The 144,179-nt window shown below is 38.9% G+C and overlaps 1 protein-coding gene and 1 pseudogene across 2 annotated transcripts; one reads left to right on the plus strand and one right to left on the minus strand.

Moving 5' to 3' along the window:
- Positions 1-6,149: 6,149 nt before the first annotated feature.
- On the minus strand, positions 6,150-119,293 carry LOC149250395 (CASP-like protein 5A1). Of its 2 annotated transcripts, XM_089459062.1 has the most exons (4): positions 118,849-119,291; positions 118,483-118,759; positions 6,695-6,827; positions 6,150-6,542 (listed from the first exon to the last, which is right to left on the minus strand). In XM_089459062.1, exons 2-4 carry the CDS (start codon positions 118,713-118,715, stop codon positions 6,351-6,353), a joined length of 558 nt encoding a protein of 185 aa, XP_089315188.1. In that variant the 5' UTR covers positions 118,716-118,759; positions 118,849-119,291; the 3' UTR covers positions 6,150-6,350. The 2 variants fall into 2 exon arrangements, with proteins under 2 accessions (XP_089315188.1, XP_089315189.1); XM_089459063.1 differs by having other exon boundaries at positions 118,483-119,293.
- LOC149250396 (uncharacterized) lies at positions 89,794-111,116 on the plus strand (annotated as a pseudogene).
- Positions 119,294-144,179: the final 24,886 nt, after the last annotated feature.

Below are 144,179 nucleotides of genomic sequence, written 5' to 3' on the forward strand. Positions count from 1 at the left end.
GGCTATATCCCAACAAAAGATATTCTCAAACCTATTGTTAATCTCTAATGAGACAGTGAATATATATAGTCAAGACAATGAAGCTCATTAAAATATCATGAGAAAATTCAGGAAAGGTGAACCCTAACAAGGCTAGAACCTCCTCATATATCCATATGCTTAAGACAATAGCAATAATATAACAAAAGTACATTACATCATTTTTCATTGATGTTTTTTAACATCAATGAAGACTTCTAATATGTAATGTAATGAACATTTTCATCAAAACATATAATGAAAAATGAGCATTCACATTGGATTAGAATCAAAATTGGTTGGAAGGGAATTAAGATTTCTTTACAGTTGGACGATGTGATGGAATTTGGCTCAACCCAGTTACATCTATCTCTCTCTATCTAGCTTCTCACTCACCCTCATCAAAATAATAACTCATACCAAGCATTTCCATACCCTCTCTCCAATTCATCACTACTTACATCTCTATTCCCACTACTACATGTCAAAATTTGGCAAGTCCATCCTTTTGTTCTAGGTTTCATGTTAGTATTGGTTTTGGGTTGGACTCATCAGTTTGAAGGTTAATGATTAATAAGTGTATGTGAGGTCTTAATGGTTGAGAGTCCATGTTTCCTCCTATGAGGTCATAGGTTCAAATCCAGAGGGGTTTAGAGTATATGCACCTCAATAGACTTTAGCAATCAAATTGTTGGGCTAAGCCATGCCACTTGTCCCACAAACAAAGAAGTCTCATTCAACGATATGGTGTCTAGCTTGGTCATATTATTATTATTATTATTATTATTATTATTATTATTATTATTATTAGTTTGGATCAATAATGAAATTAAAATGAGTTGTTGGAAATTTGGAAATTATGTTTTTCTTCCTACTCTCTCCTCCCTAAAGAGGATTTATCCTCCATATGTATGTTAGATTAAATATTTTTATCTATGATATTGTTATTGGTTCTTAGAATGAGCTTCATCTTTCCTAAAATAACTACTATGATAGAAAAAAAAAAATATTAGGAAATTTTAAAAAAGGTTGTCCTTGTGGTTCTATAAAATGGGATATGTTTGTAGATTCCCCTACTATGTTTGGTCAACTAACCATATTATGAGAAACAACGCCCTCTTAGATATACCTAAGTCAACTTTCTTTCAATTTACTAAATAAAGTTTCAAAAAGAAAAGAAAGACAATTTCTAATGTGATCATTTAGTGCCATGCTTTGTGGGACTTCTCATTTGTAACCTCAACACCACTTTCTTGAGGAGTGTAGGGATACAATGAGAGGAGGGTGGGGATGAATTAGATAAAAACCCTACATATAAATTCTAATTTTGAATTTGTTGTACATTTATGTATACTTCAAATATTATAGTGCAAAAAATATCTACAATTTTAGTTTTTCACACATTAGAATAAATTTCAGGTCTAAAATGGGGCTCTTAAAAAATAGTAAAATAGTAAAAACATATGTCATATCACAGTTTGAGTTAAAGGTGTTATCTAATGAAAGTTAATCTATGTTATCTAGTTGCTAAATAAAATAGTAAAAGCAAACGTCATGTCACACTAAGTTAAAGGTGTTATATAATGAAATTTAATCTACATTGTCTAGTTGCGAAATTGAGTTAATAATACAAAATTAAAAGTAAGAACCAAAAATAATAATGAAAGGATTATATTTTTACATACACATTAATAATAATAATTATGAAATAAATAATTATTATTATTATATGAAACAAATTAATATGTTATTATATATTGTATATAATTTCTTTGTATATAAAAATTAATTAATTTACAATATTAATATATGATTTTTGGTACACACCTTAATAATTATTATTATTATTATGAAATAAATAATAATTATTATTATTATTATTATAACATGAAATGTTTTTATTTGGCTAAGAGCTCTTCTTTCTTGAACGTAGAAAAATATGTTAACAACCCAAGAACTAGAGGCATTTGGCAGGAGTGAAAGCTTACCCCCTTAAGGTCCGCTAGCCTGAAATTCCATGTGGCATGGTTTTCCTTAAATAACCTTGATGAATCAATATACATTTGTGAATAACAGGTCACTAATGGTTGTCCCCACTGCTAGTTTGACAATAGAGTTATGATAGGTTTTCCTACTCTTTGTGTGTGTGTGTGTATGTGTTAGATTTGTTAATTATATTTATTGTTATGTAATGATGATGATTAACATTCACTAAGACCTATATGGTCTACTGGACCTTAAGAAGGTAAACAATTAATCGAAATTCTTTGTTACTTTATTTTGTATGCTCAAAAAGTAGTGAGAAGCATTCCGAGATCTCCATAGTTTTAAGGTTCGTATTGTGACAAACATTTTGAAAATTAGATCGAATTTGAATATAAGATGGACAATCTAAGACAAAATCATTTTCATCTTCCGCCCTCTTAGTATCGCTAAGGTGACAGAATCTTTCATCCCGTGTGTTTTGGGAATTGACCAATGCTCAATTTCACCATGAAACTCATGACATTTAGTGTTTATTTTAGAAACGTTTATTTTCTTCTTAACACTAGTCAAGGCCAATAGATTTTTTCTATTTTCAAAATTTGAGATATCACTTCTTTATAATATCTTGGTTTCCTTTTTCCGTCTAACTCTTTATCAACCCACAATTTTTCCTTAAATTTTGAACCTATAATACTTTTAATATATCCTTATTTTAAAAAAAATATATAATATAATCTTTGGTTATATAATATATTCATATTCTTCATTTATATAACATATATTAGATATTATATAAGCTAGTTATATTGTTGTTGTATAGTATAATATATAATACATTTTTTTGGTATTATTATACATTAGTTAGTTATTCTGGTTATATATAATATATTTTATAATGGTTAAGGTTACGATTTTAATTGTTGTGAGACTTTTTTTTATACACTCATAGTGATAATATAAAATATTATGTTTTTAGCATTTTAAGAATAGCTATCATATCTCTTAATAATATTTCTGAGATTTGAACCACGTCTATATTTCTGAGATTTGAACCACGGCTAGGTTTAACCATAGTGGTGTTGGTATTACATTGATCTCAATGGCTATTAGAGTCTTCACATCGTGTCCTCTTTGGAGTGTTGCAATTCTAGTTTCTTTTAAATTTTTCTCTTCTTGAATTTTCCTTCAGCTCTCAACTCCAGCAAGGGTCAAGTATTTCAGGTGTCTTCAAGTATTTCATGTGTCTTGTGATTCCTCATAAAACCACCAATGGCCCTGGGGACTATTAGAACTCCAAACCTTGCCCCAAGTCTTGACTAAAAAAACACAAAGGTAGTAATGTCTCTTGCTGAAAACCCTAGCTAAACAACAAGAGTTTCCAACATGAGTGTGTTCCAATGACTCTCACTACTCAATTGTAGGACCCTCCCACATATGCTACAACATTGATCATAGCATCAACACAATATTTGCACAAGTATCCTGATTTCCCAACAACTTTTCACAATGGCGACATGAATTTTTGTCCCTAAATTTGATAAAGCCCTAAATGGAGATAGCGTTGACTCTTAGATTTAATCTAGAAGCCTATTTCAAAATCCAACCTACTTTGATTAGCACTCAAAGGAACATTGTAGTTGAAATCCATATAGCAGAATAAGCCTCAACATCATGGAAAACACACCAAACACCTCGGACCTCCTACCATCCACTCTTTGAATCCTTTCAAAGACAACATCTAATTGGTTCTACATGTTAGGGCACAAGGAAGTAATTCTAGCGCAAAGGCTACAACTCTTGTAGAGTCCTTGGTAGTGATTCTAATAGTTCATTGAGGAATTTATTGGTGTCTATCAAACTTAAGGCAAGGAATTCTATAGATACTCTCGACATCAAGATCAATTCCAGTTTGCTTCCTTACATCAAAAGCAAACTAGAACTCTTCCTCATGTCTTCATTGAATCATGCTTTCAACCAACTTCCATAATCGAAACTAAGGATATTCAACCCTTCTAGCAACTACCACAACACTTGAACCCAAAGGGCTTTGCTTCTCTGCTCCTTTAAATCACCATTGTTTTTTCTCTTAACACTTTCAATGTTGCCTAGGGTTGAGGATGTAGGCCACATTAAGGGATTAAAACTATCCCAAGGGGTGTCCAAGCTCAAACAAGCCTGACATAATCCTTGTGATAAGCATCCTTTGTGGGTTTAGTGTTCTTCCTTCCAATAAGCAAGTTGGCCACGACCTAGGCTCAGCATAATCACAAATAAGAAAAAAATATGTTGTCTGCCAAGGAAAGTGCTAACATCACTCTTATCATCAATGGTATGGGCATTGATGATGAATGTCACATGTTGCAAGGCCAAAGAGCAAAATATCTCCTTGATAAACCACAAACTCATCAAATAACATACCCCTACTACAATGTTCACACAAAGGGTTTTGCTTCTACTTCTTAAACTACCAATGGTTTTGCTCCCGATACTATCAATGTCGTTGGCTAAGGGTAGTGCAAACATTTATCTTGCTATCGATGGAACGGGCATTATGGTGATGAATGTCACATCTTGCATGGAAAAATGTAGGCACGCTCCTTGTTAAACTACAATATGTAATCAAGGAACCTACCCCCAAGGAATAGCGAAAGGAACTTGAGTTCCATGATCCCAGTTCCTCCAACACTTCGTTGGGCTTCCTGGCTCAGCGTTAAACTAATCTCAAGCAATAAGCTCTCTTCACTCACATTTTCCAAATGAAGGGGAAGCACAAACAACTCATCATGGACATTGGTAGCAGAAAGGACCTTAACTCTTGATGGTTAATCAACTCACCCTAATACACTACCTCACCACATCCATAGCAATGTCATCTTGGATGGGTAAAGGAAGCATATTTTTCCGCACCTCACACATAAGTGCTATCACACCTTATCTCATTTTTTCTATTGTACCTTTCATTGATGCAGTTGATTTTTTATTATGCACTATTGAATTCTTGCGACATCCATCTTAACAAGTGCTACCAAATTTGACAGGGGTCACAATGTGATGGATTTTTTAACACCTACAAAGTTTGCAATGACCATAAAAGCTACCAAATTACATCTTCTCTCCTTTAACCAAGGTGGCTCATTGTTAACCAAGACAACATCCACAAATTAAAAGCTCCATGTTTTATCTCAGTGCCCATTCCTACAACAATATCATACTGTTTATTGCAGTGTCCAAACTTCCAACATAGAGGTGCCGATCCACGCAGAAAGACTGCATCCCGCTCTTGCATACACTTTAGAGATGAGCAAGATGTCATTGCATCTTTTTCAAGAACACCCTATCCATGGTTCCCCTTCCCAAACGAACATACGGGGTATAACTTTTGTCTACCATTCAACAACACATGGTAATCATGAATCCCTAGTAACGAAGGCATTTCTTTTTCTTGCCAGAGACCAATGATTGCACTACGTCGCCTTTGAGCAAAGTTTCATCACCTAGTATTTGACGACAAACACATTCACCCTACAGCCTATGCTATCCTTGTTGGACTGTGAACACCATCAGCAGAAAACGTGAATGATTTCTTCTCAGCAAGGAGAGATTGATGAGGATTAGTAACAACGCCAAATAGCAATGACCATATTTCTAGTGGTAACTCGTAATCACTTTTAGCTCTCTTTCTTTGAATGAATTTGTAAAAAACTAAGAGATAAAATGTTTGCAATCACTTGTGCATGTAGATTCTAATTTTGGACTCTACGTACGATAAATATATTTAATGGATTATAGTTTACAGCATATGTATGGTATGGGAAACATTCTCTCATACTTGCATACATTCTCTCATGTTTCTTGTGTATATATTTCTTTTATTGTTGGTATTGTGCTCATATCACATATCCTTCTCTTACTATAGTGAAATCCCAGGATTTCATTCCCCATCAATATCCTCCTAATCTTGATAGTAATAAACAATGTCTTGCTATAGTGAACTATAAAACAGATGCCCAATAGCACTATCAAAGGTTTTCAAACAGCAATACAGAGAATAACTGGCTTCAAAATTTAGAAAACCACCACTTATAGCATTCCCATCCTAATCTTTAATCAAGGAAAATTGTACTTTTTACATTTTTGCTACATGATTAAAAACAATGCTTCCAGACTGTAAGATGCAAAGTCTTTGATGAAACAAGAGTTTTCATATATTCTCTTATAAACCTGTACAATAATGAAATAAAATACAAACCCTTCTATTATACAAATTCCATCGTCAAACTTCGAATTTCTATCAAATATTAAGAATGTCTTGCTCCTCGCTGGCACTCTAAGATACCATAAGAATCCTAAAGTGTTGCCAGCATCCAGAAAGTCAAAACAAATGATATTGAAATCATAAACCAGCTCAAAAATGCCATAATTATAGCAGCTTCATAACTGGCACAAGGATTACTTTTACACATTGACATATCATTTCCAATGAGGACAACAACACCCGCTGAGGCACAAGCAGCCGCAAACGTTAATGTTGCAGTAACCTGAAATAGTAATTTCTTAGAAGGCTAACCAAAAACAAAAGCCAACAATATTTTACAAAATGAACAATTGCTCAAAACATCAGAGAAGTAATTTAACAGAAACCCACGAGTCTTATTATAACATGTAGAAAATGCTTGAAAAATATCCTTACCCCATCACCAACAACAAATATGCTAACAAGAAGGGGATTTCGTAGACTCCGTTTCACGAGCAGTGCATACACATCAATGACAGCCAGCGCTAGACTCCACAAGCACTGCAACACTGTTGCTGCAAGAAGATAACTGTGCCAAAGAGATACAAGAAGCAATATCATGTGTTAATGCAAATGTACATATACATGTTTATAAAATAAAGAACATTCCTGACTGAAATCCTTCAAAATGTATCATTTTCAAACTTTTTATTACTTCCATGTTTGCCATTTTTTTGCACTACCTCTATATTCCATTAAAGTGCATTGACATAAAGAGTTCTGGTTCCAAGTCCGAAGTGGCCAAATCCTTGTATCCCTCCACAATTGACAATTTAAGTTATTTATCAACTTGACCTCTGGGGAAGCACTGTTACAGGTCATTTTGTCACATCTGATCAAATGGCCTGGAAACCGGATCAATCAACATCCTTCACAAAAAGTCCAAGTTTCTGGGTTAATCAGCGCAAAAACCTAGTTTTTGGACACATCGTACTCTCTTCTAGCAACCTGCACTGTTGCATGTTGCATAACTGAGCACCTGCACTGACCAGCGCATGTTGCCTTTGCTGAAAAGTGTGATGGTTCTAGAATTTTGGGAAAAATAAAAAATAATTTCGAATCTTCTCTTTCCAGAAGCTTCTAAAGTGGTTTTAACCATTTACTATTGATTGAGATCTCGAACTCCTATCTTAGAGGTCTTATCTCTTATCCCTAGAGCTTATCCTCCTTCATATGTGGATCTAAGTCCTAGATTGGTAAAACCCAAACTACCCTATTTACCCTATAAATTCACTGCCTCCCATAGAGTTGGGTTGGCTTTTGGAGACTCTTAGCTATGCCCTGATGCTGTTGCTTTTTACCTAAGGATCCATTACCATCCTTGAGTTGTGATTGAAGGCTTGCTTTGTGGCTAAGGAAGGACAAGTTTGGTGGGAGACATCTACATGGTCAAGATCTGTAAAAGGGTTGTAATCTTCTCCTACATTTCATTAATACAAAATGCTTTGTTTTCCTATACTTATGTCTATTTGATGCATATGTATTTCAATGCCTTCTTGACTCATTGATTAGAGATATTAGTCTATGCTATTTGTATCTTGTAGTTCTCGTGCTTGTTATAGTTGTTTTGCAGGTTCCATTTATAGCAATTGGAGCTGGAGCTAAAGTTCACAAGCAGGGAGAAGAGGAGAACTTATGTTGGACTCCAGGTAGGTCTTTCCTCCATGTTCTAATTTCTCTAAGGAAAACACAAGTCTTTTGTTTCTATTGTTTCTAGATCAAAGTTTCAAACCACTACATCTAGGGAGTTCACTTCTGTCCGCAGGAGAGAATTTTCCGTCAAACAAGGACAAATCACAAGATTGTATTTGTAATCTTCACTGATGCCATTAGTCACAAGCAGTAACAGCTGGACACAACCAGCCAGAAAGTAGAGGGGATGGTGACAGCAGTAACAGTAAGGTGTGTTTAGCGCTCTGTTAGAGGGGAATCCTGACACATGGATTGGATATATACTTTTGTGCAGAAGCAGAAAAACCTTCAGGATACAGGATTTTAACAACAGCTTTAATGAAAGGCTAACAAGCACAACTAGGATTATTGTAGCATAAAAACAGAGAAGAACAAAAATCATGGTTTATCTCCACAAATCAATGAATCATGCTTTGTGAATGCTATTTTTAATAGAAAGGATTTTGAAAGTGACAACAAATAATGTTGGCAATTCATTAGAATAGAAATCTTGGTAGTTATGCATCAATGCTCTCAAAGGGGCCATATTATCACATAAAGAATGATGTTTCAGACTTTATTTAGTGCTATATTTTGGGCCCTGCATTGTCAGTCAAGCTTATGCTTTTCACTAAAATTCTGGTGTGTTATGTTTTCTATCTGAGGAAAAATTCATAACAACCAAGAATAATGCTGTGTCAACTCACAAGCAGGGAATTTCTAATTGTTACGGATTAATGTTGTAAGAAAGGTGAATGTTGTATCAAAATAAGTTCACGTACAATATGATTTCTCAAGGAGAAGATAAACAACCATCAAATTACCTTGATTAATTTAAGACATCATTGATGTACTCATTAAAATCATTTACTGACATTTACTACTTACCTGCGTTACTATCACTTAATGCTAGTACTAGTTATAATATTAAAAGCTACAAGTACAATAAAGTAAGAATGCAATATGTCAATTATGTCTAATTCTACATGTTGCCAGTGGCCACTCAAAATGCAAGCCCATTTAGGCACTTTATAAGTTCCTCTTAAGAGTATTATGATGCATCTTAGGACCAGGGATATGCTTCCAGGCTCCAGCTACTTGGCTTATCTTCAGTAGAAAAGGTTTTTTCTTGGCTGTTCGGTACCTTTAAAATTTCAGAGTCCAGACCCCCAAGTGATTGTGAACGGAAGTAAGGTTTATCAGGTGTAACCCACAAATTAGTGTTTGAACTTTGAAGTGTCGTCCTGCAAGGAGATTGGACACCTTTATTGACATTAGGGACAAGAATCCACAGAAGAATCTTTGTATTGAATCACAAAGTAAGAATGTTTCGAGCTTAAAACTTAAAAGAAAAAAAGCTTGCAGGTGTACTGATTATAGGCACCGTAGTGGAAACTGTGCTCCAGTCCTCATTGCTGCCATTTCAAATCAAGTTTTACTGCTGAATTTACTTTGATATGTGTCCCTAAGATTGGTGATAAAACACTCTTTACCCTGCATTATTGGCTATGTAATATTCAAGGGGATTGGTGCTTGTGGATCCTTGGGAACATTATCATTGATGGCAGCTTTAAACTTCTGTTTGTAGATCAGATTCTGTGCATGTACATGACTAACATTCACATGAAAGGGGCTGCCAGCAGTATGATCCAGCAATGTGATTAAGATGGAACCTTCAGATTATAATGATAAGAAACAAGTGTCTTAGTCTAAGTCACATGGCACGGACATGGAGCACAAACGGCATGTTGATACGAGTATTCAACACAAGACACACTGACTCTGGAAAGAAGGCATGGGGAACAGGTACAACATCAATAATGATGAAACACAAAGAATTAGAACATTCAATATACATGTCATAAAATAGAAGTTTAGATGTTAGAACCATAAACTGCAGTTTTTGCATTATGACATTTGATGCCATCAAAATAAAAATGTATTACATAATACTGAAACCATAGATGGAAGACTCTCATAGCTCGTCATTGTTGAAGTCAAAATCTTCAAAATCACCACCACCACCACTGCCCTCTCCTCCACCCCCCTCTATATCAAATCCAAGATCTGCATTTGCTGGTGTGGAGGACAAAACCCTTCAGAAGAGCACCATCATCAGAAGCCACCAACTCTAGCATTAGTTCATTAAGATCCAAGTTGTCTAATGCCAACTCAACACTGTTGTCCAAATCCATATCATCAAGAAACATCTTTCACGCCTTGGTATTTGACATGTGTTTGGCATGTGTCATATTTTAGAAGTTAGAACACATCAAACATGTGTTCAGAGTGTGCACTTGAGAGATGTGTCTTATTACTCAGGTCCTAACTTTGTTGTAATGGACAAACATTAATAACAATAGTTGTGTTAAGAAGGTGAAGTTTGGGTTTTGGGTTCTAGCTCCAGTGGTTGGGAACACGGTTTGTTCTCCCCTCCACTCAGGTTCAATTCTTGCAAAGGGACATGTTGGCCTGCTGTGATAAGGCTAGAAAGGTAGACAACCCCTAGATAGAGGTTCACGCCCTGTTGAATTTTGTAGCTATGGTCAGTCTTCATAATTAATATTTTTAGCCTTTGATTTATTTTATAATGATAAATATAGGACATGTTCTTCATGCCCTTGTCAAAAGAGAAAGTTTAAGGCATGTTCTTCGTGTCCTTTTCAAAAGAGAAAATTTGAATTTTTGGCTCCAAACAAGCCAAGTCGGCCCCAGTCAAAGAGGCACCCATTCGGCCAGCTAAAAATGTATATATAAGGCAATCGACATCCTCTCCCTAACACAATTCGGATCACACATATAACAAAGTATCTTTTGCGATGAAGACAAGGAATAGAAGGCTGAATTTGTCTAGAAGAAGAAGACTGAACTCTCTCTCTCTCCATCAGACCTTGCACATGTGGCATTCCTCACTACAGCTGACTTCACACGTAAACAGAAAGGACGAATTTTCTAAGGCATTCCAGGGCAGCAAGACCGAGGTTCTTGGGTGCAGAAGCAGGCAGAATTTCTGCCCTAGCAGACCAGATCAGGAGGAAGTTCTTGGGCAGTTGTTTGACTTGACTAGGAGGCAGTTGGACCAGGTTTGACCAAGACTACTTTGTTGCTCAGTTTGACCTTGTGATTGACTAGAAGATCTAGGTGTGTCTCTTGTTGAACTGAAGAGTCTCTAAGTAAAAGGTTGTTGGGTTTTCCCAGGGTTAATGCTTGTGTTCTTGTTTGGATGTCTCTTTATGATCTATTGTTGAGATCTTTTGTGTAAGTGCTTTATGACAAATATGAATGCAAGAAAAAGAATAACTAGAGTGTTCCCTCTGAATTTAGCCACAATCTTTTATGCCTGCAATACTCATAGACAAGTACAACCAAGTAAAATATGCGATACCAAAAGTGTGATATCAATTTGTCAATCTAGGGTTTCTAAGCAACAATGGAGGATAGAATCTTAAGGTTTCCAAGTACAAACTCTAGATCTAGTAAAATCAAATTTTCTTCTACTTCAATCATCACTAGGATTTACTATGCACCCCAAATTACCTACAAACCTTAGAAGTGCAGATCAGGGTAAGGGTTTCTATATGACAAGGGTTATCATGTGCCATTTAGGGTTTATAATTATAGATATCAATACCAACATTAATGACTAATAACAAATCTTAGAAATTAGAGACCTTCAAACAATGAAGTCTACACACCCTAGAATTAGATTTCAAAACCTTAGTAAAGTTAAATCAAATTTTATAATAAAAGTGATTATACATACCTTACAAGTTACTTACCTTGATCCTTTAAGCGGAATCTCCAAGATGTCATGACAAGATGCCAAGGTAAGAAGACTGCCTTCAGAAATATTGCAATTTGTAGCTTATTTTGCTTCAATTTCATATAAGATTCTCCACCGATCTTCTAATTCTTGAATTATGGTTGCCTTTTGAAGATTTTTATGGCCCTTTAGTTAGATCCTCACAATAGAGATTGACTGTCATTTCACCACAGACTTTTCAAGGAAGAATTGCTATAGGCTATTCTTCAATATAACATATCTTATAGTCATTCTTTTAGGTCAATGTTTCTTTCAATTTATAGACTTGGTCCTTTGTATATATATGTGTTACAAGACTACCAATTTTGTCTCAGATGTCTCGACCTTTATTTCATTGTATATGATGAATACATGATTGCAAATTAATCTTATACATGGTGACTGTTCTATGCATAGAATCTTGGTTCTCTTGTAGATACTTCTTCTCCAAACACTTATGCACAAAATCTATATTTTGATTGTACATTCGATCATCCACAAATATGACTGTAGTTTGGAGGATTTGGATTACATAGTTCAGACTTTTGATTCACACTTATAGGCCTTGTAAATCAGTTCTAGTACCTCGCTCTTTACATCAGGATTCTCAGCCTTGTGTAGGATACTAAATTAGTTTCCCGATCCTTCAGAACAGGGTTTATATGCCCTTCAACAAACTTTGTTTTTCTTGTCCTAACCATTGTAACTAGGGCTTGAGATTATGCCCAGAAATCAGAACATTTTCTTTCCTTAAGGAGCTCGGTCCTGGATGATTGTTTTCCTTGCTAATTTTGAAGCCCAAGTGACCTTCTTTCTTCCCTTAAGTGAACCTCGCTCTAATACCATGTTGAGAAATCTAGGGCTTCTTATTAAGATGATTTCTCTTTCACTTGACAATTTCTTGTGATTAATTCTTACTTTTTCCTCTTTGTTATTATATGTTTATCATCAAGACAATTGCCAGAACTTCAAAGACAATAAGAGAACATAAGGTATAGGCACTCAGCTAGGGCAAAACCCCTAAGGAGGGGAAAACCCAATCAAACTCTTCTAGTGTAGATTCAAATCAAGATGAGATAACCAAGACCTCTTGACTAAAACAAGAACTCTTCTCCATCCACCAAGTCGACCTCCTTATGACAACATAAATCTGCTTCAGTTAGAATCTTCGACCTTTACTACAACACTGTTTCCCTTGTTCCTGCAATTCACATAGGTGGCAAACTCGGAAATTTTAGCCAGGAATATTCTTTCTATTCAGATTTCATCCTTCATTACTTCTCTTCAAAACCGCCTTTTCACACTTCAAACTGCAGCCCTCTTCGAACTTCAATTGCAAATCAACCTCATGAATCAAATACCTCTAAAACAGGGCGAGTATGGTTGTTATATATAGAGGTTGGAGTCTATACTCTTGAGGCTGACATGATGAAATTGAGGCCAACTTGCGAGGAAGCCAACTTGGTGGAGGACACACACAAAAAATAAATTTTCTTTCTTGACCTTAAGGAGCCCAAGAAGGGTCTCTTACAAAAATGACTTTGACTTTGACTCAACAAAAATCCTAGCACACTCAATGGGTGCTTTGATCTATTGACCATTGACCCAAGCATGAAACCCATGCTTTAATAAGTCAATAAAAAATTACTTTATAAATAATTTTTCTTTTCTTTCTTTTGACAAATACAAAACACAATTATGAAGGTCGACACTAGTTACATTCTTCAACAAGTTGAGCACGAGGAGCACCCAAATGAATTGGCACTTGCGAATAGGTATGTCCCAGAGGTTTCTTATTATGCTCCCATGGGATTTGGAGACAGGTATATTTCAGATGAGGATACATCCATCTGGGATCTAGGTTTAGTTGACACGAGTGGAGTGGATACAAGAATCCCAGGTTGGCATTGGGATCCAGGGGGGCTTTCCATCATATACCAAAGGTGCAGGATGACTATGGTGTTGGTGGGATGGTTGACCCAATAACCGAGCGCACACATTCTTTAGGGGAGTTTAAGTCAACACTAGTAGCCAGTCGGTTATGAACAGACTGTTGAGAAACCTAAGGGGCAACAAGTGTAGGTGATTTCTCTTACTTTGATAACTGCTTGTGATGTATTTTTACTTTGCTTGATTAACTTCTTCTTTCCTTTATTATTATTAGTGTTGTCTATCATCAAACAGCTACCAAATCATAAAGAACAATGAGACACTAGGACACAAGATATAGGCGATCAGCTAGGGCCAAAACCTCTCCAACTGAGAGGAAAACCCACCAGGATTCTTCTCTTCTTATAGAACTTCAATCGACGAATTATAAGACCTATGACCCTTGACCAAGACCCTCCAAGACCAAGTCATCCTTTCTTCTTGATGAGCTTTCCTTCCACAGCTTCCAGCAACAACCTTCGAACTTCTAGCAACTTCGACCCCAACAACAATTTCTGCAACTTTGACCTAGCAGCTTCAGCAACTTCGACCTAGCAGCTTCACAGCTTCGACCTTAATGCAGCTTCAACAGCTTTGACCTAACAACTTCACAGCTTCGATCTAGAGGCAGCTTCAAAATTTCGTCTAGCCCAAAAACTGTAGAAACCCCAACGAAAGAGAGAGAGAGGGGCGCCCAAATGGCAAAAACTTCAATCTTGATCTTGTTCTTCTTCTTCATCCTTTTCCAGCTTCTATCTTGAGGAGATCGAACTTTCTTGAGTGAGTATGCAAATGAGGTCAAATTCCTTCTTATTTATAAGCTTGTGAGGGGTACAAATTGCTATCTTGAAGTTGACTTGTCCTTTCATGGCCGACTTGATCTGTGTGCCATGACAAGGTCTTGGAGGGTCTTTTGACTCAATAAACTTTTCTTTACAATATGTAACATGCCCAAATAAGTCTTCAATACATGACAATGACTCAATTGACTTTATGACAAACCTAGAAGCACTCAATGGGTGCTTGACCTAAAAATAATTTTCCCTTGAGCATGAAACCCATGCCTCAAGAATACAAATAATAAAATTATTTTCCTCTTTTCATTAAATACATAAAATCACAATTACATATGCCATTATGAAAACCGAACCTAGTTACATATTTCAACACTCCCTCTTAACTAGGGAGGTATTCATAATCCATACAAGGTACTTGGACATTCTCACATAAGAACAATCAGATTGGTATCCCATTAGTATAGCATCATATCATCCAACATTGTTATATAGCAAGGCCTTGACTAACAGCTCTATCTCTATACAATATCAGAGCACAATGTTGGCAAGACCAATGATTTATAGACACCCTCATCATTGTCTCTCTCGGAACATACCCCACCCGAGTTCTCTCAGAGTATGTTCCACCAGGACTATTCTTATCTTGGATTCCCAATCCTCAAAGAATATCAGTCCTCTACGACTACTCTTATCTTGGATGCCCTACCACATCCTTAAAGAGTATCGGATGTCAGATGCTTACCCAATCCTCCATTCTATCTTCCCAGATGAAGACAAGAATGATGTGTCTATCTCTCCCTCTCAATTAGGGAGGATATGCCCATTCCAGTGAAGGAAGTACCCATCCTATAAAAGGAATGTACCAAGCCCCCTCTTAATCAGGGACTTGACCAAGCTCCCTCTTGACCAAGGACTTGCTTCCAGCAGCTCTTTAGGTGGAGTTCATGGGACAACCAGTGATTTGAAGAGCTCCTCCTTTCGATGTCATGAACTTCTTTTTCTTTATTTAGGAGTCTTCGTCTTTTTGGGACTTCTTCGTAGGGCATCAACCATCCATCACTTTCCTTCATGAATCATGTCAGTCATGTCATCCTTTCATTCATTGGAAAGTGATCCATTAGTCCATATCTGGCCTTTCTTTCATACCTTGCTACCTTCTTCGCATCATGTTTCCTCAGGATCTTTCATCCTACCACATGAGTGTTAGTTGTAGATGACATCTCCAACTCTTCCTTTGGTAGCCCTGAATTAGCCTATCCAGATATTGTTCAAAAATAGAAAATGAACATTAAATCAAAAATACCTTTGTGATGGTCCTTCATCATGACATCTCCTTGCTTGCATCAGCATCCTACATATATATTGACACATCTCTGAAAGATATACAACGTCAAGGGTCTCTTTCTTTTCAGACTTTATCAGGATCTTCATATCTTTCCCATGGAGATATCATAATCCAAACTTCTAGTCCTTGGATGTTGATTGCCTTCTCCATAGTTGCATTTTTCATGATCTCTTCCTTTCTTTATTCACACATTTCCTCCCAGGAACTTCTAATCATAGTTCCTTCGACTTTGTCAACAACCTCATATTTCATATGAGGACATATTATGTTAATTTCATATCCTTTCTTTTGATCATGCTCTTGAGGTAAAGCACTCATTCATGATATCTGCAACCATATGGCATGACTCTATTTTATCAAGTACAAGCATAAATACCTCATCTCTTTCTTTTGGTCCGGCAGCTTCCTTGATTGAAAGAACTTCAATCCCGCTTCTTCCAAAAGGTGAACCTTCCAATGAAGATTCCAACGAAGGATCTTGATCATCCTCATCCTGCAAATGCTCCTTTTGAATGATGTATAATGAGCTCTATACTAGATGACTTTCTTTTTCCCATAAGTACTACTTATGCTTCTAATGAGGTTACCAAGAGCTACATCCTTCTATAGGTGATAACCATAGACTTCTATTTCAGCTATCTTTCATGCTTCTTTATGATGATGTCACAAGCTCTTGCTTTCAATCGTATGCTTCTATGATGCCATCTCCTAACATGATGCATCCTATCATGCTTCTAATGATTCCTACCATGATAGTTATACTTTACAATAGAAAACTTGAAACAAAAACTTGAAAAGAACTAGGTGAGGAAGACTATCTCAATCATAGTAGAGATCTTTTACTTCCTCCTTGAATTTCTTCTTTTCAGCTTCTTCCACTTCTTCAGTGATATGGGCTTCTTCCCTTCCTCTTTTGTTGTTGTCCTTCTTGAGCTTTGGACAATCTCTCTTGTAGTGCCCATATTCATGACAGCCATAGCATTGAACCTTCGACATGTTCTTCTTTTTTTTCTGAGGACCAAGCTTCCCAAACTTCCCTTTTCTTCTAGCCATGGCAACAAATGCTTGAGCTTGCTTGCTTGATCCTACATCGATTTTTGCCTTCAACCTTGTTTCTTTGATTTTGCACAATGACCATAGTTCATTGAATGGAGTAGCTTCCTTCTTCCCATAGATGCTTGATGTGAAGTTGCCCCATTCCTCTGGTAGTGCATTGAGCACTATGGTAGTCATTTCCTTGTCAGACATTATTTCTCCCAACTCTTGGAGTTGGTCTCTTATTTCTAACACCCTCATAAAGTATGAGGCTATTCCTTCTTTTTTTTGATATCTTCATCTTGTAGAGCTTGAGCTTCTTCTTTCGGAAGCTTGACAATTATGACCAATGACTTCATTTTCTATGAGGATCAAATCTATCCTCTTCTTCCATGCAAAAAATTTTGACGACCCAACCAATTTGTTGCTCTCATCGCAATATGAAGTCATTTTGACATATATAGATATAAAAATACTTGTCAAGTGAAGATACTCCTAGATGATAAAATCTTCAACTTGATGCCTTCTTGATTTTGTTGATGATGTAGATAATAGAAGATGTCTTTCCTCAAAATTGATCCTTGGCTCAAAGGGAGATCACAGTGATTCCTTGATGATGATTAAAACGCTTCTTTTCCTATTTTTCTTCCTTCATGACAACGCTAGTTAAACTTGTTTCACAACCTCAAATTTCAGCCTTTCTTCAGAATTTTTGTAATAACCCTAGTTCACACGTGTGGCTAGAAGATGGACAAATTTGCCTCCTTTCTACTTCGCTTGAATTGACTTCTTTTTCTTGTTATTTCAGCTTGCAAAGGAGACCTTTCTTGGCAAAGAAATTGATCCTTGATGGTGGTTGCAATTCGATACTTGTTGCTGCAGAAGAATGTCCTAATACTTCGTACGTGTGGGGAATATAGCCCAGCAAAACAGACCAAAAAGAGCTTCGCTCATCCTTCCAAGAACGCTTCAAGTGTGGAACCCTTCTTTGGATGAGCTAGGGATTTTTCTTTGATGCTCTTAATTATTCCCGTCGAATATGATGAGAGGGTTAGTCCTTCTTGATGATTGATGCTCCTAATGTTTCCACAATGATCTCTTTATACTTCGGCCCTTTTTGTTCATGTTGCCCTTCCTTGATGTAGTTACCTTAGCTCTAATACCATGTTGAGAAATCTAGGGGGCAACAAGTGCAGGTGATTTCTCTTACTTTGATAATTGCTTGTGATGTAATTTTACTTTGCTTAATTAACTTCTTCTTTCCTTTATTATTATTAGTGTTCTCTATTGACAAACAACTACCAAATCATAAAGAACAATGAGGCAATAGGACACAAGATATAGGCGATCAACCAAAGCAAAAACCTCTCCAACTGAGAGGAAAACCCACCAGAATTCTTCTCTTCTTATAAAACTTCAATTGACGAATTCCAAGATCTATGACCCTTGACTAAGGCCCTCCAAGACCAAGTCATCCTTGCTTCTTGATGAGCTTTCCTTCCACAACTTCTAGCAACAAACTTCGACCTTCTAGCAACTTCTCTAACAACTTCGACCCTAGCAACAAGTTCTGCAACTTCAACTTAGCAGCTTTAGAAACTTCGACCTAGCAGCTTCACAGCTTCGACCTAACAACTTCACAGCGTCAATCTAGAGGCAGCTTCAAAATTTTGTCTAGCCCAGAAACTGTAGAAACCCTAACAAAAGAGAGAGAGAGAGAGATCCAAAAGCTTCAATCTTAATCTTCTTCTTCTTCTTCGTCCTTTTCCAACTTCTATCTTGAGGAAATCGAACTTGCTTGAGTGAGTGTGCAAATGAGGTTGAATTCCTTCTTATTTATAGGCTTGTGAGGGGTACGAATTGCTATCTTAAAGCCGACTTGTCCCTTCATGTAGGCCAACTTGATCTTTGTGCCATGACGAGGTCTTGGAGGGTCTTTTGACTCTATTTTGACTCAATAAAATTTTCTTTACAATATGTAACATGCCCAAATGGGTCTTCAATACATGACAATGACTCAATTGACTTTATGACAAACCTAGAAGCACTCAATGGGTGCTTGACCTAAAAATAAATTTCCCTTGGACATGAAACCCATGCCTCAAGAATACAAATAATAAATTTATTTTTCTCTTTTCATTAAATTCATAAAATCACGATTACATATGCCATTATGAAGACCAAACCTAGTTACATATTTCAACACAAACTGCGGGACACATCCTGGCACATCGTTTGTGTGCCAAGTTGCAGGCAAGAATTATTCGGATGAGAGGGTATTGGTATACCACCAGACAGGGCATTGTATGGAGAGGATGCTCTTCCATTGATGTATTAGGCATAGGAGCCACCGAGGATCAACACAGCAATGGCATCCCCTTTAGCATGTGAGGAGTTATGTCACTCAAGTCTACCACGACAGATGAGGAGATATGACTCGGATCATAGTGATTTCACAAGCAAAGTGGCAAATACATTAGCACAAGCGGGATACGAGACGTTACAGGGTGGTACCGCAGTAGGCAATGGTATCAAGTGGTGCACAAAGATATGGCGCAAAGTACAGTGCTATGCAGAGTGCGGGGATACGTGGTTGCATGTAGTAGTATATGATGTTGCACAACAGGATTTTGGAGTGTTGCCTCCAAAGGGATCTCCTTGTTAGTGTCAGTCTTTGCAGCCTTCCTCAGTGATCAAACATGCTCTTACAAAGTGATTTTAAGGTGTCAAGGTCAAATTTTGTCATTTCTGTGAGTCTCCAAGCAAAATTTGGTCACTAGGCATTAGGTCTAGGGTTTGACTTTACCCTTGTCAAAGTTGTCCAAATGTCGGTCCACGTCATTGTTCAGCTAAGTGTACCATCATTCAGAGAGTGGTCATTATCATGTCAAGTCCCACTGGGTCATTTTACACCTTGTTCATGCTTCAGTTGCGCCTAGGCAAGGTTCATTTCCCTCTCCTAGGGTTTTGAAAGCAATTTCTCTTGGATGGTCAAATCATCGACAAAACTTGTATCCTGATGTTCATACACCTTCCCCTATCCTTAAAGTACCTTATCAAACACTTCCCATCACTGAGATCCCCCAAATTCCTCATTTTCACACAAACCCTAGTTTCTTGCTACAACCTGGCAATTTTCTAGGTTGGACCTGTGTTTTGCCTTTTTGGACCCCTTCCCCTCACTCAATCTCTAAGATTACACTTTCCCCTACTTCCTAACATCCCTCCCTACTTCCCAAAATTTCCTCAATAATTTAGAAACTCCCTATCCCCTTCATTTCGCTTCATTTCGACAAATCCCTTGTTCCACACATCAGGATAGGTTTCACTCAAATGAGATTTATGAGCAATAAAGGATGAATTTGGGAAAACTAAGAGACGTTTTTGTCCACAACATGCCAAGGAAGAAAAACCTCCTTCACTTTTTACACAGGTGTCATGGTTTTGGAGAAATCTCAAAAATATAGTTGCCTCAGGAGAATTGATGCACCTCTGAAGTGACCTTGGGAAAATCAAATTTTCTCCTAGCTCAATTGGCCAAATGACTTGCTTGATGAGTCAAATGATAACTAGACACAAAGATCTTTCCAATGAACTATCATGAGCTCAATTTGGAGTTGAGGAAGACATTCAAAAGCTGATTGTAACAGCACTCTGCCTTTAGGCAGCCTCATTTGGCACATTTTGACCAGTCATGGGAGATTTGATTTTTGACAGGGCAAATGAACTCCAAATTGAAAACTTCCAATTGGGTTGGAAAGTAGACTCAAAGACCTTTCCAACGAGCTATCCTGCACCCAATTTGGACACCGGGAAGGCCTCCAAAAGTCACCTGCAAAAAGGTGCGGCACACAGAGGGAGCACGGCGCACAGAGGGAGATTTTCCAGTGTAAATTTACACTGGCGCGACGCACATAGAGAGCGCGGTGCACAGGGCTAAAAGGCCTGAAGTTGACTGAAATCTTCCTCCAGAACTGCAAATTCTTCATTCCACAAGGTTTCCACAAGCAAACAAGGTCATAAAGAAACGTTGCAAAGTGATTAGGAGAGCAAAGGGTGCATCGTGTGTGTTTGAGTGAGTTGGAGGCAGTTCCAAGGAGCGCGGCGCATATACTCAGGGGTGCGGCGCACACAGAGGGCGCGGGGCGCACAAAGGGAGATTTTCCAGTGTAAATTTACACTGGCGCGACGCACATAGAGAGCGCGGCGCACAGGGCTAAAAGGCCTGAAGTTGACTGAAATCTTCCTCCAGAACTGCAAATTCTTCATTCCACAAGGTTTCCACAAGCAAACAAGGTCATAAAGAAACGTTGCAAAGTGATTAGGAGAGCAAAGGGTGCATCGTGTGTGTTTGAGTGAGTTGGAGGCAGTTCCAAGGAGCGTGGCGCATATACTCAGGGGTGCGGCGCACACAGAGGGCGCGGCGCACACAGAGCATGCCCACAGTTCAAACTTTCCACAAGCGCGGCGCACTGGGCTTTGCGTGCGGCGCACACAGACCAAGGGCCGAAACAAGTGCCAAATCACTCCAAATTTTGGTGAATGCTATCAAATTGAAAGGTAGGCTTTATAACATCACTTGTTCATCAAACTTTATCAATGATATGATGGTTTATACCGATGTTTGAAATGCAACCAAATGCATAAAATCAACCATAAGAAATCACAAAAAACATGAATGGCTAGGGTTGCTAAAGTGAGTTGTTAGTGCCAAGGTTCCATTCCACCCATCATTTTCCCCTCACCTACCATTTTTCCCATCCTCCCTTTATCATTTTTCCTAAAATCCCTGCCCTAAACTACTACCTAACCCTCTCCCCTATCCCTCCACTATTAGGTCAACATGACACCCCAAACCCTACCCTAGCAAAATACCCAAACTCCTGCCATATCCCTAAAAAAAATTCTCCCTATAACCCCTATTCCCATTACATTACTCCCTTCCTAATACTCCCTATTTCATTGTTCCCCTTGGTGACAGACATCACAAAGGCACCCAACCTCACACCATCATCAAAGGGCAGCCTAGGTACAGTATACACAACAGTCATGGCTTCACAACATTCATCGGAGTATGAGATGGAGACACTCAGTGATTGGCGAAAGCAAACAAGGACCGGGACATGCTCAGGAACATGAAAAACCACTGTTGGGCACGGAACAAGGTTTGCAAGGCACGAATAAGGAATTTGAAGGCAAACCTAAAGAAGGCATCAAAAAGGCAAAAAGAGCATGATCGACTTCGGATATTGGCCAAGGATTGCCTTGGCCCACCATAACACTTAATGAAGAAGCTCCAGACCAAATTTCAAGAAATTTGGAGCACATTTTTGAAATTTTGAATCCTTGGCCCACCATAACACTTAATGAAGAAGCTCCAGACCAAATTTCAAGAAATTTGGAGCACATTTTTGAAATTTTGAAATTTTTGTGCAAACAACAGGGATTTTCTCCCTGTGCGCCGCGCCACTGGCGTGCAAACAACAGGGATTTTCTCCCTGTGCGCCGCGCCACTGGCGCGACGCTAAAATTCTAGAGCTCCAAATGAGGAATGGCTTGAATTTTTGGATTCAGCATGGAAAATCATGACTACTGGTGTCCAGGCAAGAAATTTTGACAAAATCTGAGTCTCCTAAAAGTCAAAAAACACCCAAAAATGGCCTCTCTGCCACTTTTTTGACACACAGGAAGCAGTCTTGGGAGAATGAAGATTTGGAGGGGCAAATGAGCACCAAATTCAAAAATTCCAGTGGGGTTAGAAAGTAGACAGGACAGGCTTTCCAACAAGCCCACTTGGGCACATTTTGGACACCTGCAAGTGCCCCAAAACAGGCCCCAAAGTAGCGCGACGCACAGAGAAAATGGCACAGCGCACAGAGGAAAAATTGCCAATTTGCTTCCGTTTCGCGAAATTTCGGTTCGCGACTTCTCCAAGTGGGCCCGTTCATCTACACTTCGGTTTTTTAGCACCAAAGGCGGCATTTAAAGTGTTTTTTCTCCAGATTGGCTTCTATCCAAGTGGCGAAGGAAGGCAAACGGTCACCCCAAGCCAAATGTCATGTTTGTAGCGCTGCACCTGTAGCTGATGGTTGGCTCTCCATCTCCATTTTGCAATGATTCGAGTAACTCCCCAACCCTTGGGCATTCTATCTCTTCCTCACATATTCTATATATTGTATGCAAGTTATTTGCAAAGGGTTGGTTGGCTTGTAACTTCTGGGAGATTGTGGGAAAGAAACTTTGTTTCTTCACTGTGTATTTTTGACAGAGAATTAATGAAAGGCAGCGGCTCTGTTTCATGAGATTCTTGTGGTTGTGAGTGTAGCAAATGTGTCTCTTATGTTTCCATATGTATTTCGTTATGTTTCATAATTCAATTCATGTCCATTTCCAGTGAAATTTTCTGAGTGAGATTAGGTAGAATTCAATTTTATTGCTCCGCCTATGGGAAAATTTCATGTTCAGTTTTTTTCTTCTGTTGAAAAGGATTCATGTAACTATGCCCTTTTCACTTTCTTCAGCAATCTATTCATGCCGCGGTACCTCAACTAAATAGTTACATTTTCCGCCTACCTTGCCTCACGGAATAATCTGTGCCTTCGTATTAAATTCTCTGTTCTTTGCTGACCGTTGGTCCCATACCATCCCAGAAGCTCGGTCATTCATAAAAATTATTTCCCGAATCCCTATTCACTTACTAGCCTAAGGTAAATATTTCATTGTAAGTCATCTCAGACTTTTTTCGATTATCTATTCCCTGAGCGTGACTCGAAGAGAGCCCTCTCCTGTTCTGGTAGGGCTAGCTACCAGACTGAGCGTGGTTTGTGGTTACCCTAATTTTTGCCTTCCTTCAGCCTAAGGCAGATTTAGGTGCTAACACTCCTGACAAGGACTTCAAGCATACCATTGAATTTAGCTTACCTAGGATCAATGAGGGCATGGAAAAGCATCTCTTGATCATACCCCTAGGGACTCAAATGCCTATCTCTCCTCTGTGTTTCTTACAGTCAAAGAGGATTCGGTTGTTTTCCCTTATGCTCTCATCACGAGCAGTAGGATGCAGGAGGCTCACCTGAGACAATTGAATGGGACACAATGCATCAAGAGAGAGACTTCCCAACTGTGCCATATAGTCAAGGCGCGAGTTGGCAGATGCAGGCTTGAGGATGGCCCGATGTATTGCAAAGATAGCAGACGTTCCACACCTGAGCTCACACTTAAGGAGATGCATGATAGACTTTTGGTTGGACATTCTGAGGTATTACATGAGCATGTACAGTGAGTGGTACACCTCTCTTACAAGAGGGTGTTTAGACTCCAAACAGTACTAGTGTGCATCATCAAAAGACGGGATAGCAAATTTATCTGCGTGATTTGGGAAGAGCGGGGAGGTTTAGCATGCACCTGGTTGATTATCGATACATGGCATTCATCTATTGGTTGCATACAGGGATCAGAGATGAGGCACGGATGGGTTCCAATAGCTCTCTGTACTACACAACAGCAGCTAATAGGGGTTGGGAGTTGTGAACTTTCATTTGGCTAGGGGATCTAGAGATTCAGTTGGTTGCTAGATCACTCCACTTCTCAATGAGCATGGATAAGACAACAAGTGACCTAGTTGATTTTGGGGATGACATGTGGAGGATTGTTGAGGCCTTCACCATGTGGCGATACAAGTTTTCCCTATTATTGCTCAGGATCAAGTCTAGTTGTAGACCGGCAGACTATGACCTCGTTGGGATGCATTGGCAGGATGTGCTACATGGTTGTGGGTTTGAACCTTACCGATATTTCGGCATGTGGTTCCAAGCGACGAGGATTCAGTATGAGAGCAATGGGGATTTATTTGTGACCATAGGGGACCCTAGCATTACAAGGTTGGGCCGTTCAACCACCATTATGGGTGAGGTGGTTTTTATAGGGGGAGACCACTCAGATGGCATATTTGGGGCTGAGATTTGAGGATCGCCTTGATGGAACCTCGAATTTTTGCTCTTGGAAGGAGAGGATTGGTATGAGGCGCAAGGAGTTTGGGATTCTATCCACCAGCTGCACCAGCAGATCCTCAGCAACTAGCCCAGCGTAACAAGAAGGACGCAAATTCCAAAAGAATAATCCATGAAGGAATCAAAATCAAATAATACCTCACCTTTCAGAAAAGAAGACAGTTCAAGCCATTTGGACAACTACCTTAGGGTTGTACCAAGGTACGAGTGAGGCCAAGAAGCCATTACTCAAAGATAAACTCAGAAATATCAAGATGACTAAGTCTAAGTCCGTTATTTCTTTCCCGATCAAATTCACCCAGATGAAGGACGATTTAGTCGAGGTTAGGGAGAGAGTCCCAAACAGAGACCTTGTCAGTTTTGCACTATTGGGCTTTCCCAAGTCATGGGAAAACATCATTGATGCAGTGAGTGGAAGAGAAAAGCTTCCAAATTGGGAGTGGCTATGGAGTGATTGCGTGCAAGGGGAGATCCGGAAGCAAGTTAAATTTAGGTCTCATGCGAAGACAAAGGAAGAGGAAAACTTTGCCCTAGCTGGGAAAGGGGGCAAGGCCAAGAGCTGTTGAAAATGTAACTAGTTTTGGTCTTCATAATTGTTGTTGTATTCGTTTTAGTATGTATCTTATGTAATAAACAAAAGAAGAAAAGAAAAAAGTTATTATTTTAAAGCATGGGTTTCATGCTCTTTAATGATGGTCTTCTAGGTAAAAGCATGTTCTTCATGCTTCTAAGGTTTGTTAGGTCATAGGATTTATTGTCATGAGTCAAGAAAGTCAACATCGTTTTTATAAGACCTTTTCCGGGCAAAATATATCTCGTAAAAGAATTTATCTTGAGTTTAGAAAGTCCTGGAAACCTCCAAAGTACAAGTCGGCCCTGGAAGCTTCAAGTTGGCCTAAAGGAGGGAATTCGACCCCTTGGAAAGGTTATATAAAGGAGCAGATTCGACCTCATTTGGCACACACTCACACACAAGTTCAATCTCTCTTGAAAAGGTTCGATCTAAGGCTAGAGAGACAAAGGAGGAGGACCGAAGATCAAGAAGGCAAAAGAATTCCAAGAAGTTAAGGAAAAACTTGTTTTTGAGCTATATCTCTCTCACATGTGTGAAAATCTAGGGTTTCTGCAGCTACAAAGAAGGTCGAAACTACAGGTCTGAATTGCAGGAAAGCAAGTTGCAGTATCAAGTTGTCAGAGGAGAGAATACTTTGACTTGACCTCGTTGACCTTGGGAGGGTCTGTTTTACTCAAATGAGGGTCTCTTAAAGACGTTAGATTAGGGTTTTTGCAGTAGCTACAGGGCCGAAGGTACAGGACGAAATTGCAAGGCAGAAGTTGTGGTCGAAGTTGCAGCTAGAAGTTAGTCCTATTGGAAGTGTTGACTTGATAGTTGATACTTGGAGGAATTGGTCTAGGGTTTGGGTCTTTGTTGTCTCATTTGAAGCAGATTCTATAAGAGAATAGTTTTTGGGTTTTCCCCTTGGAGGGATTTTTCCTTGGCTTAGAACCTAACTTTTGTGTCCATTGTCTTTAATATTTTGCTCTTAATATTTGTTTGATGAAGAAAATCTAATAAAGAAACACAAGAAGAATAATAACGTTCATAAGCAAGTATTAAGGTTAAGGAAAATTGGAGTTAATAGTTGCCACATTACATTTTCCAAAAAGGGCAAGAAAAATCTAGGAGGGGTCGAGTCCAGTCCAAGAGGCAAGAAAAAGAAAGATCTCAGCAAAGTGAAGTGCTACTCTTGTCATCAGTTTGGACACTACTCCACCAACTGTCCAAACAGGAAGAAGGGACACAAGAAGGATCATGTGGCAACATCAACAGAAGTGGAGGAGTTCACTTCTAAGTTTGAGGAGTTTTCACTCATAGCTTGCATGGCAAGATCAGTGGCTAGCACTGTGTGGTATATTGACAGTGGATCGTCCTATCATATGACCAAGAACAAGGGATATTTCAGCCAGCTGACAGAGAAGGATCTGCAGTTTCATATAGAGATGGGAAATGATGGCAGGTACCTAGCACAAGGCATGGGTATTGTCAAGCTTGAGATGGAGTCTGGGAATCCTCACTACTTAGAGATGTCATTTATGTTCCAAGGTTGAAGAAAAACCTTGTTTCAATTTGAACCTTGGAAAACAAAGGTTATGAGGTTATCTTAACCATAGGAAGGCTTTCCTCAAGCCATTAAATTTTGGAGCCATGAAGCATATTGGAGTTAGGGTGAAGAATCTCTACAAGTTACCATTTGAGACAGAAGTGGCCTTGAGCAACAGAGAAATCAATGCACATAGAGGTGAACTTGGGGAGCTTTGGCATAAATGTATGGGTCACTTCATGGTAGTGTTGAAGATTTTGAGGGAGATTACTACAGGGTTACCACAGTACAGTCTAGATTAGCAAGACGTGTGCAAGGGTTGCACACTCGGCAAGTATGCCAAGACATCTTTCTCCAACATAGACAGCAGGGCCAAGAGCATCTTGGAGCTGGTACATTTGGATGTATGCAGACCATTTTCCTCTCCATCCTTGATAGGATACAAATATTATGTTACCTTCATTGATGACCACTCGAGAAAGACTTAGATCTTCTTCATGAAGAAGAAAAATCAGGTCTTCTCAAAGTTCATGGAGTTCAAAGTCTTGTTGGAGAACTAGAATGGTAGGAGGATCAAGGCGTTGAGTTAAGACAATGGTGGGGAGCACATCTCCAACACCTTCAAATATTTGTGTGCCAAGGAGGGAATCAAGAGAGATCTCACCACACATCATAACTCTCAGGAGAATGGGGTGGTTGAGCACAAGAACATGAGCATTGTTGAAGCGGCCAGGGCTATGTTGCATGACCAGGGGCTACCTATGTTTCTTTGGGTGAAGGCATGCAACACTACAGTGGTTTTGCGGAACAGGAGTCCACACAGGGTGCTAGGCAAAGTCACACCAGAGGAAGCTTTCACAGGCAAGAAGCATGACATGTCTCACTTATGGATTTCCAACAGTCTTGTTTACTGCCATGTGTCTTTAGATAGCCAGAAGACACTGGAGCCCACGGCAGAGAAGGGCATTTTCGTGGGCCACAGCGAAACATCTAAGGCATACAGCGTGTATATTCCAACACTCAGGAAGACAATGATCAAATGTGATGTGAAGTTCGAGGAGGAAAGAGCTCTCAAGAAGTCCTTGCAGCGTGAGCAAGGTGCAACAATAGAGGAGCAGCAAGCTCCCAAGCAGGAGGCTCAGCCAATCTCTCATGCTTCATCACAACTAGTTGTTCTGCAGGTCGACCAACACGCAGTTGAGGAGAAAGCGTAGGAATAGGAGGAGAAAGTAGAGCTAGAGGGACCCACTCAACCAATGAGTCCCATTGCAGGGAGGAAGAGCCAAGTGGGCAGACCAGTTGATTAGGGAGGTTCAGGGGAGAATTGGAGCTCCCAGAACCACATTCAGACAAAGTAAACAGCCATAGAGATATACCAGGTACATGGCACTTATGACTAAGGTGATAGACTCAGAGCCTTCCTGTTATAAGGAGGCAGCTTCTTAGCAAGTATGGCAAGATGCCATGGTCGAGTATTTCTCTATCATGTAGGATGACATCTAGGAGATTGTGCCAAAACCAGTTGGCAAGTCAGTGATTAGTTCACGTTGGGTGTACAAGATTAAGCATGCAATTGATGGGAGTATGGAGAAGTGTATTAGCACCAAATTTGTACCTTTTCCTAAAGGTCCAAAGGTTATGATTATCAATTCATTGTGCAAGGGGTTATGTAATGGCCAATGAAAAATTTTTGTGGAAATGTAACATAAGCTTAGGAATATTTCTAAACAGTTATTTCACCTAATCCTAAGCGTTCCCTAAGTTTTTGCAGCAAAATCAACCTATCGGAAATCTACAGGTGGCGTTATGAAAATATTTCGCAGCACCCATAGAAAGTTTAAAAATGAGTTTCCAAATTGCTTTTCAAGTGTCCAAACCATTTTTCAAAAAGCTTTACCCTTATTAAACCTTGATATGACATTTGGCAAAGTTTTCAAGCCTAAGAGAGGGATTTTAAATTAAACCCTAAAACGACAGTTTGCCCTAAATGGTAGTTTCCAGCATTTTCCTTATTTTAGTCACTATGTTCAAACACAGATTTCAAACAGGTGGTGATGAATTTCAAAAAACCAAAAGAGGTTTTTGTTGGTAATAGGTTGATTTCAAAAAACCTCTTTCAAATTTTACCCAGACATCATGGTTTGGAAATTACAGAGGAATCTTTGAGGCTTATTTTTCCAGATTTTGTAATTCTGTTATTTTCCTGTTTTAGTCACTATTTTCAAATGCAGTTTCCGAACATATGGAGATGAATTTGTAAAAACAAAAAAAGGTTTTTGTTGGTAACATACCAATTTAAAAAAAACTCTCAGTTTTTACCCAGCTAGCATGGTTTGAAGGATATGAAGGAATATTTGCAGCCTATTTTTCAGGATTTAAATATTTAATTATTTCATGTTTTAGTCATCCACTTTGGGCACAGTTTTCAAGAAGATGATGAATTTTCCAAATCTGAAAGAGGTTTTTGTGGGGAATGAGCTGATTTAAAAAAACCTCTTTTAGTTTTTACACAGCTATCACGATTTGGGAGATCCGAATGTCTCTTTGAAGCCTATTTTTCAGAAATTTGCCAGATTTTTTGAAATTATGTTTCCTATAAAAATGCCAAGTCAACAGTTGAAGGCCACCTCATCAAATTCGACTTGGGGATCAGACTAAAGATGGGTGAAGAGGTTTTTCAGATCCATTTCTTTTGGATCTTGATGGTTATTGTAATTAATACTTTCCCAAACATTGTGGATCTCAGATTTATGTATTTTTCCTATATAATGAATGAAAAAGAAGGAAGAAGGGTTGGACTTTGAAACAAAGTATTCTTTTGTTGTGTGTGTGATCAAATTATTCATTTTTTCAAGTGCTAAGAGGACTAGGATATTATGTTCATGATACAAAGATTCCTATGATGGTATGCTCAGTCAGTTTCCTTCTGTGATAGTTTCCTTTCTATGTGATATCATTTATCTATTATCTTTTGGTGTTTAAATGAGATACGGAATTCATTAGTTTAATGTTCTGATTCATATGGTTTAGACATCTGCACTATTTCTCCTAAAGCTTGCAGGATTCATGTTTCATGCCCTGCTATAGTGGATTGTTTTCTCCTTCTACTACCATTCAGATGATGTTTGATATGTCTACAGTTTGCCATCTATCTTGCCTCTGTCCATCTTGATTCATACAGTTAAGATCTTGGTAATTGCATCTAAAAACTTGATTTGTTGACTCCATTGCCCAATAGATTACTTGCTTCATCCCAACCACCACACTCAAAATCCAAAAACCCTACTGAAGATCTAGCCATTGTTTGAAGACACAACCAGTTGCTAAGCTTAGTGATTAGGTTGTCAGAGAGAGCCCTCTCTAGATTGAAGGGGCTAGCCTTCAATCTGCAAGATTGGTTTGAAAAGGTTACCTTAGGGATTTCTCTGTTACATTCAAGGAAACTTTCTAAGTGATAACAAATTGTAAGGCTAGATTCATGGCCAAAGGATTCTCTTAGGTCAAGGGGATAGACTATTATGAGATGTTCGCACCAGTGGCCCAATATTCATCCATTAGGACTATTCTGGCGATTACAGCACAGATGGGGTGGAAGATCCACCAAATGGACATGAAGACTACCTTCCTTAACGGAGTTGTTGAGGAAAAGATTTATGTTGAGCAGCTTGAGGGATTTGAGATTTTCAGAAGAGAAATGCATGTTTGCAAGTTGAAGAGACCTCTTTATGGGTTCAAGCATGCATGAAGGGCATGGTATGCCCAAATAGATAGCTACACTCTCAGATTGGGCTTGACCAAGAGTGAAGCTAACGTTGACCTGTACTATATTGTGGTTGAGGGCCAGCCTCTCATTCTTGCGTTATATGTTAATGATTTGATATTGACAAGGGATGAGGAGCTCGTCTGATACTGCAAGAGAGATCTTGCAGAAGAGTTTGAGATGAAGTATATATGTTTTATGCACTATTTCCTTGGATTGGAGGCTTGGAAGGCTCATGGGGAGATATTCTTGGGATAGGGAAAGTATGCAAAGGATATTCTCAAGAGATTCCACATGCATGATTGTAGGCCCATGACCATGCCTCTAGTCACAAATTGGAGGAAGATGGACACTACCAGAGGTGAGCAAGTGGATCCCACTCTCTATAGGCAGCTCATAGGGTCGTTGATGTATCTAGTGAACACAAGACCAAACGTTTGATTCGTAGTCGACCAATTCAGCCAGTTTGTGGTTAAGCAGACTAGAGTGCATTGGGTTGCTGCCAAGCACATGTTGACGTATCTCAAGGGCACAACAAATTATGGTTTGTTGTATAGATGGGTTGATGGAGTGAGTCTTCAGGGATTCACAAATGCAAATTGGGCAGGGGTTTTAGCAAACAAGATGAGCACTTCAGGTTGTGCTTTTAGTATTGGATCAACACTGAGCAATTGTTTCATAGTTTAGCAGGAAGCATAGATCAGTGACACTAAACTCATATGAGTCCGAGTATATGGCTACCATCTTGGCATCTTGCAAGGCTATTTGGTTGACGAAGCTACTTGTTGGGTTTTCCATCCAAGGTTGGAGCCCACAGTCATAAATTATGATAATCATAGTTGCATCAAGCTCTTTGAAAATACAGTGCTACATGACTACTCCAAGCACATCAAGACCATGTACCACCATATCAAAGATTGTGTTCAGAGGGGCAAAGTCAAATTTTAGTACGTATCTACCGAGGAGAAAACAACAGATATCTTGACCAAAGCGTTGGCAAGAGGCAGATTCGTCTACTTCAGAGATAAACTGGATGTAGTACATAACACCTTCCTCTCTAAGAGGAAGTGTTAATTGAAGTTAGAGATGGAAGGGTTCTGCTAAATTTAGAAGTGCGCTAAATTTGACAGAGGGACCTACAAGTGAAACTAAGGTGCAATTATACTCTCTTAATTTTGACTTAGGAAAATTCTAATTTTCCTATAGTCAAAAAGTAAATCAATCTCATCTATTCGTGGAGTTTGATGGGCCAATTCGACTTGAGTTAATGGGTCAGCTCGATTTTATAAAAAGGGAAGGGTGCAAACTTGGCTAATCAAATTACACACTAGAGATTTGTGTGTTCATCTCAACAAAGGAGATTTTCCAGATCAGCACATTAGGGAAGAGAATAGACGTCAAATTGCCTCAAATTTTCTATAGCTAGTGTGTTTTTCTTTCAGGATCGAGTTAGGTTGCGCAAAGGGACCGATTTAGCCTATAATAGCTATGCACCAGCCTGCAACAATTGTGCATGCAAGGAGGCTGAGTTGGTTAGAGAAGCACAAATCATTATGTTGTGGGTTAGCGAATTGAAGGGGAATTTTTCCCAATATATGTAATCAATTTCTGAGACTTTTGCCGAGAATAATAATAGAACACACAATTTGACAGATTTCCCCTGTTAAAATTGGCAACTAGAGCCAAAATCCATGTGGGTCATCTTATTTATAGCAGTTGATATTTTTCTTGGATTCCTCTCTCCAAGAGGTGTAGGATTGATCTAAAGATCATCCGATTCCGACAAGTATTTATGCAGATGTGAATTTATTTATATTATTTGACAATTTGTCAAGGTCAGCCAGCAACCAAATAACCCCCAACTCAACCTCAACGTTGCATTTAAATAGTGGAGGCCTCAAGTCATTTGTTACACACATCTCTCATGATCTCTCTCCACTCATTTGGGTTTGGTGGAAAGAGAGATCAAGTGGGAGACCTTGGATCTAGTCGCTGTCACAAGAAGCCTAGTTGCAGTTTATAAAGCCCTAGCCACAGCAAGACGAGGGGAGATCTAGCCGCAGCAATGGAGGCCTAATACGCAGCTCAAAGAGAGACTAAGCCACAATCATCTAGCCACAATTAAAGATGCCCTAGCCGCAAGAGGGAGCCCTAATCCGTTGTTAAAGAGGGCTCCCTCTTGACACTCTTTCCTTCAAACTTGGGTAAACCTGTGATTAAAACCATTAAGACCTCCTCCCAACGCTGACTTGGAATGGATAATGGTTGTAAAAGACTCGAGGTCATAATTTCTCAACTTTATTTTGTTGGCAAACCAAAATTCTGCCACAAACTTTTGGATATTAGATTTAAGGCCATCCCAAAAAAAATTCCTTATTGACCCTGTGGTAAGTTTTTAAAAATCCTGAATGCCCACCTATACGAGAGTTGTCCAACTCCAAAAGAACCTTTTGTTTGAGTTGGGAGTTCTTACATAGATATGAGCAATCTTTGTACCATAATGAATCATTTTTCCAAATAAATGTATTAGATGCATTGGGATCTTGCTACAACGTTTGAATGAGCCTCCACACCTCTTCGTTATTCGTCCATTCATCCCTTGCTTAAGATATCCAATCAAGTTGGATAAGCGAAATGGCACAGAGAAATGCTTCCACATCCTCATCCCTTGTTGCGAGTGCATCTACAACAACATTTTGCTTCTCTATTTTATAGATGATTTCAAAGTCATAACCCAACATCTTTGTTACCCAATTTTGTTGCTCTTCTGAAGATAATGTTTGTTCCAAGAAGTATTTAAGACTATCATGATCTATTTTTACCTTGAAGTGTCTTCCCATTAGGTAAGGGAGCCATTTCTTCAGAGCATGTAGTATTGCCAACATTTCCTTCTCATAAATAGGTTTGTGTAAATACTTTCTCTTGATTGGACGACTTTCAAAAGCAATGGATCTTCCTTTTTGCATTAAAACAGCATCAATTCCATTTCCTTAGGCATCACATTCCACAATAAATGTTTTTGTGAAGTCTGATGTAGCTAACACTGGAGGATGGCACATTACCTCTTTAAGATGTTCAAAGGATTTAGTTGCTTCTCGAGTCCAAATAAATGCATCTTTCTTCAGTAATGTTGTTAGTAGTGTTGTTATTTCCCATAATTCTTAACAAACTTGCTATAATATCCTTTCAACCCAAGAAATCCTCAAGAACGCTTTAAAGTTGTGGGGATTTTCCATTCCTTTATGGCTTTAATTTTGTTAGAATCTACCTTAACACCCTTATGAGATAGAATATGACCCAGATATTCCACTTCCAGTACCCCAAAGAAACATTTGGAGGGTTTTGCATACAATTGTTTTTCCTCCAATAGTTTGAGCACAATGTCAACATGTTCAACGTGATCTTTCCAAGACTTGTTGTAGATTTGTATATCATCAAAAATTACTAACACAAAATTTCTAAGGAAGAGTTTGAAAATGGAATTCATCAAACCTTGAAATGTGGAAAGTGCATTAGTAAGGCCAAAAGGCATGACATTAAATTTATAATGACCTTCATGAGCTCTGAATGTTGTTTCTGAAATGTCTTCAATCTCCATTGCTCCATGTAGTTCATCCAACAATTCATCAATGATAGGAATGGGAAATTTATCTTTAATAGTGAGCTTATTGAGCTCTCTAAAATCCAAACACATACGCCATGATCCATCCTTCTTTTGCACCAATACCACTGGAGAAGAGAAAGAACTTTGGCTAGGCTGAATTATACCTACCTCTAGCATTTTTGCCACCATAAGTTCAATTTCACTCTTCTGGGCATAGGGATATTTGTAAGTTCTAATGTTTGGTGGAACACTTCCTAGAATCAATTGAATAGAATGATCATGATCGCGAATAGATGGGAGACCTTTGGGAGCCTCAAATACCTTGGAATGATTGTCAAGGACTCTTTGGGGATCTGGAGAATTGGATGATATAGATGTTTGAACTTCTAGTGAGCATAATTGTGCAATTATGCCCCTCGTTGTTCCTTCCTCAAAAGCTTTGTCATGTCATTAGAGCTTATTATCTTCCCAGGATTCCCTACGATATCCCTTAATTCAATTTTCTTTCCTTCCCAAAAAAATTTCAAGAAAAATTCTTGAAAATTAATAGATATCGTCCCCAAAGATTGTAACCATTAGACTCCTAATAAAACATCAGCGCCACCCATTGGAATGGAAAGAATTAGACTATTCAATACATATTCCCCCATGGTTAGATTGATATTATGGCACTTCCCTGAGCAATTTATTATTCCTCTTTTTGCAACCATCACTTGACACTCTGGTGTTAGATATAGAAAGCAATTCAAATATTTGGCTATCTTACAATGAATAAAGTTATGGGTACTGTTAGCGCTTGAAATTTCACCTAGGCTGAGATAGACAAATCTCAAGGCTACATCAAACCATTACACCTCGTAGCTAGCCCTACGAGGAAGGAGAAGGCTCTCTCCGGTCAAACTCAAGGTATTTTCTCAATGAGGTGAGCAGACCAATTAGGATCAAAGATATTAGGCTAGTAAACTGATGAGGAGGGTTGATTTAAAGTTTTTGGGGTTTTTGGTGGCAATTGGAGGGAGTGCAATTCAGGGTGTGGGGATTGAGCTCAGTTTTTGCAGGTGGGTCTTTGGGGCAAGGAAGGAGTTTGTGCTGATGCCTTAAAGCTGAGATGGATGATCAAGGAAGAAAGAGAGGGAGCTAAAGAGGGCAAACAATGACTTTGAATCCTCTTTAGACAGTGGAAAACATAAATATTAAACAAAATTGAAAGCTGAGCATGGCATGCATGAATTCAAACTTTATCACTTCTTTTGTTTAATTAGCAGCGATAGAATAAGAGATGGAACACATAAACACACTTACAATGACAAGTAGGAAACACACCATCAACACAATAATCCACAAGAATCCACAATGATGTCTGCAAAACCCTGGCCTTCCTTTTCCTCAAATTGCAGAGATACAAGTAAAATATACAATAGAGCTTCTCCCTCAAGAGTCCAACCATGAAAATGAGCAAGAGAAGGCATAATATAGATCATCTAACTCCTTTCCCCACCTCTAGGGGTCGAGCTCAGCTTCCTAGGAGCAGTTTGAACTAATTCTAAACTGAGCACTAGATAATAGGCAGTCAAAACAACTTGCCTCTAAAACTTAGGTAATCTATCCATGCATTAAATATTCACTATTTACATCAAGGAAACTTCTAGAAGTGTTAAAGGAGAGTAAATGTATCCATGTGCCATGAAAATTACCCAACAATCCATCATTCACATACATCAAAAGTCAACCAAAGTAAAAACAGTGTTTTGCAGGCCGAAATAGTCAAAATGGTGAAATTTCCCTGAGTGGTCGCGCCCCTCCCTTGGAGTGGTCGCGCACATTGGCAGCTGTGTTTGAAGGCCTTCCTGGTGTCCAAATCAGGTGCAAGATAGCTTGTTGGAAAGGTCTATGAGTCTACTTTCCAACCCCACTGGAATTTCTGAATTTGGAGTTGATTTGACCCCTCAAAAGTCGTTTCTCCCAAGGCATCTTTCTGCAACTCAAAAAAGGGGCAGAAAGTCAAAATTTGCATGTATTTTGAGCTTTTGGAAGTCCAAATCTCCATAAAATTTTAAGTCCATCCATAGGCAAGTGTATTTTTGCATGACAATTCCAAAAATGTAGAGTTTTCCCCGTTCTGAGCTGTCCCCACGAGTGGTCGCGCGCGGGGTGAGACCACTCCAATGGCCAAAACTTGTAAAATTCTCAAAAATGCCAAAAATGCCTCAAAACTCTCAAAATTTCTTGGGTTTGCTGCTAGGAGGAGGCTAATGAGTATCATGGTGAGTGAGAGAAGCCTCGGCCAAGATACGGAGTGGGTTGGTCTTCTTCTTCCGTTTTTGTGCCTTGGTCAAACTCCTTGGATCCGGCGATTGTAATTTTGGCATTTCTCTAAAACCATGACACCTGTGCAAAAAATGAAGGAGGTTTTTCTTCTTTGGCATGTTATGGACAAAAACTTCTCTCAGATTTCCAAAATTCATCTTTGATTGCTCTGAAACATCATTTGAGTGCAACTTGTCCCGATGTGTGAAACAAGGGATTTTGTCGAAATGGAGCGAAATGAAGGGGATAGGGGGCTTCTAAATTCTTGGGGAAATTTTTGGGAGTAGGGAGGGATGTTAGGAAGCAGAGGAAAGTGGAATCTCAGAGATTGAGTGAGGGGAAGGGGTCGAAAAGGGAAAAACACAGGCCAAACCTAGAAAATTGCCAGGCTGTAGCTAGAAACTAGGGTTTGTGCAAAAATGAGGAATTTGGCGGATCTAAGGGATGGGAAGTGTTTGATAAGGTACTTTAGGGATAGGGAAAGGTGTATGAACATCAGAAAACAAGTTTTGCCGGTGATTTGACCATCCAAGAGAAATTTCCTTCAAAACCCTAGGAGAGGGAAATGAGCTTGCCTAGGCACAACTAAAGCATGAATAAGGTGTAAAATGACTCATTTGACACTGACATGACGATGAAAACCCTCTGAATGATGATACACTCAGCTGAATGATGACATAGACTGACATTTGGGCAAACCCTAGGCCTAATGCCTAGTGACCAAATTTTGCTTGAAGACTCACTGAAATGACAAAATTTGACCTTGACACTCTGAGACCACTTTGTAAGAGCATATTTGATCACTGATGGAGGGCATCATGACCGACACTAACATTGGCTCCAATGGGGATGGTAGCTCCTTGGAGGTGCCAAGAACCTTAGACCTCTGGGAGAGCAGACCAGTGCTTTATTCATTGGGCAAATGGAGTCATTATTTACACATTTGACACGAAACTTTGACACATTTATTGAATGAAAACTTGACTGAAAACTAACTGAAACTTAACTGAAGCTTGACTCAAACCGACTCGATGGCAAACTGAAATAACTTGAAAAACTCACTCAACAGACCAAACACAAATGACTCATGACTGACTTAACTAAAACAAGAACTTACAAAGCTTTTTGAAGGGCAGCAGTCCATCAAGATGTGAAATCATGATGACAACCACCTGCATACTAATGAAATATGTACAATCATGTATAATGAGCTTTCCAATGTAACCAATCCAGCAGATGGCTACATACCAAATTTCTGCTCTCGCTTATCTCGAGCAGGCGAAATGATGAACCTGTAGGCAACTCAAAATAACCACTGAAACCAAAGCTTATGATAATGAACCAGGCAACATTTATCTTTTCTAATGCTTGCAGAAGAATACCAAAGGGATCTTGATAATCCTGAAGCACTACCTTGTTTGGAGATCCAGCTGCAAAATTATAAGTACTCGCTTCATTCTGATCTGAAAGAACAGTGGGTTGCTGATTGATAGGAAGGCACAGAGAAGTATAAGCTTCTGCCATATGAGTGTTAGCTGTAAATTCCTTGACCGTGAGAAATTTTGACATATTGTCTCTCTCAAGCTTATTTTCCTCAATTTCATGGTCTAGGTCATTCTTAAACAGAAAACAATCCTCAAGATCATCAAGCATGACAGCCTCATTATCTTCATGAAAGAAAATATTATCTGTTTGCTGATCTATAAAACTAATTACAAGACTGTCATCATTTTCAAAAGAGGAAGAAGTTTCACCAACACTTTCGTGACCATGTGCACACTGCCAATTTGCTTTAGCTTGGGTTGTAGCATGACCTTTCAAAAGCTGATCTATCTCCTCTTCAGACAAAGGAGATAAGACTTTCTGTTTCCCTTTGCTCAAACAAGTCTTGTCTTCTTGAAATAACATTTCAAAACATGAAAAATCTGAATGACAGTCCTGATCTTCTGAAACTTGGAAACATTGTTGATCATCTTCATATGACATGGCACTCAAACTATCCAAATTATGATTGAAAGAAGAGTTTTCACTTACTTGAACAAAGATCTCACCTTGCTGTTCATGAGCTGACTGAATGACCTCCTCGTGAAGATCTAGTTCCGGTGAGGTGGGAGCACTTAGATTTGTAACTTCGTTTTCTTCATGCCAACTGATCTCAACAGTCGAGTTCTTCTTTATAGGATTCAACACAAGGTATTCTTGGTCACCATGATCTGAATTTTGATCTGAAATAGCTGAGTTGACTGCATTACATTCTAAAATTGAATCTTGGCTACCCTGCACGCTGTCTTCTTCTGTGGGCAGATCTGAAACAAGCTCTTCTCTTTCATCATTTTCAGCCATGTGACCATCTTCAGCCTGTTGATCTTGATTCTGCTGCAAAATTTCCTGATCATCTTGAAAAGTATGCTGAAATGGATTTTCATACAGGGCTTCCATGATCTCTTCATCCATGAAATTATCATCTTCATAAAACTTCTCAAGGCTTTCAATAAAACTATAGGCATGCTTGCAACAGTCTTGAACTAAATTCAATGATGAATAAGAGTCCTTATATCGTTCAATGAACAAAGCATGAAAATCCTTTAAACAGTAAATACAAGCAGGTGGCAAACTTTCATACCATGATTGAGTTGTACCTTCCAGAGTGGCCAAGAATATCTTCATCAAGCAATCTTCAGGAAAATCCACCTTCAACTTACGAATATGCATATGAAATCTAACTAGATGTAGAGCAGCATCCTTCTTACCATCATCATTAAATATAGGCAGATTCCTTGACCAATCTACCTTTGGAATTTTATTTGGAAAACCGGGGATGTGATCTCGGCTCAAGGGAGCATATCTTCTTGCAATCCGATCCATCTTGAAAAGCTCAAAGCTACTGATCTCTCTGCAGTGAAGTCACCATGAAGCATAGGTTGCTGGATTCTTCAGTGAAAGGAGTCGCCAGTGAATGATTTCAGCCTTTCAAGTGTCTGATTCGTTGTCCACCATCAACAATCAGATCTGAACTTGATACATGTACTGGGGTAAAGAGTCAATGAAGCGCTACGTTCACAAGCTCATGGATATTGACTGAAGCAGCGTTTATCTACTAACACTGATGTAAAACAAGAGCGTTTTCGAAGGCTACCTGGCGTAACTTCAGGCTCCGTCTAAGACTTATGAAATAACACGTCAATGAACAAACGATTAATTTGTTCTCCCCAGTATGGTCACCACTATGTTAGCGCTTGAAATTTCACCTAGGCTGAGATAGACAAATCTCAAGGCTACATCAAACCATTACACCTCGTAGCTAGCCCTACGAGGAAGGAGAAGGCTCTCTCCGGTTAGACTCAAGGTATTTTCTCAATGAGGTGAGCAGACCAATTAGGATCAAAGATATTAGGCTAGTAAACTGATGAGGAGGGTTGATTTAAAGTTTTTGGGGTTTTTGGTGGCAATTGGAGGGAGTGCAATTCAGGGTGTGGGGATTGAGCTCAGTTTTTGCAGGTGGGTCTTTGGGGCAAGGAAGGAGTTTGTGCTGATGCCTTAAAGCTGAGATGGATGATCAAGGAAGAAAGAGAGGGAGCTAAAGATGGCAAACAATGACTTTGAATCCTCTTTAGACAGTGGAAAACATAAATATTAAACAAAATTGAAAGCTGAGCATGGCATGCATGAATTCATATCACTTCTTTTGTTTAATTAGCAGTGATAGAATAAGAGATGGAACACATAAACACACTTACAATGACAAGTAGGAAACACACCATCAACACAATAATCCACAAGAATCCACAATGATGTCTGCAAAACCCTGGCCTTCCTTTTCCTCAAATTGCAGAGATACAAGTAAAATATACAATAGAGCTTCTCCCTCAAGAGTCCAACCATGAAAATGAGCAAGAGAAAGCATAATATAGATCATCTAACTCCTTTCCCCACCTCTAGGGGTCGAGCTCAGCTTCCTAGGAGCAGTTTGAACTAATTCTAAACTGAGCACTAGATAATAGGCAGTCAAAACAACTTGCCTCTAAAACTTAGGTAATCTATCCATGCATTAAATATTCACTATTTACATCAAGGAAACTTCTAGAAGTGTTAAAGGAGAGTAAATGTATCCATGTGCCATGAAAATTACCCAACAATCCATCATTCACATACATCAAAAGTCAACCAAAGTAAAAACAGTGTTTTGCAGGCCGAAATAGTCAAAATGGTGAAATTTCCCTGAGTGGTCGCGCCCCTCCCTTGGAGTGGTCGCGCACATTGGCAGTTGTGTTTGAAGGCCTTCCTGGTGTCCAAATCAGGTGCAAGATAGCTTGTTGGAAAGGTCTATGAGTCTACTTTCCAACCCCACTGGAATTTCTGAATTTGGAGTTGATTTGACCCCTCAAAAGTCGTTTCTCCCAAGGCAGCTTTCTGCAACTCAAAAAAGGGGCAGAAAGTCAAAATTTGCATGTATTTTGAGCTTTTGGAAGTCCAAATCTCCATAAAATTTTAAGTTCATCCATAGGCAAGTGTATTTTTGCATGACAATTCCAAAAATGTAGAGTTTTCCCCGTTCTGAGCTGTCCCCACGAGTGGTCGCGCGCGGGGTGAGACCACTCCAATGGCCAAAACCTGTAAAATTCTCAAAAATGCCAAAAATGCCTCAAAACTCTCAAAATTTCTTGGGTTTGCTGCTAGGAGGAGGCTAATGAGTATCATGGAGAGTGAGAGAAGCCTCGGCCAAGATACGGAGTGGGTTGGTCTTCTTCTTCCGTTTTTGTGCCTTGGTCAAACTCCTTGGATCCGGCGATTGTAATTTTGGCATTTCTCTAAAACCATGACACCTGTGCAAAAAGTGAAGGAGGTTTTTCTTCTTTGGCATGTTATGGACAAAAACCTCTCTCAGATTTCCAAAATTCATCTTTGATTGCTCTGAAACATCATTTGAGTGCAACTTGTCCCGATGTGTGAAACAAGGGATTTTGTCGAAATGGAGCGAAATGAAGGGGATAGGGGGCTTCTAAATTCTTGGGGAAATTTTTGGGAGTAGGGAGGGATGTTAGGAAGCAGAGGAAAGTGGAATCTCAGAGATTGAGTGAGGGGAAGGGGTCGAAAAGGGAAAAACACAGGCCAAACCTAGAAAATTGCCAGGCTGTAGCTAGAAACTAGGGTTTGTGCAAAAATGAGGAATTTGGCGGATCTAAGGGATGGGAAGTGTTTGATAAGGTACTTTAGGGATAGGGAAAGGTGTATGAACATCAGGAAACAAGTTTTGCCGGTGATTTGACCATCCAAGAGAAATTGCCTTCAAAACCCTAGGGGAGGGAAATGAGCTTGCCTAGGCACAACTGAAGCATGAATAAGGTGTAAAATGACTCATTCGACACTGACATGACGATGAAAACCCTCTGAATGATGATACACTCAGCTGAATGATGACATAGACTGACATTTGGGCAAACCCTAGGCCTAATGCCTAGTGACCAAATTTTGCTTGAAGACTCACTGAAATGACAAAATTTGACCTTGACACTCTGAGACCACTTTGTAAGAGCATATTTGATCACTGATGGAGGGCATCATGACCGACACTAACAGGTACTACCTAAATCAATCAGCACTATTATATTTTCCATCTTGATATATCCTTCTATCTTGAGAGTTTGAGTGGTAAATCCCGCCAATGCATTACAAGATATGGTCAGATTCATTTCTTCTTTTTCAATCCTTAGGGTTGGTTCCTGGTGTATATTTTTTTTTTTTCTTTCGATGTTTCTTGTTCCTTTTCTTCCTCCTCTTCACAATCTATGTAAAATAATTTATTCTCAGCACACTTATGACCTATCGCGTATTTGCTATCACAACTATAACAAAGCCCTTTTGCTCCTTTTTCCTCCGATTGTTGTGGTGTCAACCTTGTAGGTTGTGGAAGGATGGGAGCAATAACACTTCCCTCTTTATAGTTGTGAGTGGTAGACCTCCTTGTTGCCATAATTTTGCTTTCAACTTTTCTTACCACCCTGAATGCATTCTCCAATGATGTCGGTTCCCAAAAGCGAACCTCATGTTGGATGTTATCCTTTAAAGTCCCTAGGAAGACATCAATTAGATGATCCTCTAGAATATCAGTTACCTTCATATTTACTCTTTGGAAATCCTCAATTTGCTCCGCAACTGAATCCTTTTATTTGTGATTTATCAATTGGCCAAAGAAAGTATTGCTCTTTGTATCCTCATAGTGTGTTATCAATTCCTCCGTAAAAATTGTCCAAGTGACAAGTGATTTACGAGAACAAACCATCGATACCACAAATTAATTGGGTTGTAAATATAAAAATGCAATGCATACCTGTTGTGTGTGTTGCACATCGTGAAGATCAAAGCACTGCTCCATCTGTAGTATCCATGTTATCGAATCCTTGCCATCAAACTTCCTTATCTCGATCTTTGGAATATGGTTGGTCTTCAACCCAAAGTTAGTCTCTAAAATCATGATTCACATTCCTTTTGTTCTCATCATGAGTTTCATGGACTACCTTGTAGCAACTTTGTCAAAACTTCCTTTAAACCTTCCATGTCTGCTGTTAAACCTTCCATGTCCCCTTTAAAACCTTTTATTTTTGCTTCTAAACAATCCATCTTAGCTTCCAATTCATTTTTGGTTGTTATTTGTGATAGCGAAAATTGTTGCACCTATTCCTGTAATTTTGATATATCAAGTTGCACCTATTCCCGTAATTTTGATATATCGTGTTGCATTTCTTCCTCTTCTTCATGCATCTTAGTAAAGTTTTTCGAGGGCTTAATGGGTGTAGCATTTTTTGGTTTGGGAGGCATCTTGGAACCAATTAATGATATCTAGGCTTCACTATGCCCTTTGAATCACTTCAAATTGATTTTTCAAACAAAATTTATGCAAATTTAAATATACACGCCTTTTAAAAGCTTGATTTTGAGCTTGTTGATAACGCTGAAATTGAAATTGTTGTATCTCTGTGATTTCGGCCTCCCACGGTCCGAAATTGCATGCTGAAGTTGATCCAGGTGGATATTGGTGGCCACCCACCTATTCCACTTGTACCCTCACCATTGTTCTTTCAATGTTTTTCCAGTTTCCTTAATTGTAGCACAGTTTACTATTTTTGGCATTTTTTCAGGTCCTAAACTTCCGGGGTCGTTTTGAGGCGATTTCATAGAATTCACGTTTTCAATTGTAGTCCTCGGAGAGATCTTTCCAACGAGGTATCATGCGCATCAAATGGAGATAATATAACCAAGTTACAACCCCGGGAAGTTGGCTACCCAACGAGGCCCATAAACTCTTGGTGTTACATCTCCTCGGGTTAGGGTTGGTTGTTTAGGGTTTTCTCTTATTGTTCAATAATAAAAAGCCCCTTGAGCCTCATTGTAACTCAGTCTAGAGGCATGTAGCCGACACATCTCTTCTCAGAGATAAGCTATCATCGCCCGAGCTAGTCTCATTTCCATTCTGTTTGTAAGCATATTTCGTTATTTGATATTAATGAAAGGAAGTTTTATTTCTGTTGCATCTCTGTATTTATAGTTATATCTGTAATTTGTTGCGTTCCTTTTTAAATTCGGATCAGAAGTAACCCTATGTGCCTTCTTTCCAACCCCCCGCTAGTTAGACCAAGATTGGATTCTTCAAGATGAAGTTATGTCAAATCTCACATAATGACCTAATTATGGATTGGTTCAGTAGAGCAAACTTGTACAGTATGTCATGTGTCATATTTTTAACCTTCGACACTAAAAATGATACACAAAAAAGTCAAAACTACACTCTATGCACTTTTTGTCACTTTTTACGAAATTCAAATCTGATGCTTGAAGAGAGTTATGACGATTTTCCCCCGTACACATGTTTAAGATTGAATTATGGAGCATGCAAAAACCCTAACTTCCTTAGACCATATCTTCGAAAACATAGTGAATCAAGGTCTAAACTTTTTACACGGTATTCATCAAGATTTCGACTCCTCATGGTTGGAATATCAGGTTCTGAAACCTCGCAAGAAATAAAAACAAAAATAAAAAAATTATGGCGAAAATGCCAAGATGACATGTTTGAAGCATCAAAACCCTGGGATCCAGAGCTCTAATACCAAATGTTATGTAGCCAGATCACAAAACAAAAGAAAATAATAATATAGAGCAACGACTCAAAAATAAGCCTCTTTAAAGGAGAAACCTCCTTTTACATCACATAAATGAACAATTATTGGATGATTCAAATGACAAGACCTCCTTGGTGTTGAAAAAAGTGTAACTAGGTTCGCTCTTCATAAGTTTGAAATGTATTCTTGTAAATTATAAAATGAAAAGAAATTATTATTATTGGAGCATGGGTTTCATGCTCAATTTCTTTTATTTTATAGGTCAAGCACCCATTGAATGCTTCTAGGGTTGTCCTAGGTCTAAGAGTCATTGTCATATATTGAAGACCCTAATGGGCACATTGTATCTTGTAACGAAAAATTATTTTTTGTCTTTAAAGTGTCAAAATTCCTTCCATGATCAAGTCAACCTAGAAGCTGTCAAGTTGTCCTAAGTGAAAGCCATGTCTAACCTTGAAGAGCCCTATATAGAGAGAGGAACTCATCCTCCAAACGATCACTCACTCATCTCTCATTCCATGCGAAGAAGAGGACAAGAAGAGGTCGAAGGAAGTCAAAGTGCTTGGGCTAGTTCTCTGTCACATGCAAGTCGAAGCTAGGTTTTTGTGCAAGGGTTGTCTTTGGTTCGATCTTGGAAGGAAGGGAGAAAAGAAGTCAAGCGAAGGTCACTTAGGGTGTCTCTCTAGCCTTAAGTCTCAAGGAAAGACAAGCGAAGGGAAAAAGAGGTCCTACGAAGAAGATCGAAGTCTTCAAGAGGGGCAGCAACAGTTGCAGTAGTTGTCGGGCAGATAGAATTTCGGATCTGCAGTAGGAGGTCGAATTTCTTGCAGCAGGAGGCTAAGTTGATCTTAATCTTGGAGGGTATTTGTCTGAGTCACAAGGTATTGGTACTCATCAATTGAAAGATCTATAAGAAGAGAAGAGATTTAAGGGTTTTCCCCTCAAGAGGAGGAGTTTTGGTCCTAGCTTGCAGCCTATATACTGTGTCATTGTTCTTATTGTTTTAATAGTTGTTTTATGTATCTCACATTATAATAATAAGAATCAAAGCTAATTAGGTAAAAGGTAACACAAACAGTTATCAAGTTAAAGAGAATTAACACATTTATTGCCCTATTGAATTCTCGACATGGTATTGGAGCAAAGGTTGGCAAAGGGCATCATGAAGATCTATACAATGAAGAAGTTCATCAAGTGTTCCAACATAGCAAGCCATCTCAAGGAAGGTATCAAGAAAGCATGGAGTCTCTTATTTTCTTCAAAGAAGGTATCAATCAAGGAAAAGGATGAAGGTCTCTTCTCGGCTCTCTCTGGCACATTCCAAGATGAAGACATTTGCGTAATTGATAGTGGTGCATCAAGACACATGACTGGCCATTCCAAACAATTGAAGACCTTATCAAAAGCAAAATCCACCTATTCAGTGGAACTCGGAGATAAAAAGAGTTATCCCGTAAAGTGTTTTGGATCAACATCCATAAAGCTGGAGAATGGAAGCAAAATCCACCTCAACAACATTCTATTTGTTCCAGGTTTGCATAAGAACTTGTTTTCCATTTCAAGCTTTAGAAGATAAGGGTGATAGAGTAGCTTTCATTGATGGAAGGGTTGTTGTATGGAGTAAAGAATCAAATATAAAACAAAGCTAAAGTCATTGGCATTCAAGAAGGAAGACTCTACAAACTAATATCTCATGTAGCCCAAGCCCTAGTTCACATTGAAATTAGCCTGTGTGAACTCTGGCATAGAAGATTTGGTCGTCTACATTTCAAGATCCTTCCAACTCTAAGCTCCATAGTAGATGGAATGCTTGAGTTGAAGGAAGATCGTGAAGGATTATGTAAGGGATGTGCATTGGGTGAGAACACCAAGAGACCATCTGGACGCAATGCTTCACGGTCAAAAGAAATCTTGGATCTCATTCACTTCGATGTATGTGGCCCTATGACTCCTGAATCTCTTGGAGGTCATCTTTATTATGTCACTTTTATAGATGATCATTCAAGAAAGACCTGGGTTTACTTAATGAAAACCAAGGACAAAGTATTCACAAAATTTCAAGAATTCAAAGTTGAAGTGGAGAACCTTACAGAAAGAAGAATTAAGATACTAAGATCTAATAATGGATGAGAATATACATCCAAAGAGATTATAGAATTATGTAAGGAGTCTGGGATTAAGAGGGAGTTGATAGTCCCATATAGTCCCGAGAAAAATGGTGTTGCAGAACGAAAGAATAGATCTATTGAAGAAAGTGTAAAAGCAATGTTACACGATCAAGATCTACCTAAGTTTCTGTGGGGAGAAGCCACGAAGACAATTGTTTATATTCAAAATCGAAGTCCCCACAGGTCCCTAGACAACAAAACTCCAAAGGAAGTGTTCACTAGAAAGAAGCCATATGTAGATCATCTTCGAATCTTTGGGTGTCCTATATATATCCATATACCAAAGGGCAAAAGAAAGAAGTTGGGTCCATTAAGCATGAAGGGAACATTTGTTGGGTATAGCAACTCATTGAAAGCCTATTGGATCTATATAACAGAAGGACATCACATAGAAGTCAATCGTGATGTCATATTTGATGAAAGCATAGCATTCAAGAAATCAAAGGAACTTTCCATAGACTCTGATGGTGAAGAACTTTCAGTATTTGAGGAAGAAGTTGACAAGGGAGAAGATGAGTCACACCATGAAGAAGAAGGTCCTAGTGAACTTGTTCAACCTGTGGCCATCCCTAAAACAAGGAAAAGATCTAATTGGTTGAAATCTACACTACTTGATGTAGAAGGTCATGGGCCTGTGGCCATCCCTAAAACAAGGAAAAGATCTAATTGGTTGAAATCTACACTACTTGATGCAGAAGGTCATGGGGCAGCGAAAGGATCCTTTAGAGAAAGCAAGAAATCCAAGAGATATTTTGGGTATGCTGCATACATGACAAAACTAATAGAAGCAAAACCATCCACTTTTGACGACGCTGTAAATAATCAAGAATGGAAAGATGCCATAAATGAAGAGTATCAATCTATAATGAAGAATGGAGTCTGGGAGATTGTACCTAGGCCTGAAGACAAAGTTGTGGTTACTTCCAAGTGGATCTACAAGATCAAACATGCGGTAGATGGAAGTATAGATAAATATAAAGCGAGATTTGTCGCTAGGGGCTTCTCTCAACTAGAAGGCATCGACTATGAAGAGACATTTGCTCCAACAGCAAGATATACAACGATTCGATCATTAGTCTCTATACAGCATCGATGGGATGGAACATCCACCAAATGGATGTCAAAACTATTTTTCTGAATGGCAGAATATATGAAGAAGTCTAATATAGAGCATCCCTTGGGATTCGAAGTTAAAAATAGGAAGGCATATGTTTGCAGATTGAAGAAAGCATTATATGGCCTCAAGCAAGCACCAAGGGCATGGTATGCTAGAATGGATGCATACCTGCAAAGAATAGGCTTCACAAAAAGTTTTGTTGATCTAAACCTTTATATTAAGGTTGTAGATGGAGAACTTGTAATCATTCTTCTGTATGTAGATGATCTTCTCTTGACAGGTGTAGAAGGTCGAATTGAAGAATGTAAGAAGCAACTAGCAGCAAAATTTGACATGAAGGATCTTGGGTTGATGCATTATTATTTGGGATTAGAAGTCTGGCAAGGACCTGATGAAGTCTATTTGGGTCAAGGAAAGTATGTGATCAAGATGCTGAAGAGGTTTGACATGATGGATTACAAACCTATGACCACTCCGATGATCACAAACTTGAAGAGACTAAGGAGTTTTGAATCAAGCCCTGTGGATCCTTCCAAGTATAGGCAACTTATTGGCTCATTGATGTACTTGGTGAATACTCGACCAAACATATGCTTTGTAGTAAATGTTCTCAGTCAATTCCAAGTGGAATTGAAGCATGATCATTGGGTAGCAACAAAACATATTCTGAGATATCTACGAGGAACCATCCACTATTGTCTGAAGTATGTTAGAAGGAATGATGTCCAACTAATTAGATAGACAGATTCTGAATGGGGATGCAATGAGCAAGATGGAAGGAGGACTACAGGAGGATGTTTCAGTTTGGGATCCTCCATGGTCTCATGGATGAGCAGAAAGCAAGACACAGTTGCTTTGTGTAGTGTTGAGGCTGAATATGTTGCAGCATGGTTGAGGAAACCGTTATCCGACCTGTTTGAAGGATCGATGAACCCTACAGTGATACTTTGTGATAACACCAGTTGTATACGTTTGTATGAAGATCCAATGTTTCATGGAAAGACAAAGCATATAAACAACAAGTATCACTATATTTGAGAGATAGTGCAAAATGGTGTGTTGCAGTTACAGTATATCTCCACTGATGAGCAGGTAGTGCAAAATGGTGTGTTGCAGTTACAGTATATCTCCACTGATGAGCAGGTAGCTAACATATTGAACAAGTCACTTTCAAACAAGAAGCTTGTGTACTTGAGAAACAAGCTTGGTTTGGTTGATGTATCCTCCCTAATTGAGAGGGGGAGAAAGACACTACATTCTTGTCTTCACTTGGGAAGAAAGAATGAAGGATTGCCATCTGGCATTCGATACTCCTTGAGAATGTGGTAGGGCATTCAAGACAAGAGTAGTCGTGGACTGATATTCTTTGAGAACTAGCTATCCAAAATAAGAATATTCCAAAGGAAGGTCATACTCGATGAACACCCGGGTGGAGTATGTACCTTAAGAGACAATGATGATAGTGTCTATAAATCACTGGTATTACCAACATTGTGCTCTGATCTTGTGGAGAGATAGAGTGGTTAGTCAAGGCCTTGCTATGTGACAATGTTGGTTAAATATGATGCTAGACAGATGGATTACCAATCTGACTCTTTTTATGAGATATCTTCAGATTGAGAATGACCATGTACCTCTTATGAATACCTCCCTAGTTAAGAGGAAGTGTTGAAAAATGTGTAACTAGATTTGGTCTTCATAAGTATGAAATGTATTCTTGTAAATTATAAAATGAAAAGAAATAATTATTACTGGAGCATGGGTTTCATGCTCAATTTATTTTATTTTATTTGATAGGTCAAGCACCCATTGAGTGCTTCTTGGGATTGTCCTAGGTCTGAGATTCATTGTCATATATTGAAGACCCCAATGGGCACATTGTATCTTGTAAAGAAAATTTATTTTGTCTTTAAAGTGTCGAAATGCCCTCCAAGATCAAGTCGGCCTAAGTGGAGCCACGTCTACCCTTAAAGAGGCCTATATAAAGAGAGGAACTCGTCCTCCAAAGGATCACTCACTCATCTCTCATTCTATGCGAAGAAGAGGACAATAAGAGGTCGAAGAAGAAGCGGGAGGAAGAGATCGAAGGAAGTCGAAGTGCTTGGGCTAGTTCTCCCTCTCACGTGCAAGTCGAAGCTAGGGTTTCTATGCAAGGGTTGTCTTTGGTTCGATCTTGGAAGGAAGGGAGAAAAGAAGTAAAGCGAAGGTCACTTAGGGTGTCTCTTTAGCCCTAAGTCTCAAGGAAAGGCAAGCGAAGGGAAGAAGAGGCTCTATGAGGAAGATCGAAGTCTTCAAGAGAGGCAACAACAGTTGCAGCAGTTGTTGGGCAGACAAAATTTCGAATCTGCAGTAGGAGGTCGAAGTTCTTGCAACAAGAGGCTAAGTTGATCTTGATATTGGAGGGTATTTGTCTGAGTCAGAAAGTCTTGGTACTCGTCAATTAAAGGATCTATAAGAGAAGAGATTTAAGGGATTTTCCCTCAAGAGGAGGGGTTTTGGCCCTGGCTTGCAGGCTATATACTATGTCACTGTTCTTATTGTTTTGATAGTTGTTTGATGTATCTCACATTATAATAATAAGAATCAAAGTTAATAAGGTAAAAGGTAACACAAACAATTATCAAGTTAAAGAGAATTAACACATTCATTGCCCTATTGAATTCTCAACACTTGGTACATATAGGAGTCTAAAGGGTCAAAATATAATTACGGTCTACATAACAATAATAATGTAAGGGCTCAACAATAACAATAGTGGATTTCTATGGGGAAAACAATAACAATATGGGGCTATGTTGTCGCCTCGTTTACACACCTAAGTTAATGTGAGAAAAATCCTCAACCCTACTAGGTGTAGCCTTGGTGGCAAAGCTCAAAGAAGGGGTTGTCTCCTAATCCCAACTCTCTCTGTTTAGGCTCTCTCCTAGCTAAAGCCAAGGGGGGTGGACCCTAAGGGAGGTTTCTAAAGAAATCTTTTGAAGCTAACAAGTTCTAGGAGATAACTAGTAAGTTAATTAGAGCATCAACCATTCAACAAATCGAGATGTAGCTTGAAGCAATAAATGAAGAATTTAGCAAGTACAAGTAAACATGAGCATTAACATCAAATTTTCAAAATGTAAGTATATCAATGTAATTAAGTAGACCAATGCCAAATAAACTCTTGCAAGGAATGAAATATATGTTCAAGATAAAGGTACTTGCTATAAAGGAAATGTCTTCAAGATACACAAAATCAAATGGACTGAAGTTGCAAAGAACAAGTGTTAAATCAACCAAATCACAACTACACATATGATAATGCAATTTTGAAAGGAGAACACTTAAACAACATGAGAACTTGCAAAAATTTTACTTTGTACTTGAAAAGAGAAAACACGCTCAAACACAACAAAGAGATAAAGCCTTAAAATTGATCCAAATGAGAACAAATAAAGTACAAGGGTGAATTTAAAATGCTTGCAAGCAAATGAAGTGTTCTCTAAATCTATTGCATGTGTTTGAGAAAGAGCTATAATAGTAAGATCGTAAATGAGATGCCAATTTCAAATGAATGCAAGAAGAAACATTCAAAATTTGTATGGTGCTTGTGTGCTAAAGTGTTCTTGGTTGATTTTAGTTCATGTGTATTATAGGGTGATTCTTCCCCTCAATTCAATCAACTTGGTCAGGAGTGAGGTGAATTGCAAGAAGGCAAGGATGAGGAGGCACTTGTCCTTCATTGATCCTAAATGAGATGCCAATTTCAAATGAATGCAAGAAGAAACATTCAAAATTTGTATTATGCTTGTGTGCTGAAGTGTTCTTGGTTGATTTTAGTTAATGAGTATTATAGGGTGATTCTTCCCCTCAATTCAATCAACTTGGTAAGGAGTGAGGTAAATTGCAAGAAAGCAAGGATGAGGAGGCACTTGTCCTTCATTAACGATACCCACCTAGACTTCAAGACAACCCACGTGCCTTCATTCCTACAAGGGACTTGACCACAAGAGAACTGCGAGGTCATGTGTTTTAACTTTTAACTTTTGTTCCAAACTCAAATTGAAGAAATTGAATGAAAGCTAGGGAATATTGTCCTAAATTTCTATCAACCAAGCTTATGCTTGGAGGTTAATTTTAGAAGTGCAAATAGTGATGCAAATAAGTGTCTTGCAAGTAGAGATAGTGTTCCAAATGTGAAATGCTTCAAAATGGTTTAAGTAAATATGTTCATTCACAATTTAGGAAATAAAATACTTGCATAAACAATGTAAATGGAACTTAAATGATGTTAAGAAATAGCTGAAAATTAGATGACAAAATCACCAAATTTACATGAATATGGAGCAATATTAATATGTGAAAATGAACTTGCATGAAAATATGAGATATGTCACATGAGAGGACATATGAATTAGCAACTAAATAAGTTATATCAGCTGCAAAAAATTAGATCTAAAATGCTCAAATGAACAATGAAAAGTGAGAGATGGAATCACTAGATTAGCTCAAGATGAGAGTGTTAATCACCAGATTAGCTCAAGATGAAAGCATTAATTGCTAGATCTATGAGAATAAAAAATGAAAATAGAGATTGCAGGAAAATTTAGCAAATTTAATCCACTTGAAGGAAAGAAACAAAACTCAAACAAGTAGCATGCAAAGGATCCTCTCCCCAAAGAGAGGGGGACAGGATGCCAAGAGAATAATCCTCAAGCTCCCTCAAAGAAAAATTAATTTTATTATTGAGAATGAAGCCCTCCAATGGGAATGAGGGACTTAGACTTTGAGGGGAGTTTACAAAGAGCTCAAAGAGAAAATACTCCTCAATTAAACTTAATGAAAATAGAAGAAATGCAATGCCTATAGCAAAATGCAACAAGAATGCCTCAAAAAGGCAACTCATTTTTCCAAGAGAAGTCTACTTGATGATTCCAATTTCCAATCTCAAAGAGAAATCCTTGCGCAAATGAGAAGAGGCAAGGATAGGAGAAGGAAGTTTGAAAAATGAAAAAGCTTCAATGATGTATCTTTGCTCCTCAAGTCTTCCACATACAAAGCCTTCAAGGGATGCTTCCAAACAAGTCTTCAATCCTCCTAGAAATATGCACAAGGCATGGAAGCATAAAAGATTAAATCAATAAAGGAAAACAAATTACAAGAAACTAATATACAAGTAAAATACACTTGCATACAACAAAAGGAAATTGAATTTCTCCCTTTGCACAAGCAAGAGGGAATGAATCCCTCACAAGCTCTCAAAGCTAGATTAAGCAAATATAGCGCATAAAGTAGATCAAAAGTTGAATTTGAATTGATCTTAAGAAACTACGGTAAAAAAAACCCCTTCTTCAAATTCGCTTCATTAGATCCTTGAGAGTAGCTTGGTATGGGTCCTTCCACTTTTGTCTTTGAGAGTGGGTTCGTCTAGCCAAAGAGTTACCCCATGCTCAAGCTCCTTTAACACAACGTTAGATTTATACACACTTGAAAGGATGTTAGCACTCACAAGGGATTAAATTGCACAATGGAGGAGAAGGCTAGAGATTCAACTGAGAATCTTCTAGTGCTCCTCTTCCTAGAGTATTCCTTTAATCCAAAAATTATGCAAGGTAACTTACATACATTAATCCAAATAATGGCAATGTGAAAGCTAACACAATCTAGAATCCATGTAGAAAATAAAGCATAGAGAGTTGAAGCAATATCACCTTACAATCATGGAAGGAGAACACCAACACCACAATGAACCCCCAAAGTGTTTATTTATTAGCATGAAAGAAGTGAATACAAATTTCAGTAGTCTCCCCAAGCACAATAGCTCATTTCAAGATGATTACAATAGAGCCCATGGCTCATTTAAATAAGAGAATGGGAGAAAATATCAATGTAAACCCCAACGCCAAGTGGAGAATTGGAGAAAATCTAAAGGGAAATTTGAATTTGATGAGTGGAGCTCCAATGCCAAGTGTAGAAATTGATTTATGAAATGTGGTAGCATTTTCCTTGAGGGTGGACAGCATACCCATATGCCAAACTCAATTTTCCTTTGATGGCTTCTATGTGTGTAGCGTAGGAGCTGAATAGGGAGCACATTCCTACTGATTTCTCAACCAACAAAACCATGGAATGACACCTCTGAAAAATGAGTTAACAAGTTGTCCTCCAACTGTTCTATGTATCTTTGTTTTGGCCAGCATATAGACTTTTCCATGTGCGTTTTGATGTGGCTGCCATGTGTGAAAATTGAGAGGTGAGAGGGAAGACATACTCCCAACGAATCTTCCCATGCGTTGACATCTCCCAAACCACTTGTTGGATGTTGTCATTGATGTCAACCCATGGAGTTGACTAGGTTTGACTTTGACTAGAAACACCAGTGATTGATGTCAAATGGTTATTGAACGCTTCCTAGTAATCGCCGTATTACATCAAGATGGCAGCTATACTATTGGAAGGTTGGAAACCCAAGGTCCTAGGGTTTGGGTTCCCTGAACTAAGGATGTGCCCCGACTTTGTCGAGGGTTTTTGGTAGGTCAAATCATTGAGTTTGGGTCGAAGATCTATGTCATTAGATTCTTCTCAAAAAGATGTTTCTGTTAATATGTGGTACGCCTCGAGAGGCCTCCTAGTTTGAGAGATATTCACAATTGAAGTTAGTGACCCTAGTTGTTGGGCTAAAACCCCAAGGGATAGTGACATGACAACTCCTCCTACAGTTGTCAACATATGACATTGTTTATCACTGTAATCTCACTCCATATAAGTTACATAACTTCAAAAACCAAAGACAATAAATTAATCATTGACTTAATACACTCTTGTGCCACCTACAAAACACACCAAAGAGGGTTAGCGTACAATTACTTGGAGTTTAATAAACAAGTTATTAACAATTACTAAATTAAATTAAATTTATTAAACATCTAACTTAAGGTTTGAAAATAACAATTATATTAAGAAATGGCATCAAACTACCTTCACTCACAAGGAGTGTCCCTTTCTTGATTTACAAGTCTAATCTATTTTTTTAATGGCAGTGGCTCTCTTGATTAAGTTACAAGGCTTACAAAATCATTTTTTAATAACTAAAGCCCTCTAATGTCTACCTTAAAACCCTCTAATGTTTTGTGCCTAAGTATCCTCCAACGACTACATTAGAACCCCACTAAAACACTATAAAAAGGATAGACCTTAATCATCATAGATCACATAACATCTCAACATTCTTATCTCTGAAATTTTTGTGCATCTAAAAGGAAGAAATTTTCAGCTACCTGTAATAGGACAGCGAAGGATCTAGGGCAGTGAAAGTCTTGGTTAAATTTTGTTGATTGCACTCCAAGTATCCATCCTCCACTCAGGCCTTCAAGGTACGTTTCTTTTTTATTGACTATTTGATGATTTGTGCATTCGTTGAGTGTAGGGCTAGGCTGCAGGCCTTTTCTTGCATTGAACATGTGTTAAGTCTCTGGCTAGGGTTTCCATAGTAGCTGTGTTAGGGCACAAGTGAGGGTTTGTCTTTTGTTTGATGGTTCGTGTAGGAAGAGGCAGGCTAGACACTGAGGTTTTCTGATTTAAGACAACATTCCCTATGATTTTTTGAGGTATTCCTTTTTTTTTTTGGTGGCAACCTTTGTTGTTATCACAAGCCTTAATCTGAGTCTTTCTGAGGCCTATACCATTATTTTCTGGAGCTCAACTCAGATAGAAAAATATCATTGACTTTAAAGCTGACCTATTAACAACAGTGATTTAATATTGTGAATTGGCTAGCTTATTATGACAATGGCTTAGCTATGACAGCTTGTTGACTGTGATCTCATGGACAGCAAGTGAAATTAACTTTCAGTTATTAAGTTAATAAGTGTTCTATGAAGTATAACCTTAACTATTTGTGACATAATAGTATTACCGACCTTGAGTTGACTGTGATACTTTATTATGGCCTTATGTAACAGCTAGGATAAACCAAATTGATAAATGATGGACAAAAAACTGACAAACTGAAGTTTGACCTTAAAATGACATGTTTTTTACTTGATGACACCTTGACTGTGGCTTGCTTTGACTATGATACTAACATGTAATGAACAACAAGTGATGTTAAAGAGTTTAGACTTCTGTGATCCATACTTGATTGTTAGAGATTTCAGCAAAATCACATAGAGAATCATTTGTCGACGCGTTTCGAACCACACAAGTTGGTTCGAAACGCGTCGACAAATGATTCTCTATGTGATTTTGCTGAAATCTCTAACAATCAACAAGTGATGTTGATTGTGACTCTATTTGGAGCTGACATTCACCTTAAGAAAATTAGAAGTATGATGATACTCCTTTTGACTTCTATTGCTTGATGCCTTAACATGACCATGACAACTTGTTGATTGTAACATTGAATGGGACAGCAAGGGTATTGACCCTGATCTGATGCTTTGATCTTGTCTTGTAACAGTGAAATGACTTTACATCTATTTGACAAACCATTCAACATCGAATTGACTCATGACTGTTGACTGTGAGTTGACTTAATATCTGGACACAAACAATATGTTGATTTTTGTGTTGACTTGATTTGATGGTAACTTAACTCTGTCATAGCAGATTTGTAAACATAACAGTTTGCCTCGACTTTGAATAGTATTGACATCTCACAACTCTCTAACAATGATTTAAGAATGGATTTGATCTGAATGATGTTATTTGACTTTAAACATAACACACACATGACTCATCAACTTGATCTTAGCTTTCAACAGTAGTTGTACACTTAATGTCTCTACAAGTATACTTTGTTATTATCGACAAGAGTTGACTTTGATATGACAAATACTTGAGTTGACATTATCATGTTGACCTGACTTGACTATAAGGTGACATAAGTATGTTGGCACCTTGACTTTCAGAATGGACTTGACATACTAGATTAAGTATATTAATACCTTGACCTTGACTTTATTATGACATCATAATGTTATCTAGATTTGACATTGAGTTAACCTTGGTATGACAATGTTGTAGTCCTATTGATGACATTAACTTTTGATTTGACACCTAAGCATTGGATGACAATGATTGAGTCAATACCTTTCACTTGACCAAATTGACTTGACTCATGGGCTTATGACTATATTGACCTAGGGTTGGTCTTGACCTAGGGTTTCTCTTGTATAACCTAGGGATTTGTGTATGATGACATAATTGTAATCTTGCAGGGCAACAAGTGTTGAAGGCAATATCATCTAGTTGTACAAACTGACGTAAAGATGGACAGCAGGGTTTGATCAGCTAAACAACAATGTTTACACGTATGTTGGTAGCTCTCCGAGGGCAGAATTTGAGAGCATTAGAGGCAGGTCATAGGGATGACCTGAGGCACCTTGGTTTGTGCCATCATTTGATAGCAGTGCCAAATGGTTGCAGCATCGTGTGCAACTTGATACAGTGTGGCAGCATGATATATTGAGTCTTGATGCTTATTCATTTGTGAGCAGCTCAGTGCAGTGATAGCCAGCAATTGTGCAGTGATTTGTCATGACAGTGATATACAATGTGCAGTGACAGTGATGTGCAATTGAACAGTGATAGCTTGATGCGTAGCATTGTGCAGTGATTAGTTTGTGGGAACAGTGATCAGCAACTACCAAGATTCGACATTTATTCTACATCTTTATTATTTTACATTAATTCAAGAGTACAGGGGATTCAGTGTGAAAATTGTGAAATGTGATCTATCGACTCTTCTGGGTGACTGGAGTCACCTTCACGCTGTGGCCTGAGAACACTTCAGGGTGGCAGGGTGGCACTAGGGCAAGTTGTGGCTTGCATAGAGCATTGTGATGTCCATTCAATTGTGGTTGATAAACTAACAGGGCAGCGAAGCATCCTTTCCGACAACAGTTGGTAAACAGAGTGTTGGGGCACTCATCAGGTTGTGGCCTGATCTACAGGGCGTTGGGGCATCCTTCTGGTTGCAACAGGATATTAGGGTCTAGTAGCGTCCTACAGGTTGTAGCCTATGAATTAGGGGGTTGACGCCTCCCTCAATTGTAGCTAAAATCTTGATGTAATCAATTTTCTTTTAATAGGGAGAAGACAATTACTAAAGAAGCATTCAGTGATTTTTGACTCGGAAGGAGCTTTCCACCTAAAAATCTATGTCCTCTGTTTTATCTTTCTACATTGTTGTATGGTGTTGTCTACTATTGATTATTGTTTATGATCATCTGAAGAAAAACAATAATAATAACTGAAAATTAACTAATGCTCTGAAAAAAGATTAAAAAGTGCTCATTGCTAAGAAATATTGATTCACCCCCCTCTCAGTATTTCCAACACCATTGCCAACGAACTATTGCGCAAACTACGTGTAGGTTGCCTGTAGTTGTGCATAGAGGTTGAAGATTAAGTGTTGCATACAAATGTACGGTTTTGTATGGTAGTGTAAAGTATATTTGAGACATTACTCCATACTTTTCTCCATAAAATATTTTCCCAAATCTTTCAACCATGCGTTCATCCTCCTTAGTGAAATTCGACTTCACAAATGGAAAAATCGAACCCCATGTGGTCCACAAATTTGATCTACCCCATGTGCTTTAATCCATATGCCATGTGTGATACCAACTCATTCTCCAATTTGTCATTTGACTTGCCCTTTTTTACTTGAGTGATTTTCCAAGTCATTTCCACATCATTCTGGCATGTGGGAAAAAAAAAATCTCCATTTTTTTGGGCTATTTATTTCTCATTTTCCCACCTAACTTAGGAAGAAGTGGGTTATGAGCGTCAATAACTAATTTTTCACCCCTCAAAGTGTGTCTCGGGATAATGTTAGGCTTATGAGGATGAATTTCGAGTAGTCACACGCCTTAGGCATTTCCTAGGAACACTTATTTACATAATTACATAGCAACTAATTAAAAAATCTCATTTTGTATGAATTTTTTAATTATTAAAAAATCTCATTTTGTATGATTTTTTTAATTATTAAAAAATCCCACTTAGACCTAGTCAAATTCCGTGAAATTTTAGAGATTTCCTAGCATGGCAATATACATTGACCCTAGACACCAAGACGGACTTAAGGCATGAAATTCATGCTGTCACCCTGGCTTTGGGGTATGCAATGAGTGAAAAAACATAGAAAATTATTCGTCGCTAAAAATTGGGAAATAATTAACCAAGTAAAAAAACACTCCAAGGTGTACTTGCTTGTTGACCGAGGTGTACTCCCTTGCTGACCGAGTCTCGAGCATCTTAGGTCTGTTACATAGCTTTATCATCATGCTAGTGACATTTATACAATATCACCGTAGGGTTGTAGAATTTGAGGACTGAAGAAGAAAGGAGGAGAAAGGGGTTGGAAGGCCCTGATGAAATTCGAAACTCTGAATGATCTGAAAGTGCAAGAATGCTCTGAAATACCCTTTGGCATAGCGTCTTCAAAAAAAATTCAAGTGCATCTTTAGTGGTCAATAGGGTCACACTAGTATTATAGGGACCTAACAAGTTCAGTTTTCAGTGTCTTCATCACAATCTTTTTATTAATTAGTAGTTGGGTATTAGAAAGTTAACAGTCGGCCTGAGAAAGGATTTGAAATTATGGCAAAATTTGTATTATTATGGGCAAGTCAGCCCCAAATTAGCCCACCCTTCAAACAATATTTATAACCAAGTCGAGATGCATTAAAGGGCATCAAATTTGTGGAATGTTTTGATCAAGGAACTCGCTAGAATTGTCTGAGGTTCTGAGCTCATTGAATATCTAGAGAAGAAGGCTCGAGTCGCTAAGGTTTTCAACTTAATCACTCTTATCTTTTTGTGGAGAATTTTGTAGTTCAAAGGTTTATCATTTGTGCTAGGGATTGTCTCATAGATCAAGGAAAATAGGTCAAGTTTCAAGGGTATTTTGGCATTTTGTATGGTTTTTCTCTTTGTTGGGCAGAGTCACTTCAGACACCTTTATGAGGCTTACCTAAGGTCTATTTCGGCCCTGCACCTAAGGCCCAATTTCAGCCTACCTAAGGCCTATTTTGGCCCTACACCTGAGGCCCAATTTCGGCCTGCCTGAGGCCTATTTCGATCCTACACTTGAGGCTAATTTCGAGCTTGTTTAGTGCAAACATGAGGCATTTTTCGGCCCCCCTTCTGTGGCAGTATTTCTTTCATCCTTAAGGTTAAGTTTGGTGTAATGTTAAGGCCATAAAAAGGTTGAGGTTACACACAGAAGAGGAACGAGTCTAGCACAGGAGAAGGCAGTATCTTAAGCCTGTAATAGACATACTCTTGAACCTGTGGCAGCCATCTTTGAAGGAGCCCTTAATGTTAGTCTTGTAGAAGTCTTGAAGCAGATCCAAGTCACCTTTTGAGGCAGAGTAGTCTTTTCTAAGGCAAAGTTTTTGAGGGAGATCTAAGGCACTAAAAGCACAATCCAAGGTTCTTACTCAAATACACTTAGGTCTTTTATAAGGCACATCTAAAGTAGTTGATTGGAGGTATGAATTAGAATCTATTTTTGTTGCATTGGAGGTCAGAGTTACAGTGATATGCTTATTGGAGCAGACCTGAAGCTGAATATGTTTAGACAGAGATAACATTGATTGTATATTGTTGTAATTGGGTCACTATCCTTGGTACGAGAGCCCAAGTGTTTTGTTGTTTCTTTTATTGTTAAGGGTGGTAGCATGGTGCTAAGCAAGGAATTGTAGCTTCCTTCAAGATGTTGTCACCTACTTCTAGTGGAAGTTGGTAAACCTAGGGTTGTATCCCTTCCAGTTGTAGTTGGTGAACTGGAAGTTGTAGCTTCCCTCAAATAGGTTCACCAACTACAACTAGAAGGGCAACAACCCCAAGTTTACCAGCTTCCACAGGAAGGAGGCAACAACCTCTTGAAGAAAGCTACAACTATATATATATATATATATATATATATATATATATATATATATATATTGTGTTCCTTTGATGTGATGTTATTGGTTAATGCTTATGATACTAAATTGTAAGAAAAAGTGAAATATTGATTCACCCCCCCCCCCCCCCCGCCCTCTCAATATTTCCAACAACAAGTCCCACCAAGAATCTCATAGCAACAAAAGTTTCCACTAAAGAAGTACCATAATTCAAATATCTACAAAGAAGCCAACAAAGAGAATGCCTAACACTTAAGCAGTAGAAGATCAATCCCCATTTATGGAGGTTGAGAAACAAATTATCCTAGTAGAACCAAAACTTCTCGCATGAGATCAAAGGAAGAAAAGAAGGGCACCGAGAAAAGGTTAATTATCAATGTTGGAAGTGCTCCCTCCCTATCAATGCAAATACTACCTTCCCAAGCCTTGCCTCCACTTACTAGAGGATAGAAATCCAATCAAAAAAGGGAAAGAGAAGTAAATAATGATATAGCCTTGGGAATCCATAATTCATTTTTTATATACCAGGGCTATGTAATACAAGGGCTCCATATTGACCCCCCTCTAATTAAGAGATGATAGGTAGTTGGACCAATTTGCACAATTGACATGTATTGTTTTTGTCACTTGTTATGTAACAACGTTGTGAGCATTTACTTACGTAATGTTGGAAAAGAAAGCATTTATGTCAAAAGGAGGAAATGCCAATCCTAAAACCCTTCCCATACCACATGGGGTGGAATTTTGAACTTGAAAATGGAAGGCCTGGACTATATACCCTTTGTGGGTACACGAATGGTCATAGCTTTTTGACTTGATACAAATCAACTGTTTTAATTGGAAAAAATGTTACCATAATGAATATTGCTCAATATTAAGGATGACCATAAGAGGGGCTTTAATCCACTTATATGTGAGCAAGGACTGCAATGCAAGCTTCACAAGTTCAACCATTAACTCTAACTGGCCCCTTAAGGGGTAGAACTAGCCCTCATGAAAATTGAACCTAAACATCAGTCAATGGCGAGAAACTCCTCATTCTTCACCATTGGATCCAACCCCTGGGCAAAAACGTTGTTGTCACGGTGATTATCCAGTGTTAAGGATGACAAAAGGGTAGGATTTGTTCCACTTCTTTGTATGTGAGGAGTGCAATGCAAACATCAAATGTTCAACCACTACCTCCCCACTTGCCCTTGCAAAAACCTTGGGGTTTAAACCAGCCCTCAAAGGAATTGAAACTTGATAGCTACTATGGTAAGACATTTTCAATTGGTTCTTGTTAGGGTCCTATGTCTAGGAATCTTATTCTTGTTAGTCTTGCAATGTACCTAAGGTCAAAATTGTAAATATTGGTCATGAATCATTGATTATTATTGTTAGAAGGTCTAGGTCTAGATTGGGTATCATGTAAGGTTGGTTATTTTGATTAAGAGGCCAATGTCTAAAGTTATGTTTTTCCTTACAAAGGGCAATCATGAAAGGTCTTTGGTCACTTGTAAAGGTACAAAAATCATGTCACAAGACTTTAGTTAGTGTGAGTTGCTTAGTCCCATCTTAGGTCATAGTTAGTAGGCCACCTAAAGTTTGGTAATAATGTGTTCATCAAAGCAATCATGAATGATCATGACAAATATTTGGAGGCTCTCTTACATTGGTTTGGATGTCATTTTCAAAAGGACAGCATGTGAGTGCAGCAAAGAATAATGGTCAAAGGACAGTGATTTAAATTCCCCATGCACTGCGTTTTCAGAAAAAACGTTGTGCATTCATGATGTTTCTCTCCAAATCATAATTGGCACGTTCACTCTCACTCCAACCCATTTACGGTGATCATTTGAACCTGCATTGTTATCCCTTAGCACTCATCTCTTCATCATCGGCATCAGAAAGCTCAAGAGCTCTGGTTCTTTTGCTGCGAAAGAGAGGCAGTGGCGCTGCAAATCCACACAGTTTTCAATTTTCGCACCTCGACGATCCAAATCCTCTCACAGGTGCAAATTCAGTTTTCCCTTTGTCTTTCAACCATGATAGAACTTTTAAATTGCTTTTTGAAGCCAACACACACCGTTTAGAGCTTGCAAATAGGATAAATTTGCCATCGTTGCCTTTCTGAGATTCAGTGCGTTTTTTCCTCTTTTGCATTGCATTTTCCTTCCAACCCGCAGCGAATCCACACAGTGAGACATTTCCTTCTTTCCTTGTTACAAACTTGCCTTTTCACTATGAGAACCTTTGCATGCAAATTGTTACCTTGGTCCAAGGACTGTAATTAAGCTTTTTCCCTTAAAATTTATGCTCAAGGGTGTTTAGAGGTCGAATTTTCTTTAGCGCTACGTTTTTGGCTTGTGCGTTGCGACTGTCCCTAGTTTAATCTTTGCCAACAGTCACAAAATTCTAAGTCCTCTAGGGTTTGCCTGAGAAAGTTTGTGGTTGTGATTCTTGGTGAAATTGTTGGGTTGTGTTTTAAGATATTGTCACAAGATTTAAAACCATAACACCTCCATTATTGCCCAAACAAGTTGATTCATAAATTCAAATATCCATTGCTACAAAAGTGAAACCATGTCAACACTAGAAAACAAAAAACACAAAGGCGGAGCCATTGTATGTTTTGAACCACATGACATCACAGCCATTAATGCAAATCCAGCCATTAGGATGGCTTTTGAACAAGTAGGGTGCATGAGATTCTGTGAGAGAATTCAGGGATATCATTTGCAATTGACAAAGGAATTTGCTAGGGGTTTTGATGGTGTACAAGCAAAAGTGGGAAGCATGACTTTTCCTGTCTCAGCTCAATCAATAGTTGAGGCCACTGAGATACCTTTGAGTGGAGAGGAATGGTTCAAAGGGATGGATTTTGATTTGGTTTCTTTCAAGGACTTCCTCAAGCCAAAACATAGGAAAGGGTATGGTTCATCTGTTCCAAGGAGCTATTTACAGGATCATCATGGCAAACTGTTGGAGGTCATCCAAAGGTACTTCACATGTGAGGGGAGATTCAACAAGGTGTATCACTATCACATTAGGCTCTTAATGCATTTTATTGGCAAGAAATCTTTGAATCTTCCCTATTATCTATTTAGGAGTTTATGTAAAATGGTTGATCGGGAGTTGAGGCTAGTTTGTTCCATTTTTCAAAAAAAAAAACGTTTCGCATTCATGATGTTTCTCTCCAAATCATAATTGGCACATTCACTCTCGCTCCATCCCATTTACGGTGATCATTTGAACCTGCATTGTTATCCCTTAGCGCTCAGCTCTTCATCATCGGCATCAGACAGCTCAAGAGGTCTGCTTCATTCACTACGAAAGAGAGGCAGGGGCACTGCAAATCCACACAGTGTTCAATTTTTCGCATCTCGACGGTCCAAATCCTCTCACAGGTGCAAATTCAGTTTTCCCTTTGTCTTTAGCCATGATAGAACTCTAAAATTGATTTTTGAGGCCAACGCACATCGTTTAGAGGCTTGCAAATAGGATAAATTTGCCATCACTGCCTTTCTGAGATTCGCTTCATTTTTTCCTCTTCTGCACTACGTTTTCATTCCAACCCACTATGAATCCACACAGTGAGACATTTCCTTCTTTCTTAATTACAAACTTGCCTTTTCACTGTGAGAACCTTTGCATGCAAATTGTTGCCTTGGTCCAAAGACTGTAATTAAGCTTTTTCCCTTAAAATTTATGCTCAAGGGTGTTTAGAGGTCGAATTTTCTTTAGCGCTGTGTTTCTGGCTTGTGCGCTGCGACTGTCCCTAGTTTAATCTTTGCCAACAATTACAAAATTCTATGTCCTCTAGGTTTTGCCTGAGAAAGTCTGTGTTTCTGATTCTTGGTGAAATTGTTGGATTGGGTTTTAAGATACTGTCACAAGATTTAAAACCGTAACACCTCCATTATTGTCCAAACAAGTTGATTCATAAATTCAAATATCCATTGCTGCAAAAGTGAAACCATGTCAACACCAAAAGACAAAAAACACAAAAGGGGAGCCATTGTACGTTTTGAACCACAGGACATCACAACCATTTATGCAAATCCAACCATTAGGATGCCTTTTGAACAAGTAGGGTGCATGAGATTCTGTGAGAGAACTCAGAGACATCATTTGCAAATGACAAAGGAATTTGCTAGGGGTTTTGATGGTGTAAAAGCAAAAGTGGGAAGCATGACTTTTCCTGTCTCAGCTCAATCTATAGTTGAGGCCATTGAGATACCTTTGAGTGGAGAGGAATGGTTCAAAGGGATGGATTTTGATTTGGTTACTTTAAAGGACTTCCTCAAGCCAAAACGTAGGAAAGGGTATGGTTCATCTATTCCAAGGAGTTACATACAGGATCATCATGGCAAACTGTTGGAGATCATCCAAAGGTACTTCACATGTGAGGGGAGATTCGGCAGGGTGTATCACTATCACATTAGGCTCTTAATGCATTTTACTGGCAAGAAATCTTTGAATCTTCCATATTATCTGTTTACAAGTTTATGTAAAATGGTTGATCAAGTTCAAACTAAAGGAAGTCACGTTGAGGCTAGTTTGTTCCATTTTTCAAAAAAAAAACGTCGTGCATTCATGATGTTTCTCTCCAAATCATAATTGGCACATTCACTCTCGCTCCAACCCATTTACGGTGATCATTTGAACCTGCATTGTTATCCCTTAGTGCTCGGCTCTTCATCATCGGCATCAGAAAGCTCAAGAGGTTTGGTTCTTTCGCTGCGAAAGAGAGGTAGGGGCACTGCAAATCCACACAGTGTTCAATTTTTCACATCTCGACAGTCCAAATCCTCTCACAGGTGCAAATTCAGTTTCCCTTTGTCTTTCAGCTATGATAGAACTCTGAAATTGCTTTTTGAAGCCAGCACACATCGTTTAGAGCTTGCAAATAGGATAAATTTTCCATCACTGCTTTTCTGAGATTCACTACGTTTTCTCCTCTTTTGCACTGCGTTTTCATTCCAACCCGTCGTGAATCCACATAGTGAGTTTTCCTTCTTTCCTTGTTACAAACTTGCCTTTTCACTATGAGAACCTTTGCATGCAAATTGTTGCCTTGGTCCAAAGACTGTAATTAAGCTTCTTCCCTTAAAATTTATGCTCAAGGGTGTTTAGAGGTCGAATTTTCTTTAGCACTGTGTTTCTGGCTTGTCTGATGCGACTGTCCCTAGTTTAATCTTTGCCAACAGTTAGAAAATCCTTAGTCCTCTAGGTTTTGCCTGAGAAAGTCTATGGTTATGATTCTTGGTGAAATTGTTGGGTCGAGTTTTAAGATATTGTCACAAGACTTAAAACTATAACACCTCCATTATTGCCCAAACAAGTTGATTCATAAATTCAAATATCCATTGCTGCAAAAGTGAAACCATGTCAACACTAAAAGACAAAAAACACAAAGGGGGAGCCATTGTATGTTTTGAACTACAGGACATCACAGCCATTTATGCAGATCCAACCATTAGGATGGCTTTTGAACAAGTAGGGTGCATGAGATTCTGTGAGAGAATTCAAGGATATCATTTCCAGTTGACAAAAGAATTTGCTAGGGGTTTTGATGGTGTACAAGCAAAAGTGGGAAGCATTACTTTTCATGTCTCAGCGCAATCTATAGTTGAGACCACTGAGATACCTTTGAGTGGAGAGGAATGGTTCAAAGGGATGGATTTTGATTTGGTTGCTTTCAAGGACTTCCTCAAGCCAAAACATAGGAAAGGGTATGGTTCATCTGTTCCAAGGAGCTATTTACAAGACCATCATGGCAAACTGTTGGAGGTCACCCAATACTTCACATGTGAGGGGAGATTCAGCAGGGTATACCACTATCAAATTAGGCTCTTAATGCATTTTACTAGCACGAAATCTTTGAATCTTCCCCATTATTTGTTTTGGAGTTTATGTAAAATGGTTTATCGGGTTCAAACTAAAGGAAGTCAAGTTGAGGCTTAGTTTGTTCCATTTTTCATTAACGAAATTGTTGGTAATGAAGGAGCAGTCATGGCAGGAGTTTTTGGTTTCTTCAGGATGGGCAGCCAAATCTTCAAACAGTTAAAAGACTAAGAAAGACACTCCTTCAGTTGTGATTAAAGAAGCTTCACCTGCAACAGCAAGTTCAGTCAAGAAACCTTTGACTAAAAGCAAATTGGTTGGTAAGAAAAGTGCTAAGAAGCCTCATTTTTCCCCTGAGGTAGAGAAAGTGGCATCCCATGAGGTAGAAAGGGTGGTAAGGGTGCCAAGAACTAAGGCTGCAGCTAAGAGATTACCTGTGGTTACTCCATCATCACCAATTCAAGTCATGGAATCAAAGAGCACACAAAGAGAAGTAGAAATTGATGAAAGGGACCAGAAAATTAGGGAGTTACAAGACCAGTTGGACAAGACCCATGTGACAATAGCTTACTTGCAGCAGGAGAATAGGGAGCTTAGGCATAAAGTGTCTCAAGAGACTATCCAACCTAGAAGAGAAGAGCCACCAAAGGAAACATTGGCACATGTTGCCAAAGGAAAAGGTAAAATGGTCATTGATGTCGAGACGCTAAAGGAGCCAGTTGAGCGTTTTAGAAAACCTACGACTAGGTCTGTTGCTAAAATGCATATGCAAGAAAAGGAGGTTGTTCAGCCTGTGGTTTTTGATGAACAAAAGGAATTTGAGAAGCTACTGGAACAACTTGAAGGGATACAATATCAAGTAGATCAACTTGCAGAGAAAGATCATAGGGACAAGTTGGCCTTGTTTAGAGAGGTAGAGGTTGTTATACTAGTACTTGACAAAGCTAAGTATAAACTGAAGTGGAACTTGCCTCTGCATAGGCAAGTAAAAAAATTATATGTACAAAACTTGGTCCTCAAAAGAAGACTCAGGTTGGTGAAGAGCAAGCTCACTAAAGTCAAAGAAGCTGGAAGGAAGAGGAAGAGAGGTAAGTTGGACTTACTTGCAAAGGCTAGTACTAAGGTGAATCTCCAGTAGGAAACCTCAGCCCAACTCTAAAACCTTGTTTTTGGCTCAGGAGATCATAAAAGGTAAAATTTTGATGACAATTGCAAAACCACAGCAAGGGGCTTGCTGCGCTTTTCATATATAAATTTTGACAAGTGTGGGATAGTGAAGTTGAAGGTTTTTGTTGTCATGAGGGAGTTCTATGAAGGTTCCAGCACTCATTTTGATGTTTCCAACATTTCATATTAAGGGAAAGTCACCATGTGTTTCAGTTTTGGAGGCGCTGCGAAAACAGACTAGTGGGTTGCGAAAATGGGGTATAGGTCATGTTGGAAAATGTAACTAGGTTCGGTCTCCATTAAACGTATTTGAATCATCTTGTAATGTACTTGTCAAACGAATAAAGAAAATAATTTTTATTATTATTATTATGACTTATTAAAGCATGGGTTTCATGTTTTAGGTCGAATTCCCATTGAGGACTTCTAGGATTTATTCTGAGTCAATAAAGTCATTATACTTTTAAAGAGACCCTTCTTGGGCTTTTGAACCATGAAAAAGGTTTAGTATTGAGTCAAATGTAATTTATATATCCTCCACACCAAGTTCGTCTAGAAGAGATCAAGTCGACCTAAGGACATCAATTCGACCTCCCTTGAAGCCTATAAATAGGAACAAGTCGAATTCATTTTGTGCATCTCATCTCAAGCAAGTTTGATATCTCTAAGGACGCCGAGAAAGTGCGAAGTGGGTCTAAGGAAGCCAAAGGAAGTGCGAGTTGGGTGTAGTCTAAGGAGAAGAAGAAAAACGAAATTTTGGTGCCTCTCTCTCTTTGTTTTGTGCCCTAGTTTGGGAGATCGAATTCTTCCAAGTTTACTGACGTCGGAAGTTGCCTGATGTCGGAGGCTACTACATAGTCGAAGTTGCTGGAAGAGAAGTCGAAGATCTGGGAGGCTGACTTAGTGTGGAAGGAAGGTTTGGTCTTTGTCTAGGGTGAAGAGTCTCAAAAATACTATTGAAAGGAAGAAAATTTTGACTGGGTTTCCCCTCAAGGGGGGTTTTGCCCTAGCATAGTGCCTATATCTGGTGTCCATTGTTTTATGTGCTTTTGCCTTGGTAATTGCTTGATGAACTAAAAGAAAGAAGATATAAAACTTAATAAGAAGTCAAGAACATCACAAGTAATTATCAAGTATAAGAAAATCTTTCTGCATTTCTGATTTTCTAACAGGTCAAAGGGATGTCTACATGCGTTTTGAATTTGGTTTAGGAGGACCAGCTCCATCATAGGGGTATTTGGAGCATACCCATTTGCTTTTTTTTATAAACAGGGGTTGCAACCGTACAAAGCATGGAAGTCACTTCAAAGCATTGTGAGTCTACCTAATGCGCTGCGAGTCTGGACAGTGAACTCTATTTTGGTTTCAAATTTCAAATTTTGGCTCCTAGAAGTAGTTAAATCGTATGGATAGGTGGCATACTGTTTTAGGAGATGTAATTAAAGCTAAATTGCAAATATTCTAAGTCAATGATGTATTAGGCAGTGATTGGTAGTAGGTGAAACTAATCCTATTTTTCAGTATATGCATTAGTATTTGGATGTATCTAGTTAAAGTTGGTTTTGGTCAATGAATTCGACCACCTAGGGTAGGAGATCGAATCTTTAATGATGTATAAAGATATCAAAAACATTGTAAATGGTTTTGTTGCTTGAGTTTAGAGGAGAAGACTTTGTGCACTGTATTTTGAAAACTTTTTGCCAATGAATGTATTATACTCCTATACCAATAGGTGTCATATTTCATGATTGACCGGTTGAGCTCTGTAATATGTTCATTCATTTCCTTGCTGTAAAGGTTTCCATATTATCAAAAAATCAAAAAATTAAAAAATGTAAAGAGAGTATGCCCTAAAAGAAAAATCAAAAGGTAAAAAGAATAAAATGGTCAAAAAAGTGAAAGAAATGAACCCCAAAAATGAAAGACCAAGAAAGTGTGCAAGTCCAAAATGCCACTACTTTTTCATTTTCTATAAATAAAGCATTGTGTGCAGCTTGTTGAACTTTATGCCACAATTGATGAATGGCCAAACAGCGTAATCTTGACAAGTGCATGTTTGAATTTCTTGTTCTAGAGATAGAGAATAAAAGTCTGACCAAACTGTTTAAACTTGGCAGATAAGTAGATAGGTAGAGAAGCAAAGGAGCTCAACAGTTTAATCTGAGCCCTTGGAAGAAATAAGTGCAAACTTAGGTAGGCTTACCATGGAAAAGAAAAGAAAAGAAAGTTGATGAGGGTTTGCCAGTCTAAAGTGCACCTAAGAAAGAAGAAAAAATGCTAGGCCAAGTAGGTTGGGTAGGTAGATGGTGTTGTAGAATGATACCTGTGATGGATGATGTTTCTAAGAATGTATTAACTTTCACTCTCATCACAAGTGCCATGGCAGATATTTTTGGAGCAGCTCAAGCGAGGCAGATTCATAACTAAACTCTCCTTCATACTTTTCCCCAATCACTTACTAATTTCCCCCCTCAAATATTAAGAATCTGTTCTTAATAAGCCACTCATTCCATTTCATAACATTTTCCTAAGTAAAACTCTGTTGTACTTAGGAAAATGGCAAATATTCTCCATAAAGACCCTTTTTTTCAGCTCTAGCCTAAGTCTTAATGTGAAAATTTCAACCATTGGCTTAGCGCTTTTTATTTTTCAAAATCCATATTAACACTTAACCCTTATTATATAATTTCCATATATTTATTCCCATCCCGTACTATGTAAATATAAATAAAAACCTTGATTTTTATATATCCCCGCCGCGGTTAAACTATAGCCATAGTCACTGTACAACAGTGGATTAATAAGTTCATCTGGAACTTATTAAGAACCTCCCCGCGTGCAGTCATGGGTCAATTAGCCTTCCGGGTTAATTAAAACCAAAACCCCCGAACCAATGAAAACAGCCCCGACGCATTAAAAACATTGTTTTATTATAAGCTGGGCCCGCTGCTAAACCTCCGCCATATTCTATGAGCGCCTACCATCCTCACGCATCCAACGGTCCAAAATCATTTCGCACCACCCTCCATCGCCGAAAGATAACTCGCGGGGAACAAGTGGTTTTGCCGCCAGTACAAGTCCACGCGTCGCGCTCCCGCTTGATCGCTTGCCCTCCTCCCAATACTGGACAGCCCCAAAAGTGGTGTGGGCCAAACCGCTTACCACCATCCACCGTCCCCGCTGACGTCACCCTCCGCTGACATCACCTGCCACGTCACCTGTCCTGTACCCCCCGCTGACGTCATCCAGACTTTTGCTTATGTCATCCATCCTGCTTATAAAAATTTCCCGCCAAAACTTATTTTCGACGAATAAAAAGGGAAAAAGTCATTTTTTCTTTGTTTTTCTGCATACAGCGCCCCGCGCGCTCCAGGTATAAAATCGACTGAAATCAAATGTGTTAGTTTCAGACTGCCTCTTGACCACAAAAAGCTCCATCGACAGGCTCGCAAACTCTGCCGACCCGCCATTTTATAACTTCTTCCTCTTCAAAACACAGTTGAAATCAAACTAAGGGACTTCCGAGCTCACAAAGGAAAGAAATACAAAGATATACATGGATATTTTATTACCCTAGCCAATGGACCTTCAGAAACATCAATGGCCAAGGGAAAGGCAATGAGGAGACACGTTTGCAGTTCTATTTTGCCAGACAGCGGTGAGCCGGGGTCGGTTCAGCATTAAAGAGCATCGAAACAAGTTAAAGAGTATCAGTTCAAGCATTAAAGTGTATCAAATCAGAATTGAAGAATGTCAGAGCAGAATTAAAAGCAGCAGACAAGAATTAAAGAGGGCAGATCAGAATTCAATACACAGTTAAGACAAATAGTCGGCGCAGAGTTACTACAGCACAGCTGCAAGCCGAACCCTAAAGGCTTGCCTCCCGCACAAACATCAGTTATCTTTCTCTATCCGCCTCTATGTTAATTGTAAACTATTTTAGGTTAAAACTAGATATTATCTCACAGCTGTGATGAAATATCTCTTGTACATATTTTTGTTGTATATATACCCCCTCCATTAGAGTAGTGAAGAGGTCTATGGTGAGTGAATTTCTTAGACTATGCTGTAATACTGAATATTTTAAAATACAAAGCTGTCGGAACCAACTGTTGTCTGGCCATACTGGATGAAGAATTGAAGGAGAGGACTTGTCACAGAATTCTTGAATCAAACTCCGAATCAATAAGTCCCCTATATCTTGTGTTTTACAGTTTTCTGGTTTACTATATCATCTGTGTTTCATAATCTGAATGATAAAGAAAAAGGTTAATTTCAGAATTTGCTTAACTGCACTCTGTATTCAATCTTTATTATTCTCTGTGTTTTCTTCCGAATTAAAATAAACAGTGAATTCTTAATTGCTCATGTTTCTTGATTCTTTCATGTTGTTTATTTGCTAAGGAATTCTTAACTGCTCCTTATCAGTAATCATCCATTTTCCCTCTTTCAATATGTTGAAGGATTCTTAACTGCCCTTCACCCATTTGAGCCCATTCCATCTGCTTTCAATCCTTCATTTGTTCCCTGTTTGACTACCTTGCTCTGTGAAGCCATCCTCTGTTAAGAAACCAAATCCAGAAAAGCCTGTTTCTTTGACTCCATCATGCCCAATGCACTGAACTGTTCTGTTTTACCTCACTGCTCTATTAAATCTCACCACCCAAACCTAAAACAAAACCCTTGAACTTAGTAACTAGCCTAATACCTTTCAAAAAACAAAGCTAAATCATAAAGAGAGAGCCCTCTCTGGATATAGATTGGCTAGATTCTGTATCTAAAAGATTGGTCTGTGGTTACCTCGGCAGTATTCCCTTTCTTACAACTTTTGGGAAAAACCTGAGTGATAACATCATTGGCAACTCCGCTGGGGAACTCAAACAATTGTTTGTTACTATTGTTTATTTCACAATCTACAGATGGAGCCTGAAGTTAGCCAGGTAGCCTTTGAAATGCTTTTGCTTTGCAATTGCAGAAGTAAATGAATGCTACTTCAGTCTATCTCTGGTCTAGTTTATGTATTAAACAGTTGATTTCAAATACTTAATCAGTCCCTCTTTTTTAATATTTCTTTAGGAAAGTTTAAAATTCCCACATCTAAAACTTCCTAGAAGAAACTGTTAAAGTTGTATTGTTAAAACTATTTCAAGAAAAAACCAAAAACATACCTAGAAACTGGCTTCAGAAAGGATTCATTACACCAGATCAAATCCTGATCCTAATCCCCCACCTGTGTTTGAAAATCCTAATCTGATTTCTAGGATTCTTAGAAGACAAGAGAGCCAAGAAAATTCTGCTAGTTCACACCTTGACAAACATTTGCAGAACTCCTTTCAATCTGAGCTTACCTCTGAAAGAACACCAAACCTTTCTGTGATTACTACAACTTCTCCAAGTTCACCATCAGCACCTCCAACTACCCTTTCCACTCCTCCATCTACAGCACACATTCCCACTGTTATCCCTACTCCTCCAGTTGTCACATCTATTTCTGCAACCATGGCAAACCGATATACTCCCCTAAACTTACCTGCCAATCCAGGGGCTATGCCTCAAGACTATCAAAGTAAAATCCCTTCTTTTGAAGGTACTGGCACTTACACAGCTCAACAACATACCAAGAAAATGACTGACTATTTTGAAATTTACGAGATTGATGATGATGATGTTAAAATGAAAGTATTTGTTCAAAGTTTAACTGGAGAAGTTAGAACTTGGTTTAGAGCCCTCCTTGCAAACAGTATCAATAACCCACAAGCTCTTTATTAGACCTTCTTGAACAGATGGGAAAAGAAGAAAGATCCTCTCCACATTTTATCAGAGTATGAAAACCTAAGAAGAGGCACGCAAGAAACTGTCCAAGACTACTGTACCAGATTTAATAATGTCTACAATGCTATTCCTCAGAATCTTAGACCTCCTCCAAATTTGGCCTTGATTAAATTCCCTGATGTATTTGATTCTGATATGGCATACCAACTTAGGGAAAGAGCTCCTCGAAACTTAGAAGAGATGCAGAGCATAGTTGTCAGTGTTGAGGCCAATCTGATATCCAAACGATCTAGAGCCAGAGCTGAAAGGAGAACACCTTTCCAAGAAGAACCTTCTACCTTTGAACAGAAGTTAGATGCTATTATTAAAGGAATGGACAGACTTGGAGACAGAGTAGAAACAACTGAGAGAAAATCCCCTTGGGATGGTCAACCAAGCAATACTGAGAGAAATCCAAATTTCAGGAAAAACCAAAATTCTAACATTGGAAAGACAGGGCCTGACCAAAATATTAGGCCCCCATTTCAAGAAAATTACGCTGAAGCCTCAACTTCTGATGAACCAACAGAAGACACCCAAATTAATCTGATGGGACTCAACAATGAACAAGAAGTTTTCTTGACCCAAGAGGATCAAGAAGCTCACAACCTTAAATAATTCCAAACTCAGTCAGGTGAATCATTTGACTTTAGGGAGGGATATGATACAGCCATTTATGAAGTCCACAAATAGTACAATCTGAGGAGCAGAAGAATAGATATCCCTGAAACCAATAAACAGAAAGATACCAAACAGCCCAACAAAGGAAAGGTCAGTAACCCCCCTGTACATATTTTTTCTAGAACAGATCCTAGCCCTAATAATCCAGTTGTTGAAGATGTATCAGAGAAACAGCCACCCAACAGACAATCTTCCACTGTTATCCCTGCTAACAGAAAAGCAGAAGAGCCTCTAGAACTTGATTTGGAAACAAACCCAACCCTTAAATCCATTCCTAAAGAGGAAACAAACGCAGAAAATTCAACTGTCCGAAATACAAAAACTCAGACCGAAAAACCTTTCAATCTGGAGACAGAAGTAGGCAAACTAAAGATTGTTGTTCTTTTATCAGAATTAGCGAAACATGATGTCTACAGAAGTCAAATCAGCAGATCACTCAAAATTTCTGTGAACGAAGATTCAATAAACGTTTTTTATGACCAAACTGAACTGATATTTGGGCCTGAAGTAAATGGAAAAACAGCAGAAGGAGAAATTCCTCCTTTCTATGTGGGTTTAAACATACATGAGAAAATACTCCATAATGCCATGTTTGATTCAGGTGCTTCTCATAACTTAATGCCTAAATCTGTAATGGAGAAACTTGACCTTGACATCACCAAGCCATATAAAGATCTTTTTTCTTTTGATTCAAGTCAAGTCAAATGTTTGGGTTTAATCAAAGATTTATGTGTGTCACTTGTCCAATATCCTGTCAAACTATCTTAATGGACATAGTAGTAGCTGATATTCCACCAAAGTATGGTATGTTATTGTCTAGGTCTTGAGGTGCAAAGCTCCAAGGATCTCTACAGTTAAACATGTCTTACGCTACTATTTCAGTGTTTGGTCAACCCAAGAGACTATATAGAGAAACCTTAATGAAGTATGTAGTGAGTAGTCAAGAGAAACCTCAAAATTTCCCTATCTACTCAGTACATTCAGTTATGGATTCTTTTATCCTTTACATTGTTGAAATTTATCCCCCACATGAAATGAAAGGTTTAACAGATAAAACAAGAAAAATTGCAGATCAAAGGTCTAGGGTCCAAATCCAAGAAATTTCTAAGAATCATGAAACTTTAGATAAACCAGAAGAAACTTAAAAAACAGATCTCCCTGTTAAACAGATCCCTGAAACTCCAGATACTAATTATAAACATGAATTCTTGTGATACTTAGAATTTGATGGTTCTATCAACAAATTAGGAGTTGGAGCAGGAGTTTGGGTGCACAATCTTCAATACAATCATGCTGAAGGTCATGCCTACATATTAAACTTTAGGTGCACTAATAATATGGCTGAATATGAAGCTCTACTGCTCGGTCTTAAACTGTTCAAGAAATTGGGAGCAACTAGAGTGTCAGTCCTAGGAGATTCTGATTTAATCATTCAACAGATAAAAGGGAAGTTCTTGACAAATGATCCCAGATTGAGAGAGTACAGAGGAACAGCTATAGAGATCCTTAATACATTTCTAGAAACTCAGCTTGCCAAAATCCCGAGAAAACATAACTTGCAAGCTCATAGCCTAGCAATGTTTGCCAGCACCTGTGAATTGCCATTTGAACCAAATCAATATTTCACAGCAGAAATTAGACACAGGCCAGCCATACTTGATAACGTGAAGAACCGGCAAGTGTTTGACAATGATAAACAGATCAACAATTTTTTGACCCTAGAAAAAGAATTTTCCAACACTAATGTAGATGAAGATACACTTAGTGAGTTTGATCCAGTAAATCGGATAGAAACAGACATTTCAGCAGAAAATGCAACTCAAATGCTTCATCCAACGAAATTTACCAAAGAGGAAATACAGGATCTTAAAAAAACACATGTTGATGATATTATTGAAGGAGAATCTAAAATTATCAATTTGAAAGACAATCATTTGCCCAAAGGATTAACTCTTTTGTAAGATCTCTTTGATTTCAATGACATTCCAAAGAAACCTCAAATGGAACCTCCAAAAGCAGACATTGAAGACTACAACATAGGAACTAAAGAAAATCCAAAAATGATAAAATTGTCCAAATCTTTGCCCCGGATCAAAAACTTAAGTATGTCGAACTGATCAATGAATTCCAGGTTGTTTTTGCTTGGAGCTATGAAGACCTGAAGTCTTATGACACCTCTGTAATTCAGCATACAATAACCCTCAAGGAAAATCAAAAACCATTCAAACAGAAGCTCAGAAGAATCAACCATGTACTACTTCCTTTAATAGAAAAAGAAATCAAACGAATGCATGATGCAAGGATAATTGCACCAATCAGATTTTCAAAGTGGGTATCTAATTTAGTGCCTACCAGAAAGAAAACAGGAGAAATCAGATTATGTGTTGACTTGAGAAATATAAACAAGGTTTCTTTAAAGGACAACTACCCTTTACCTAAGATGGATCACATTTTACAAAGAGTAGTAGGTGCTTCTAGAATTTCACTTTTGGATGGGTTTTCAGGTTTTAATCAGATTCTAGTTCATCCTGATGACCAAGAAAACACTGCATTTACCACACCATGGGGTACATTCAAATATGTTAAAATGCCATTCGGACTTAAGAATGCAGGGGCAACCTTTCAGCGAGTAATGGACATAGCTTTTGCCAAAGAGATTCACGATTTTCTAGTTGTATATCTAGATGACCTCACTGTGTTTTCTAGATCATATTAACAACATTGAGATCATTTGAGACAAGTTTTCCTAACATGCAGAAAGTATGGTATTTCATTAAATCCTAAAAAGTCTTTGTTTGGTCTAGAAGAAAGCAAATTGTGAGGCCATATCATCTCCAAAAATGGCATCAGAATTGATCCTGATAGAATAGAAGTTATTCTGCAAATACCCCACCCCAGAAATGTCAAAGAACTTCAAGTTTTCCTAAGGAAGATTAACTTTTTGAGAAGATTCATATCTAATCTGGCGGAATTAATTAGATTGTTGAACAACATGTTAAAAAAAGATTCAAAGGTTAAATGGACAGCAGAAGCCAAACAAGCATTTGAAGAAATTAAAATGGCTTTGACCAAAACACCAATCCTTACAAATCCAAAGTTCGAAAGAGACTTCATAATTTTCTCATTTGCATCAGAACACACCATAGCAGCCGTTTTACTGCAAAAAGATGACCAAGGATGTGAAAAACCCATAGCCTTTTTCAGTAAAGCACTTAGAAATACAACTCTAAAATACAAAATCATGGAAAAACGGGCTTATGCACTTGTGAAAGCCATTCAAGACTTCAGAGTCTACATATTGTACTCACATGTAGTAGCTTATGTACCAAATGTTGTTGTCCAAGATATCCTGACTCATGATGGAATTGAAGGCAAACGAGGGAAATGGATAGCTAAAATATTGGAGTATGACATTGAAATAAAACCCACAAAACTGATAAAAGGACAAGGATTGGCTAAACTCGTGACTGAAACAAACTTTCAAGCCCTAGATATCAATGAACTGGATGACGAACAAGAGATGGCGACTCCACAAATCAGCCAGGCCTTCTTAGAATCACCTTGGTATGCTGATATAATTCATGTATTGTTAAACCTGCAGGCTCCTACAGGGTTATCCAGAACAAAGAAAAGGTTTTTAAATATGAAAGCTTCAAAATTTTGTATTTTAGAAAATGCTCTTTTTTGGAAAAATCATGAATGTATTCTATTGAATTGTTTAATAAAAGATGAAGCTGACAAAGTTCTCAAAGAATTTCATGCAGGGGACTGCGGTGGACACTTCTACTGGAAATCAACTACAGACAAAATCCTAAGGGTTGGATTTTACTGGCCATCCTTGTTCGCTAATGTAAAAAAGTTTGTCACTGCTTGCCACAAATGCCAAATTTTTTAAGGCAAAAGGAAACTGTTACCCTTACCCTTGAGGCCAATTTCCACTGAAAAGCCCTTTCAACAATGGTGTTTGGACTTCATTGGAGAAATCCATCCTCCCTCTTCTGGCCAACAAAAATGGATTCTTACTGCCACCGATTATTTCACCAAATGGATAGAATCCATTCCTTCTAGACAAGCCAATGATACAGTGATCATAGGATTTTTAGAGACCAACATCTTGTCCAGATTTGGCTGTCCTGAAAAAATCATAACCGACAACGTTGTTGCCTTCAAGTCCAAGAAACTGATAAATTTCTGCAGCAAATACCATATCACTTTAGGCTATTCCACAGCCTATTACCCTCAAGGTAATGGTCTAGCTGTGTCCTCCAATAAAAGCTTGATCAATGTTACTAAGAAATTGTTGGAAGAGAACAAGAAAAACTGGCACAAAAATCTTACAAATGCACTATGGGCAGACAGGGTTACTACAAAGAGATCTATTGGAACTAGCCCTTATGAGCTAGTTTATGGAATGGAAGCTGTGTTTCCTTCATCTTTAGGAATTCTTGTAATGAAATTACTGCAAGAAGCTCAGGTGGAACCAAATGACATTCAAAGAAGAATAAATCAGACCATCCATTTGCAGTAAACCAGAAAAGAAGTGCACCAAAGATCCCAAGTGTTACAAGAAAAACTCAAGAAAATATTTGATAAAAGGACCAAAGCAGAATACTTCTACATTGGAGATAAAGTTCTAAGTTGGGATTTCAGAAGAGAAGACAAAGGAAAACATGGGAAGTTTGACTTCCTGTGGAAAAGCCCATTTATCATCCATGCATTGCAAGGGAACAATACTTACTTTCTGAAGAGCCTGGATGGTACAGAAACAGAAGAAGGACCAGTGAATGGTCAAATCCTGAAACATTACTTTGATCCAGTTTTCTGATGAATTTTGACTCTAACATGTACATACTTTATCTTTAATAATGTCACAGTTTGGATTGGATAGCAACTTGCTGCAATTGATGCCCGAAGAGAAGGCCCTAAGCTTCACAAGCGTGCTGTCATGTGTGCAATAAAGCAACCAGCAGAGGAAGATTTCAGAACACAGTCCAAAGTTATGCAGAAGGCCATCTGACCTGCTGTTCTTGACTTTCCACCAGGGAAAGCCATCCCCAAGTGGAGCCACTGTTATACTCCTATAGCAATAGGTGTCACATTTCATAATTGACTGGTTGAGCTCCGTAATATGTTCATTCATTTCCTTGTTGTAAAGGTTTCCATATTATCAAAAAATCAAAAAATTAAAAAATGTATAGAGGGTATGCCCTAAAAGAAAAATCAAAGGGTAAAAAGAATAAAATGGTCAAAAAAGTGAAAGAAATGAACCCCAAAAAGGAAAGACCTGGAAAGTGTGCAAGTCCAAAATGCCACTACTTTTTCATTTTCTATAAATAAAGTATTGTGTGCAGTTTGTTGAACTTTATGCCACAATTGATGAATGGCCAAACAGCTTAATCTTGACCAGTTCATGTTTGAATTTCCTATTTTAGAGATAGAGAATAAAAGTCTGACCAAACTGTTTAAACTTAGCAGATAGGTAGAGAAGCAAAGGAGTTCAACAGTTTAATCTGAGCCCTTGGAAGAAATAAGTGCAGACTTAGGTAGGCTTACCATGGAAAAGAAAAGAAAAGAAAGTTGATGAGGGTTTGTCAGTCTAAAGTGCACCCAAGAAAGAAGAAAAAATGCTAGGCCAAGTAGGTTGGGTAGGTAGATGGTGTTGTAGAATGATACATGTGATGGATGATGTTTCTAAGAATGTGTTAACTTTCACTCCCATCACAAGTGCCATGGCAGATATTTTTGGAGCAGCTCAAGCGAGGCAGATTCATAACTAAACTCCCCTTCATACTTTTCCTCAATCACTTGCTAATTTCCCCCCTCAAATATTAAGAATCTGTGCTTAATAAGCCACTCATTCCATTTCATAACATTTGCCTGAGTAAAACTCTGTTGTACTTAGGAAAATGGCAAATATTTTCCATAAAGACCCTTTTTTTTTCAGCTCTAGCCTAAGTCTTAATGTGAAAATTTCAAACATTGGCTTAGCGCTTTTTATTTTTCAAAATCCATATTAACACTTAACCCTTATTATATAATTCCCATATATTTATTCCCATCCTGTACTATGTAAATATAAATAAAAACCCTGATTTTTATATATCCCCACCCCGGTTAAACTATAGCCATAGTCACTGTACAAAAGTGGATTAATAAGTTCATCTGGAACTTATTAAAAACCTCCCCACACGCAGTCATGGGTTAATTAGCCGCCCGGGTTAATTAAAACCAAAACCCCCGAACCAATGAAAACAGCGCCGACGCATTAAAAACATTGTTTTATTATAAGTTAGGCCCGCTGCTAAACCTCTGCCATATTCCATGAGCGCCCACCGTCTGATCGACCCTCGCGCATCCAACGGTCCAAAATCATTTCGCACCACCCTCCATCGCCGAAAGATAACTCGCGGGGAACCGATGGTTTTGTCGCCAGTACAAGTCCACGTGTCGCGCTCCCACTTGATCGCTTGCCCTCCGCCCAATACTGCCCAGCCCCAAAAGTGGTGCGGGCCAAACCGCTTACCACCATCCACCGTCCCCGCTGACGTCACCCTCCGCTGACATCACCTGCCACGTCACCTATCTCGTACCCCCCGCTGACGTCATCCAGACTTCTGCTTACATCATCCATCCTGCTTATAAAAATTTCCTGCCAAAACTTCTTTTCGACGAATAAAAAGGGAAAAAGTCATTTTTTTTCTTTGTTTTTTTGCATACAACGCCCCGCGCACTTCAGGTATAAAATCGACTAAAATCAAATGTGTTAGTTTCAGACCGCCTCCTAACCACAAAAAGCTCCATCAACAGGCTCGCAGACTCTGCCGACCCACCATTTTATAACTTCTTCCTCTTCAAAACACAGTTGAAATCAAACTGAGGGACTTCCGAGCTCACAGAGGAAAGAAATACAGAGATATACAGGGATATTTTATTACCCTAGCCAGTTGACCTTCAGAAACATCAATGGCCAAGGGAAAGGCAATGAGGAGACACATTTGCAGTTCTATTTTGCCAGACAGCGGCGAGCCGGGGTCGGTTCAGCATTAAAGAGCATCGAAACAAGTCAAAGAGTATCAGTTCAAGCATTAAAGTGTATTAAATCAGAATTGAAGAATGTCAGAGTGGAATTAAAAGTAGCAAAGAATAATTAAAGAGGGCAGATCAGAATTAAATACACAGTTAAGACAGACAGTCGGCGCAGAGTTACTACAGAATAGCTACAAGCCGAACCCTAAAGGCCTACCTCCAGCACAAACATCAGTTATCTTTCTCTAGCCGCCTCTATGTTAATTGTAAACTATTTTAGGTTAAAACTAGATATTATCCCACAATTGTGATGAAATATCTCTTGTACATATTTTTGTTGTATATATACCCCCTTCATTAGAGTAGTGAAGAGGTCTGTGGTAAGTTTCTTAGACTGTGTTGTAATACTGAATATTTTAAAATACAAAGTTGTTGGAACCAACTGTTGTCTGGCCATACTGGATGAAGAATTGAAGCAAAGGACTTGTCACAGAATTCTTGAATCAAACTCCAAATCAATAAGTCCCCTATATCTTGTGTTTTACAGTTTTCTGGTTTAATATATCATCTGTGTTTCATAATCTGAATGATAAAGAAAAAAGTTAATTTCAGAATTTGCTTAACTGCACTCTATATTCAGTCTTTATTATTCTCTATGTTTTCTTCCGAATTATAATAAACAGTGAATTCTTAGTTGCTCCTGTTTCCTGATTCCTTCATGTTGTTTATTTGCTAAGGAATTCTTCACTGCTCCTTATCAGTAATCATCCATTTTCCCTCTTTCAATATGTTGAAGGATTCTTAACTACCCTTCACCCATTTGAACCCATTCCATCTGCTTTCAATCCTTCATTTGTTCCCTGTTTGACTACTTTGCTCTGTGAAGCCATCCTCTGTTAAGAAACCAAATCCAGAAAGCCTATTTCTTTGAATCCATCATGCCCAATGGATTGAACTGTTCTGTTTTACCTCACTGCTCTATTAAATCTCACCACCCAAGCCCAAAACAAAACCCTTGAACTTAGTAACTAACCTAATACCTTTCAAAAAACAAAGCTAAATCATAAAGAGAGAGCCCTCTATGGATACAGATTGGCTAGATTATGTATCTAAAAGATTGGTCTGTGGTTACCTCGGCAGTGTTCCCTTTCTTACAACTTTTGGGAAAACCCTGAGTGATAACAGAATGAACGAAATACAGAGGTGGAATTTGCAGGGATTCATGAGTCAGAATTTTGGTGGTTTTGTGCTCCTTTGGTCTTGTAAGTTATCTATGTGTTTACATCTCTTTTATGTGCATCTTCTTGCTTGGAAAACCAAATGATTATTTCAGAATTCATCTTAAATGAATGCTTTGTTTTAGTTTGCCAAGTTATCAATATTTTCAACTTAAAGCAGCACTTTAGAATTCATCCATGATTTGATGCTCTAATGTGCTTGTCTTTCACCCTTTCTACATTCACCTTCCACTGCAATTCGATCTAAATCCACCACCAAAGTTGCCTACCTTGCCCCTGTGGAGAAACCCTCTATTTTTCCATCATCTCACTGGACAAAATCTGATTTGACATGACTCCATGCCCAATGGATCTGCCCCTTTTCTCATCAACAAACCTCTAAAAATAAAACTCTTTTGAGCTTATTACCTAGCCTAATATCCTATTTGTTTCAGTGCCCCGAGTGAGAGAGCCCTCTCTAGGCTAGAAGGGCTAGATTATGCCCTAAAGCAGTTTGTGGTTACCTCTGGGATTCCTTTCTCAGCCTAGGGAAGTCACAGAGTGATAACATTTCTCACAAGGAACTTTCCATCTTACTAACTAACATTGCATAAAACAATTCATTACAAACTCTAAAATGTGTAATAGCATCTCATTAAACGCAGACTTAATGATATTGCTATTTTTAACAAAGTTGATGTTTCAAAAATTTGACCAGTAGAGGTTAACCCTTGAAGAGCAGTCTGATGATAGTAAAAGTATGTTGGGCCATGTGAAATTATAGATCTTTATTACATTTAATAATATTAGACAATTTAGACCAATGTTGCAAGAAGCGCCCCCCCCCTCCCACTTAGCCTTGGAACTGCGCTCCCAACGCAAGCGCGCTACGAAATTTTTGGGCACACTCATTGCCAATTTGGGAGCGGTGCGCTCCCAAGGATCCTCCCAAATCCAAGGAGCATGCTCCCTGGATGCTCCCTATACACTCCCTAGACGCTCCCTAATGGTAATGTTAAATTCTTAAAGTAAAAGTTTGCCTTTTACTTAAATTTTGAACATGACCATTAAGATGTTTGAGAGTTGGTCCTACTTCATCAGACTTGATATGGACAAAATAAAATTTCATCTCTCGTTCAAAATTCAATATAATCTACAATTTTCACGATTTTAGGATGAAAGGGATTGCAGCATTTCATTGGATTATGTCACATATGAGTGTATGTGATTAGCATTTAAAAGAGCACCAATCCATATATGTACCCTAGTGTCGGTGGGGTTGATTGTTGAACTTCTTTGTCATGGCCTTGGCAGAAATGTACCCTCACTCAAACCAAAATCATTGATCATGCATGTTAAGCTTTTTATACCAAATTTTAAGGTTTGGATAAGGTGGTTTCATCAAAACTGAGTGTGTCCACTGATCTCCCTAGAGAGTCAAGGTAGAGGCAAAGGCTAAACAAGAAGAGAAGAATGAAGGATGATACTAATGATGAAGATCTCCATATAAGCAATGGTGAAACATTGCTTGCCATGGATTGGTGGAACATGCATGGCAATGCTACCCCACAGCTACAACATTTGGCAACACAGGTGCTTTCACAATTGGCTAACACTTCTTCTGTAGTAAGGTTTTTAGCAACTAGCTTAGTTTATTGTTTTGGTCCTTTCGAACTTCATAATTCAATGTGTAGATGGCCTACTTTGTAAACATAACAATTTGTTCATGTCATTGTTGTAAGAAGAATTCTAGGAAAAGAACTGTGCTTGCAAATTTAGTTTGTTTGACTTTTTGGGTGGACACTCCACCCATCATCAGGGACATAAAAGCTTTGAGATGATGGTGTCAATTTATTGTTGACGATCACTAGATAACCTATTTAATTCCATAAGTTAATGACCTACTTTCTATTTTATGGCTTGAAAATTTGTATCTTTGTAATCGATAGAAACTAGATTCTAGATGGTTGATGCTTGAATGATTAATCATTAATGTACTATGGATGTCATTCTATCTTCATTGACATATGAATATGTTAAAATTGGCAACTAGGGCCAAACTCCATGTGGTTCATCTTATTAATCGTAGCTGATATTTTTCTTGGATCCCTCTCATCGAGAGGTGTAGGATTGATCTAAAGATCATCCGATTCCAATAAATATTCATGGAGATATGAATTTATTAGTGTTATGGGACTATGCGTCAAAGGCGGCCAGCAACCAAATAAATGCCACTTGTGCTCAACATTTTAGTATGAATAGAGGTGGCCTTCAAGTCATTTCAACACACACTTGGGATCTCTTCCTCTCTACTTGTCTTTGGGTTTTAGTAGGAGGAGAGATCCTAAGGGATAATGTTGCCCTAATCTAGAGGGAGTGCCCTAGGCCCTACGCTGCCCTATGGAGAAGCCCTAACGCAACCCTATGGAGAGGCCCTACGCTGCCCTATGGAGAAGCCCTAACGCAGCCCTATGGAGAGGCCCTACACTGCCCAATGGAGAAGCCCTAACGCAACCCTATGGAGAGGCCCTACGCTACCCTATGGAGAAGCCCTAACGCAGCCTATGGAGAGGCCCTATGGAGAAGCCCTAACGCAACCCTATGGAGAAGCCCTACACTGCCCTATGAAGAAGTATAATATGCAGTCATGAAGGGTCTAAGGAGAGACCTTAAGACGCTATCAAAAGGAAGCCTATACGTTGTCCTAAGGGTGGTATGAATATACCCTAGCCGCAGCAAGCCTAGAAGAGAACAGTGAGGAGTTAGGAGGCTATTCTAGGAGGCCAAGGAGCTGTTGAAGAGGGTCGCAGCCCATATCTTGAGGTTGAGAGGCAGGGGGAATGTTTTTGGGTGGTTAGGTGAAGGAATATCCCTTAGAAGGGTTGCCACAGCTAAGGGACAGCTTGATGTAGCAAGCTGCAGTAGATAAGAGGAGGTCTAAGGGTGGAATAGGGGTTGGAACAGCCAAGCATTGCAGCCAAGGCTTTCCTCGCCTCCTAGAAAGGAAGTCATAGTTGTGGAGGGCTATTATGGCCACATTTTGAAGGATGTTAGGACTGCTGTTAGAATGCCTAACCAATCATGCAATGCAGCAAACAGAGAAGCCCCAAAACAGTGATGACGCATTGAAGAAGCATGATGATGGAAGCAGCAATGATGATGATACATTGAAGCAACATGATGATGGAAGCAGCAATGATGATGATGATATATTGCAGCAGCATGTTGATGAATGCTGCAGCATGATGGGTATAATGAAGAAGTGTATCATAGCATAATGAGGGGCAACACAATGGTGAGGTGCAGCAGTATGATATAGCAAGTTCATGGTGCTACAAGTATATCACAATGGTACAGCAACATGCAAGGGACAGTAAACTAACATTGGGACAGCTACATGGTACTTAGCAGCAAGTACACCAAGCATGCAATGGTATAGCAACATGCAAGGGACAACAAACTAACATTAGGACAGCTATATGGTACTTAGCAACAAGTACACCAAGCATGCAATGGTACATCAAGCATGCAATGGTATAGCAAGCATGCAAGGGACAGCAAACTAACATTGGGACAGTTGTATGGTACTTCGCAGCGAGTACACGAAGCATGCAATGGTACAGCAAGCATGCAAGGGACAGCAAGCAAGCAATGGGACAGCTAACATGGACAACATGGTTCAATCATGACACATGGGACAGCAGTACAGCATTAGGTGCACATGGTGCAGCACGGTGAGGTGCAGCATGATGACAAGATGCAGCACGATGATAGGTGAAGGAGTCACCTTGGAGAATCAGTTGAAGTAGCATGTCTTCAACTGATCTCATGTTACATCTTCTTAGAAATGATCTATGCTCTCATCTAGATAAGTCAAAGTGTTGACTTCAGTTGTAAATGCACTCTCTCTCTCTCTCTCTCTCTATTGAACTATTGAAGAACAGATAAGAAGAATTGATCAAGGGTTTCCCCACATTGGGGTTTGTCCCTGGCTAGCGCCACATCTTGTGTCCTCTTGTCTTGGCTTGTCTTCTGCGATTTATATTTATGTTCTATCTGTAGTTTACTTTAATGATAATGTGATTGCTAATCTGGAAAAGATATTGAGCTAACTGTGAAAAATGAAATAAATTGCTCTAGAATAGAACATACCTAAATTTTAACATGGTATCAAAGCTGAGGTGAAGGCAAAGCCCAAGCAAGAGTGAAAGAGCAATCACCGAAGACAGTTAGGAAAGAACAAAAAGATCAGTGGATTCCTCATCCCTCTTCAAATTCACCAAGGGTGAAGTCGAAGCAGAGAATATTATCAAAATGGCGCAGCGGAAGTTTTTAATAGCCTACCCAAAGATCACTTCAATGGGAAGTCCGGATCTAAGGGTGGAAGGAAAGGCAAATGCCTTGGTTGTCATAAGTTTGGCCATTATGCGAAGGAGTATCTGAGGTAGGGAAACATCACTTGATGATGATAACAATCATTCCAGGGACATCTTCAATGATCAGAGGAATGACAGGTAATGCAGGTTATCAAGGAAACGACCAACTCTTCAGAGAAAGCAAGGAACCCCAAGTATGAAGAATCAAATGTTGTTTATGAAAATATAAAGAAGTGTTATATTATATTGGCCCTCTCCTTCAGATTCTTTGGGAATCTGGCTTATTGATTGTAGTGCTTCAAGGCACCTCATCGGATATAAGGGTGCTCTCTCGAATTTGGTAGAGATATAAACAACTGTGGGATTATACTTGGAGTCGATGCCACCTATCCCCGAAAGGGTGTAGGGAATGTTGCCCCTCAATTGAATAAGGGTAACTCGATTCATTTACAAGGATCTCTTTTATGTACCTGACCGCAAGAAGAACCTAGTGTCCATTTCGGCAATGGAAGTCAAAGGTTTCAGGGTGGTGGCATTCATCAATGGAAAGGTACGTGTTTGAAAATAAAATTTTCAAAGATGCTTTTACTCATGGGTTCAGGGTTGGCAATTTGTATCAAGTTGCAGGATGGTCCATTGGGGACCATGTCAATTGACACATCTAGCACCAGAGGTCTATTATGGGGCCCTACCCGATACGAGTCAGATGGTGACTGGGATGCCTAAAATCAAAAGAAGCATGAAGGTACATGTTTGAGATGTACCGAAGGAAAATCTTACAAGGAGACCATTCCCCTCATGTAGCAAGTTCACAGGCTTGCAACAACCCAAGGGGTTTGAGATTCATCGGGAATCTCATGTATGCAGGTGGAAGAAAGCCTTCTATGGCTTGAAGTTATGAATATAATTCATAACAATTAAATAAATAAAATAAATATAAATATTAAATAATTAAATATTGGTTAGGTTAAATAAGTCATTAATTAAGTGAACAAGCATGTCTAAAAGACATAACCGATCATGAAAGGTCGCCTGCTGAGATATAAAAGCAGGGCCTCATTGTAATAGACAAATCATCTTATACAATTTCATATTTTAATAAATTATTATTACAAATACCTATGTGTATTTTAACATATTAAGTTTTCAAGCTATCAGTTTTGGTGCTTCAGCATAGTTTTTATGCTACAGTGGTATCAGAGCATGGCACGCGATATAATCATGTAGGTCTTTGAATGTTGTTTGTTGCACAATGTGCCATTACATTCACGTCCTGAATGTGTTGAGCAGTTTAATGAAATTCAAGAAGCATTTCAGCATATAGAAAAATCATTTGCAAAAGTTAAAGAATTTCCAAAAGAAATCAATAATAAAAAAGATGAAAGAAATGACGAAGATACGAGTCTTGGGGATGGTGGCGAAGAGAAAATAAAGGCAGATGAAAAGAGCGAAGGAAAGGTGCCGAAGAAACGAGGTAGGGAACGTGTTTCAACCGATGCGAAGAAATCTAAAGCGGTTGAAGATGAAAGAGAGAGTAAACAAAGACAAGAAGAAACACCAAAAGAATCAAAGAAACAGAAAATCAGGGAGCTTTCTACTCCTACTCTAGATCATCCCTCCAGAGAAAGAAGGACGATCGAGCGCTTCGTTGCGTCAAATGAAAAGGAAAACGTTAAAGAGTTCACCATTGAAAAGGGCAGAGGGATGCTGCATAAAGACATCCCAAATGTGGTATACAAACTATCCAAAAGGAGTAGAGCTGATGAAAACATGAGACTTCTTCATGCGGTTCTTCATGGGAAGCGTGGAAAAGCTTTTCATTTAAAAAATAACATCTTGCAGTTTTTAGGTTATGTGTGGGGTGACAATGAGGAAAAGAGTAAGGGTAAAGTCAAGGAAAAACTTGAAAAAGATAATAAGGAAAACTTGTTGAACTTGTGTGATTTGTTGGATATTCATGTTGCAAAAACGAGCAATAAGAAGGAAGATGATATGAAAGGGGAAAATGAGAATGATAATGACTCTTCAGGAGGTGAAGAAGAAGAAGAAGAGGATAAAGTAGCAGAAGAGGTAGCTGAGGAAGAGGAAGAGGAAGATGATGATGAAGATTATGGACAAAAGAAAAAGGGCCAAAAAAGATGGAAAATAGCGGAACACTTTCCCCAGAATTTAATTCTGCAAACATCTGAGGACCCTATTTACTACAACGAATCATTCTACTGTTTCGGGCAATCCGGCATTGTGCGTTTCAGCAAACCATTGGAGGGTTCACAACGCAGATGTTTTTTGGGCAGAAAAGCTCCTTACAAGGGGAAGAACAAGAGAACGAGGGCAACAGTAAGGGTTTTATTGTCTTCTTCTTATGGCAGTCTAAGGTTCGAATCCTTCTTCGTTTCACTTGCAAAGCCTTTCTCCACAAGCCTTTTCCACATAGCAATGGCTTCCTCAGCCGGTCAGCCTCAGTTTCGATACACGCAGCCACCGACGAAAGTTCTGCACCTCAAAAATCTTCCCTGGGAATGCTCTGAGGAGGAGCTTGTTGAGCTATGCAAGCCATTTGGGAACATTGTAAATACTAAGAGTAATGTGGGAAACCAAGCCAATGTGCGTTCGCAGATCCCATCGACATTCGTGGACAGCACGCCATCGCGACCACCGTGGGCAGCACGTCGTCAACCATCTGGGAGAACAACGCTCCACAAAGTTGTCGTGGCGCCGTGGGGTAATTGATGGCTGATCCAGGGTGCCTGCCACGAATCCGTAAAATGGTCAAACCAGGCAGCGTGACTATTGAACGCGTCGATTCGGTGAGTACAGTGGGTTATAATAAATCGATGAATAAATTATATAATTACATATTATATATATATATATATATATATTATAAATTTATAATATATATATATAGTTTATAATTATATAATTTAATTAAAAAAAATAGAGTTATTAAAAATTTAAAAATAAACAAAAAAAAAATATTAGAGATAAGAAACAAAAATAAAAAACAAAAAAAAAACCTTGGACTCCACCTTGAGCCACCAGTGACAGAGACCTTCCACCTTCCATATGCCGAGACGACAACTACAAAGACAATTGCCAGCAATATAGCTTTGAGGACAAAGCTTCCGAAGGAAGAGGCTATGTTATGAATATAATTCATAACAATTAAATAAATAAAATAAATATAAATATTAAATAATTAAATATTGGTTAGGTTAAATAAGTCATTAATTAAGTGAACAGGCATGTCTAAAAGACATGCCCGATCATGAGAGGTCACCTGCTAAGATATAAAAGCAGGGCCTCATTACAACAGACAAATCATCTTATACAATTTTATATATTAATAAATTATTATTACAAATAACTATGTGTATTTTAACATATTAAGTTTTCAAGCTATCAGTTTTTGTGCTTCAGCATAGTTTTTAAGCTACACTTGAAGCAAATCACCACAAGTTTGATATGAGAGGATTGATGATGAAGCTGAGATTCACTAAAGTGAAGCCGATCCAAACCATTGTTTGAAGGTTGTGGATGATAGACCTCTCATACCGGCACCTTCTAAGAACAACCTATTTCTGATAGGTGCAGACCCTCTCATTTGTTGAAGTAAGAGGGAGTTAGATTCCAGATGTGGAATCGTAAACTGCAAGACCATGACTACCTCAAGGATCTTAACTTTCAAAAGTTATATGGTGATGATGCCGGACCAGATTTGGGAAATGCCACTGAGTTTCATAAACTCATTCGCATTGATGTTCTTGGTGAACTTTCATCCGGATATATATTTTGCAGTTAGCATGGTGAACTCATATTTGGTTGAGCCTCACTGGATTGGTGCCAAGAATCTTCTGAGATATTTTCAGGGCATAATCTCTCATGGTTTGAGATATACACTACCAGAAATATGAAGTTGCATGATTATTCGAATGATGACTGCGCAGGCAGTGTGGAGGATCACTAGAGCACTTCTAGGTGTTGGTTCTCTTTGGATTCTACTTCGATATCATGGATGAGTAGGAAGCGGAAGTCGATTGCTATAAGCACCGCCGAGACCGAATACATAGCTATGAGTCTGATATCGTGTGAAGTTGCCTGGTGGTGGAAGCTCTTCAGTGAGTTGTTTGTAGTATTGTACACATAATGAATACCACTATGATTCTCTGTGACAACCAAGGGGGTTTCGATTGTTGAGGAATCTTGTATTCGATGATTCCACCAGCAGATAGACATCAGATACTACCTTATCTGGGATATGGTAAGTCGATGAGCGAGGAGGCTCCATCACATTGAGACTGATGTACAGGTCACAAACATTTTGTCAAAGCCCCGAGGAAAGGTCAAATCTGTGACTTTCCCGAACGACTTGGAGTCGTTGAGAGACCTTATAAGGGTCTGGCATGTTGCATGCATTGAGCTCTGGGAGCTCTGGGGGGCTTGGGGTACTTACTGGAGCAACACACGACCATAGGGCGACCCACCCTCCCCTAATTGTGCGTTGTGTACAAGGTAAATGGCTCAGCCTTCCCCTGTGATACCCCGTGGCAACTTTGGGACAGGATGATTAGTTCTCCTGTGGATAGGATGATTAGTTCTCCTGTGGGACAGGATGATTAGTTCTCCTATCGAGGCATCCTACCCATGCAGTCTGGGACTCATGGGAAGTACCTCTCATCTGATCAATGAGCAGGGAAATGGGGTTAGGGACCATAGTAGTACTATCGATGGACACATCATTGTATCTATCGTACTCCCTATGCTAGGATGACCTCCAACTGATCTGGGATCAGTATGAGTGGTTTGAGACACTCTCTTGTGATATTGATCTGGGATCAATAAAACTGACTTCGGGTCAGTAAGAGTGATATGACACACTTTATTCAGATGAAACCGACTTCAGGTCAGTAGAGAATGGTATGAGACATTCTCAATCAATTCTTCTTCTTCATGGTTCAGCAGAGCAGGGCATAGCAGAGCAGAGCAGAGCTCAGCAAAGCAGAGCAGTGCAGGGCACTGATGGCAGAGATTGTACAGTCAGACATATGAATCAACGGATGGAGTTCTCCCTAGTTGAGAGGGAGTGTTAAAATTGGCAACTAGGGCCAAACTCCATGTGGGTCATCTTATTAAGGGAAGATGATATTTTTCTTGGATCCCTCTCATCGAGAGGTGTAGGACTGATCTAAAGGTCATACAATTCCGATAAGTACTCATGGAGATATGAATTTATTAGTGTTATCGGACTATTCGTCAAGGTTGGCCAGCAACCAAATAAACCCCACTTGTGCTCAACGTTTTAGTATAAATAGAGGTGGCCTTCAAGTCATTCCAACACACAATTGGGATCTCTTCCTCTCTACTTGTCTTTGGGTTTTAGTAGGAGGAGATATCCTAAGGGATAACACTGCCCTAATCTAGAGGGAGTGCCCTAGACCCTACACTGCCCTATGGAGAAGCCCTAACACAACCCTATGGAGAGGCCCTACGCTACCCCATGGAGAAGCCCTAACGCAACCCTATGGAGAATCCCTATGTTGCCCTATGAAGAAGTGTAATACGCAGTCATGAAGGGTCTAAGGAGAGACCTTAAGACGCTATCAAAAGGAAGCCTATATGCTGTCTTAAGGGTGGTATGAATATACCCTAGCCGCAGCAAGCCTAGAAGAGAACAACGAGGAGTTAGGAGGCTATTCCAGGAGGCCGAGGAGCTGTTGAAGAGGGTCGCAGCCCATATCTTGAGGTTGAGAGGTAGGGGGAATGTTTTGGGGTGGTTAGGTGAAGGAATATCCCTTAGAAGGGTTGTCGCAGCTAAGGGACAGCTTGTTGTAGCAAGCCGCAGTAGATAAGAGGTCGAAGGGTGGAATAGGGGTTGGAACAGCCGAGCATTGCAGCCAAGGCTTTCCTCCCCTCCTAGAAAGGCATTCGTAGTTGTGGAGGGCTATTCTGGCCACATTTTGAAGGCTGTTAGGACTACTGTTAGAATGCCCTAACCAGTCATGCAATGCAGCAAACAGAGAAGCCCCAAAACAGTGATGATGATACATTGAAGCAGCATGATGATGGAAGCAGCAATGATGATGATACATTGAAGCAACATGATGATGGAAGCAGCAATGATGATGATATATTGCAGCAGCATGTTGATGAATGCTGCAGCATGATGGGTATAGTGAAGAAGTGTATCATAGCATAATGAGGGGCAACACAATGGTGAGGTGCAGCAGTATGATATAGCAAGTTCATGGTGCTGCAAGTATAGCACAATGGTACAGCAGCATGCAAGGGACATCAAACTAACATTGGGACAGCTATATGGTACTTAGCAGCAAGTACACCAAGCATGCAATGGTATAGCAGCATGCAAGGGACAACAAACTAACATTGGGAAAGCTATATGGTACTTAGCAGCAAGTACACCAAGCATGCAATGGCATAGCAAGCATGCAAGGGGCAACAAACTAACATTGGGACAATGGTATGGTACTTAGCAGCAAGTACACCAAGCATGCAATGGTTCAGCAAGCATGCAAGGGACAGCAAGGAAGCAATGGGACAGCTAACATGGACAACATTGTTCAATCATGACACATGGGACAGCAGTATAGCATTAGGTGCAGCAGTCATGAGGTCCAGCATTGTGATGATGGGTGCAGCAGTCATGAGGTCCAGCATTGTGATGATGGGTGCAGCAGTCATGAGGTCCAGCATTGTGATGATGGGTGCAACATTGTGCAGCATGATGACGAGATGCAGCACGATGATAGGTGAAGGAGTCACCTTGGAGAATCAGTTGAAGCAGCATGTCTTCAACTGATCTCACGTATCATCTTCTTAGAGATGATTTATGCTCTCATCTAGATAAGTCAAAGTGTTGACTTCAGTTATAAATGCACTATCTCTCTCTCTCTCTCTGTTGAACTATTGAAAAACATATAAGAAGAATTGATCAAGGGTTCCCCACATTGGGGTTTGTCCCTGGCTAGCGCCACATCTTGTGTCCTCTTGTCTTGGCTTGTCTTCTGCGATTTATATTTATGTTCTATTTGCAATTTACTCTAATAATGATGCGATTGCTAATCTTGAAAAGATATTGAGCTAACTGTGAAAATTGAAATAAATTGCTCTAGCATAGAACATACCTAAAATTAACAGAATATGTATGTTTTCATATATTTCGCAGCGAATTTGGCATTCTAGTTGTTTTTCAATATAAATGCAATAATATATATATATATATATATATATATATATATATATATAATAGATGCCCCTGGGATGCTCCGCTCCTAAGGATTTTTGGAAAATTATGCCCTTGAAAATATATATATATATATATTAGACGCTCCAGAGGATTTTTGGAAAATGATGTTCCCAACACTCCTGGTTTCAAAAATGCTCCTACAACCTTGTTTTAAACATTAGATTAAGACAATTTTTATATTTACACCGAAGGTGTTTCTCTGCGGAGTTGGGCTAGGCAATACCAACCAATAAGATCCTTCAATTTTCGTCGTCCTCCATCAAATCATTTTTTACCATGTGGCACTTTGAGATTGCATGGCTCGAGTTGTGCATTGCAAAAAGCCTCTTCACAAACTGCACAACCTCGGCGAGGTAATCGCCAGCAATAATTTACTCTCTGGTGCTTTGCCTCCAAGCTTGGGGAAGCTACAACAACTAGGAAAGCTAGACCTTAGCAATAACCAGCTAAGTGGAGAGCTTCTTGCTGAAATCGGTTTCTGTAAGCAGATTGGGGAGATCAATCTTTCAAAAACCAAATCTCTAGTTCGATACCTACAAATCTCAGCACTTTGTTTGTGCTTAATTATTTAGACCTTTCTAACAATCTTCTCACGGGGTCGATTCCTTCTAAGTTCGGGTATATGAAGTTGAATGCCTTCAATGTCTCGAACAATTATTTGTCTTATACAATTCTTTTTGCATTTGAGAGTGCAGTTTATGGAGAAAAACAAAAAACTAAACAAACAAAAAAATTGGCGCAATCCCAAGTTGTTTAGTCGGGACGCCTTTAACGGCATGGAGTCTTGTTCTAAAGAACGCAGTGAAAAAGTTAAGTGGAGGACTTAGTGGTGGTTGCTACGTTGCTTGTTTGCGTTGTATCTCATTATTTTCATCCTTGGATTCACGTGGTTTTACAGAAGGTACGAAAGCTTTGCAAATGCAGAGGAAGAAGTCAGTCGACAAACCTTCATGGATGTTGACTTCATTAGCTTCAGTTGTAGCTCAAGAAGCTCCAGAAATTGAAGGGATTCAACCCTGTCATGGAAATATGATTTCTTACTTTTCTCTCCAACCCTTGACCTAGGTTTTTGCTATAGAGCTCACAAAGCTCGAGAAATTGAAGGGATTCAGCCCTGTCATGGTAATAGTTTTTCTTACATTTCTCTCCAAGCCTTGTTCTAGGTTTTAGCTATAGAGCTCTAGGTCCATGCTAAAAATTTATCTAACCCCGAGGGTTTAGGTGGATTGGCAAAGCTTGGTTTGTCGGCTATGTTGTGAGGTTGAAATTCTTGAAGGTAGGGTTGGTGTGTGTCCCAGCAAGAGGGTTACCTCGTATGTTGAATCTTGATGTTGCTTAGGGCTACAACCTAAAGAATACCTTTACTCTCCACTCCTTTAACATATCATCTATTTCATAAACGAAGGTTAACCATGGAAGTTGAAGTGCTACAGACTTGTTTCCTGCTGTGAACACCTTCCTCCGTCCTGGTCATTGAATACTACATTTTCTATACTCATGGTAGCACTCCACACTTTTTCTTATGTCCCAATTGTCAACTCTTTTACTGTCCATGAAATCTTTTACCAATTTGGAAATTTGGGTTAGCTGCTAGAGCAGAGCTTCTGAGAGGATTTGTTCTTTTCTTTGGTTGTGTTTAAACTATGATACACAACTTTGTGCTAACAAAATATATTACTTGATTTTTTTTTTGTTGGAATAGAGCCTTCCTTTGGGGCAATCGCTACACATGAATGAGTTTGCAAAGGAGGAAGAGAAGAAAAAGAAAAAGGATCCATACAAGCCAAAGAAACCTTCTCCGACATATATTTTATGGTGCCAAAAACAATGGAATCACATAGGTCTTATTAGCAAAATGTAGGTGTAGAAGGCAAGCGTATGCTAATTGTTGTTCTTCTCAACGGAAATATCCCAAAAGTCCTCTAAGAATGGCGTTTAATTGATTTCCTTCCAATAAAATGCCTGAACAGAATTCAGATGGCTTTGGAAATTCAATCTTCAATATTCTCATCAAATGTGCATACAAAATATGCATTTCCCTCGTGTCATAGACCATTTTGGTCTTTTCTAAGACAAATGGAATCTTTGATTCTCTTCTAATTTCATTTTGCAAATTGATTATGACACTAGAAGAAAGGCTTTGATTTTTATTATACGAGTGTTTCACATGTTTCTCGAGATTGCTCATTTAAATCATTTGCTCAAATTTGTTATGGTATGCTACCAATAAGTGAAATTAGAGAATCCAAATGTTGTTTTCAAGGATATGGGAGCTATTTTGGGAGCATATTCACTATGGACCTTTGTGTTTTCCATCAGACATTCAAAGGACTAGGTGTTTCTCCACTACATTGAAGAAGCTCATCAAAAAGTGTTCAAAGGTAGCAAGCTATATCAAGAAAAGCTTCAAGGAAGCATTGAATCTCCTATTCACTAAAAAGGAGGAAGCAATCAAGGCAAAAGATGAAGGTCTCTCCTTAGCACTCACTAGCACATTCCAAGACAAGAGCATTCGTTTAATTGATAGCGGTGCATCTAAGCACATGACTAGTCATCATAAACAATTGAAGACATTATCAAAGGGAAAATCTTCTCACTCAGTGGAACTTGGAGATAATAAGAGTTATCTTGTAAGAGGAATTGGATCAACCTCCATAGAGTTGGAAAATGGAAGCAACATTCACCTCAACAACATCTTATTTGTTCCAGGTTTGCATAGGAACTTACTTTCCATTCAAGTCTAGAAGATGAGGGTGATAGAGTAGCTTTCATTGATGGAAAGGATGTAGTATGGAGTAAAAACTTAAGTATAGAGAATGCTAGAGTAATTGGTATCCGAGAAGGAAGACTCTACAGGTTGATATCTCCTCTAGCACAAGTTTTGGTTCACATTGAAATCACCCGTGTGAATTATGGCATAGAAGATTTGGTCATCTTCATTTCAAAATCCTTCCAACTCTAAGCTCCATAGTATATGGAATCCCTAAACTGAAAGAAGATCACGAAAGAGTATGTAAGGGATGTGCATTAGATAAGAATTCCAAGAGACCATTTGGAAGCAATGCTTCATGGCCAAAAGAAATCTTGGATCTCATTCACTTCGATGTATGTGGCCCTATGACTCCTAAATCACTTGGAGGTCATGTATATTATGTCACATTTATAGATGATCATTCAAAAAAGACCTGGGTTTACTTAATGAAGACCAAGGACGAAGTATTTTAAAATTTTCAAGAATTCAAAGTTGAAGTAGAGAACCTTACAGAAAGAAGAATCAAGATACTAAGATCTGATAATGGAGGAGAGTATACATCTAAGGAAATTATAGCCTTTTCTAAGGAATATGGGATTAAGAGGGAGTTGATAGTCCCATATAATCTCGAACAAAATAGAGTTGCAGAACAAAAGAACCGATCCATTGAAGAAAATGTAAAGGTGATGTTACATGATCAAGATCTACAAAAATTCCTGTGGGGTGAAGCCACAAAGACAGCAGTATATATTCAAAATCAAAGTCCCCACAGGTCACTGGACAACAGGACTCCTGAAGAAGTATTCACTGGGAAGAAACCAATTGTAGAACATCTTCGTATCTTTGGGTGTCCCGTATATATTCATATACCAAAGGACAAAAGAAAGAAGCTAGATCCATCAGGCATGAGAGGAACATTTGTTGGCTACAGCAACTCCTCTAAGGCTTATAGGATCTACATAAAGGAAGGACACCATATAGAAGTTGAGATGTCATATTTGAAGAGAGTATTGCATTCAAGAAATCTAAGGAACTTTCCATGGGCTCTGATGACAAAGAACTTCTAGTATTTGAAGAAGAAGTTGTCAGTGAAGAAGAAGAATCGCATGAAGATGAGGGTCCCAGTGAACCCATTCAACCTGTGGTCCTCACCGAATCAAGAAAGAGACCTAACTAGTTGAAATCTACACTACTTGATGCAGAAGGTCATGGGGCAACAAAAGGCTCATTTAGAGAAAGCAATAAACCAAAGAGATATTTTGGGTATGCTGCATACATTACAAAACTAATAGAAGCAGAGCCATCCACTTTTGAAGAGGTTGTCAATCATCAGAAATGGAAGGATGCCATGATTGAAGCATATCAATCTATAATGATGAATGGAGTTTGGGAGATCGTACCTAGACCCGAAGATAAATCTATGGTAACTTCCAAATGGATCTATAAGATCAAACATGCAGCAGATGGAAGTATAGATAAGTATAAAGCAAGATTTGTGGGTAGGGGCTTCTCTCAACAAGAAGGCGTCGACTATGAAGAGACATTTGCTCCAACAACAAGATATACAACGATTCGTTAATTGGCCTCTCTGGCAGCATCGATGGGATGGAACATCCACCAAATGGATGTCAAGATTGCACTTCTGAATGGCACAATAAATGAGGAAGTCTATATAGAGCAACCCTTGGGATTTGAAGTTAAAGATAGGAAGGCATATGTTCGCAGATTGAAGAAAGCATTATATGTCCTCAAGCAAGCACTAAGCGCATGGTATGCTAGAATGGATGCATACCTACAAAGAATAGGCTTCACGAAAAGTTTTGTCAATCCGAACCTTTATATCAAGGTTGTAGATGGAGGACCTGTAATCATTCTTCTGTATGTAGATGATCTTCTCTTAACAGGTACAGAAGGTCGAATTGAAGAATGTAAGAAGCAACTAGCAGCAGAATTTGACATGAAGGATCTAGGGCTAATGCATTACTATTTGGGACTAGAAGTTTGGCAAGGACCTGATGAAATTTATCTGGGTCAAGGAAAGTACGTGATCAAGATGTTGAAGAGGTTTGACATGATGGACTGCAAACCTATGACCACTCCAATGATCACAAACTTGAAGAGACTAAGGAGTTCTGAATTGAGCCCTATGGATCCTTCCAAGTATAGACAACTGATTCGCTCACTGATGTACTTGGTGAATACTCGACCAGACATATGTTTTGCAGTAAACATTCTCAGTCAATTCCAAGTGGAGCCAAAGCATGATCATTGGATAGCAGTAAAACATATACTGAGATATTTGTGAGGAAATATCCACTACTTCCTGAAATATGATAGGAGGAATGATGTCCGCCTGATTGGATATACAGATTCTGACTGGGGAGGCAGCGAGCAGGATGGAAGAAGCACTACTAGAGGATGTTTCAGTTTGGGATCCTCTATGATCTCATGGATGAGCAGAAAGCAAGACACAGTTGCTTTGAGTAGTGTTGAGGTTGAGTATGTTGCAGCTTGTGAAGTAAGCAGAGAAGCGATATGGTTAAGGAAGTTGTTATCCGACCTATTCAAAGGACCGATGACCCTACAGTGATACACTGTGACAACACCAGTGGTATATGATTATTTGAAAACCCAATATTTCATGGAAAGACAAAGCATATAAACAACAAGTATCACTATATTCAAGAGCTAGTACAAAATGGTGTGTTGCAGCTACAGTATATCTCCACTGATGAGCAGGTAGCTGACATATTAACGAAATCTCTTCCTAACAAGAAGCTTGTATACTTGAGAGACAAGCTTGGCTTGGTTGATATATCCTCCCTAGTTGAGAGGGAGAGATAGGCACATCATTCTTGTCTTCACTTGGGAAGACAGAATGGAGGATTGGGTAACCATCTGGCATTTGATACTCTTTGAGGATGAGGTAGGGAATCCAAGATAAGAGTAGTCGTGGACCGATATTCTTTGAGGACTAGCTATCCAAGACAAGAATAGTCCAAAGAAGGTCATACTCGGTGAACACCTAGGTGGAGTATGCACCTTGAGAGACAATGATGATGGCATCTATAAATCATTGGTCTCGCCAGCATTGTGCTCTAATATTGTGGAGAGATAGAGTTGTTAGTCAAGGCCTTGCTATGTGACAATCCTGGTTGATATGATGCTAGACAAATGGGTTACCAATTTGACTCTTCTTATGAGATCTCTTCAGATTGAGAATGTCCATGTACCATGTATGAATACCTCCCTAGTTAAGGAGTGTTGAAAAATGTGTAACTAGGTTCGGTCTTAATATAGATGAAATATACTTTTGATTCTTGTAAAGTGTAAAATGAAAGAAAAAATATTATTATTTTTGGAGCATGCGTTTCATGCTCAAGGTCTTTTATTTTTTAGGCCAAACACCCATTGAGTGCTTCTAGGGTTTGTCCTAGGTCAAGAAGTCAAAAGAGTCATTGTCATAAGTTGAAGACCCCATCGGGCACATTGTAACTTGTAAAGAAAAATATTTTTGTCTTCAAAAGTGTCCAGATATCCTCCATGACTAAGTCAGCCTAGCAGCTGGCAAGTCGGCCTAGCAGCTGGCAAGTCCATGTCCACCCTTGAAGAGCCTATAAATAGATGAGAACTCGTCCTACTTTAAGTACATTCACTCACCACTCATTCTAGCGAAGAAAAAGGAAGAAGAAGGCAGCGAAGAAGAAGGACGGTGAAGGAGATATGATTGGACTAACTTGCTCTCTCACATGTTAAGGAGAACTAGGGCTTTCGCAGCAAGACGTAGGGTTTCTAACTTCAAGTTCGATCTTGGAGAAAAGGAGACAAGTAGGTCAAGTGAAGGTCACCAAGGGTAATCCTCATGCTCCTAAAGTGAGGGAAAGTCAAGCGAAGGTCAAAGGAGGGCTCAAAAGGCAGATTGAAGCTCACACGTGTGGCAGCAGCAACTGTTGGGGGGCCGAAATTTCAGATCTGCAATGGAGGACGAAATTTCTGCAACTGGAGGTCAAAGAAGTGGTATTGCAAGAGATTTGACTGGGTTTGACAGGATCAAGGTTAGCACATCATCCGGAGAGGTTGGTCTTGGTCTTGGAGGGTTTTGAAGTCAGTGTTAAGGTCTTGGAATTCGTCAATTGAAGAATCTATAAGGAAGAGAAGAGATTTGCAGGTTTTCCTCTCAAGTGGAGAGGTTTTGGCCCTGGCTTGCAGCCTATATTTTGTATTCTTGTTCTTCCTGTTTTGGTGGTTGTTTGATGATTCACATATATAATAAAAAGTAACAAAGCTAATAAGTAAAAGGACATCACAAGCAGTTATCAAGTAAAGACAAATATATATAATCTTTGCCCTTTTGATTTCTCAACATGGGGGACCTTGTCCCCCCACTATTGCTGCTAGCGGGGGGGACAATGGGGGGCATCTACAATTCTGTGGAGCCCCCCCTGGCGGGTGTTCGAGAGCAGTGCCCCCAAAGCAAAAATTAGATGAAAAGTTGCCTTGTAAAATATTGTAATTTCGTAATCAATCTGAGTTGTTGAATCTGACGGTAGAAGTTATGTTAATTTAGGGTATTTTTGCCCTAGAAGGCAAACGTCGTTTTATATGAGGGAATTGTATTGCGACTGTGTATAATTATTTTGTACGCGAAAGAGAGAGGAGATTGTGTGAGAGCGAAGAATAAATTACAATGGATTTGTTGTAGGTTGTATCTCTTCATTTTGTTGGATAATAAAAAATGAAGGACTGGTCGTTTTTCCGTGGACGTAGCCCAAATTGAGTGAACCATGTATATCTGTCTCTCTCTTGTTTTATGCTTTTCTATGTTTTTGTTTCCACAATATTTCATGTGTTCCGTTGCTCTATTAATTAATGTCTAACAAAGAGGAACTGGAATAATTGTCCATTAGTTCATTTGGGTATTGCCTTACACATTTTAAAAATGAAAATCTAATGTGCAAGTGAATTGTTCTGTAAGCATGTGTTAAAATTGGCAACTAGGGTCAAATTCCACCTTGGTACAGCTCATATGATGGAGATGATTATTGCATTGGATTCCTCTTTTCGAGAGGTCCAAGTTTGATATAAAGATCATCTCATTCAGACAAGCAGAAGTGTGATTTTGAATTTATTCTCTCACATGTACAAATTGTTCAGGTCGGCCTCAGCGTAATGTAGGCTCAAGAAGCCCAATAGATGTGTCTCTTCACCCACAACAAAGTGTATAAATAGAAGAGACCTCTCTCCTCATTTGGACATCATTCACTCAACAATTCTTCTCTCTCTTCAACAAATTGGTTCGTACAGCTTGGGGATCTTCTCTCTCTCTCTCTCTCTCACGTGCGGCTAGGAGGACTGTTTTTTTGGGCCAAAACAGCACCGAAAATTTCAGACTGTTGAACACTGTTGATTTGTCTGAATTTGACTGTGTTTTTGGAGGCAAAATTTCGCTCTCTTGAGGCCGCATTGATTGGCACAAAAAACGAGGTGTATTGAGTTGTTTGACCTACGTTGACCACAGGGTTGACTGTTGTTTGAGAGAGTTTGACCAATGTTTGTGGCACTGTTTTGGGTTGACTTTGACCCTTGATGGAGGCTGAATTGATCTGCCTTTGACCGAGCTTCAAAGGAGGTCTTTTTTGCTGTTGATTTGACTAGCGTTGACTTTCTGGTTAGGGTTGAATTTTGACTACAGTTGGCTGCAGAATTTGACAGGGCTTATTTGACTTTGTATTGGACTAGACTATTTGACTTTTGTACTCTCTCTATTGAACTATTGAATAATAATAAGAAGATTTGATCAAAAGGTTTTCCCCACATTGGGGTTTTTCCCTGGCATCCGCCAAATCTGGTGTCCTCTTGTCTTGGCTTGTCTTTTGCATATGTTTTTATGTTCTATTTGCATTTACAATCAATGTTGACCAATGGTTGATGTGATTGCTACTGAAAATTGTTATTGCGCTGCTATAGAAAATTGAAGTAAATTGTGCTAAGCATAGAACATACTATTGTGCGGCTAGGAGGACTGTTTTTCTGGGCCAAAACAGAACCAAAAATTTCAGATTGTTGACCACTGCTGATTTGACCGAATTTGACGTGTTTTTGGAGGCAAAATTTTGCTCCCTTGAGGCCGCATTGATTGGCACAAAAATCAAGGTGTTTGGAGTTGTTTGACCTGCGTTGACCACAGGGTTGATTGTTGTTTGACCGAGTTTGACCAATGTTTGTGTGTTAATTTTAGGTTTGTTCTATGCTTAGAGCAATTTATTTCAATTTTCACAGTTAGCTCAATATCTTTTCCAGATTAGCAATAACATCAGCATTAAAGTAAAATGCAGATAGAACATACACATAAATCGCAGAAGACAAGCCAAGACAAGAGGACACAAGATGTGGCGCTAGCCAAGGACAAACCCCAATGTGGGGAAACCCTTGATCAATTCTTCTTATATGTTCTTCAATAGTTCAGCAGTGAGAGAGAGATAATACGTTTACAACAGAAGTCAACACTTTGACTTATCTAGATAAGAGCATAGATCATCTCTAAGAAGATGATACATGAGATCAGTTGAAGACATGCTGCTTCAACTGATTCTCCAAGGTGACTTCTTCACCTATCGTTGTGCTACATTTCGTCAGCATGTTGCACCTCACCTTGTTGCACCATGTTGCACCCATCATCACTATGCTAGTTGTCCCTTGCATGCTAGTTGTAACATTGCATTCTTGGTGTATTTGCTACTAAGTACCATATAATTTTCACAATGTTAGTTAGTTGTCCCTTGCATGCTGCTCTCCTTCGAAGACAGATGCTTTGACTGTTCCAACAATTTCGGCAATTTCCACTATTCCCGGCAGTTCTGGCTATTCCTGATAGTTCCGGCAGTTCCGACTTTTCCCGGCAGTTCCAGCTTCTGCCCTCTGCGTCAGCTTTCCCGGCAATTCTGGCTATTCTCGGTAGTTCCAACAATTCCTGGCAATTCCGGCAATTCCAGCAATTCCGACTATTCCAGCTATTCCCGGCAGTTCTGGTAGTTCCGACTTTTCCCGGCATTTCCGAAAATTCCGGCTATTCCCGACAGTTCCAGCGATTCCGGCTATTCTCGACAGTTCCGACAATTCCAACAGTTCTGGCTTTTCCGGCAGTTCCGATAGTTTCAGCTTTTCTGGCTTTTCCTGGCAATTCCGACAATTCAGCTATTCCCGGCAACTCCGACTATTCCCGGCAATTCCAGCTTCTACCCTCTGGATTAGGGTAGCATTATCCCTTAGGATCTCTCCTCTTACTAAAACCCAAAGACAAGTAGAGAGGAAGAGATCCCAAGCGTGTCGAAATGACTTGAAGGCCACCTCTATTTATACTAAAACGTTGAGCACAAGTGGGGTTTATTTGGTTGCTAGCCAACCTTGACGAATTGTCCCATAACACAAATAAATTCATATCTCCATGAATACTTATCGGAATCGGATGATCTTTAGATCAATCCTACACCTCTCGATGAGAGGGATCCAAGAAAAATATCAGCTTCCATTAATAAGATGACCCACATGGAGTTTGGCCCTAGTTGCCAATTTTAACACTCCCTCTCAACTAAGGAGGACTCCATCCGTTGATCCATATGTCTGACTGTACTATCTATGCAATCAGTGCCCTGCACTGCTTTGCTCTGCTCTGCTTTGCTGAACCATGAAGAAGAAGAATTGATCGAGAATGTCTCATACCATTCTCTACTAACCCGAAGTCAATTTCATCTGAAGAGAGTGTGTCACATCACTCTTACTGGCCCAAATTCAGTTTGATTGATCCAAGATCAATATCACAAGAGAGTGTCTCAAACCACTCATACAGATCCCAGATCATTTTCATTGATCCCAGATCAATGGAGGTCATCCTAGCATAGGGAGTACGGTAGATACATCGATGCAAGCATCCATCGATAGTACTACTATGGTCCCTAACCCCATTTCCCTGCTCATTGATCAGATGAGAGGTACTTCCCATGAGTCCCAGACAGCATGGGTAGGATGCCTCAACAGGAGATCTAATCACCCCTTCCACAGGAGAACGAATCATCCTGCCCCACAGTCGCCACGGGAGAACTAATCATCCCAGCTCACAGGAGAACTAATCATCCTGTTTCACAATTGTCATGGGAGAACTAATCATCCCGGCCCACAGGAGAACTAATCATCCTATTCCACAGTTGCCATGGGAGAACTAATCATCCCGGCCCACAGGAGAACTAATCATCTTGTTCCACAATTGCCACAGGAGAACTAATCATCTCGGCCCATAGGAGAACTAATCATCCTGTTCCACAGTTGCCATGGGAGAACTAATCATCCCGACCCAAAAAAGAACTAATCATCCTGTTCCACAGTTGCCACGGGAGAACTAATCATCCCGGCCCACAGGAGAACTAATCATCCTATTCCACAGTCGCCACAAGGTATCACAGGGGAAGGTTGAACCTGTCATCTTGTACATAGCGCACCACCAGGGGAGGGTGAGTCGCCCTATGGTCGTATGTTGCTCCAGTAAGTACCCCAAGCCCCCCAAAGCTCCCAGAGCTCAATGCATGCAACATGCAGAACCCTTATAAGAAGGTCTCTCAATGACTCCAAGTCGTTCGGGAAAGTCACAAATTTGACCTTTCCCCAGGGCCTTGACAAAATATCTGCAACCTGTACATCAGACTTAATGCGATGGAGCCTCCTCGCTCATCAACTTACCATATCCTAGATAAGGCAGTATCTGATGTCTTTCTGCTGGAGCAATCATCGAATACGGGATTCCTCAATAATCGAATCCCCCTCTGGTTGTCACAGAGAATCACAATGGTATTCATCATGCGTACAAACAGCTCACTTAAGAGCTTCTGCAACCATGCAGCTTCACACAAGATCATACTCGTAGCTATGTATTCAGTCTCGGCGGTGCTTATAGCAACCGACTTCTGCTTCCTGCTCATCCATGATATCAAAGCAGAATCCAAAGAGTACCAGCACTGAGAAGTGCTCTAGTGATCCTCCACACTGCCTGCCCAGACAGCATTCGAATAATCATGCAGTTTCATATTTCCGGTAGTGTGTCTCAATCCATGAAAGATTGTGCCCCGAAGATATCTCAGAAGATTCTTGGCACCAATCCAGTGAGGCTCAACCAAATATGAGCTCACCATGCTAACTGCAAAACATATGTCCAGACGGAAGTTCACCAAGAACATCAACGCGAATGAGTTTATGAAACTCAGAGGCATTTCCCAAATCTGGTCCAACATCACTACCATATAACTTCTGAAAGTTAAGATCCTCGAGGTAGTCACAGCTTGCAGTTTATCATTCCACATCCGGAATCCAACTCCCCCTTACTTCTGCAAATGAGACGGTCTGCACCTGTCAGAAATAGGTCATCCTCATAAGGTGCTGGTATGAGAGTTCTATCATCCACAACCTTCAAACAATGGTTTGGATCGGCTTCACTCTTAGTGAATCTTAGCTTCATCTGACAGCTATCAATCCTCTCATACTACACCCGAGGAGTTCTGCTTCAAGCCATAGAGGGCTTTCTTCCACCTGCATACATGAGATTCTTGATCATCAATCTCAAACCCCTCGGGTTGTTCCAAACCTATGGACCTGCTACATGAGGCGAATGGTCCCCTTGTAAGATTTTCCTTCAATACATCTCAGACATGTACTTTCATGCTCTTTTTGAATTCAGGCATCCCTTCACCATCTGACTCACAGACCTCCGGTGTTGTGTCAATGGACATGATCCCCAGTGGACTTCCTACAACTTGATGCAACCTTGAACTCAAAAACATCTTTGAAAATTCTATTTTCAAACATGTACCTTTCCATCGATGAGTGCCACCTTGTAACCTTTTACTTCCATTGCTGAAATGGACACTAGGTTCTTCTTGCAATCAGGTACATAAAAGAGATTCCATAAATGAATCGAGTTACCCTCATTCAATTGAGGGGTAACATTCCCTACACCCTTTCCAGGATAGGTGACATCGGCTCCAAGTATAATCCCACAATTGTTTCCATCTCTACCAAATTAGAGAGTGCACCCTTCTATCCGATGAAGTGCCGGGGGTCCCTTGCTTTCTTTGAAGAGTCGGCCATTTCCTTGATGACCTGCATTACCTGTCATTCCTTTGATCATTGAAGATGTCCCTGGAATGATTATTATCTTCATCAAGAGATGTGTCTCTGCCATTCAGACACTCCTTCGCATAATGGCCGAACTTATTACAACCAACGCATATGCCTTTCCTTCCACCCTTAGATCCGGGCTTCCCATTGAAGTGATCTTTAGGTAAACCATCAGAAACTTCTGCTGCACCATTCTGATAATATTCTCTGCTTCGACTTCACCCTTGGTGAATTTGAAGAGGGATGAGGAATCCACTAATCCTTTTGTCCTTTCCCAACTGTCTTCAATGATTGCTCTTTCACTCTTGCTTGGGCATTGTCTTCACCTCAGCTCTGATACCATGTTAATTTTAGGTATGTTCTATTCTTAGAGTAATTTATTTCAATTTTCACAGTTAGCTCAATATCTTTTCCAGATTAGCAGTCACATCAACATTAATGTAAACTGCAGATAGAACATAAACATAAATCGCAGAAGACAAGCCAAGACAAGAGGACACAAGATGTGGTGCTAGCCAGGGACAAACCCCAATGTGGGGAAACCCTTGATCAATTCTTCTTATATGTTCTTCAATAGTTCAGCAGAGAGAAAGAGATAGTACGTTTACAACAGAAGTCAACACTTTGACTTATCTAGATAAGAGCATAGATCATCTCTAAGAAGATGATACATGAGATCAGTTGAAGACATGCTGCTTCAATTGATTCTCCAAGGTGACTCCTTCACCTATCGTTGTGCTGCATTTCGTCATCATGCTGCACCTCACTGTGTTGAACCATGTTGCACCCATCATCACTATGCTAGTTGTCCCTTGCATGCTAGTTGTCCCTTGCATGCTCGTTGTCCCTTGCATTCTTGGTGTATTTGTTGCTAAGTACCATACAAATGTCCCAATGTTAGTTAGTTGTCCCTTGCATGCTGCTCTCCTTCGGAAACAGATGCTATGGCTATTCTGGCAATTTCGGCTGTTCCCGGAAGTTCCGGCAATTCCGGCTTCTGCCCTCTGTGTCAACTTTCCTGGCAGTTCCGACAGTTCCGGCTATTCCCAGTAGTTCCAACAGTTCCGGCAATTCCAGCTATTCCCAGCAATTTCAGCAATTCCAACTATTCCTGGCTATTCCCGGCTTTTCCCTGTAGTGCCCGGCAGTTCCGACAATTCCAACTATTCCCGGCAGTTCCAGCAATTCCGGCTATTCTCAGCAGTTCCAGTAATTCTGGCAGTTCTAGCTTTTCTGGCAGTTCCCAGTAGTTCCGACAGTTCCAGCGTTTCCGGCTTTTCCCAGCAGTTTCGACAATTCGGCTATTCTCAGCAGTTCCGGCAATTCCAGCTATTCCCGACAGTTCCGGCGATTCCGTCTATTCCCGTCAGTTCCGGCAATTCGGCTATTCCCGGTAGTTCCAACAATTCGGCTATTCCCGGCAGTTCCAGCTTTTTCCCTCTGGATTAGGGCAGCATTATCCCTTAGGATCTCTCCTCCTACTAAAACCCAAAGACAAGTAGAGAGGAAGAGATCCCAAGTGTGTTGAAATGACTTGAAGGCCATCTCTATTTATACTAAAACGTTGAGCACAAGTGGGGTTTATGTGGTTGTTGGCCGACCTTGATGAATTGTCCCATAACACAAATAAATTCATATCTCCATGAATACTTATCGGAATCGGATGATCTTTAGATCAATCCTACACATCTCAATGAGAGGGACCCAAGAAAAATATCAGCTTCCATTAATAAGATGACCCACATGGAGTTTGGCCCTAGTTGCCAATTTTAACATTATGGGACTGTTTTGGGTTGACTTTGACCCTTGATGGAGGCCGAATTGATCTGCCTTTGACCGAGCTTCAAAGGAGGTGTTTTGTTGCTGATTTGACCAGCGTTGACTTTCTGGTTAGGGTTGAAATTTGACTGCAGTTGACTGCAGAATTTGACAGGGCTGATTTGATTTTGTATTGGACTAGGCTATTTGATTTTTGTACTCTCTCTCTGCTGAACTATTGAATAATAATAAGAAAATTTGATCAAAGGGTTTTCTCCACATTGGGGTTTATCCCTGGCATCCGCCAAATCTGGTGTCCTCTTGTCTTGGCTTGTCTTTTGCATATGTTTTTATGTTCTATTTGCATTTACAATCAATGTGATTAATGGTTGATGTGATTGCTACTGAAAATTGTTATTGGGCTGCTGTAGAACATTGAAGTAAATTGTGCTAAGCATAAAACATACCATTGTTATCTCAAATTAACATTATGCTTATCAAAAACTTTGCTAAACATGTTGTGATTATTACAGGATGTAGAGGGAAAGGATAAGAGTAAGAGTTGGGTCTATTAATAGGCTTTTAACATTTCCCAGAAGTTCTCAGTTATATTTTGTCTTGTATTTGAAGCAACATAATCACTAGCATCCTATTTGGTATTAAAGAGAAAGATGCATCAAAGACGAAACATCCAGTTACTGCTTTCTTTGCACTCACCAATGAACACCATGCCGCCCTACTGGTAGATATTTTTGTAGGTTTGTGCTATTTAAATCCCTTAATAGCAAACATCACTTTTTTTCCAATTTGGTTTCTCTAAGTATCTTGTAGTCATGGATGAGTTGTGGCAGAATGCAAAAATTTTGGGGGAGGAATGCAAAAACATGACCAAGAGAGAGCTCCATATGAATAGGTACATTCTCATTCTTTGTAGAATTAAGTTGTAGGAACTGAGGAAAATGAATTAAGTTGTAAGAAAATAGCATCAAACAAATTCAACCCATAAGTCCAATAAGAATATTAGAGTTCACCTTTACTGCGCCAAACTAAAGGCTTTGCTAAAAGTTTCTATGAAGATTGTTGCCAAGGCAAACTGACAACCATCAAACAAGAATAGATTTTTGTTTATCAATATGATTGATAGATGGTTTTTGCCACACAGGAAGTAGCCTCTGCTTCCAAAGAAGAGGAACAGAGAAAACTTAAAAGAGAACAAAGACTGCAACTGCTCAAGAAAAAATAAAAAACAGAGACACTAAAAAGGGTCTATGTTTATGTCCTTCCCAAAACATCTTGAATGCAGCTTAGGAAACACTGTAACTGTCTATTTTATCTATCCATTATTTTACTACTGGATATATACATCATACTGAGCTACCTATGTCTTGCATTTCTTTATGATGCAGATTATGAAGATAAAGCTCAACCAAAGGAAGCAACTGAAAGAGCAAAATTCTGACCCCAATAGGCCAAAAAAGCCCCCATCATCATTCTTGCTTTTCAAGTGCAAAAACTGATGTTGGCTAATGAATTACTGCTCTCAGTTGATTAAATCATTTTTCCATGTTTTGCCATTTGATTGAAAGTGAAGTGAAGTTGGGGAAAGCAGAATGGTTAAATCATTTCCTTGTTTGTGTACAGCAAAGAAACTCAGAAAAAGTTAGTGCAGGAAAGACCGGCATCAACAACACAACCATGAATGCAGTCATTTCTCTAAAGTGGAAGGTAATAATAATCGAGGGAAACTGACTTTCCTCTTCAGCCTACTTCCTCTTCATCAATAATAACTAAGATTCATTCTCCCTGTCTTTTAAGGAGATGGGCATGGCAAAGAAGCAAAAATGGGCAGATGAGGTCGCTGTTGCCATAATGCAATACAAGGAGGTGGAAGAATACAATAAATCACATGTGAAGGAGCAGCAACAGCAAATACAAGAACACATCTCATTCAACCATGACGAAATGAAATTGGATGGATCTCATCCTGCTCCAACTACCAACTGATAAATGAATGCTCATTCATTTCAATTCATTGTTTTGTGAAAGATTCCTGACAGCTAGATCTAGGCAATAGGCTTAGGCATGTTCAACAGTATTAGTTGAATACTTTGTAATCGTCATTGATGGATACCTCAAACATATAGTCTTGGTTGTAAATGCCTTTTCTAGCCACTTTTCCCATATTTCCTAAATATGGCTTTTTTTACAGTTAAATAAAATACAAGAAGTCTAGATTGGCACAAAATATGTTATCTTTTGTCTCAGATTTATGCACTGTCATTTAATAAAAGAAAGTACAATTTGAATTAAAAAGTAATTGGAAAAAGGTACAAAAAATGAAAATTGAAAAATTAGTTGACCATAATAATAAAAACTAAAAACTAAAATGGACTATAATAATTATAAAATTCTATAATAAAATAAACCAGCATAGATCCTTGTTAATCTTATTGCTATTTATTAGATCTGGGAGATGGACTTATGTTGATATTGTCTTTATTGTATGAAACTGAGACTGCAGAGTTGATTTCAAAGCCCCATTAGAAATGATTCAAGTTGCTCCAACAGAGTCTCTCTCCACCTCAGACTGCACTGCTTTTGTAATTTGTGATGGGTGTGTTCAAGGATATTGCATTGAGATGAATGGAAAGCAATCTCACTCAAAGCATGCTTTTACAAAACACCGTTTAATGGAAATGCAGTAGAGAGGAGTTGAATTGATGTTTTCAAACACCATTTAATGGAAATGCAGTAGAGAGGAGTTGAGTTGTTGCTTTCAAACAGTATGATTTGGAAACAATAGTTGTCCCCTATTTAATAATCTACAGGAAATTACAAAGACCAGGTTTATTTAGTCAAGGTGGTGAGGAATAGGGCTTTCTCAGTGGAAATGCAGTAGAGAAACCAAAACCCTAAGTTGAGTTGATGTTTTCAAACAGTATAGATGTGGAAACAAAGAGCACTTTTGCATCAAAAGTTAATAAGAAACTACTAGGTTCTGAGTTGGTTGAGTGTTTTTGATCCCTGCATTGGTTGTCTTTACTAGTTCACTGTCTGTAATCAGTGTCAGCTGGTCTATGTTGTTGAAGAATCTAGGGCAATGTAGATAATGAGATTCTTCTTCTCATGATAACTATTTGTGAGTTATTTAACTGTTAGGCCAGGAGGTAACTCCTCAAATGAGATTATATTATTCATTTAGGCTGTTCATTATTATATACACGAGGGAGTGACAGTTGAGTTTCATCTCCCGATGACTCTTCATTTTCTCTATTATTTATTTACATTATTTACAGTTGTTCACCCAATCCCTATGATTAGCTGTCAACATTCACCCCCCCCCCCCCCGCCCCCTTAATCGAAACGGATGTTGGTGAGTCCAAGCATCGTTCTGAATCTTTCAAGCTTTTCTCTTCCAAGCGCTTTGGTGAAGATGTCTACAATCTGCTCATTAGTGGAACAATGGTGAAGATGGATTGTTTTGGCCTCAACATGATGTCGAATCAGATGATATTTTGTATTGATGTGCTTCGTTCGATCATGGAACTTTGGGTTCTTGGCCAACTTTATTGCCGAGGTATTGTCAATCATGAGTGGAGTCGAATGTACTTGTTTTACCTGCAAATCTTCCAGAATTTTCCTGAGCCACACAATTTCTTTTGTTGCCTCAGTTGCTGCCACATATTCTGCCTCTGTTGTGGAATCTGTTGGAACTGATTGTTTGCGTGATCTCCAGGAGACAGCTCCTGATCCAAGACTCATAGCATAACCAGAAGTAGATACCCCAGTTTCTTTGTCTCCATCGAAGTTTGAATCAGAGTATCCAATCAAGCTGAAGTCGCCCACCTGTGTATACTTGAGTCCAAAGTCTTGAGTTCCCTTCAAGTACTTTAGAACTCTTTTTGCAGCAAACCAATGTCCCTCACAAGGCTTTTTCATAAACCTGGAGAGGATTCCAACAACAAATGAAATGTCTGGTCTGGTAGTAATCAGGTAGTTTAGACTTCCTACAAGTTGTTTATACTTTGTTGCATCCTCAAATTCTTTTCCTTCAATGGATGTGAGCTTTAAGTTTTGTTCCATTGGAGTAGTCAAAGGATTACATTCAGCCATGCCAAACCTGTTCAACAGATCTCCAATGTACTTCTTTTGAGAAAGGAATATGGACTTCGAATGTTGAGTTACTTCAATATCAAGATAGTAATGAACATAGCCCAAATCAGTCATTTCAAAACCTTTCCTCAATTCCTTCTTTATGGATGCAATGTAGCTCTCATTGTTCCCTGTCATCAAAAGATCATCTACATATACCACGAGATATACAACTTTTTTGCCAACTTTCTTGACAAACAAAGTTGCATCATCAGAATCATAATGTTTGAAATTGAGTTTCAGAAGATGCTTAGTTAGTTTTTCATACCAGGCTCGCGGTGCTTGTTTGAGGCCATACAAAGATTTCACAAGTTTTCATACTTTATGTTCATGTCCTTTAACAGCAAATCCTTCAGGCTGGGACATAAAAACATTCTCTTTTAGATCTCCATTCAAGAAAGCAGTTTTTACATCCATTTGATGGATTTTCCAACCATTTTAAGTTGTTAGGGCAAAGAGTGTCCGAATGGTAGCCCATTTTGCTATGGGGGCAAAAGTCTCCTCATAATCAACCCCTTCCTTCTGTGCAAAACCTTTTGCCACAAGCCTGGCTTTGTGCTTGTCAAGTGAGCCAACAGCTTTATACTTGTTCTTGTAGACCCACTTGCAGCCAATTGGTTTGGTTCCCAATGGAGGATCAACCAGCGTCAAAGTGTCATTCTTTATCAAGGCATCATACTCCTTTTGCATTGCTTCTTTCCATTCATCATGAAAAGCAGCTTCTTTGAAGGAAGTTGGTTCAAAATCTGTAGACAAATTCAATTCAAAACCATAAGAAACATCCATATCAACAGGTGAATTAGAGTCATCCACATCACCTCCATTTTACCAGGTTGAATTTCTAGTTCCCGTCTTTCCAACCTCATCAGGATGAACACTTACAAGTGTCTTTGTCAACCACTTTGGGGGACCTTTCTGAGATGGTCCAGGCTGCTCAGTTGATTGAGTTGGACTGAATCAAGATTGAGTCTCCCAATTCTGTCAATCACATCACTCAAAGTATCATTGTTGTTGGAGTTTCCTGCAGGGGAGAGAGTGCTTCAAAAGAAGATTCCACAGGTTGATCTAGTATAGGAGTCCCCCCTTCAAGATGTGGAATCTGATTATCAAATTCTTGAAATGATTTTGCATTTGTGAATCTATCCAAGCAATCAAGTTGTCGCTCAATAACATTGTCAGTTTTGGATGATTCAAGAAAGATTACATCTCTACATACAACAAACTTTTTATTGACTTCATCATAGAGACGGTATGCTTTGGAGATATTTTAATACCCCAGGAAGATACACTTACGACTTCTTGCACCAAGTTTGTTTCTATGTACCTTTGGTATCAAGGCATAACATGTGGAACCAAAGACCCTGAGATGCTTTACCGAAGGAATGTGTCCATACCACATTTCATAAGGAGTCTTGTTTCTATAGATGGACATCTATTCTTTACATATACAGCACATAGAACTGCATCAACCCAAAACATCAATTTTACATTTTTGAAGAACATCATGGAGCGCACCATATTTTAGATTGTCCTATTCATTCTTTCAGCTACTCTATTCTGTTGGGGATTATAAGGCACAGTTGTTTGATGTTTGATCCCATGTTGGTGAAGATAGTTTTTAAATTCATTTGAAGTGTATTATTTTCCATTATCAGTGTGAATAAATCCAATATGAGATTGTGCATCATTTTCAATCCATGTATGAAAGTTCTTGAATGTTTGAAAAGCATCAGATTTGTTCTTCAATAAATAAACCCAACACATTCTGGTGTAGTCATCAATAAATGTCATCATATATTTATTTCCATTTGCAGAAGGAATAGGCATTGGACCACATAAATCTGAATGAATGAGTTCAAGTTTTCTATGTGTTATAGAATGTGAATCATGAAAAGACTGTTTGCTATGCTTTCCTAGAATGCAAGCATCACATTGCTTGAATTTCCTAGGAATTGTCGACAAACCAGTAACACCATTTTTCTTCAACAAGCGGAGGCTGTCATAGTTCAAGTATCCAAATCTAGCATGCCATAATAAACTTGATGGAAATGTACCTTCATCATAATGAGAATTGTATGAGAAATTTTGTGCATGAGCAGAGGTACCCTGCAGCTTGAGAAGCCTTTCTTCTTCTATCCCTGTCATGACAAGTGAGTGGTCTGATGCTTTTCTTACCTCAACCTTGCCATCAAACATGTGAATGGAGTGTCCTTGTTGGCGGATGTGGACCAAGGACAACAAGTTTCTCCTAAACTGTGGAAGATATAAAACATGATGCAGAAGAAAGTCTGGAAGACCAGGCAATTTAAGCCTGATTGTGCCAAGCCCTGATGACTTGAGTTTTGATTTGTCTACAAAGTATATTGCTCCATCAACATTGTCAGTAAATGCTTCAAAAAACTCTCTTCTAAAATTCATGTGGCAAGTTGCTCCTGAATCAAGCAACCAATCATTTTTCCAAGAAGCAAGTGAAGCATTAAATAAGTCTTCATTTACTCCAATATTACAGTGTGCCACAACATAGTGAACGAATTCAGGTGATTTACCTTTCTCTTTGTCATCAGTTTTACCTTTGGGTTGGTTTCTTTCCTGCTCAATTCTGTCCCAAGGCAACTTGCATGTGCATGCATCATGTGATCCATCTCTTTTGCAACATATGCAATGTAAATCTAACTTTACTCCTTGACAGTGTCTGCCCCCTCTGCCTCTTAAATTTTTTCTTCCTCTTCCTCTTCAACCACCTCTTCCTCTAGAAGAATCTTGAGCAAGATTCTTCTCTCTATGTGCAAGACACACAGCCTCTTCAGAAGACTGAGGAGTTTTCTTCTTCCCAAAAGCTTTCTCTCTCTCAACAATTTTTTTCACAAGGGAGTCAAAGGTAATATCTTATGTTTAAAATTTACTTTTTAGCACAATCTTCACTTGTTATTATTATTAGAGTGTGTCTTCTTAGTTCATCAAATAGCTACGAAAACAAAGAGACAAGAACACAAGATGTATGGCTCTCTACCAGGGCCAAAACTTCTCCCTCTTAGAGAGAAAAACCTACACAAAATTCTTCTTATAGATATTCCAATTGACGAATACCAAGACCATGACCCTTGACTTATGATGCCACTCCAAGACCAAGACACCAATCCTCTTCTTCGTTGTTGTTGAGATCCTCCTCCACTTCATCATTATTCGATCATCACTTAGATCATTACAACCTTCTCACTAAAATCATCTCTACATCACCATCAGTATTGTTACATCATTATTGCACCTTGCTGCACTACCACCGAGACTATGATTGTGACTGGGATCATGACTATATCTAGAAGGTATGTCGAGACTATATGACCGACCACTGAGATCCTCTTCATCATGAATACACCAAGATTGTGAGAAAATGATTATTGTGATTGTGTTTATAGTACCCAGACAGAGTATTGAGATCCTTCTTATAATTATCCTAAGACTGTGAGATAGTGACTGCGTTCTTTCTTGTACCGAGATTATCATTACACCGAGACTGTGACTGTGCCTACGAAGTTTCAGAGACCTCCGAAGTTGTGTCCTCCTGTAGTGCGGATTGCAGACCCCTGTACCCATCCGAAAATTATCCTGTGACAGACATCCAAAAATCTCAGACAAATCTGAGTTCTATATCTCTGTTTTGCGCAGACCCTAGCTGGGTATATATAGTAATTCGTCCTCCATATTGAGCCGACATGACAGTGTGAAGAGGTGTGTCCGTTAATGCAAGCCAACATTATTTATATTTAATTCATTTGCTGGCCGACTTCTTCAAGAGAATTGTGCTTGTCTTTGGAGGGCTATTGTAGACTCATATATATAGTTTTCTCATGCTCAAAAAGAGCATTATGCATGACATTAACTCTTTGACATTCTAGAAGCACTTAAACATGTGCTTGACCTATTCAATGAGCAAGAAACTCATTTTTATAAATGACAAAAATAATATTTCTTTTCTTTTACAAGTACAAAGATCAAAATTACATTTATGAAGACCAAACCTAGTTACACTTTCTTCAACATATGTGAGGTAACATCCACAAAATGTGAAAAAGTGCCCATGGGTTTTACCTTGAAAGAAAAGGAAACAATTACCTTTTTAGTCTAGCTTTGCCATTTCCTGAATGAATCTTTATTAGAATAAAAGAACTAAGATTTGTGTATGCTTTTGCAATAGCTTGTCAGATTATAGAATGGACTTTCAGTTACTTGCAAAACAAATGATAGAACGCAAGCCCAGTCACTTGCATTATAGAAAGACCACGGTGAGTAAAAAGAATCAGATTCACATAATTTTTTTATTAAAAGTGATGCCATTAGTCTTATCCAATGGTGTTTAAATCAAAATGTTGTATTGATTTTATCACTTATTTTGATGTGTAGATAGATGAATTAAAGTAGTTGAAAGTTGGCAAAGTGCTTGTAATAAAGTTCCCATACAAAATTGATAAAAGTTCCCAGGATAAAATTTGTGTATTTTGCTCTCTGTCAAACACCATGAGGAAAACACATATCGATACCATCGTCGTCGTCATCTATGTTAGCTTCTTATTACTGAGCTCCTCCCGCTCTACTCTCCTCAGGCGGAGGCATTTAATTGTAAACTAGAACATTGAAGCTTTTAATGTAATATAGTTGGCAATCAAGATGATTTTAGTGGTTGCTACCTGATACCCATTGTGTGGCCCGGGGATACCCATTGTGTGGCCTGGGGAACAAGTCGTTGGGCTCTGGAACCTCGGCGGAGATCGATCTCGTGACCTAGTGGAAACCCGGACTGGCGACACCGAGTGGCAGAGAAAAGACATATAGTCGGGCATGACACACCTGGGGCAAGCCCTGTCAACACTTTGTGCTCATGCATAGGTTGTGTTCGTGATCGCCTCATGGCGCTTGCATTAAAGAGTAGTTTGTGCTCATGCATAGGTTGTGTTTGTGATCGCCTCATGGTGCTTGCATTGAAGAGTTTGGCAAACCTTATGCGCATGCATTGGCTCCGATTTATGGCCAGATAATCTTCCCACATATTTTATTCCTTCAGTGTACTTTGCACCTTTAGGGGCAATTGCTAGTTTATTTTATGGGTACAATTGGTCAAGTAATAACTCTGCTTCATATAAAATGACCCGAAAAGCTTTCCTTGACCAAAATGCTAATAGAAAATTCATACCCTATTGAATATTACAAATTCAGCATTATTATTAAGCAACATATAATTAAGAGCTATAAGCAATTAATTAATTAGAAAAATTGGCAATTGCTCTTAAAACAATGACAGATCACCAAAAAGCAGAGAAAGTGTTGTTGGATTACCAGAATGCCGTGACAGAGAAATCTCGAATGGATACCATGACGCTGAAGGAGATGAGAGCAGAGCAGAATTGGCCCAACCTGAGCATCAGGCCTCCAAGCGAACCAGGCAATGGCATCCCTTGAAATACTAAATACTCCATTCTTACTCTCATTCTCATTCTCGGAGGAATCGCCTGCCCACCCAACACCGGCGGAACCCCCACCGGATGCACGGCCGGATGGCTTACATTCATTCTTTTGCCCTAAACCCTCACAGTCTCTTGAACCCCCACGATATCTGTAAAAAAAGTCCAGCAACATAAATCACATCTGAAAATTGGGCTTTTCAATGACCAGGACTTAAGAATGGTGTTGAACTGAGCTTACAATGGCTGTTTTTCACGGAAATCATGGGCTATCGATCCAATTTTGCCCGCTTGGAGACAAGAACCCTGGTTCTTCCCGACAGTGATTTTTATTTGTGGTCGCTGTGTCCTTGACTTATGCTTCCGATGCATGCATGCACTTGCCTTAACTGTGTATTTTCATCTTTCGGGGCACGGATCGGAAATTTCACAGCTGAACAAAACGCATGATTGCGAATTTCGTAAGTGGACCGAATGCTTGTAGGGCTTTCGCGGTGGTGCGAGGATCAGAGATAGCCCAGATAGCCCTCCCGAGCTTCAGGAACATGTCAGTGATTCGATTCCTAGGAACATAAACGTGCTTTTGTAATTGACTTAAAAAGGAGTGGGGAGACAACTGTTGCAAACCACTTAACTGTTACAAACCTTGGTTCAAATGTCATTATAGTGTCTCCCTAGTGGCTTGACCAAGAAAATTGTCCAACGAAAAATTCGAGCGAAAATTTAGACAAATCGAATATGGCGTACTTTGTTGTTCTCGTCATTATTGAATTCTTCGTTCTTTTTTTTAATGGTTGGATATTATAAATTTTCCCTTTATCTTGTATATTAAAATTAAATTATATTACACATTTATGGCTTACTTTGTTATTCGTGTGACTATTGAATTCTTCTTTCTTTTTTTAATGGTGGGATATTATAAATTTTCCCTTTATTTTGTATATTAAAATTAAGTTATATTACACATTTCATTAACATTTAGCTTTACATTATGGTACTTTTTTATATTTTCTTTTTATATATTAACATTAAATTATATTAGGTAGAATATATAAGTTTTCATAGTGGAGTGATAAAATTTCTTTTCACTTTTAAAAAAGGTTTGCACTCTTAAGAGAGTTGATCTCTCTTAAAAAATGTTTGTATCTCAAGAGGTTTGGTCTTTTTCGGGGCTAGAGTTAAAATGGATTTAGGTTGGTTTAATTTCCCCCCTTTAAATACGCTATATTCCACATGAATACCATGGGTTCTCAAAACCATAGGTCATTTTTAATTTTATTATTGTTTTATTTTTATAAGGTTATTATTATTTTCTTTGACCAAGTCAAAATATTTACATTACATTAAGTTACAACATCTCTACCATACTAGGTTGGAGAGCGCCTCTTACACAATTATATTATATTATGGAGAATATACAAGTTTTGATCCTAGGGGAATTATATTAGAGCTCATCATATCACTTGCAAGAATTGCACTTGGGCGGTAAGGATCTCATTCGTTCCTCCTAATCACCCATTGTTTCATTAACATCTAGATTTAGGAATATGATCTTTTTTTATATTCTTCTTTTCAATATGGTTGTGTTTTCCACTCTTACATTACATCTTGGGTTTATCTTAGGTGATTTGGATCCTCCACACCCAGGTTCAATTCCCACAAGTGACATGATGAGCTTTGATGTAATGGTTTTGAGCCTCATTATTGGGAATGAATAGTCCCGCAAGAACCAAACATGTATATTCCTCATATATATATATATATATATATATATATATATATATATCTCTTTCATTGTAGTTGATTAATGTTAGTTATTTTTAGTTCATTATCTATGTTACACGTCTTGTGTATACTAGGTTGTGAAGTGTACCTTGCTTCTCTTTGTGTGAAGAAAGCAAAACATGAAACATTAAATTCTAGTTTTCGATATTAACAGTTTTTTGATACATGTTAAAAGGGTCTCGTTGAGTTGGTGAAAGGAAGTAGCTTTTTACTTCCTTTGTTAAGTAGGAGAGAGCAAGACTATCTATTCATAAGCATAAAGAAATTTACATTCATGTTGAAAGTCCAGTCGAGTAAGCCAAAATTAGTGTCTACAATAATGGTCTTCAAAACTTGAAAATTTGAGTAGAATCATGATTAAAAAAAACTATGAATTTTGTGGGTGACTAAACAAAGAGAGTTCAATAATAGATGTAAGGATAACATAAGTCACAACCTTATCATTGTGCACTAATAAACTAAGTCGACACCTCACCTTGCTAAAGCAATGTCATGTACATGAATAGTTCTATGATTTGCTAAACCATGATCACAAACATTCAAAGTAGTAAACATAGGTTAATCCCTAGCCTCCATAAATTGCATTGACAATGTTGGGAATAGAAAACATAAAAAAGCATTATCCAAGAGAAAGCTAGGAACTTAAAAAACATGCAGCTTATCTCTATCTCCTACCATGGAGATGTGATATTGAGGATTATCTCTTGTCTTGGTTGTGGAGTCCTCCTATGTAATTGTTAAGCCTTCCTAATCCCTCAAGCCCTCATAGTCTTCATATGGCATTCCCTAGAAGGCATCAAGAAGGTAATAGTATTTTTCATCAAGCTAGTGCAACTTATCCAAGATAGTGTTTAGGATATGGTTATTTTATGAGATTATGTCCATGTGATAGGCAGTCATCTCTCAATGTTCCAATATAAGTTGACCATGATAGAGTAGTGGGTAGTTGTACTCCAAGAGAGACCCATATGCAATACAATGTTCTCCATATCCTTGTCAATGAGATTCCAATTAGTATATATGCTCTTAGCTCCTACCTTGTCCTCCAACCTATCCAACTTTTGATTGATAGTAAACTTGTGCCTTGCAACAAACCCCTTCACAATGTGAAAAGCTTCAAAATTTTGATGTATTGAATGGACAACATTGGAAATATTATTCCCACAACCTTTGCGCTTGGGAGGTATCACTCTACTCTAAGGTTTGAGAAGGGCTTCATTGGCATCCTCCCTTTCCTTCTTGAGATCCACGATGTAAAAAAAATGATTAGAACATTAAATTTGTAGCTATAAAAGAAAGTCCCTTAACACCTTAAACATTGATTTATTCTTCAACAATTTTGCTCATAGCCACCTTGCTCACAATATATCAACTATGAAGATGAAGTGCAACTGGGATGACAATAAAGTTGTTTGGATTCATGGTGAATGTGAAAAAGTTAATGAAGCCACAACCATGGTTGAAACCCATGGTCTTCCATAATATCTTCCAAGTTGTCGTGTCTCATTCCCTCTTCATCATTTTGTTGCACCGTTTTTTTTTTTTTGGGAGGAAAATCAACCATGGTGGATTCAATTCTTTCTTATCCTTTCACCTCTACTCCTACATGATTGTCGTATGTGTCTACAACACCATCCACAATAATTGTGATGGTACCACTCCTCTTTATCACTCCTTTCAAGGGTACAAAATATTCAAGGGTGATTTTGAGACAATCACTTTTAAGGTCATCCTATTCCAAGTCTACCCAGTGTAGATCAAGATTTTTATCATTTATCTCGATTTCTTTGTTGGTTTATATATCAATTAAACAATTATAACACTCATATGATGTGGGATGGTTTAAGGATAGATGTTTTTGGAATAGTTGTTTATATGACTTCTAAGCCAACAAATAAATGCTAGTTTAGAGAGATGTTTCTTCGAGCTTGGTCTTTTGAGAAACCCCTTTAACCACTAGTTGTAAAATCCATGTTTGATAGCTAGTTGGAGCTCCATTTCTAGAGCTTGTAGTTATGTATAGTTGTTGGTGTCATGCCCCAATAATCCAACAAAGATTTGTAAAAGGGAGACCTTTCCATATTTGAAGAGGCCCCCAATTCCTATGGGACTTAGGTTTCCTTTAGAGGATTCATCAAAGTTGATCTTAACATATTTGTTTGTGGGAGGGGGATGCCAAAGATTTGGAGATGGTTTTTGAGGTGATGTAGGAATCTCTAGAGTGGGGTTTGTGCCTATGCCAATCTATCAAGACATGAAAAAAATATTTTCTTGACCTAAGCATCTCTTGTCCCCCTCTTTCCATCTCGTATCTAGTGTGCTTTCATTAAGAATATTTTATATGATATCCTAGATGCACTTTGTGTCTCTTAAATGACTGGAGAAGATTTTATGGTTGTGTTTTTTCTATATTGTTCAAAGGATGAAATTTGGGAAATAGCTCATTTTATATTAAATATCAAGCAAGAAATGGGACCCTATTGTCAATCCTCTAAGATTGCTATGAGATCCTACATGTTTTATCCAATTGATGAAATTTTTTTGCCCCTTTGTCTTAATGGGAGGTAGCAATTGAGTATTAATAAATAAGTGTTCAATGATTTCTTATCCTTGATGTATATAGTAAAGGGATGGCCCTTTGAAGACTTTGCCCCAAGTGACAACCTTTTTGTGAGCCACTAGTGAAAGAAAGATGGAAATTTTGGGACATAGTACAAGGTACAACATATTACTCCATAGTTATCTAGTGTGTATCTCCCCACTAGAAACAATAAAAAAGAATCTTAAAAAGGAGGACATTTTTCCTTATACGTTAGTGAATATTCATTTTTTGTAAGGAATCCTGTGACTTGGATTTGTTATCCGCTAAGATTATTCTTGCCTATATCTCTTTAGGTTTCCAAGTGTGCTAAAGAGTGGGTAGGTGTCCTTCCTAAGTGATTGGATCATTGATCTAATAGCCCTGGATGAGATTGTAATTTATGGAGAGCGAGAAGCAAGTTGGGGTCATTCCTTGGTCTAAAGTACTACCATGAGTCCTCCCAAGAGAGAGTAAAGTTCCTTTCCTTGATGTCCCAAAAGCTATGTTGTTACACTATTTCTTTATTTTTCCACACTCTATTCTAAATGAGAGACCATTCTCTAGTATTGTTCATTATGATTAAAACACTTCTTTAATGTCCTTTGCATATTTCTCCTTCTAAGCAATTCCCACATAAATGAATTTATTTTTGGCTAATGCCACTAGATTTTCCCGCCAAGAGCAGTGTTCATGATTTTCAGGCCTATAATTATGATGCCTCCAAGGCTTTATGGCCAAGAAACCCCATTCTAAGCAACTAGAGCCCATTTTTCTTTCTATTGGGACAACCCATAGGAAAAGGCTTTGTAATGGATTTGATTATTTTGTTGGGGGAAACTAGTGCTAAGAAGAAGTATAAGGGCGTGGATTGTAGAACCAAGTTGATGAGCATGGCTTAGCTTGCTAGAGGGAGGTAACATTATTCTAACATATCAACTTTTGATCAAGCTTCCTTGGGAGCATTTCCTACAAGATGGTGTAGGAATCATTAGCTTAAAGGGGCATCCCTAGCTAATTGTAGGGGAGAGAATTTTGTTTATTTGGGATTGAATGTTTTGCTAGTATTGAAAAAAAAGACTCTAAATTTGTCATTGTTGTTCCACCCCACTAAGGTCAAAAGAAGGAAGTAAAGAACACATTTAAATTTTTTAGGTTCTTACAAAGTAATGGTTCTATTGACTCGAGCAAATGACCCTTGTTGACCATATAGGAGTACCCTGTGAAAGGGACCAATTGAACCTTTATCCATTGAAATGGTAAGCCTTCTAATTATGGCCCAATTGTTATATGAAAGGTAAGAGTTTATGTTATGATATTTATTTAATCTCATCTAAACTAAACAATGTGAAATGCAAGAATGTAAATGAGGGTGGGGTTAATATAGGGAATAAAATGTAAAGAACACAATATGTTAAAGTGAAAGAAGCCACTAACTTACTACTAATTAAAGGAGATCTATAAATGTAAATGTAATATGCATAATAGTCCACCACTATATTAGAATTGAACTTAAGTCAAGCCCTCCTAACTTCCTTTCGGAGTGAAATGATCCATTTGCTAAGAACACTTCCCTATCATGAAACGAATTAGTGACCAAGCTTAAATGAAAAATGAATAGAGAGATAACAATAACGATAACAATCCACCAACTAAAGTATATGTATAATAAAAGATTATGAGTAACCAATAATATTCCAAGTTATTAGGAAGCTCCTTATTTCATATCAGGGGTTAGCAAGCATAACCTGAGAGTAAACATCATTTCACTATAACATGTTAGATACATAATCCTTGGGGTTATGGTATCATAAATATTATTGTAAATATTTAATCTGGGAGAAAATTGAAGAGTAATAAGTAAATAGGAACAACCATCTAACATATGTGAAGATGAAACCAAAGGTCATCGTTGTGTATATATATTTGGTTCTCAACAATAAATAAAAATTAATGCATGGAGTTATTCAAACCTAACCTATCATTGGTATTAGAGCCAAGTATTTTTTAGATAACTCCATTATTGATTAGGAGAAACAATAAGTGTTGCATTGGACTATATCAGAGAGAGAGATATATATATAATATTTCAAAACCCCTAGCCTACCAACACTCACGAACCTTAAACCTAATCCATGTTAAAAACAAACATTATGCAACAATTTCCATTGCATTTTATATTGATATTTTTACAATTTCAATGTTTTTTATGAAGTCTTGGGGGGGAAAGGTAAAAGGAGGAAGGAGTCAAAACCTAACATGGTCTGTAAACTCTTGACATCTGAAAGGGCGACCATAATTAAGAGCAACGACTTATTAGTATGAATGATTATCTTCACTCTTAAACAAATCATGCTAGTTCTCAAATCAACAATAGGTTGGGCAACCCTAATATCTTCTTCACTCATTATGACATGACCCTCCACTGTTGTAGAAATTCCTTATAGATTCAAACTGCAGATTGTAATGTGCTAAAACAATTGACTTGAATCTACTCTACTCATCAACGAAAATAATAAACGATCGATGAAATCAAGAAGCATAAAAGAGAAAGAATTCAATCACACATAACACAACAATTTTATGGGGAAAGCCACAGCTAAAAACCCATACTATCTGTATATTGCGATAATAAGAAAACATGAGAAGATTACAATGCTTTTCTCAAGCTCGAGCAACCTCTGAACTATCTCAATCTATCTCACTACTTCACAAACAAGCTACAACCAATACGTAGCCAAATCTACTGCCTGCCAAGCTCCTATTTCCTTACGCAGTTTCCTAGGGAATTAGCCCATATTTAATTGGGAAACTCTTCATCCGTAACTGTGCAATCCATCATAGACCTTCCTCTGATTGCATGCACCACCTGTACAATTCGGATGATTATACAACTGATAGTACATTGTCCCTGAACTCCAATCTCAACTGGGTCTTTCTTTAATCTGACATGCATGAGTTAATTATGAGTGAATATTCAGTTTACTAGTTGAGCAGTGCTAGTCACACCCCACTACTGGATCTCTCGCTAATTCCTCCATCAATTGGAACTAGTTCAACTAAATTTAACTAAGTTAAACTGAATTAAATAATTACAACTCAAAAGAACTCAACCTAGGCCCCTAAAATTTAGGAACCACTCTACATGACTCTAGATAGACTCCCAACTCAAATTAATTGAGCCAACTAAGTCAAATTAACTGAGCCAACTAAGTCAAATTAACTTAGTTAACTATTACAAGTTGCTACGAGAATTATAATTGGAATTTAATTCCTAATTTAATTCAAGGAAAAAAAATAAATTAGGATTTTCTTGTTGCATTTTTCAACACTCCCTCTCAACAAGAAAGGGATTATCTGCTACCCCGATCCTGCCTCTGTGAAACTTGAATTTGCATATTGGCAATGCCTTTGTCAAAATATTTGCATCCTGCTCTTCTGTAGGAATGTACTCCAACAACATGATTCTCCTCTACACACAATCTCGTAGATGGTGATACTGAATGTCGATATGCTTGGACCGATCATGAAAACTGGATTCTCATATAGTTTGATACAACTCTGATTGTCACAGTAAATCACAGTAGGATCCATCTGCTGACCAAATAACCCAACAAGGATCTTCCTCATCCAGATAGCCTCACAAGTTGCTTGACTAGCAGCCATGTACTCTGCTTTTACTGAACTAAGTGCAACTGATCTTTGTTTCTTGTTGTACCAAGAAATTGTTGTTGACCCAATACTAAATATTCCCCCTGATGTGCTCTTTTTGTCGAATGGACTTCCTGCCCAATCTGTATCTCTAAAGCCTCCAAGCTTCACTCCCTCTATCCATCTGTACCAAAGACCAAACTGAGTGGTGCCTCTGAGGTATCTCAACACATGTTTAGTTGCCTTCCAATAAAGTTTGGTTGGCTTAACCATGGCTTGACTAACCTGGTTAACTGCAAAACACATGTTTGGTTGTGTGTTCACCAAATACATAAGTGAACCCACAAGCTGATTATAAATAGTAGCCTCCACTACTTCACTTGAAGTAGCATCCTCCTTCCTCCAGTTACCTGTTAGAGGAGTCTCCATGGGTTTGTTGCTCTCCATGTGGAACTTATTTAGTATCTCGTTGGCATACTTTCCTTGAGAGACAAATAGTTCCTCATCTCCTTTCCATACTTCCATACCAAGAAATTAATGCATGAGCCCCAGGTCCTTCATCTCAAATTCTCTTACAAGATCCTCTTTGCAAGATTTTATCAGCTTCTCATCACCTGTTAGAATCAAATCATCGACATATAATACTATAATCATTCATTTATCTTCAACCTCAATATGGTAAAGGTTCGCATCTACTTCACTTTTGGTGAAGCCCAACCTGGTGAAATAGTTTCAATCTTGGTATACCAAGCACATGGTGCTTGTTTTAGTCCATACAATGGTTGCTTGAGTCTGCACACATGCAAGACTCTGTTGAAGGTCTCAAATCTTCTAGTTGCTCAATATACACCTCTTCCTCAATCATAACATTGAGGAATTTGTCTTCACATCCATCTCATGTATCTTCCATCCCATCTATGCTGACATTGCTAGAATAGATCTGATTGAAGAGTACCTTGCTACTGGATAAAAGGTATCCTTGTAATTAATTCCCTCCACCTGAGAGAACCCTCTGGCCATAAATTTGGCCTTGTCTTTCTCCACACTCCCATATGCTATTTGCTTTACCTTGTAAAGCTCTCTAGAACTCACCACTGACTTGTCTGCTGGTCTTGGGACCACTTCCCAAACACCGTTTATGATAATGGAGTCATACTCCTCAACCATGGCATCAACCCATATTAGTTATTACATTGCTTCCTCAAATGAGGATGGCTAAATCTCTACACTCTTGTTCATCAGAGCCATGTAGCTAGTGTACTGATCTGGTGACCTCCTCTGCCTGCGTTGTGACGTGGGTGCTCCCACATTGTCTCTAGCATCATGTATCAATCTATCAGCCTCTCTAGTGTGCTTCCTTCCATCTCTAGAAGTCTCTGCATGAGTGGGTGTTTCCACTCTTTGCTCGTTTACATGTGGTTGCTCCACATCATCTTGAGGTTCCTCCTTTGGAGCTAAAAGCTCCTCATTTGCATGTAACTAGAACTCCCTCTTAAGGGAACATCTCATGGCCTTCTCTTCATCAAACTTCACATCTCTACGAACCACTGTCATCATGTTGGATTACATGTACATTTGATAGTTGTGAGTTGTATCCGTGTAGCCCACAAATATGCCCAACTCAGTTGTTGGCTCTAGCTTTTTCCGTATATCCTTGGTAACATGACAATATACTGATGAACCAAAGATCCTGAAGTGTACCATACCTGTTTTCTTACCTAAAAAAGCTTCTTCTGGTGTACTCATCTTGAGAATTCGATGAGGGCTTATGTTCTGCAAATAAACAGTTGTGTTGCATGCTTCAACCCATGAGTGCAACGGTAAGCCCTGATCATGTAACATTGCTTGTGAAGCTCCCACAATACTTTTGTTCTTCCTGTCAGCCACCCCATTTTGTTGTGGGTTATGAGGTGCTATTAACTCTTGTCAAATGCCTTCTGATGCATAGAATTTCTTGAATTCATTCGACACGTATTCTCCACCGTTACCACTTCTGAGAGCTTTAACTTCCCTCCCAGTATCTTTCTCGACAAGTGCTTTAAATTCACAAAATTTAGCTAATGTCTCATCTTTCTTTTTCATGAAGAAAATCCAACACTTACGGGAAAAAAACATCAACAAATATTACATAATAGTTGTGCTTGCCTGTGGATGCTATCAAGAACAGTCCACACACATCTAAGTGAACTCGATCAAGGATCACTTACACTTGACTGTCTTTGTCGTGAAAGGAATATTTGGTGTACTTCCCCAATGTACACCCTTTGCATGTGTCTCTCTACTCTAGTGTACCCTTAGGAAGTCATGTAGAAATTTGTTGCATGATCTTCAAAGCTTCGTGGTGCAAGTGACCTAATATTCTATGCCACAACTCACCGACGTCTCAACTCTGCACCTTCTCTGCTTTTGTGCTCATAGCAGCGCAGTCTTCTACATCCAAATTGTAGAGGTTGTTCACCTGAACCCGATCCGTTTCACCTGTCTTGAGCCTATGTGACGAAGGAAAACCTTTCCCTTGCTAAACATCACATCGTAGCCTCGATCCTCCAACATGGCAACTAAAACCAAATTCTTCTTCAAATATAGAACATGCATGACATCTTTTAATGTGAGAGGAGTACCAGAATCCCTCTGAAAGGTAATAGTATTGATTTCAATTTTGCTATACCTCCCATCATCTCCCATCTTGATATGCATCTGCAGATCCTTGTCCTCCAGGTCACTGAAGAACTCTTTGTTATCGGCAATATGGAATGAGGCTTCACTATCCAGGTTCCACACACTACCCATCATCGATTTCACCATGTAAGCAATGAGGGCAAAATCCAGCTCTAATTGTGAAGCAATAAATTCACCTGTCACTCCTCTTGAGGGCTTCTTACTGACCTTCTTGTGTGGACAATTTATGGCATGGTGTCCCAACTCGTGATAATGAAAGCATTTAATCTTCGACGTGTCTTTCTTCTTGTCGCCCTGACTAGAATCTGATTTGGAATGCCATTTCTTTGCCTTTCCAACTAAGGCACAATTATCCTCATCATCATACTTGGATGAGAATCCATCCTTGGTATTCTGTTGAATATCTTCTTGTACCAAGTCGAACCACAATCGCTCCCACTCTGGTAACTTCCCCCTCCCATTAACTGAGTCTTAGTAGTTATTCCAGCTCTTGGGAAGTCCTAGAAGTGTTAGGCTCACCATATCATCTTCAGTAATTATAACACCGACACTTCCAAGCTCATCCAAACATTGGGTGAAATTGGTGAAGTAATTCAGTATTGTGTCGCCCTTCTCCATCTTGATTTTTCTAATCTTGTCCTTCAGTGCCAGCTTCCAGTGGTCATTGTTGTTTTGAAATAGGTTCATCAAGGCCTTCCACATAGCAAATGGAGTTTCCTTACCATGGAGATTTTAGACAATATGATCTCGAACTCCTTCTAGTATAATCCTTCTCGCCTTTGCCATACACTTTCTCCACTCTGCCAGATCCTAAGCATCAGTTGGCTTAGGAATATCTTTGTCTATGAATTCATGAAGCCCATTGTCTTCCAACATTGCCTCCATCCTGTCCTTCCAAGCAATATAGTTCGAACTAACCTCAAGGGTATATTCGAGTCTCAATCCGTAGAATGACATCCTACTGGATCTGAAGTATGATACTACAAATTCGATTTCTCCGACAAAAGACAAACTCATATTCTCCTCTTCTATAGCGATTCCAGCTCTGATACCATGTAGAAGTTCCTTGTAGATTCAAACTATAGATTGTAATATGCTAAAAAAAATTGACTTGAATCTACTCTACTCATCAGTGGAAACAATAAACGATCGATGAAATCACGAAGAATAAAAGAGAAAGAATTCAATCACACACAACACAATAATTCTTTGGGGAAAGACATGACTAAAAACCCTTGATATCTGTATATTGCATTAATAAGAAAATGTAAGAAGATTACAATGCTTTGCTCAAGCTCGAGCAACCTCTGAACTATCTCAATCTATCTCACTACTTCACAAACAAGATCCAGCCAATACTTAGCCAAATTTGTTGATTGCTAAGCTCCTGTTTCATCGCACAGTTTCCTAGGGAATTAGCCCATATTTAATTAGGAAATTCCTCATCCATAACTGTGCAATCCATCAAATGACTTCCTATGATTGCATGCACCACCTGTGAAATTCAGATGATTATACAACTGATAGTACATTGTCCTTGAACTTCAATCTCAACCGTTTCTTTCTCTGATCTGACATGCATGAGCTAATTATGAGTGAATCTTCAATTTTCTGGCTGAGCAGTGTTGGTTACACCCCACTACTAGATCTCGCACTAATTGCTCCATCAGTTGGAACTAGTTTAACTGAATTTAACTCAGTTAAACTGAATTAAATAATTACAGCTCAAAAGAACTCAACGCGGGCCCCTAAAATTTAGGAACCACTCTACATGACTCTAGGTAGACTCCCAACTTGAATTAACTAACCCCACTAAGTCAAATATACTTAGTTAACTATTACAAGTTGCTACGAGAATTAGAATTACATTTTAATTCCCAATTTAATTCAAGGACAAAATTAAATTAGGATTTTCTTGTTGCATTTTTCAACAATTGTCATAATGCTCACAAGGGCATCCTAAAGTGTTAGTTTAGTGGAATTACTAGTAATTCCTTCGAACTTAGGCGATAAATTCCATAAAATTTCTATAGGAATATCTATAACACGATGCAAATCTTGAGGAAACATATTCTTCAAGTGAATTTGGTAGTGTGTGATATAGAAGAAGACATTGGCCTATAAGTGATATAACCATTAATCTCATAGATTGCATTATGTTATTTGAAGTTGCATGTGATCTTTCTTCATCTTCAAAATACATGTAAAATCATAACATATAATGGAATATTGGCACCAAACTTTATGAGAAGATAAAATAAAGCAATATGGAGAATCTTAATGATTTAAATAAACCTATTTTTGAATGAAGCAAGTACATGAGGATCAACTCGATGGTGTAATCACTCTTTAGTAATGTTCTTTACAATCAATCTACATAAATAACATGTCTTCAATCTTCCATTTAAGTCGTTCAAAGCCATTTTTTAGTTTGGTAAAGCTCAATTGTGTCATGATTCTAATAGTATACTATCTCTACTCTGAACAATTTTGATAGGGTTTTATTGTTATTAGGGGTTGGTTGTTTGACGTACAACCTAAGTATCTTAGGGATGTGGAAGTCACCTACTTACCCATTAAATTTAGTAATTACTTTATTTATGAAAGCAATTTTTTTCCACGAGAAAAGTGAGTTTAATCTAATTAAATGCAAAGGTTATTTGCATCAACAAATTAGATAAATCACAACTATTGATCTCAAGTGAAGTTGAGATCTAATCTCAACCATCAATCACTTTGGAGATTAGGGTTGGATACTTAGTCATAACTCGAAGTTATAAAAAGAAGGTTGGCTAAGGGAGAAGTTATTATTGAGCACAAGACACAGTAAGATAAGTGATGATCTCAGTGATTAGGTGGAGAAGGAAATCCACTCAAGTGTGTAGAGTTGCCAAAGGAAAAATAGCAAGAGGATGTGTTGTGAGGAAACCTAATAATAGAAAATCAAGGATTGATTTGTTGTGACAAATCCATCCCACATGTGCATTAAAACCCAACAAAAATTCTCATGTGCTTGTACGACGGAGGTGCGATGCACAACACCTGTACCCATACACCAGATTGTAGAGATGGGTTTGTAGATTTAGGTTTTCTCAATGACTTTAGAGGGTCGTATAGCTTATAGGTGCTCAAAACTTCTTCTAAAAATTTATGAACATTTTTGTAGCTTGTAGTTTATGAATAGAAAGGTTTTCCCAAGTTGGGAAAGCCCTTGCAAGCTTCGAAAATTTATGAATGAAAAAGTTAAATTTTGGAGGGAAAGTTTTATGTGTTTTGTGCAAATGAAATTGGTTGTTTGAATTTTTGTTTCTGCTGAAAATTAAACTTTTTATTTACAAGTTAAAATCCTAATAGTACATTTTGTTCAACAAGCTGAAAATTAAACTAAAAATCAACAAGGAAATTTTGATAGGAAATAATTTATAATTTGTTTGGGTTAGAAATTTTAACATGGTATCGAAGTCATTCTAAAGGAGGTTGATTTCTAAATTTGCACAACATAAAACTATAGTAATTTGTCATGGGTGCTAGGAGGGTTTAGTGCATGGAAATTTTATTTATTCACATCTCGAAATGATAACTACCAATATTATGTTTGAGGATAGGTTGGATGGGGTTTCTAACTTCCTACCCTAGAAAGCAAGGGTTACCTTGTTGTTGAAGGAGAATTTTCCTTAGGAAATCATCGATAAATATATTCAACCACAAACAATGCAATATTTTTGGAAATCCATGAGAAGAAGGATATTAAAGCCCAGAGAGTCATCATGGATGTCGTGAAGTATTGTTTAATCCCTCACTTGGTAGAAAATAAGACAACCAAGGGAATGTTCAAAGATATTGTGGATTTGTTCTAAAGCAACAATTTGAACCAAAAAACGATCTTAAAAGATAAATTAAGATCCATCCATATGTCAAGATCGAACAATGTGACCAGCTACTTCATGAAGATCACCCAAGTGCATGATCAACTTACAACAATTGGAGAAAAGGCTGAGGAGAAAAAACTAGTAAACATAAAATTAAATGGGTTCACCAAGTCTTGGGAACAATTTGTCAAGAGGATCTGCGCTTGAAAACACCTTCCTAATTGGAAGAGGATTTGGGAGGATTGCATTGAGGAAGAATCTTGAAAAGTGTCTAATGCTAGTAGTTATAGAGGTGGAGGGGAGAACCCAACCTTGGTGGGTCAAGCCAAGAAATGTAAAGTAAATGGTTGATCCAAGTGGATATTGGTGGCCACTTGCCCATTCCACTTGGACCCTAACACTATTTTCTATCAGTTTCCTATTTTTCAGGACAGTTTCCTATTTTGACAGTTTTTTAGTTTTGGCAGTTTTCAAGTCTTGAACTTTCGGAGCCATTTTGAGGCCCTAAACATTGTTTTTTGGGGAAATGGGCAAACATGAGCCCTCAATTATGTCAACAGTCAAAAGTTATTTTCCTCGAATAAACCTTTCTAACAGGCTATCATGCAAGCCAAAAGGATATTGTATGCTAAAGTTAAGACCACAAGAAGTTCATGTTCCAACTAACCCCATCGAGGCTCGTACCTTTTGGCGCTTCATCTCCTAGGGTTAGGTTTTTGGATGTTTAAGGTTTCTCAATGTTTATTCATGATAAAAACTCTTTTAAGCCTTAGTATACCATGTTTTAGAAGGAATGTAGCCATCACATATATTCTCATAGATAAACTACCATCATCCGAGCTAGTTTGTTTTCATTTTGCTTGTAAATAGTTTCTAACATTTACTATTTATTAATTGAAGTTTTGTTTCGTTGTATATTTGTGTGTTTGTTTAAATCTATATTTCATTTCGTTCCTTCTTAAATCTGGATTAGTGGTATCAGACTGGTCTTCTCTTTCTTTGATTTTCTATGCTTTTCCCCAACGAGGTCAAGGTATAAGGAGTTGGGACTGGAACTGGTTGAGCCCTTGCAAGACCGACCTCGCCGACCCTGAGAAACTCCCATGGCGAAAGAAAAGAAAGATGAGGGAGCAGGAGATCCTTTCAAATTGTTGCTCGAAGAAGCCCTCGAGCGACAAAGGAATGAGATGATGGATAATTTTTCCCAGATCATTCGGTCGATGCCAATGGGTGAAGTGTCTTCATCCAGTGGTCACTTCGGAGGTGCTACCTCCTTTAAGGTACAAGTTAACTTTGACATTCCTATATTTGAAGGCCAAATAGATGTAGATGCTCCAGATAGATGGCTAAATTCGCTAGAAGGATACTTTTTGGTCCATAATTTTTTCGATAGAGAAAAGATTACTTTTGCACTCCTTAAGATCACCCCCCACGTAACAACCCTGGTGAAAAGTTCATGTAATAAAATCTAATAAAGGCAAAATAAGACCACGGTTAAGGGACACTTATTCCAAGCTGAATGTTGGGCAAAGATATCCTAGTGGGCATCACTGAATGTGTTTTTGGCTAAGGAAATTGGCAAAGGCAATGGCTAAGGCTTTGGAAAGGCAAAATAGAATTTTTGGCTCATTTATTTATGAAAATAATGGAAATTAGGAGAAAAGTAAGGTGAAAGGTCACAAGTTGCATGTGAGGAGGAAATTGAAGGAAAGTAATGGAAAATGAAGAAAATAGAGGCCTCATCAACAAAAAGTCTTCTAAGGATCAGTTAGTAACCTTTTGTCAGTTCAAGTTTTGGAGCTCTCTCATTATTATCTCTCTCTCACACTCTTGGTCACTTAAGAGTTTTCTTGGAGCACTCTAGATTTGGATCAAGGAAGGAAAAGAAAGTAAAGGGAAAGGAAGGAAATCAAGGATCAAGGAAGGAAGAAAAGGGTCAATCAACTTTAGCAGGAATACTTGCAGGTAACACATTGCATGTGTCATTTCCTCACTAGTTTTGACTTGCATAGCTTTGCATGTTGGTGTATGGTTCTCTTGATGTCAGTGGCATGGTTTTTCCAGGTTATGACAATGTTTTTCAGCTTATCCTTTCCTATTCCTAGATGCCATGGTATGTTGGGATGTTTATCTCGGTTTTGAGCTTTGGTTTGCCACATGGATTTCGGAATATGGGGCAGAGATGGTCTCAAGGGTCATTCCCAAAGGCCTAGGAATCACTTGACCGGCTTTGGCCAGATACATGGTAAAGCCTAAGGGAGAAATCTCGGTTTAGGGCCTAGTGATTCAGGATTGGATTGCGGTAAAGCCTAAGAGACAAGGAGATGGAAAATTCCTCAAGGATAGTGATGGATTCCGGATGGAATTCCAAGTTCAGTTCGGTTGTGATCAGAGCACCGGTTTTGGTGTGATCATGGTTTGGTGAGGGTGGAGGTGGTTTAACCTCTGGATTCCCTTGGTTGTTTTTGGATTGGTTTATCCATGAGATCCCACATTCATGCTTGGAATATGGCACGGGGGTGACTGGATGAAAGAAATATTTGGTTCAGCCATGTCTATGGTCGGGTGGTATGTGGAAGTCCCAACCCTGGTCAATTTTGCCTATGATTAATTAAAGCTAAGTTCTCTTGCTTTTGGACTTGTTTATATGTGGATTTAATGGATGTTATATCTCTGTTATTTACATGGATTTATGCATGGTTAATTGACAGGTTCATGTCATGGTTATCTCATATATTTACTTGTAATTGTTAAATTGATGGATGCAAAACCTAATTAATGCTATAACAATTCAATGGAGAAGGTGGTGATCCTTATTTTCATGTTTTATAAGTGTTTTTAGTCATTCATGCTTTGTCTTATATCCTAGACCTATAGGTTGCATTGATGCTAAGTGTTTGACAAAATGTCAGTCCCGGTTGGGGATTGTCATGCTTAGTCCTGAGGTTGATTTTTGGTTTATTAGCTTTGTCATCTTGTCTTTGATGGATTCTGGAAGTTGTAACAAGAAAAGTACCATGAATTATGTGGATGCTAGCACAGGTATATTGGGAAGATTCCCAAGACGCTAGCTTCTAGGTCTGTGAGAGCATCCAGAGGTCCCTGGAAGCTGGCATGGTTATAGCATGAGAGCGTCTAGAGGTTAAGATGCATAAAATATCAGTGGGACCCAGGGGCAAGATGTCTGAGTGGCTGAGATGTCTTTTGGGGTTGTTGTTGGTAATGTGTAAGGCCTGGTTGATATGTTCTGTCAATTCCATTTCGTTAAAGTCACCAAGAAGGTTGAATCCTTTATAGTGGCCTCTCCCTTGCATGTTTACCCCGGTTGGTCGGTTATTTGGGTATTTGTGGGAGGAGGGCGGTTACAGATTGGTATCAGAGTGTGGTTGCACTCTCCTTGGGTGAATGTGTCTGTCATGTATTCATGTTGGTTGCACGTGTTAGTCATCCTTGAATGCTTGTTGCATATGCATGGTGTTGGTCACGGTCGTAGTGATGTCGCCATGGGGATAAGGTTGTCGTTGTGTGAAGCATGTTGTCATAAGTGTATGACTGGTTACATACTGTTATAAGTCGCTTACATGTGTCATTTTGTATGCTTGGTTACGTTCTCGTATGTTTGGTTACATTCTTGCATGCTTGGTTACATGTATTGTTCTTGTAGGTTTGGTTACAAGTATCGTCATTCATTCTTGATTATATGCATTCATTCGTGTGAGTGGTCGATTACGCATTGATTATGCATGTTAATGTTTGCATGTGGTCAAGTATACAATGGTGTTATGGTTGTGGTTGTCATGCATGTAGTCATGGTATATGTGTAGTTGATATGTTCATGCGTTAGTGACTAGTCCCTAGCTAGAATGATGGACATATGGTTACATGCCTATGTGTTATATTTTATATGCTGTCGTGATTATGTTGTACATGTATCATGTTGATTTGATGATCTTGTAAATGAGATATCCTCCCCAAAATATGCTAAGGTACATTTATTTATGGTGATTGGGTTTAGCTGACATAGCATGCCTTGCAGGAAAGAGATCAAATGGCTAGCAAGATGGTAGACTATAAAGACTCTCCCTATGAATCGAATGAGCAATATGGTGTTGGGCTCTCTTCTAATTTGGTAGATACATTGAGAAGCTTGAAGGAAGAAATAAGGAGTTGTAAGGCAGACAATGACAAAATCATGCAAGCACAAGAGAAGCAAGCAGAGGTTAATGCAATATTACTTCAGAGTTTGTCAGAATTACAATGACGGGGAACACTTCGGATCAACCATGAGTAGGAGGAAAAAACTAATGGGGCATATGGCAATAGGTCTTATGGTGGTCACAAGTCGGACAAAGATGACACGATCAAATATGGCAGGTTGTTGGACACTCCGGATAGGAGAGGTGATGGACAAAAATATTATCCTAGTTATGGTTCAGAAAAGAATCATGAAAGTCATCATTATCATCCTTACAAGAGGAGTGATAGGGGATACTTGTCAGATGAGTTTAAGAAAGAAAAGTCACCTACCTTTGATGGAGAGATGAAGAAATCACAAGATGCAGAGGCATGGTTTCTTGGTATGAGGAAATTCTTTAGATTGCATGATTATTTAGAAAACATGAAAGCAAAGATAACCACTTTTAGTCTCAAAGGTAAAGTAGATATTTGGTGGGAAGATGTGAAGAATGTTAAAGGTATACATGAGGATGATTTGACTTGGCATGAGTTTGAGAGGCTCTTCAAGAAGAAGTGTTTGTCAGAAAGATACTTTAATGACAAAGCTAAGGATTTTTATGAGTTGCAAATGGGTTCCATGAAAAATGATGAGTATACTAGCAGGTTCTTGGAGTTGTTGAGATATGTGCCTTACCTTAAGGAGGAGAAGGCCAAGGTTCAAATATTCATTAGTGGACTGCCAGTAGCATACAGAGACTAGATTCAGTTCGATGAGCATATATCGTTAGAGGAAGCCATCCGAAAGTTGAAACACTGTTATGAGCAGTCGAAGAGCAAAGTTGAGCCTAAGCATGGCTTGAAAAGAAATGAGAAATCTAAAGGAAAATGACTGTTATCACCCCAAGAAACTCTCCTAGGTTGTATATCAGAGATGCTCGAGAACATTACAAACTCAACAAAAATGTTGGAAAATGGTGGATGAATGAAAGAAATGTTGCATATTCAAGCCAGATAACCACTTCTACTATGCTTAACCCCAGACATGGGTGAACACCCCTAGACTGCAAGGCTTTAAACCACCAATTACTCACAGTTTTAAAGAAATGTGATGATGGAGAATACTGATCACACCAGCAGATGCATAGGACCCTGTGATGGCCAGCTGCAACCAGTTAGAAGGTCTGTAATTCTATTTCTTAATGCACAGACAGGATGACAACTCTCTGGCATTAAAACAATAGAAACCTACATACATATTCAATAATACATGCTAAATTCTAACACAGAGGTGGGATGACAGCCCCTCTAATGCTAAACATCAACAACACATGAATAAATGCATAACAGGCACAACTTGGAACAAAGAAGAAGTGGAAAGTGAGCAATTAACAGCAAAAGAAGCTTGTATTAGCTAAAAATGAAGACCAGACGCTGCAGGTATCACAGTAGTTACAGTCTCCAGAAGTTGAAGCTTACAACAAAATAACATTCATCAACCATCAACCCCTATTACATTCTCTCTTCTGGGTATATATAGAGGTTGATTACAAAAAATATTTTCTATGCTATGCATGAAGGGGTCATAATTGACCACCAACCACACTTACAATCTGAAATGGGCCTCTGCTGCAATTTGGAGTGTTTTAATGAATGATTCAGACATTTTCTGACATTCTGTGGTCCTTCTCGGGCAGATGAAGCGCTGAGTGATACAAGGCTCCATAACTAATAACTGCGTTAAATGCTCGAGGTTGTCTTGTTTCCTTCTTGGCCAAGCCGCTGGTTAATTGTAGTTGTTGAAGTTTTATTACGTAGGGTACAGCTAGTTGGCCTCCTTCCCTCCTCGGGTACACTGGATAGGCTAAGGACACGAGCAATATAGCGGGGGCATGACGGGGAAGGATCAACCGTTGATATGCGTGAATCAATGGCGTGAAACGCTTTGCAGAGGTTATCGGAAAATGAGGGATCAAGAGAACGTGGGCCGTCAGATCGCATGGATGAATGGCTACGATTAGCTCACAAAGGGAATCAGGAGAAAGCGTGATTGGAGAACGTAGGTCGTTGGATGACGATTCTGGCAGATCCGAGGGTGATCGGAAGACGAAAGTACGCGGGAGATAACGCGTGGGAGAAAAGTGGTTTCGGGCGGCAGGTGGTTTCCCCACACCGCCTACCGGGGCTCAGCGGTATCCGTATGCAACAACGTGATCCTATAATATTGCGACACGTGGCAGCGAAACCGCCGCGATCGCGCATTAACGGGTGGGAAGGTCACGAGAAGAGGGCTTGCGACTACCATCCGATCGTGCGACAGACGGCCAGATGACAGGGGACGTGCAAGAAGCTTATCGTGCGGTAACATAAAGGAGGTCGTCGAATCGCGATGCGATTGAAGGTGGGGATTAAAGCAGAGGGATAGAAGGGTAGGTGCGGATAATGGCGCACGGTCGCGTCATCAGGGTTTTATTATGTTTAAACCCCAGCCCTCGGGAGCTAAGGAAACACGGGTTCTAACTTAAATGCTGATGTGGAACAGGGACAACAGGAGCTATGGGAGTATAGTAAAATGCAGGAGGAAGAGGAAATGAAGGTAGCGGGACCATAGAACAACAAAGAAAATGAAGGAAGGAAGGAAAACCACATGCTACAACCCTTTTCGGCATAATTCCACCACCAGACCTGATTTTGACCTTTAAGCACTGAAGTTTATAGTAGAGCTAACATTGGCTCCTTCTAGGGATGAGATCCTCCCTGTGAGGTCTCAAGAACCTGCAGACCATTGCCTTCATACAAAACCAGCTTCAAAAACAATGCCTAATATCCATTGGGCATGGAATCAACTAACCCTACAATAGAAACCTCAAAAAAGAAACTGCTTACAATCATTAAGGCCAGAGGACCTTAAACAACATAAATATTCAAAAATTGGCCAACTGATGAGCCATCAAAGTTGTTTTCCTGCTCTCAGCCTCTTCATCATAGAGCTGCAAAATATGATTGATTTGATCATCTACCTTAAACAATTTAGGACATTTCAGCTTAAGAGGTCGATATTGATCAAACTTCATTTCCCCTCTGCATGCTCTCCTCCTTGGATGTTCTTCACAGGAGCCTCTGTACAACTGCTGAATAATCAAGGCTGCTGTGTACTTGTCAGTGTCTTTTATAGTCTGCAAAACTAATATGAAAGATGCACCATTGTATTCTTGTGCATGGGACACAGAGACATTTTTTGCTCCTTCATCTTGCTTTGAACAATCCACATTTAAGGAGGAGTCCCAAAACTGTACATCCTCTTCCTCTGTCATCTGATAAGCTACCCTTTCGATCTGTGTGGGGGCCATCTGAGCAGGTTTAAGAAAATCAAAACTGAGGTGATCAATCTCAGCCTTACGAGTAGAGCTATTTCTTGCCTCAATGTTCAAGGGGTAACTTCGAGGGATTGTCATTTGAGCAGACAGAGAAACATAAGATAATGGGGAGATTTCTTCTTCCTTATTGATCACTATGCTAGGAATGATAGCAGGCTAGCTAATTTGCAGATCTGCATAGCCATGTGAAGATGAGCTGGCTTCAGGCACAAATTCTTGGAGGTTGATAGGACCAGCTACTGATTGCTTCTGCTGATCGACTTGTTGTTCTGCAACTACAACAAACTCACGAACAATGCCTCTGGATATTGCTTTCTCATAAGTAGCCCTGGTTAGGAAAGGAATACCTTCCAAACCATGGACCTCCTCCCTATTATCAAGATGCTCTTCTTCCATGACTATATTCTGACAAAGGGTCTTCACCCTTTGGTCTTCCTTTGCATCTCTGTTTCTCTGCAAAATCTGCAAATGCTCATGTGCTCCTCTATATGGATTTGGAGTTGGAAGAGAAAAGGAACAACGAGCTCCAGTTTCCAGAGAATATTGCTCAGCTTTTAGTTTGGAAACTTCAGAGGTTAAAAACTCTATCATCCTAGCCAATTCATCTATTTCAGGATCATAGGATGATGAGGATTCACCTCCCTGTCTTCTCCTTTCATCATCACCTTCGAGTCTGTCTGCAGCAATGATGTTTGCTTCTACCTCAAAGGCTGCATTTTGCATATCAGCCAAAGAAGTACATCTTCTTTCTCTTAACAGCAGGCAGAACTGAGAATCAAAGGCATTGGCATAAGTGATCATAGCAGAAGTAGGGGTGGGCTTCACTTCAACTGGAATTCTGCTGTACATAAGGTTAAATATTTTTTTGAAATCGGACAACGGCTCACCATCTTCTCTATGCAAGTTCCCAAATTCAGTATAATAAAAGAGCAGATCTTTATTATTCCCCCAGTGCTTTAGGAACACATCATCTGAGGCTTTAATGTCTGCAACCGACCTAGGGAGTAATTCTCTAAACCATTTTCTAGATTCCCCATCTAGGCTTTGGACAAAAACCATCATCCAGACATCCTCTTCATTGATATCCAGGTTATCGGCATAGCTATAAAAGGCTTCTAAATGCTCTTCAGTCGTTACTCCTTCTGCACTAGTAAAATTTGGCATAAATTCTTGATAATCTCTTGCAGGCATGGCATTCAAAGGGGTAGGCAAGACTATGGGTCCATACCTAGCAGCAACTATTCGTTCTATCTTTGTAAGAGCTTGTTGGCTTGCCCTGACTGAGGTGAGGTAAAAGGATACTGGTAGACTGAGTGGTATGAATCAATGAAAATAATGACAAAAACAGAGGAATATGATGAACAACATGGATGCTTCTTTCTTTGAATTGAGGTCTGAAAGGGAAATGAATGACTAAGGAGCTTTATGAATCTCTGAAGGTGATTTTCACTAGCAGAGATACATGGAAATTTTAAGGCTTACTTGGTCCTGATGCTCCTTTCTACGAGATTTTCCTCTGCTTAATGATCTTCTCAGGATCAGGCACTGGTTCAGCTGATGGTTTCTAAGGATTTCTCCGAGCATGCCTCACCAACTGCGTCAGAACTTCGATGTGGAGTCATCAGATAGATGATTACAACCAAATTATGTGCCCAGACCTTGTCTATCATCAAAATCTGGAACTGTGTCGTTCTCCGAGGGAAGCTGAGCTTCAATTCTCCTCTCCTCGGTAACGACGCCAATTAATGTTATCACCCCAAGAAACTCTCCTAGGTTGTATATCATAGATGCTCGGGAACATTACAAACTCAACAAAAATGTTGGAAAATGGTGGATGAATGAAAGAAATGCTACATATTCAAGCCAGATAACCACTTCTACTATGCTTAACCCCAGACATGGGTGAACACCCCTAGACTACAAGGCTTTAGACCACCAATTACTCACAGTTTTAAAGAAAATGTGATGATGGAGAATACTGATCACACCAGCAGATGCATAGGACCCTGTGATGGCCAGCTGCAACCAGTTAAAAGGTCTGTAAATCTATTTCTTAATGCACAGACAGGATGACAACTCTCTGGCATTAAAACAACAGAAACCTGCATACATATTCAATAATACATGCTAAATTCTAACACAGAGGTGGGATGACAGCCCCTCTAATGCTAAACATCAATAGCACATGAATAAATGCATAACAGGCACAACTTGGAACAAAGAAGAAGTGGAAAGTGAGCAATTAACAACAAAAGAAGCTTGTATTAGCTGAAAATGAAGACCAGACGATGCAGGTATCATAGTAGTTACAGTCTCCAGAAGTTGAAGCTTACAACAAAATAACATTCATCAACCATCAACCCCTATTACATTCTCTCTTCTGGGTATATATAGAGGTTGATTACAAAAAATACCTGCTATGCTATGCATGGAGGGGTCATAACTGACCACCAACGACATTTACAATCTGAAATGGGCCTCTGCTGCAATTCTGAGTGTTTTAATGAATGATTTAGACATTCTCTGACGTTCTGTGGTCCTTCTCGGGCAAATGAAGTGCTGACTGATACAAGGCTCCATAACTAATAACTGCGTTAAATGCTCGAGGCTGTCCTGTTTCCTTCTTGGCCAAGCCGCTGGTTAATTGCAGTTGTTGAAGTTTTATTACGCAGGGTACAGGTAGCTGGCCTCCTTCCCTCCTCGGGTACACTGGACAGGCTAAGGACACGGGCAATATGGCGGGGGCATGACGGGGAAGGATCAACCATTGATATGCGTGAATCAACGACGGGAAACACTTTGCAGAGGTTATCGGAAAATGAGGGATCAGGAAAACGTGGGCTGTCGGATCGCAGGGATGAACAACTATGATTAGGTCATAGAGGGAATCAGGAGAAAGCGTGATTGGAGAATGCAGGCCGTCGGATCACAATTTTGGCAGATTCGATGGTGATCGAAAGACGAAAGTACGCAGGAGATAACGTGCGGGAGAAAAGTGGTTTCCGGCGACAAGTGGTTTCCCTGCATTTCCTACCAGGGCTCGGCGGTATCCGTATGCAACAACGCGATCCCATAATATTGCGACATGTGACAACGAAACTGCCGCGATCACGCATTAATGGGTGGGCAGGTCATGGGAAGAGGTCTTGCGACTACCGTTCGATCGTGCGATGGACGGCCAGACGACAGGGGATGTGCAAGAAGCTTATCGTGCGGTAACAAAAAGGAGGCCGTCGGATCGCGATGCGATCGAAGGTGGGGATTAAAGCAGAGGGATAGTAAGGTAGGTGCGGATAATGGTGCACTGTCGCGTCATCAGGGTTTTATTATGTTTAAACCCTAGCCCTCGGGAGCTAAGGAAACACGGGTTCTAACTTAAATGCTGGTGTGGAAAAGGGACAGCGGGAGCTATGGGAGTATAGTAAAATGCAGGAGGAAGAGGAAACGAAGGTAGCGGGAC

The sequence above is a fragment of the Pinus tabuliformis genome, chromosome 7 (genome assembly GCF_031772625.1).
Source record: "Pinus tabuliformis cultivar Carrire ecotype Pingquan chromosome 7, CPIR1, whole genome shotgun sequence".
NCBI classification, from domain to species: domain Eukaryota; kingdom Viridiplantae; phylum Streptophyta; class Pinopsida; order Pinales; family Pinaceae; genus Pinus; species Pinus tabuliformis.

Excerpts from the sequence above, each read along its gene's own strand:
- LOC149250395 (XM_089459063.1), bottom strand. The coding sequence starts at position 118,715 with ATGAATGTAAGCCATCCGGCCGTGCATCCGGTGGGGGTTCCGCCGGTG. Across the intron at positions 6,828-118,482 it reads TTCTCTGTCACGGCATTCTG|TTATCTTCTTGCAGCAACAG; the intron begins GTAATCCAACAA and ends TCTTTGGCACAG. Across the intron at positions 6,543-6,694 it reads TATTTGTTGTTGGTGATGGG|GTTACTGCAACATTAACGTT; the intron begins GTAAGGATATTT and ends TTACTATTTCAG.